This window comes from Hibiscus syriacus, unplaced genomic scaffold (assembly GCF_006381635.1).
Source record: "Hibiscus syriacus cultivar Baekdansim isolate YM2019G1 unplaced genomic scaffold, ASM638163v2 tig00110963_pilon, whole genome shotgun sequence".
In the NCBI taxonomy this organism is placed as follows: Eukaryota; Viridiplantae; Streptophyta; class Magnoliopsida; order Malvales; family Malvaceae; genus Hibiscus; species Hibiscus syriacus.
In genome coordinates this window covers 128,035-247,274 of record NW_024062936.1, presented here as the reverse complement: position 1 = coordinate 247,274, position 119,240 = coordinate 128,035, and the positions used below count along the sequence as shown (strand labels likewise).

The window sequence follows — 119,240 nt, the reverse complement described above, 5'->3', positions numbered from 1 at the left end:
TTAAAATCTTAAATCAATTATAAATAAACTATTATAATATAAGTTTTCACTTATCCGTTTTTATTTTTTTATGATTAACTATAATATAATATATATAATATTATAATTAATTCCTAAATATTATATTTAGCTTATTTTTAAGGCTTGTCTGTTACTAATTCAATTTGGGTTAATTTTTTTCTGCCTACACATGAACAAGTTATATAACATATGTATTATCTCAATAACAAATGTGAGAATTATCATAGTGGTTAAGGCATGTGTCACTTTTTGATTGGATTGAAACTTTATTAAATTAATTAAATTGCATTATACAAAAGGTGATATATGTCACAATTTGATTGGAGAAATAAATTTATTAAATTAAATTGAAATTAGGACCTAATAAAAAATTAAGAATTAAAGCTAATCTTGTTGATCGAATTGATTAATTCTAAAATCTAGAGGATTTAATATATAAATTTAATACATGACTAGAATAAAATATTTTAAAGTTAATACTCAAATGGAGTCATTAGACAAATTAAATACAGAATCATGATCAAATTGCATTAAATGAAAATCCAAATAAACAAATCATATACATGTAGTGACCAAAATTGAAGAAAGCAAAGCAGGGTGCCAACGCTGCAAATACGTAACTTTATAAGGACTCGTACTCTAATTATACCAATTTATTATGTAAATGCTTTTGTTAACCGACTATATTAAAAAAATTTAAATAGTTCAAAGATCATATTCAAATAATTTTAAAAATAATGATCATTTCACGATTCGACATTTTTTCGAACGTTTTACCTCTTTAATTTTAAATCGTTACATTTGTCATAAGTCGTTAACACCATTTTAAAAAGAGAAAATAACCTCAGTGACCAAAAATCCCATATAATATACGATTTTAACCAACTTTTTCCGGATTTTCCAAAATGACCAACAAAATCGCAATGCGATCGCTAATTCGCAACGCGATCTCCATTATCGCAAATCAGTTTCCAGATTCGCAACGCGATTATTACTATCGCAATGCGATTTTCCAATTTCGCGTTGCGATTTTCCCAATTCGCAATGCGAATAAGTAAATCGCAATGCGAATTTGGAAAATCGCAACGCGATAATACAAAATCGCAATGCGATACTGACTTTCGCAACGCGATACTTACTTTCGCAACACGATACTGACTTTCACAACGAGATAATACATAATCGCAATGCGATTTTCAAAGCGCCATTAGTATTGCAAAGCGTATTTTATTTTCAAATTCCAAACACGAATATTAATATATTGGAACACTGAACCGTCCACAGTATATCCCGTAATCGCAACTCATAACCTAAAACCTAAAATCACAACTCAGTCCCATCTCCATCTCTCACTCTCTCACCCATCTCCGACGAAATCCGTCCCCATCTCCGGCGAAATCCGTCTATCTCCATCTCTCAGAGCCACCCTCACAATCAGAAATGGAAAATCAACCAAATCAACCACCGAGGGTTAGTTTTTTTAATTATTTTCTTTTTGAAATTTTTGCATTATTATTAGGTTTTTCATATTGAAATTGATGATAAGTTTACTGGTAATTTCAATAATAGATTAACCATTTCACTTAGATTGCTTATTAAATCAACCGAGAATCGCAACGCGAAATGAAAATCGCAACGACAAAATCGCAACGCGATTTTATTCTCTCGTTGCGATAGTCAAATTTGCGTTGCGATTGTCATTTTCGTGTTGCGATTTTCATTTTCAGAAACTATTCTTCTTCTACAAATTGAAACTTGAATGAATTGCATTACTTCGACTAAAAAACAAAGACAAATAAGAAATTCACAGTGTTGCAAATTTAAGTTTGAAGAATAAACTACTACTCTTTATGTTTATTATTGTTTTTGGTATATCTTCACAGTGTAGTTTTTGGTATATCTAACTTAGTATGTTTATTGTTTTTGTAGAACTTTTATTCGGCTCAATTGACCTTAAGAAATAAAGTCAGCCTGGCCAAAACAATTGCGTCGAAGCTTTCACCTGCACAAAAAAAAATGTTTGAGGATACTTGCTTCGGGCCATGGCGGAAAGTACAACATCCCGGTGGAGATGCGATGTTGACACACCTGTTTCTTCAAACCATGACTAGGGATCTACCAGATACTATACAACGTCGTGATGAAGATATATGGTTTGATTTTCCACCGGCGTATACGTGTTTTGGGCGAGAGGAGTTTTGCTTAATCACCGGTCTACTCTTCGGACACGATGATGTAGGTCGGTACACTAGACACATTACCCGCCCATCATGGTTATCCCGGGTTTTTCCTGAGCTGGAGAGGCCGAATCTACACGTGGAAGACCTAACGATATTATTGAATAAGAAAGATGGTTTTACTCGGATGGATGACGTCGATGTTGTCCGAGTATGCCTTCTAATACTTTTGCATGCCGGCTTTTTAGGCAGAGAGGCCAGACAACCTATTCTGAATGATCTAATCAAATTGGTAGAAGACCTAAATGTGTGGAACCTGTTTCCGTGGGGCTCGTATTTATGGAAAGCTACATGGAATAAGTTATCGTCTGCCTTGGATGATCGAAAAAGTTTGCATGGCGATGGTTCCAAATACACTTTGACAGGCTTTATTTGGGCCTTTAAGGTAAGAATTTTTATATAATGTTTCCAAAATTATAAGTAATTATTTAACAATTACTAATGTTTGTTATTATATTGTTTATAGATTTGGATATTTGAGGCCTTTCCCGCCATGAAGACATATGCAATAAAAACTTCAAATGATATTCCCAGGGCTATTTCCTGGAAGAGGAAACGGACCTTGCAATGGGAAGATTTACTACGGTATACGACAATAAATAATGTAAGTTAACATAAATACTACCATATGTTTATAAACAAGTTATTACTAGTACATGTTTAACTTTGTTTGAGCTTTTATATTGTTAGGAGGCCAACACTCCATTACAGAGGCTGATACCCACAGAAGCTGAGCTTGCCACTGATTGGTGGCAAGCTAGTAAGCGTTTTTTGATGGCACGGATGATGAGCAACCTCCACTTTGGGAGCCATCACCTCACCCAGAGCTATCACCTCACCCAGAGCCATCACCTAATCGACCCGACTATACACCTCCACAACGAGAGCCATCACCTATCCCGTCACATCATCGAGCCTCTTCTCCACCATTACCTCATGATAGGCGACCGACAAAGATGCCACGACTTCTATCTCCCTGTTCTCCACCTCCACGGGATGAGTCAAGGGAGTTACGTGATGAGGTCAATGTCTTGCGTGAGGAGATCGGTACTCTACGCGATAACGATGGTGCATGGCGTGTGGAGGTGTCTACTTTACGTGGTGAGGTTGCCGCTCTACGTGAGATGGTAGTATCGTTGCAGAATGAGGTTCATACTCTACGCAACGAGGTAAGTTTAAGATTTTCCATATTTAACTTGATGATAAATTTACTCGTAATTTCACTTAGATTAATCATTTCACTTAGATTGCTTAGTAAATTTATTCGGTTGCTGCCAATACTGCTAAACTGTTTATTAACACTGTGAAGTTAGTATTTGTCTTTTGTTTTGTCTTTTGGTTGAAAGTAAATTTGTTCGTTTGCTGCCAATTGAAACTATTCTTCTTCTGCAAATTGAAACTTGAATGAATTGCATTACTTCAACCAATAGACAAAGAAAAATACTAAGTTGACAGTGTTGCAAGTTTGAAACATATTTGCCTTTGTTATCTGATGCATTTTGTGAACTATGATAGAATAATGACTTGAGTGAATTCAATGCAAGTTTGAAATATATTTGTCTTTGTTTTCACTGTTTAAAAATCATGTTTGTTTATTTACTGATATTTGTATTTAATTATTTAGCGAACCGATAAGGTGGATGCTTTACGTCGGGTTTTTCTTGCACGACAGAGTTCACGCATCAGACGGCGTGCACGTGCTATTAAGTCTTCGTACACCCCAATAGTGCGAAGACACCGCAAGAAGAATGTGGCATCTTTGCCGGTCGCCTATCATGAGGTGATGGTGGAGAAGAGGCTCGATGATGTGACGGGATAGGTGATGGCTCTCGTTGTAGAGGTGTATAGTCGGGTCGATCAGGTGATGGCTCTAGGTGAGGTGATGGCTCTCGAAGTGGAGGAAGTGGAGGCTGCTCATCATTCATGCCATCAAGAAAACGCTGACTAGCTTGCCACCAATCAGTGGCAAGCTCAGCCTCCATGGGTGTCAGTCTCATTAATGGAGTGTTGGCCTCCTAAAAATATAAAAACTCAAACAAAGTTAAACGTCTACTATTAATAACTTGTTTATATATGATAGTATTTGTGTTAACTTACATTATTTATTGTCGCATATGGTATTAAGTCTTCCCAATCCAACAGACGTTTCCTCTTCCAGGAAATAGCCCTAGGAATATCATTTGAGGTTTTTAATGCATATGTCCGCATGCTGGGGAAAGCCTCGAATATCCAAATCTACAAACAATATAATAACAAACATTAGTAATTGTTAAATAATTAATTATAATTTTGAAAATATTATATAGAAATTCTTACCTCAAAGGCCTAAACAAAGCCTAACAAAGTGTATTTCGACCCATCGCCCCACAAACTTTTGCGGTCATCAAAGGCAGACGACAACTTAGTCCAGGTAGCTTTCCATATATACGAACCCCACGGAAACAGATTCCATGAATTTAGGTCCTCTACCAATAATATTAGCTCCTGAGGAATAGGTTGTCTGGCCTCTCTGCCTAAAAAGCTGGCATACAAAAGTAGTAGAAGGCATACTCGGACAACATCGACGTCATTCATCCGAGTAAAACCATCTTTCTTATTAAACAATTTCTTCATGTCGTCGACGTGTAAGTTCGGCTTCTCTATTGACTCATCAGGAAAAACCCTGGATAACCATGATGGGCGGGTGATATGACGAGTGTACCGGCCTACATCATCGTGTCCGAATCGTAGACCAATTATTAAGCAGAACTCCTTCCGCCCAAAACAAGTATACGCCGGTGGAAAATGAAACCATATCTCTTCCTTACCACGTTGTATACTGTTGGGTAGATCGCTAGTCACGGTCTGAAGCCACAAATGGGTCAAATTAGCATCTCCACCCGGATGCTGTACTCTCAGCCATGGCCCGAAGCAGGTTTCCTCAAACAATTTTCTTTGTGCTGGTGAAAGCTTCGAAGCAATTGTAGTGGCTAGGCTAACTTTATTCCTTAATGTCAATAAAGCCGAAATTTTTTTCTACAAAAACAATAAACATACCAAGTTAGATATACCAAAAACTACATTGTGAAGATATACCAAAAACAATAAACATAAATAGTAGTTTATTCTTGAAACTAAAATTTGCAACACTGTTTTGTCTTTTGGTTGAAATGAAAATCGCAACGAGAGAATGAAAATCGCAACGCGGAAATGACTATCGCAACGAGAGAATCGCAACGCGAAATGAAAATCGCAACGCGAAATGAAAATCGCAATGCGATTTTGGTTTCGCGTTGCGATTTTCATTTCGCCTTGCGATTCTCTCGTTGCGATTTTCATTTCCGCGATGCGATTTTCATTCTCGAAACTATTCTTCTTCTGCATTACTTCAACCAAAAGACAAAACAAAGACAAATACTAACTTCACAGGGTTAAATACTAAATAGTTTAGCAGTATTGACAGCAATCGAATGAATTTAATAAGAAATCTAAGTGAAATGGTTAATCTATTATTGAAATTACTAGTAAACTTATCATCAATTTCAATATGAAAAACCTAAAATAATGCAAAAATTTCAAAATAAAAATAATTAAAAAAACTAACCCTCGGAGGTTGATTTTCTATTTCTGAATGATTGTGAGGGATTTCTGACCGTGAATGGTTGTGAGGGATTTCGCCGGCGATGGGGACGGAAATCTTCGGAGATGGGGACGGATTTCGCCGTAGAGAGTGAGAGATGGAGATGGGACTGAGTGTTGTGATTTTAGGTTTGAGGTTATGAGTTACGATTACTGTGGACGGTTCAGTTTCCGATATATTAAGAAAAAATTTGTGTTTGGAATTTGAAAAAAAAATGCGCGTTAATACGAATGGCGCTATGTAAATCGCATTGCGATAGTCAGATTCGCATTGCGATTTACGTATTCGCATTGCGATTTTCCTAATTCGCATTGCGATTTACTTAATCGCGTTGCGATTTACGTATTCGCATTGCGAATTATGAAAATCGCAACGCGAATACGTAAATCGCAATGCGAATTAGGAAAATTACATTGCGATAGTTAGTATCGCATTGCGATTTACTTATTCGCATTGCGAATTGAGAAAATCGCAACGCGAAATTGGAAAATCGCATTGCGATAGTAATAATCGCGTTGCGAATCTAGAAACTGATTTGCGATAATGGAGATCGCGTTGCGAATTAGCGATCGCATTGCGATTTTGTTGGTCATTTTGACAAATCCGGAAAAAGTTGGTTAAAATCGTATATTATATGGGATTTTTAGTCACTGAAGTTATTTTCTCATTTAAAAAATATATGGACCAATCAGAACACACTATGTCTACTCTTAATTTTTATTTTTTTATCTAAATAAATAAAAATTAATTAATAAAATAAAATAAATAATGTACCGAAATCACTCCCTTTTCTTCATCTCCACCATCAACACCACCCTCATTTTCTTCACCTTCTTTTCCCCACTTCCTAGCACCATAACTCAGTGTTTGATCGGGAGTTCAAGCTGGAGTCCATGATAGTGCGCGGCGAGAATTTTCCGAACACTCATCTTCTTCCTTAATCACCAATATATGTATTCAAACCCTAAAACCCGAAGGAGAAGCAATGAAATTAAATCTGCTCAGAAACATGTCATTTCTTGGTTGCAAATTTCTTCAATCTTCTACTAAATCTAATACTTTCCTCTCACTTCCCAAGAAGCCCTCGTACTTCTCCCTCGCCGCTTTGACTCGCTCTCAACACAGGTTCTACTTCACTAATGGCAGCAACGACGACGATGTTAGTAAGGAAGGTAGCCCAATGTTCAAATTTATGTCTCTGTTTAATTCACCAGGTATTTTAAAGTAGTAATAGTTTCTAGATGTTTTTTTTTGCAGAGTTAAAGATGCAAATAAAGAAGTTTTTCGATGGAGATGACGAGGTTATACCTTCAATCTCCGAAGGGATTCTAAAGAGAAAGTTAACAGGGAAGCATGATGAGAGTGATGATGAATTGACGAGAGAGATTTGTGGTGACTGGAAACATCCTCTAGATAATTATTTTAATTAATAAATTTTAAAATCACATAAACAGTTTTTAAAACTTTTTAAGTAATTATGGATAATTATTAAATTGAATTAAAATATTATAAAATAATTATTATACTTATAATTTTTTATAATTTATCGTAATATTATAAAATAATTATTATACTTTTAAATTTTTATAATTTATTATAATATTATAATGACTTTTTTTATAATAATTTAATAATTTATCATTTTTTAAAAATTCAATGACATCGCAGCATAAATATATATAAAGCACTTTTGAATAAGAGAATATTAAAAGATACTGATATAGAAAACTATATATTGATATAATTAAATTTAAATACTATTATTTAATATAATAAAAAGATCCCATATACAACAGCGAATCTTTGATGTATGTGTATTTTTAGTAAAAAAATTAGAAATTACAGTAAATTACTGCTCAATGTTGGATGTTTTAAATGCGACAATCTTAATATACGGCTAAGGAAAGACATTATTGGAAATGTTATTATTTTTTTAATATTTTCGTTAAAACGTTACATAAAACATTATTTTTCTATCGGAAATATTAATATTGGGCGATACTTAAAACATTATTTTTCTACCGGAAATGTTAATATTGAACGCTACCTAAAATGTTATTTTTTCTACTGAATTTTAAATAACGAAATTAACATTTCCGATAAAAAATAATATTTTAGATAATATTTTATCGAAAATATTAAAATAATAATAATATTTCCTATAATATTTTTTCTTAACCGTATATTAAATTGCAAGTACCTTGCTCCCAATGTTGTAACTCCTTGGAAGTTTTGATTACAGGGAAGTGTGGATTTTGTGATATAGTGGGTGCGTAGCTGTCTTCCCAATCGACATGAACAGTCCGAACTAGCCTAGCCATTATGAAGGGAAGAATGTTGTGGCATACATGTTTGAATTAACCAACCGAAGCTGACAATATTTAGATTATCTCTTCTCTCTCTCTAATGAAGACTTGAACGTGGAGTGTAAATAGCAAGATCAGGCCAGCAACTTGTATCCCCACCACCGCTTCCCTTCTCTATACACCGTGGTATCTCCCTTCAGCCGCTTTGTTGCTATCTTCCACTTTCGGATCTCGATGCGGATTCGGATCCACTCCACGACACGAAGTAATACATGCCTGCAGTTTTCGAGCCTGACCCATTTGGATTCAACCCGTTTAGGAGGTTCCCAAACTGCCCACTCAATGCCAGCAGCCAGCTGAAGCTCCCACCGCTATCCATCATATTCCTTGAAGAGTTTGATTAACTGCGCGTCTGTCCCTCCGCCTGACACTGACCACTTCACTTTCAAATTGAGACTGAGAGGGACCAAACACTGTTTCTCAACGTCTTCTCTCTCTAAGTGGATGTGTTCAGTTTTGGGATTGGCTCAATAATCTTTCCCACTAATTTAGTGACTGATTAAAAACTAATCCCAAAGTTTTCATTAAAATGTATTTTTGAACAGTACCCTTACATTTTCTTATGCCTAGATCCTTTGGGAAATCTTGTTGTCCATTCACCTTTTTATTTTAATTTGTTTAAAATAATTTAATATTTTATGAGTTGGTCTATACAATTAATGTTTCATACAATCTAATTTAAACATTCTTTAATCTCCTTTAAAAGAAAACTTAAAAAAAAAATATCCAAATTATATAACTTATTAATTTTAGATGTCTAAAGAATTTTTTACTCAAAATAAATATTTATGTTTCCAACGTTACTCTTTTAATAATCTATCTTAATAGTTGATAAAAAGATTGTGTTATCTGACACGTGTAAGTATAAAATAATAATTAGTAGCATCGTAATACTAAAGTCACACAAGGGATAACTGATGAGGATGATTGCTGTGGCGGATCACACTACATTCCGAGCAACTCCTTCAACAAATACATAAAGAGAGGGAAACAAAGAACAGAAACAGAAACATAAAAGTAGCTAGTTTCAAATACAAGCCATCCTGAATTCTTTTTCAAGTTTGGTATTTGCAGTAAAATAAAATCAATTGAGAAGAGGCCAAAAAATAGTGCACGCGCGTTATATCTCAAAAAAGAAACTACATGTTTAAGTTCCAAACATGGCAAAAGAATCAATAAAATATTTGATGCACTGCAAGTATCAACAGCTCCTTCCTTCCCACCAAAGATTTTTTTCTGTTAAAAAAAACTACTACATTTTAAGCTTAAACCTAGTGGTAAATATGGAACATCCTTTAGTTTTGTTGTAGGAGAGCTACAATCACAATTTTCCTGCTAACTTCAACCCAACACAAATCTAGAAACGTTACTTCATATTCATTGAAGGGAGGGGGGTAAATAATAATAAAAAAGGACTTTGCCGAAGATGGGTTGCTTCTTCATGGATCTATGACAGCCATTTCTTGACCCGATACTATAGGATGTGCTACGGATTGTAGTGGCACTGCAAATGTGAGAATTAATTTAACCTGCAACTCTGGTTGGCACTTGGCATGGGAAAGGGAAAGAAGCTTTGGTCATCAGCAACTCAAAGTAGTTAACCAAGCAAATACGTTTCTTCTTGGACCATCTTTTATGCATAGTACATATACAAGCTGTTTGCCGCAGCACAAGCAATCGAGTTTTCAGTAGGGTGCCATGCTAGGTGCAGCAACTTCGTCGTGAAATCAAAAGAATTTCCATTCGCGTCAACTCCGGGGGTTTCAGCTCCTGTTATGACATTTGTCAAAATAAAAGCATTTGAGTTTAAGTGAAGCAATTCATTTCACTTCCCTCAGCCATCTGCATTCCAGGTGATACAGCAAGATAGTTCGGAGGTAATAAAATGAAACAAATAAATATGGATTCACTACCTCGTCTGACAACACGTGTTAAACTGCTTAGGGATCTGGAAGGCCTTGAGGGAGTCTGAACTTGTCTTCTGTCAGAACACATGCATGTTTATAACTACCAACATCTTTACAGAAATCATGATTCAAAGTAGTTTTTTTTAATCTTCTACTCTTTGTTTGTGAAATTTTACCTCATTGGATTCTTGCTGGCTTCCAGAGTTGTTGTCTCAGTGCTTCCCGGGGCACAACCAAATACACGGAATAAATTGCTGGGGTAACATGAGAAACATATTACGATACATGGAGGAAGATAGAAACAACAACGGTTAGGGTACAAACATTTGCTCAAACACGAACCTGTAGGAACCTGTTGCCACTCGCAGTCCATCACCACTTAAGCAACACTCAAATTTGTCAAAGATTGAATCATTTTCATACAAATCACACAGCTGAAACAATTATGTAAGGCAATAATAAGCACATGGCACAATCATATATGATTAATTCAATCCACTTCAGAAAATAGAAATCATTGTTGGATCATAAACTTGATCCATTATGGGAGCCTAAACCCAAACCCAAACTAAATTGATGTCATTACTTACATCATTTAATTAAAGATGTCATTGCTTACATCATTTAAGTAATGATGTCATTGCTTACATCATTTAAGTAATGATGTCATTGCTTACATCAATTTAGTTAGGTGAGAGTTAGATATTTGTTGAATTTGTAATGGTTTAAATTAGTTTATTTGTGTGGTGTAGGATTGTTCTTGAGTAGTATAAATACCCCTTCCCATTTTAATTTTAAGCATCAAGAAAAATTAAGAGCTTCTAAGTGAGTGAAGAAGCAAAGTCCTATAAGAGTGAGTTGTAGTTCTTGTTTTTGAGTGGGAGTGCTCTTGTAATATTTCTTTGAGTTTCAATAAAAGTTGTTTGTGTGAGTGTTTTATTTCCAACAAAGTGGCATCAGAGCGAGTAAGAAAGATCGAAGGTCTCGATGAGAGGAATCCGCCGCCGCCATAATTTTCTCAATCTGAGTTCTGACGCACCACCACGCACAGCCGGAAGACTGTTGCCAGAAAATCGAGTTGACTCACCGAGTTGAGCCGAGTTGGAGCCCTTTACCGAGTTGTCCAAGTCCCTCCCAAGGTTTTTTCGGCGTTCCGGATTCATCCGTGCAATTGGATTTTACAAAATCTCATTATATTGAGAGATATGACAAATGGTATGGCACCATTCCAAGTTCCGACACTCAACAACAACAACTACGACAATTGGAGTATCAAAATGAAGGTACTTCTTGGATCACAAGATGTGTGAGATATCATAGAGAAAGGCTATAACGAGATTGTGGATGATGTTGTTTTTGCTACTCTTACACCAGATCAAAAGACAACTTTGAAAGATTCAAGAAAGAGAGACAAGAAGGCTCTCTACCTCATCTATCAAGCATTAGATGATGATGGTTTTGAAAAGATTTCAAGTGCAAGCTCTAGCAAGAAAGCATTGGAGAAACTGCAAACCTCTTACAAAGGATCCGAGCAACTGAAGAAGGTTCGTCTCCAAACATTAAGAGGTGAATTTGAATCCTTACACATGAAAGCATCTGAGTCTATTTCAGATTATTTCTCGAGAGTAGTAGCTGTTTCTAATCAATTAAAAAGAAATAGTGAAAAGTTAGAAGTTGTGAGGATAATAGAGAAGATACTTCGTTCGTTGGATCCCAAATTTGAGCACATCGTCGTGACGATTGAAGAAACTAAAGACTTGGAAGAAATGAGGATCGAGCAGCTCCAAGGATCATTACAAGCATACGAAGAGAAGCATAAGAAGCATGAGTTTACTGAGCAACTCCTCAAGCTGCAACTCAAGGATATGCATGAGAGCCAACGCAATGATAGAAACCAACGTGGCCAAGGCAGAGGTAGAGGTCATGGACGAGGTGGAAGTCAAGGTCGTGGACGAGGCTGGAATTACAACAACAACAATTCCAACAACAACTATGAGAAAGGAGAAAGCTCAACACGAGGCCGTGGAAGAATCAATCCGAACTCAAGGCATGACAAATCTCAAGTTCGATGTTATAATTGTCAGAAGTTTGGGCATTATGCTTCAGAATGTAGAGCTCCCAACAAAAAAATTGAGGAAAAGGCCAATTACGTGGAGGAAAAGACAGATGGCAAAGAAACTCTTATTCTAGCACGAAAGGAAAATGATGGTGGCCAAGCAAATTCCTGGTATCTTGACAGTGGTGCAAGCAATTACATATGTGGAAGGAAAGGCATGTTCGTGGAGCTAGACGAGTTAGTAAGCGGAAATGTTTCGTTTGGAGATGATTCCACAATAGCAGTGAAAGGGAGAGGTAACATTCTTATCCGTTTGAAAGATGGGAGGCATCAATTTATTTCAAATGTCTACTATGTGCCCAATATGAAAAGTAACATCTTAAGTTTAGGGCAACTAGTAGAGAAAGGTTATGATATTCACATGAATAATTATAAGAGAAAATAACCTCAGTGACCAAAAATCCCAAATAATATACGATTTTGACCAACTTTTTTTGGATTTGCGAAAATGACCAAAAAAATCGCAATGCGATCTCTAATTCGCATTGCGATCTCCACTATCGCAAATTCGCGTTGCATTTCGCGTTGCGATAATTGAAAATCACGTTGCGATAGTTGAAAATCGCGTTGCGATAGTCTACAGTTGTTGTTGCGATTTTCCAAATTCGTTGCGAAAATTCGTTGTGATAGTTAAAAAAAAGATTTTGTTTCTTAAGAATTTTCTCTAAAAAGATAGTATCCGCGCGGACGTGTCGAAGACACGTATTACCACGACCACGACCCGACCCGACACGAGACGGACGGCGGCGGCGCGCAAGAGTCCCCCTTGTTCTCTATCACTCAACAAGGAAGTGGGAAAGTCAAGCCTTAAATACCATTCCCAATAGTGTTTCCAATACTATGTGGGATTGGGCATTACCAACACTTGTTTCCAATACAATGTGATTATTCAGGAAACAATTAACAATCATGCACCTTAAAACAACTGAATCAGCAACCAATTGCATTAGTATTATACGATTAAATATGTCATAATTAAAAGTCAATCTACAATCAATCGCGATTATTGCAATTTTAAGCAAAACATTAAAATATAATATCACTATTTAAGGCTCAATCCCACATAGTATTGGGAACAAGTGTTAGTAATGCTCAAATCCCACATAGTATTGGAAACACTATTGGGAATGGTATTTAAGGCTTGGCTTTCCCACTTCCTTGTTTAGTGGTAGAGAACAAGGGGGACTCTCGCGCGCCGCCGCCGCCTGTCTCGTCTCGTCTCGGGTCGTGGTCGTGATAATACGTGTCTTCGACACGTCCGCGCGAATACTATCTTTTTAGAGAAAATTTTTAAGAAACAAAATCTTTTTTTTTAACTATCGCAACGAATTTGGAAAATCGCAACGACAACTGTAGACTATCACAACGAATTTGGAATATCGCAACGACATTGTAGATTATCGCAACGCGAAATGGAAAATCGCAACGCGAAATGGAAAATCGCAACGCGATTTTCAACTATCGCAACGCGAAATGCAACGCGAATTTGCGATAGTGGAGATCGCAATGCGAATTAAAGATCACATTGCGATTTTGTTGGTCATTTTCGCAAATCTAAAAAAAGTTGGTCAAAATCGTATATTATCTGGGATTTTTAGTCACTGAGGTTATTTTCTCTAATTATAATCTTTCTATAAAAGATGATAAGAATAACTTCATTGCTAAAGTGCCGATGTCAAAGAATAGAATGTTCTTGATCAACATACAAAATGATGTTGCAAAGTGCCTGAAAGCTTGCTATAAAGATGCATCATGGCTTTGGCATATTCGATTTGGGCATCTCAATTTTGGAGGTCTAGAGCTGCTATCTAAGAAGGAGATGGTGAAGGGACTACCTCGCATCAACCATCCTAACCAGCTTTGTGAAGGGTGTCTAGCTGGGAAATAATTCAGGAAAAGCTTTCCAAAGGAGTCAGAGACAAGAGCCAAGAAGCCACTCGAGCTCATCCATACCCATGTGTGTGGACCGATCAAGCCGAGCTCTCTCGGTAACAGTAACTATTTTCTTCTCTTCATTAATGATTTTTCAAGAAAAACCTGGGTATATTTCTTGAAACAGAAGTCAGAAGTTTTTGAAGTCTTCAAGAAGTTCAAAGCAGCAGTGGAGAGAGAAAGCGGTAGAAAGATCAAAGCCATGAGATCTGATCGAGGTGGAGAATTTACTTCCAGGGAGTTTCAAGAGTTCTGTGAAGAAAATAGAATTCGTCGACCAATGACAGTTCCTAGATCCCCCCAGCAAAATAGTGTGGCAAAAAGAAAGAACAGAACAATCCTCGACATGGCACGAAGCATGCTCAAAAGCAAGAAACTACCTAAGGAATTTTGGGCGGAGGCAGTAGCGTGTGCAGTCTACTTGATAAACCGATCTCTAACAAGAAGTGTATGGGGAAAGACACCGCAAGAAGCATGGAGTGGAAGAAAGTCTGGCATTTCCCATTTGAGAACCTTTGGAAGTATAGCCCATGTTCACGTACCAGACGAGAGAAGAACGAAGCTTGATGATAAAAGCGAGAGTTTTATCTTCATTGGCTATGATGCTAATTCGAAGGGCTACAAGTTGTACAATCCAAACAATAAGAAGTTTGTGATTAGTCGAGATGTGGTCTTCAACGAAGAAGGAGAATGGGATTTTAACTCTCATACAGATGACTTCAATTTCTTTTTTCAGTTTGAAGAAGATGAGCAGACAATGAGGGAACAACTAGATGAATCTCAACAAGAGCTTGCAACTCCACCCACTTCACCAACATCAACCACTCAAGGAGACTCATCACCTTCGTCATCGTCAAGTGGGAGTCAAAGTGAAAGAGTTGTGCAACGCACAAGAAGCCTTAGAGATCTCTATGAGGTAACTGAACGACAAGATAATCTTACATTATTTTGTCTGTTTGCCGATTGTGAACCAGTGAGCTTTCAAGAAGCGGTACAAGAAAATAAATGGAGAGATGCGATGGATGAAGAAATCAAGGCCATCGAGAAGAATGACACATGGGAACTTACCTCACTTCCCAAGGGACATAAGGCGATAGGTGTCAAATGGGTGTACAAAACAAAGCAAAACGCCAAAGGAGGGATTGAAAGGCACAAGGTGAGGCTAGTTGCTAAAGGCTATAGTCAAAAGGCTGGAATTGACTATGATGAGGTATTTTCTCCTGTTGCTCGATTGGAGACTATTAGACTAATCATTTCTTTGGCAGCTCAAAACAAGTGGAAGATACAACAGATGGATGTAAAGTCTGCCTTCCTAAATGGAGTTCTTGAAGAGGAAGTTTACATTCAGCAACCATCAGGCTATGAAGTCAAAGGGCACGAAGACAAGGTGTTGAAGTTGAAGAAGGCTCTTTACGGGCAAAAACAAGCACCAAGGGCATGGAATAGCCGAATCGACAAGTACATCCAAGAGAATGGCTTCAACAAATGCCCCTACGAGCATGCTCTATATATCAAGATCAAAGATGAAGATATTTTGATCGTGTGTCTCTATGTGGACAATTTGATCTTCACCGGAAGCAACCCAAGCATGTTTAATGAATTCAAGGATGTGATGATGAAAGAATTCGAGATGACAGACATGGGGCTCATGGCGTACTACATTGGCATTGAAGTTAAGCAACAAAATGATGGAATTTTCATTTCACAGGAAAGCTATGCAAAGGAGATACTGAAGTAGTTCAAGATGGAGAACTGTAAGCCAATAAGTACACCGGCAAAATACGAGATCAAGATGACCAACCATGAAGAAGGCGAAAGTGTAGATCCAACATTATTCAAAAGTTTGGTAGGAATTCTACGCTATCTAACTTGCACGAGACCCGATATTCTTCACGCAGTTGGATTGGTTAGTCGCTACATGGAATCTCCAACAACCACCCATTTTAAAGACGCAAAGAGAATTCTTCGTTATCTGAAAGGTACAATTGACTTTGGCTTGTTCTATTCAGTTTCTAATGATTACAAGCTTGTTGGATATAGCGACAGTGATTGGGGTGGAGACATAGATAATCGAAGGAGCACTACTGGATTCGTATTTTTCATGGGAGATATTGTGTTCACATGGATGTCAAAGAAACAACCGATTGTCACATTGTTCACTTGTGAAGCGGAATATGTTGCTGCTACCTCATGCGTTTGTCATGCAATTGGCTTAGAAATCTATTGAAGGAGATAGGTTTGATACAAGAAGAGCCTACCAAGGTTTGTGTCGACAACAAGTCAGCCATTGCCTTAGCTAAGAATCCAGTATTCCATGATTGAAGCAAGCACATTGATATTCGCTACCACTATATAAGGGAGTGTGTTGCAAGAAAAGATGTGGAAGTTGAATACGTGAAGTCACAAGATCAAGTTGTTGATATTTTTACCAAGCCACTGACCAACGAATATTTCTTAAGATTAAGGAACCTACTAGGGGTCATGAGATCAAGTTTAAGGGGGGTGTTGGATCATAAACTTGATCCATTATGGGAGCCTAAACCCAAACCCAAACTAAATTGATGTCATTACTTACATCATTTAATTAAAGATGTCATTGCTTACATCATTTAAGTAATGATGTCATTGCTTACATCAATTTAGTTAGGTGAGAGTTAGATATTTGTTGAATTTGTAATGATTTAAATTAGTTTATTTGTATGGTGTAGGATTGTTCTTGAGTAGTATAAATACCCCTTCCCATTTTAGTTTTAAGCATAAAGAAAAATTAAGAGCTTCTAAGTGAGTGAAGAAGCAAAGTCCTATAAGAGTAAGTTGTAGTTCTTGTTTTTGAGTGAGAGTGCTCTTTTAATATTTGTTTGAGTTTCAATAAAAGTTGTTTGTGTGAGTGTTTTATTTCCAACAATCATTCCTTTGGTCTTAAATATTCATGAACTTGGAAAGATGCAACAGGACCTGAATCCATATTGAGGTCCCATAACTGACAACCAAGCGATATACAATCATGTGAAATGACAGGTCCTAAGATCCCCCTCTTTAAAGAAGGGAACTTCATACATATATAATATCAAGAACATGTCAACAATTTATCGATTTTAAATTACCATTTAAAATCTTACTGCATAAGACAAGTAGTGTAACACCCCAAACCAATGCGGGTAGCCCGATCCGATTCGGGAAGTCACATTAGGGCCACCGGAGCGACCCACCGTAAAAATAGCGGAAATTTTAAAACTTTTTATCAGAACATGTAAACTTATAAAATCATTTATCACTATTTAAAAATAAAACAGATTTCCAAACTCGTATATAAATCAAAATACAATTACATGCCCCCTAATCACAAGTACCATACTCTGCAACCATGCCGGAAGAACTCCCTTACTGAAGTCGATAGATACACTGGTACAATTGTTTTAACCTGAAAAGGTGAGTAATAGAGTGAGCTTTGGAAAGCTCAGTAATACAGAACTACCAGATGATGCTACATGACATGTAGATAAATGGAAAACCATATAATTTCCTTATTGAATCATACGTATACCAGCTTGCAGAATAATTTGGGGTTCCATTAAAAGTTCATCGAGTAGAAGCCATGAATCTCAGTTCATAAGAAACCTTTCAAAGTATGACATTTTTAGGAGATCGAATAGGATGTCTAGTGTGTTCCAACAGTATAATAAAATCATAATAGGTACAAATCATAGTCCAGTAAATCTCACAATTTCGTAAAAGAGTTTAACTTTTGAAAATCATAGTTTAAACCCTTTTCTGGTACACCATCAGTAGTTCCCAAAAATTATTTTCCATATAGCTTACTTTATGCACATAGCAAAAAGAAAGCCGACTTAAGGATAGGCTATGAAGCTTGTATCCTTAAGCCCAAGTCAATAAGTCCATATAGCTTACCCTAAGCACACAACAAAGGAAAGCCGACCTAATGAAACATCTTGGGGCCCTCAAGAGTCACATTAGGCCCAGTTAGCTTGATCAGAGCTATTCCATCGTAATTCAATTCCAAAAATTCAATTGCACCGTGACATAAATTCCATAAATCCAAAAACATGGTAATCATATACCATTTCAAAACAAAAATTAGATAGCAGCCATATTCCATAAATTGTCACATTAAATTGGTGCATCCATAAAACAATAACCAATGAATTCGGTGTACCACATATTAAAACCAATAAAACAGTTCAGTAATAAGTAGGGAACACACTAGAGAATCCAAGTATTTCCAGAGGCCATTGTAGTTATCATTTTGGATAACATGAAACTTATGAAATTTGAACGAATTCCTGGAACAAGGTCCTATTGAGGAGAATCGATTACTAACCGATCTAGCCAGACATTTAATGTTGATACATTAGAATCCCACTATATTTTCGTGTGCTTTAGGAAAACGTTCAGGAACCTTTATACATAATAATTCTAAATTCAGATTTACTGCGAGTGATTCCATTACCCAAACAATCAGGGGTATTCAGGAATATACTTTAAATTCATAGGATTTCAGCCCAATTGAACCAAATGAGATATTCAGAATCTTTTCCATCTGCGTTACTTGTTTTTTTTTTCAAACATGACCAAAGTGATTTTAGATGAAATATAGAATCGAAGATTCAAGTCATTTACAATCTACGACTATCGATCATATTATCAAACAACTCGAGTTACACAACTCTCAAACTGATGCATGTCAACAAGTCAATTCATTATCCTTCCAGTGTATTCACTCTTTAATACCATAGTGCAGATCCATAGATCATCCCCATAATCATCACTGAATAAATCTTCCAACGGTCTTTATTTCATTTCCACGTTTCAACAATATCAGGAAATACTGACGTACTTGATCCATGGATCATAACCCATAATGACAATCCATCATGTAAGTTCAACAGTGTTTCCAAACTCATCAAATCACCTATTTAATCCTTAGTCATTGATGTTACTTAGTTCGTTTGGTAAGCAAGTCTATCCCGATTACTTTAAAGTTTCAAGAATAATTCAGACGTTTCTGAATTTCAAATACACGTTGTACTTCATTTCATTTCAATTTATTCATATAATAAAGTCATTCTGGTATTCGTGTTGTTTTGACTAACGACTACCCACTTATTAGTACTGTATGCGCTCTAGAGTTGAGCTGCGCCAAGTACTTCCAGAATTATCATCGATCCAAATTTGAGAAGATGAACAAACATTCAAGTGATACTTATATCATTCAGGTAATGATATAGTACTAACGTTGGTTAATCACTTAAGTTGCGTTCCACAACTTTTACTGGTAGCACAACATCCATCTTTATTTGGATTTCTTAATTAATCCAAGACATTTACTTATTCTAGGTCATAAGGGCATTTTGGTCATTTTGGTGCTTAACATTTTTTCTATTCATTTCAAAGCTTGAGTATATCCATTCATTCCTGAGCTTGGTGACATTCTTGAGTCATTTCCATTCCAGGGGTAATTTGGTCATTTTATAATTCTAGAATATTTCAATCATTTCCTTCCATCCGATCTTATTATTTAATTCAATCCTATCATTTACTTCAGTCCTTTCGAACAATTCTGTCAGCAGAATACCTCCGATAAATTACTCTTCAAGTATTTACTCCTTATTCGAATATTTTCGGGTCAAGTGTCTTCTCAGATTTTACAAACGGAATATTATAAATTTTTCTGTACAAAGACAGGATCTTAACAATTAAATTCGTACTTAATCGAGTTAAGTACAAATCCTCAAAGTACTCTCTCATTCAGGGTCAATTTAGACTATTTTATCTCTCAAGGGCATTTTCATAATTTCTTAACCAGATAAATTTCAATATTAGCTCTTAACGAAAATAATTATAATTTAGAGATCCTATGATCAATTGCTTTCCCGAACATTCTTTGATTTTGAAATGATTCCTTCACAAACTCTCATAGGATTAAAACCGGTTATCCATAATTTCCAAATAAAACTAACATTTCTTATGCATATCAGTAGTTATATCGGATCAATATGTCTTTTCAGAGTTATTAACCAACTTCCTGTGGCAATTCTTATCATTTTCCAACATAAGGGTAATTTCGTAATTTTACCATATCGGAGTATTCTCATAAATTTTTCATCCAAGTATCTTTAACATTTAACCCTTGATGATATAAAATATAAGTTACAAATCCAGAGCTGATTTCTTTATCACCAATCACAAACTTGTAATTTAATTCTAACAATTATCAATCTCTTATCTTAGTCATTCGATCTGTATTCAGTTATAGAATTTCTACCACATTCATATCGAGTGAATAAATTATTCAACTCCACAAAAGTGACCAATATTATCTTATTCATGCATTTACCAATATCAACATGTTCCATAAAGCATAAAGAGGTAGTAAAGTATTACCTCGATTTTTCGTGCCATATCGATCGACCATTTAAATTCCATTTGAACGCCCTCGATCTTTAATTTAACTTCCAATATTTTCCTCACGATCCAGGCCATCAAAATTATTAACTCGTATCCAAATAATTTCCCTCGCCATAAAGATAGCTTATTAGCATTTAAATAATCATTTGGAAACCCAATTTGTATAATAGAATACTTGTGGGTTACTTTAATAATTAATCACTAAAATTAGAGACTGGACCAAAATAATTTACACTATTGGGCCGTAAACAAAAACTAATGAAAATTAGGAGACAAGGACAAGTTCTTACCATATGCTTCTTCGAAATTCCAAGCTGTAGGTGGAAATCAAATAAATTTGGCCCCACATTTGACATTGGAGATTGATAATGATTTGAATAGCCATGTGTTTGCAATGAATAAACAAAATGATAATGGAATGGTCTCCACGGCAAATGCAACAATTGAAAATGCACTGGACCCCACGACAATTTCAGCACCGAAAGTAATTGATAATTCATTGGCCCCCACGGCAATTGCAGGACCGAAAGTCACATTGGACTTTCCTTTGTTCGAGTGATTGCATCGTCCACCTCTTTTATCACTTCCTTCTCGATGTCCTTCAACTCTTTCTCAGAAGCTAGGTTATGGGATAATATCAACTTCCTAATTCTTTCAATTGGATCACGCTCATGCCTAACACCACTAATCTCATCACGTGTTATATAGGTACTTCCAAGATCAAACATGGAGCGACCATGATACCTACAAGTGTGTGTCCATTTCAAGAATTATTGGTCCACTCTTCAAGGCATGTTCTTTAGCAAACTTGCAAGCTTGCTTCACAGCGAGGGCATACATACCATCCACCTTCAAACCATGAACAAAATCCACACGTTTGTAATACGCTGGACTCTTCGCGGCTTTCCACTCGACTGGCCCCTTTAGCTTTGAAACGGAAACTTCCAGCAGGGTGTTACCACGGCCCATGAATGTGCAGTGATCACAATAGGTGGTTAAAACATAAGGTATCCATAAACAATTATCAAAAACAAGTTCCCAAGGGCCGTGGTGGTGTAGGTAAGAACCCATAGGTCTGTTCATACATTTACTTGGCTGAAACTGGAGGTTTGAATATGAGGTACGACAGATTTTTTTTAAGGTGGATATTCGTCGGAAACAAGATCGGTCAGAGATGAACATCCTGCGATGAAACGTGCATTCGATGAAGAAGAAGAGAGACATGGAGGAGGAGGAGGAAGAAGAGAGATATGGAGGAGGAAGATGAGAAGGAGCAATAAACGTTGTAGAGCCATTTTCTTTCTTTTGCCAACTAATTAAGCTGTGAATCAACAAGTAGGAAATAAAATAAAGTTTCCTCTAAGCTGGAAAACGATAGATTCAATGGTGGCAATGCATTATCCTTAATTTATTCTCATCTCACCCAACAATTTGTCCACTTCTACCTACTCTATCATCCTCATTCATAATTTTTTTAATTAATTTACCCCATAATTGGGGTGTGACAATTCTCCCCCTCCTTAAAAGAATTTCGTCCTCGAAATTCATTCATGTCGCATAATTGCAGAAATGAAACTTCCAACAGTTCTTTCATATCTTTAAGTAGCTTTTACAAAAGTACGGATCCTCCACAAATTCTTAACAAGTTGAGTATACCTTCTTTTCAAAACTCTCTCTCATTCCAATAAAAGAATCCGAACGAAAATTTCTTTGAGTAATCAATTCAGTCTTTGTCATGAGAATAGGCTCATAGAGCAGTAGCATAGCCAAATTTCATTTCCGGAGTCGATTCAAAATTTCTCAGGTAATTAACTTTCACATGGCTCGTGAGGTACTTTACGTCATTTAGACATATGTTACTGGTATTCCTTTTTGTACAAGTATAGCCTTAACGGATAGAAACTTCGGTTTACTCGATACAGATAGGGACTCAGCCCTGGAGTTCCGGCTCAGAGAGGTACGATTGCAGTCTAGGGATATGTACTGATCAGACATATTTTGGCATTCGACCGGCCGGTCTATCTTGAAAAATTTTGAATCAAAACATAGCTCTGATACCACTAAATGTAACACCCCAAACCAATGCGGGTAGCCCGATCCGATTCGGGAAGTCACATTAGGGCCACCGGAGCGACCCACCGTAAAAATAGCGGAAATTTTAAAACTTTTTATCAGAACATGTAAACTTATAAAATCATTTATCACTATTTAAAAATAAAACAGATTTCCAAACTCGTATATAAATCAAAATACAATTACATGCCCCCTAATCACAAGTACCATACTCTGCAACCATGCCGGAAGAACTCCCTTACTGAAGTCGATAGATACACTGGTACAATTGTTTTAACCTGAAAAGGTGAGTAATAGAGTGAGCTTTGGAAAGCTCAGTAATACAGAACTACCAGATGATGCTACATGACATGTAGATAAATGGAAAACCATATAATTTCCTTATTGAATCATACGTATACCAGCTTGCAGAATAATTTGGGGTTCCATTAAAAGTTCATCGAGTAGAAGCCATGAATCTCAGTTCATAAGAAACCTTTCAAAGTATGACATTTTTAGGAGATCGAATAGGATGTCTAGTGTGTTCCAACAGTATAATAAAATCATAATAGGTACAAATCATAGTCCAGTAAATCTCACAATTTCGTAAAAGAGTTTAACTTTTGAAAATCATAGTTTAAACCCTTTTCTGGTACACCATCAGTAGTTCCCAAAAATTATTTTCCATATAGCTTACTTTATGCACATAGCAAAAAGAAAGCCGACTTAAGGATAGGCTATGAAGCTTGTATCCTTAAGCCCAAGTCAATAAGTCCATATAGCTTACCCTAAGCACACAACAAAGGAAAGCCGACCTAATGAAACATCTTGGGGCCCTCAAGAGTCACATTAGGCCCAGTTAGCTTGATCAGAGCTATTCCATCGTAATTCAATTCCAAAAATTCAATTGCACCGTGACATAAATTCCATAAATCCAAAAACATGGTAATCATATACCATTTCAAAACAAAATTAGATAGCAGCCATATTCCATAAATTGTCACATTAAATTGGTGCATCCATAAAACAATAACCAATGAATTCGGTGTACCACATATTAAAACCAATAAAACAGTTCAGTAATAAGTAGGGAACACACTAGAGAATCCAAGTATTTCCAGAGGCCATTGTAGTTATCATTTTGGATAACATGAAACTTATGAAATTTGAACGAATTCCTGGAACAAGGTCCTATTGAGGAGAATCGATTACTAACCGATCTAGCCAGACATTTAATGTTGATACATTAGAATCCCACTATATTTTCGTGTGCTTTAGGAAAACGTTCAGGAACCTTTATACATAATAATTCTAAATTCAGATTTACTGCGAGTGATTCCATTACCCAAACAATCAGGGGTATTCAGGAATATACTTTAAATTCATAGGATTTCAGCCCAATTGAACCAAATGAGATATTCAGAATCTTTTCCATCTGCGTTACTTGTTTTTTTTTCAAACATGACCAAAGTGATTTTAGATGAAATATAGAATCGAAGATTCAAGTCATTTACAATCTACGACTATCGATCATATTATCAAACAACTCGAGTTACACAACTCTCAAACTGATGCATGTCAACAAGTCAATTCATTATCCTTCCAGTGTATTCACTCTTTAATACCATAGTGCAGATCCATAGATCATCCCCATAATCATCACTGAATAAATCTTCCAACGGTCTTTATTTCATTTCCACGTTTCAACAATATCAGGAAATACTGACGTACTTGATCCATGGATCATAACCCATAATGACAATCCATCATGTAAGTTCAACAGTGTTTCCAAACTCATCAAATCACCTATTTAATCCTTAGTCATTGATGTTACTTAGTTCGTTTGGTAAGCAAGTCTATCCCGATTACTTTAAAGTTTCAAGAATAATTCAGACGTTTCTGAATTTCAAATACACGTTGTACTTCATTTCATTTCAATTTATTCATATAATAAAGTCATTCTGGTATTCGTGTTGTTTTGACTAACGACTACCCACTTATTAGTACTGTATGCGCTCTAGAGTTGAGCTGCGCCAAGTACTTCCAGAATTATCATCGATCCAAATTTGAGAAGATGAACAAACATTCAAGTGATACTTATATCATTCAGGTAATGATATAGTACTAACGTTGGTTAATCACTTAAGTTGCGTTCCACAACTTTTACTGGTAGCACAACATCCATCTTTATTTGGATTTCTTAATTAATCCAAGACATTTACTTATTCTAGGTCATAAGGGCATTTTGGTCATTTTGGTGCTTAACATTTTTTCTATTCATTTCAAAGCTTGAGTATATCCATTCATTCCTGAGCTTGGTGACATTCTTGAGTCATTTCCATTCCAGGGGTAATTTGGTCATTTTATAATTCTAGAATATTTCAATCATTTCCTTCCATCCGATCTTATTATTTAATTCAATCCTATCATTTACTTCAGTCCTTTCGAACAATTCTGTCAGCAGAATACCTCCGATAAATTACTCTTCAAGTATTTACTCCTTATTCGAATATTTTCGGGTCAAGTGTCTTCTCAGATTTTACAAACGGAATATTATAAATTTTTCTGTACAAAGACAGGATCTTAACAATTAAATTCGTACTTAATCGAGTTAAGTACAAATCCTCAAAGTACTCTCTCATTCAGGGTCAATTTAGACTATTTTATCTCTCAAGGGCATTTTCATAATTTCTTAACCAGATAAATTTCAATATTAGCTCTTAACGAAAATAATTATAATTTAGAGATCCTATGATCAATTGCTTTCCCGAACATTCTTTGATTTTGAAATGATTCCTTCACAAACTCTCATAGGATTAAAACCGGTTATCCATAATTTCCAAATAAAACTAACATTTCTTATGCATATCAGTAGTTATATCGGATCAATATGTCTTTTCAGAGTTATTAACCAACTTCCTGTGGCAATTCTTATCATTTTCCAACATAAGGGTAATTTCGTAATTTTACCATATCGGAGTATTCTCATAAATTTTTCATCCAAGTATCTTTAACATTTAACCCTTGATGATATAAAATATAAGTTACAAATCCAGAGCTGATTTCTTTATCACCAATCACAAACTTGTAATTTAATTCTAACAATTATCAATCTCTTATCTTAGTCATTCGATCTGTATTCAGTTATAGAATTTCTACCACATTCATATCGAGTGAATAAATTATTCAACTCCACAAAAGTGACCAATATTATCTTATTCATGCATTTACCAATATCAACATGTTCCATAAAGCATAAAGAGGTAGTAAAGTATTACCTCGATTTTTCGTGCCATATCGATCGACCATTTAAATTCCATTTGAACGCCCTCGATCTTTAATTTAACTTCCAATATTTTCCTCACGATCCAGGCCATCAAAATTATTAACTCGTATCCAAATAATTTCCCTCGCCATAAAGATAGCTTATTAGCATTTAAATAATCATTTGGAAACCCAATTTGTATAATAGAATACTTGTGGGTTACTTTAATAATTAATCACTAAAATTAGAGACTGGACCAAAATAATTTACACTATTGGGCCGTAAACAAAAACTAATGAAAATTAGGAGACAAGGACAAGTTCTTACCATATGCTTCTTCGAAATTCCAAGCTGTAGGTGGAAATCAAATAAATTTGGCCCCACATTTGACATTGGAGATTGATAATGATTTGAATAGCCATGTGTTTGCAATGAATAAACAAAATGATAATGGAATGGTCTCCACGGCAAATGCAACAATTGAAAATGCACTGGACCCCACGACAATTTCAGCACCGAAAGTAATTGATAATTCATTGGCCCCCACGGCAATTGCAGGACCGAAAGTCACATTGGACTTTCCTTTGTTCGAGTGATTGCATCGTCCACCTCTTTTATCACTTCCTTCTCGATGTCCTTCAACTCTTTCTCAGAAGCTAGGTTATGGGATAATATCAACTTCCTAATTCTTTCAATTGGATCACGCTCATGCCTAACACCACTAATCTCATCACGTGTTATATAGGTACTTCCAAGATCAAACATGGAGCGACCATGATACCTACAAGTGTGTGTCCATTTCAAGAATTATTGGTCCACTCTTCAAGGCATGTTCTTTAGCAAACTTGCAAGCTTGCTTCACAGCGAGGGCATACATACCATCCACCTTCAAACCATGAACAAAATCCACACGTTTGTAATACGCTGGACTCTTCGCGGCTTTCCACTCGACTGGCCCCTTTAGCTTTGAAACGGAAACTTCCAGCAGGGTGTTACCACGGCCCATGAATGTGCAGTGATCACAATAGGTGGTTAAAACATAAGGTATCCATAAACAATTATCAAAAACAAGTTCCCAAGGGCCGTGGTGGTGTAGGTAAGAACCCATAGGTCTGTTCATACATTTACTTGGCTGAAACTGGAGGTTTGAATATGAGGTACGACGGATTTTTTTAAGGTGGATATTCGTCGGAAACAAGATCGGTCAGAGATGAACATCCTGCGATGAAACGTGCATTCGATGAAGAAGAAGAGAGACATGGAGGAGGAGGAGGAAGAAGAGAGATATGGAGGAGGAAGATGAGAAGGAGCAATAAACGTTGTAGAGCCATTTTCTTTCTTTTGCCAACTAATTAAGCTGTGAATCAACAAGTAGGAAATAAAATAAAGTTTCCTCTAAGCTGGAAAACGATAGATTCAATGGTGGCAATGCATTATCCTTAATTTATTCTCATCTCACCCAACAATTTGTCCACTTCTACCTACTCTATCATCCTCATTCATAATTTTTTTAATTAATTTACCCCATAATTGGGGTGTGACAAGTAGGAACTGTTAAGGGTGAGCAAAAATCGACTCGAGTAAAAAAATAGAATTTTTCGACTAAAAAAAACTCAACTTGAATTGACTTCGAGTTGTAATTTCATAAACTCGACTCGACTCTAAAAAAATTCAAATTCAAATCGAGTTGTAAAATGAAACTCGAATAACTCAAAAATTTTAGTAATTAGTGGATTTATTTTCAAGTTTGAGTAGAGTCATTGGACTTTGTATGATATATGTATATCACATATGGAAAAAAATATGAAAAAATATATTTGTCTTGTATATATGGTTATATAAAGTCACTTAAATTTGAATCAAATAATATTATAATATTATAAATATTTACAATTAAATTTAAATGGAAACTCGAAAAATCGACTCGACTCAACTCAACTCGAAAAAATTTCAAGTCAAATCCGAGTTGTAAAATAGGACTCATCAACTCAAATAATTCGAAATTTTTCGACTTGAGTCGATCGAACACTCATCGTAGGAACTGTGGTGAAATTCAAATAAAGCAAAGTAGATAATGATTTAAATATAACAATATTGATGGGATTCAAATGAAGTATCTTCGAAGAAGAACTGTGGCATACTATTGATTCAAAAAGAGAATACAGAAGGAAATAACAAGCAAGCATGTACTTTAAAATCACTGAAATTGCATATTCACGCTAAAAACAGTGAATAAAAGAGGCTATCACCACATTTAACAGCCTCCCTCCCAATTATATATATATATATATATATATATATATATATATATATATATATATATATATAAGCTCTCTGCAAGATAAAAGGAAATTGTTTATCTAATGCCAACAAAGCAAACAGTCCCCTTTTTTCTTCTATCATTTTAATAAGAGAAAATAACATCAGTGACCAAAAATCCCAGATAATATACGATTTTGATCAATATTTTTTGGATTTGCGAAAATGACCAACAAAATCGCAATGCGATCTCTAATTCGCATTGCGATCTCCAGTATCGCAAATTCGTGTTCCATTTCGCGTTGCGATAGTCTACAGTTGTCGTTGCGATTTTCCAAATTTGTTGCGATAGTTAAAAAAAGATTTTGTTTCTTAAGAATTTTCTCTAAAAAGATAGTATCCGCGCGGACGTACGTGACCACGACCACGACCCGACCCGACCTGACTCGAGACGAGACGGCGGCGGCGGCGGCGCGCGAGAGTCCCCCTTGTTCTCTTTCACTCAACAAGGAAGTGCAAAATTCAAGCCTTAAATAACATTCCCAATAGTATTTTCAATACTATGTGGGATTGAGCATTACCCCACTTTTTCTAATTTTTACTTTTAACAATGTTTTGAAACAAGTAAAAGTAGTTCTTTAATTTGATGACTTTGCTTGCATATATAGCAACTTACATTCTTAAGAGTAATATACGTAGATATCATGTGCTTAATTTAAGTAGCATAGGTTATCATCATTTCTTCAAGTATAAGAATACAAACCCGACAGAACCTCCACCAGAACCAATCATGCAACGCTTGTGGCAATGAACGTTATTCAACTCTTCAAGCAACAATCTTCACAATAGGATTGGTAATGCTCAATCCCACATAGTATTGAAATACTATTGGGAATGGTATTTAAGGCTTGGATTTTGCACTTCCTTGTTGAGTGAAAGAGAACAAGGGGGACTCTCGCGCGCCGCCGCCGCCGCCGTCTCGTCTCGGGTCGGGGTCGTGGTCGTGGTAATACGTGTCTTCGACACGTCCGCGCGGATACTATATTTTTAGAGAAAATTCTTAAGAAACAAAATCTTTTTTTTAACTATCGCAACGAATTTGGAAAATCGCAACGACAACTGTAGACTATCGCAACAAATTTGAAAAATCGCAACGACAACTGTAGACTATCGCAACGCGAAATGGAAAATCGCAACGCGAAATGGAAAATCGCAACGCAAAATGCAACGCGAATTTGCGATACTGGAGATCGCAATGCGAATTAGAGATCGCATTGCGATTTTGTTGGTCATTTTCGCAAATCCAAAAAAAATTGGTCAAAATCATATATTATCTGGATTTTTGGTCATTGATGTTATTTTCTCTTTTAATAATTGTGTTATTGTAAAACCATGAAAAAGAGACAAAGCCAAACCTTAAGAGTCATGTAATCACGGCTTAGTATATATCTTCCATCCTTTGCAAATTTGATATCGGAGATGGAAGCAATTATCTCCGCAAAAAATGATCTAGACCCAGGGGCCACTGGTTCTTCAAACCTGTGGTATAGAATAGTATTCATTATTTGAAAAAGATACTGAAAGCTAATTGCAAATATACCCTCACAGATCAAGATCTATACCAAGTTACTCTTGGTAAAAATGAACATAAAATCAGCAAAATGCTTACAATTTGGCATGAGAATCACACAACGCTGACTGCCGCAAATCAATTAGCCGAATTGAGCCCTTTGAACTACTATTCGCCAACATATTACAGTGGGTAGGGTGGAACTCTGCTAATGTTATTACCTCTGTGAAGACAGACATAACAATAGTTCAACCCTTAGTTTCACGAATTTATTGACCTGCACTAAAGTTGTAAATACTATAAGCAGTGAAAACTGCTCAGAAAAGTACCAATATGCTAAGAGCCTTACCAGTTAGATCTTCCATGTTTGCAGGCTTTACATCAACAGTATTAAAACTTTGATTACTAATTTCCAATTTCCAAAGATTTATACGCAGATCATCAGCTGATATGAAAGTTTCGCCATCACTAGGAAATATAAGGGAAGTTATTATCAGAATATATTGGCAAATCAAGCTAATTTTGAAAAGCAAAATACAGAAACAGGATGTGTTTTCAAACATAGACACTTAAAGTATAGCAGCAAACCCTAAACCAAATGAAATAAGCTGCAGACAAGACAGAATATCAAAAGGCTTAGATATCGCCATAGTGGTTTCCAAGCTAGGTACATGAAGAACAAAAAGAAAATTGCAGGAAAAATGATGTGCAGACAATTAGCCTTCAACTTGGTTTTAAGGGCGCACCGAGGCGCAAAAGGTCTCTGGAGCCTAGGCGCAAGGCACAGGCACGCACCTTGTTGGATCATAAACTTGATCCATTATGGGAGTCTAAACCCAAACCCAAACTAAATTGATGTCATTACTTACATCATTTAATTAAAGATGTCATTGCTTACATCATTTAAGTAATGATGTCATTGCTTACATCAAATTAGTTAGGTGAGAGTTAGATATTTGTTGAATTTGTAATGGTTTAAATTAGTTTATTTGTGTGGTGTAGGATTGTTCTTGAGTAGTATAAATACCCCTTCCCATTTTAGTTTTAAGCATAAAGAAAAATTAAGAGCTTCTAAGTGAGTGAAGAAGCAAAGTCCTATAAGAGTAAGATGTAGTTCTTGTTTTTGAGTGAGAGTGCTCTTGTAATATTTGTTTGAGTTTCAATAAAAGTTGTTTGTGTGAGTGTTTTATTTCCAACAAAGTGGCATCAGAGCGAGTTGGAAAGATCAAAGGTCTCGATGAGAGGAATCCGATGTCGCCAGAATTTTCTCAATCTGAGTTCTGATGCACCGCCACGCACCGTCGGAAGACTGCTGCCAGAAAATCGAGTTGACTCACCGAGTTGAGCCGAGTCAGCCGAGTTGGAGCCCTTGACCGAGTTGTCCAAGTCCCTCCAAAGTTTTTTTCAGCGTTCCGGATTCATCCGTGCAATCGAATTTTAGAAAATCTCATTATATTGAGAGATATGGCAAATGGTATGACACCATTCCAAGTTCTGACACTCAACAACAACAACTACGACAATTGGAGTATCAAAATGAAGGCACTTCTTGGATCACAAGATGTGTGGGATATCATAGAGAAAGGCTATAACGAGCCTGCGGATGATGATGCTTTTGCTACTCTTACACCAGATCAAAAGACAACTTTGAAGGATTCAAGAAAGAGAGACAAGAAGGCTCTCTACCTCATCTATCAAGCATTAGATGATGATGGTTTTGAAAAGATTTCAAGTGCAAGCTCTAGCAAGGAAGCGTGGGAGAAGCTGCAAACCTCTTACAAAGGATCCGAGCAAGTGAAGAAGGTTCGTCTCCAAACATTAAGAGGTGAATTCGAATCCTTAAACATGAAAGCATCTGAGTCTATTTCAGATTATTTCTTAAGAGTAGTAGCTGTTTCTAATCAATTAAAAAGAAATGGTGAAAAGTTAGACGATGTGAGGATAATAGAGAAGATACTCCGTTCGTTGGATCCCAAATTTGAGCACATCGTCGTGACGATTGAAGAAACTAAAGACTTAGAAGAAATGACGATCGAGCAACTCCAAGGATCATTGCAAGCATACGAAGAGAAGCATAAGAAGAAGCATGAGTTTACCGAGCAACTCCTCAAGCTGCAACTCAAAGATATACATGAAAGCCAACGCAATGATAGAAACCAACGTGGCCAAGGCAGAGGTAGAGGTCATGGACGAGGTGGAAGTCGAGGTCGTGGACGAGGCTGGAATTACAACAACAACAATTCCAACAACAACTATGAGAAAGAAGAAAGCTCAACACGAGGCCGTGGAAGAATCAATCCGAACTCAAGGCATGACAAATCTCAAGTTCGATGTTATAATTGTCAAAAGTTTGGGCATTATGCTTCAGAATGTAGAGCTCCCAACAACAAAATTGAGGAGAAGGCTAACTACGTGGAGGAAAAGACAAATGGCAAAGAAACTCTTCTTCTAGCACGAAAGGAAACTGATGGTGGCCAAGCAAATTCCTGGTATCTTGACAGTGGTGCAAGCAATCACATGTGTGGAAGGAAAGACATATTCGTGGAGCTAGACGAGTCAGTAAGCGGAAATGTTTCGTTTGGAGATGATTCCACAATAGCAGTGAAAGGGAGAGGTAACATTCTGATCCATTTGAAAGATGGGAGGCATCAATTTATTTCAAATGTCTACTATGTGCCCAATATGAAAAGTAACATCTTAAGTTTAGGGCAACTGGTAGAGAAAGGTTATGATATTCACATGAATAATTATAATCTTTCTATAAAAGATGATAAGAATAACTTCATTGCCAAAGTGCCGATGTCAAAGAATAGAATGTTCTTGATCAACATACAAAATGATGTTGCAAAGTGCCTGAAAGCTTGCTATAAAGATACATCATGGCTTTGGCATATTCGATCCAAAGGAGTCAGAGAAAAGAAGAAGCCACTCGAGCTCATCCATACCCATGTGTGTGGACCGATCAAGCCGAGCTCTCTCGGTAACAGTAACTATTTTCTTCTCTTCATTGATGATTCTTTAAGAAAAACCTGGGTATATTTCTTGAAACGGAAGTCAGAAGTTTTTGAAGTCTTCAAGAAGTTCAAAGCAGCAGTGGAGAGAGAAAGCGGTAGAAAGATCAAAGCCATGAGATCTGATCGAGGTGGAGAATTTACTTCCAGGGAGTTTCAAGAGTTCTGTGAAGCAAATGGAATTCGTCGACCAATGACAGTTCCTAGATCCCCCCAGCAAAATGGTGTGGCAGAAAGAAAGAATAGAACAATCATCGACATGGCACGAAGCATGATCAAAAGCAAGAAACTACCTAAGGAATTTTGGGCGGAGGCAGTAGCGTGTGCAGTCTACTTGACAAACTGATCTTCAACAAGAAGTGTATGGGGAAAGACACTGCAAGAAGCATGGAGTGGAAGAAAGCCTGTCATTTCCCATTTGAGAACCTTTGGAAGTATAACCCATGTTCACGTACCAGACGAGAGAAGAACGAAGCTTGATGATAAAAGCGAGAGTTTTATCTTCATCGGCTATGATGCTAATTCGAAGGGCTACAAGTTGTACAATCCAAACAATAAGAAGTTTGTGATTAGTCGAGATATGGTCTTCAACGAAGAAGGAGAATGGGATTTTAACTCTCATACAAATGACTTCAATTTCTTTCCTCAGTTTGAAGAAGATGAGCAAACAATGAGGGAACAACTAGATGAATCTCAACAAGAGCTTGCAAATCCACCCACTTCACCAACATCAACCACTCAAGAAGACTCATCACCTTTGTCATCGTCAAGTGGGAGTCAAAGTGAAAGAGTTGTGCAATGCATAAAAAGCCTTAGAGATCTCTATGAGGTAACTGAACGACAAGATAATCTTACATTATTTTGTCTGTTTGTCGATTGTGAACCAGTGAGCTTTCAAGAAGCGGTACAAGAAAAGAAATGGAGAGATGCGATGGATGAAGAAATCAAGGCCATCGAGAAGAATGACACATGGGAACTTACCTCACTTCCCAAGGGATATAAGGCGATAGGTGTCAAATGGGTGTACAAAACAAAGCAAAACGCCAAAGGAGAGATTGAAAGGCACAAGGCGAGGCTAGTTGCTAAAGGCTATAGTCAAAAGGCTGGAATTGACTATGATGAGGTATTTGCTCCTGTTGCTCGATTGGACACTATCAAACTAATCATTTCTTTGGCAGCTCAAAATAAGTGGAAGATACAACAGATGGATGTAAAGTCCGCCTTCCTAAATGGAGTTCTTGAAGAGGAAGTTTACATTCAGCAACCATCAGACTATGAAGTCAAAGGGCACGAAGACAATGTGTTGAAGTTGAAGAAGGCTCTTTACGGGCTAAAACAAGCACCAATGGCATGGAATAGCCGAATCGACAAGTACTTCCAAGAGAATGGCTTCAACAAATGTCCCTACGAGCATGCTTTATATATCAAGACCAAAGATGAAGATATTTTGATCGTGTGTCTCTATGTGGATGATTTGATCTTCATTGGAAGCAACCCAAGCATGTTTAATGAATTCAAGGATGTGATGATGAAAGAATTCGAGATGACAGACATGGGGCTCATGGCGTACTACCTTGGTATTGAAGTTAAGCAACAAAATGATGGAATTTTCATTTCACAGGAAAGCTATGCAAAGGAGATACTGAAGAAGTTCAAGATGGAGAACTGTAAGCCAATAAGCACACCGGTAGAATACGAGATCAAGATGACCAAACATGAAGAAGGCGAAAGTGTAGATCCAACATTATTCAAAAGTTTGGTAGGAATTCTACGCTATCTAACTTGCACGAGACCCGATATTCTTCACGCAGTTGGATTGGTTAGTCGCTACATGGAATCTCCAACAACCACCCATTTTAAAGACGCAAAGAGAATTCTTCGTTATCTGAAAGGTACAATTGACTTTGGCTTGTTCTATTCAGTTTCTAATGATTACAAGCTTGTTGGATATAGCGACAGTGATTGGGGTGGAGACATAGATAATCGAAGGAGCACTACTGGATTCGTATTTTTCATGGGAGATATTGTGTTCACATGGATGTCAAAGAAACAACCGATTGTCACATTGTCCACTTGTGAAGCGGAATATGTTGCTGCTACCTCATGCGTTTGTCATGCAATTTGGCTTAGAAATCTATTGAAGGAGATAGGTTTGATACAAGAAGAGCCTACCAAGGTTTGTGTCGACAACAAGTCAGCCATTGCCTTAGCTAAGAATCCAGTATTCCATGATCGAAGGAAGCACATTGATATTCGCTACCACTATATAAGGGAGTGTGTTGCAAGAAAAGATGTGGAAGTTGAATACGTGAAGTCACAAGATCAAGTTGCTGATATTTTTACCAAGCCACTGACCAGCGAAGACTTCTTAAGATTAAGGAACCTACTAGGGGTCACGAGATCAAGTTTAAGGGGGGTGTTGGATCATAAACTTGATCCATTATGGGAGCCTATACCCAAACCCAGACTAAATTAATGTCATTACTTACATCATTTAATTAAAGATGTCATTGCTTACATCATTTAAGTAATGATGTCATTGCTTACATCAATTTAGTTAGGTGAGAGTTAGATATTTGTTGAATTTGTAATGGTTTAAATTAGTTTATTTGTGTGGTGTAGGATTGTTCTTGAGTAGTATAAATACCCCTTCCCATTTTAGTTTTAAGCATAAAGAAAAATTAAGAGCTTCTAAGTGAGTGAAGAAGCAAAATCCTATAAGAGTAAGTTGTAGTTCTTGTTTTTGAGTGAGAGTGCTCTTGTAATATTTGTTTGAGTTTCAATAAAAGTTGTTTGTGTGAGTGTTTTATTTCCAACACACCTTTCGTATGAAAGGACACTGTTTGTAATATATAATATATATCAAGTGTAAACTATATTTTGTACTCAAAATAACATGATAAATAATAATATAGTTCTTTAAAGATCAAAATATTCAATACCATTACACTATCAACTAACAACACAAACTAACATAAAAACATAGTTCAAATAGAAGAAATATCAAGCAAAGCAAATATCACCATCTTAATGTTTCAAGTTGTAACACTCGAACAAAAAATGAAGCAAATGCGTGCAATGGAGAAGAAGATCACGGTGTTGGAGAAGAGAGGCGTGCAGTGGAGAAAGAATATTAGGGATTATTTTGGTGATTGTATCGTGAGTGAGTTTTTTTTTAAGATGGGTTTTTTTAATATTAAAATATAATAATTTATTAAAATCCGAAAGGCGCAAAGGCACAGCTTCAGGAGGTGCACGCCTCCGGGCGCCTTTTGTAAATCACCTCGTCTCAACCCAGGAGGGCGCCATCCTCATCACCTGGCTGCGCTTCATGCCTTTGAAAACCAAGGTCTTCAAGAGAAGTAAAATATAAAACCGTTAAAAAAGATGAATCCCTCTTGATTCAAAATTTCAAATGTTTAGTATAGCTAAAACCTCCAATATTTCAAGGGTGGGCATGGCATAAAGCATGCTCAGTTGATAGTACCACCTTAACACATTTTCATGCAAAATGAGAATGTGATTATGGCTCAAAGGCCTAACAGGGAAAAATGATTCATAAAGAAAGCTCCAATCATAACATTTGCATCCCATGGTAGTTTCTCAAATTCTCTTAAAATTATTATTCACCCTTAAAGAATGAAAGGTATCTTCAAGAGACCATTTCACAATTACAGCTTCTTGCAATGTTATGTCTGAGCAAGAAGCTGTAATCGTGAAATGGTCTCTTGAAGATACCTTTCATTCTTTTGGAGTGAATAATAATTTTGAGAGAACTGGAGAAACTAGATCAAAATTATTATTAGCCCCTAAAGAATGAAAGGTATCTTCCAGGTTCATCATACAAATACACAAAAATGAAACATCCATTATCATTATACATAGGGAATCCTATACCTAAATCCTTAACAAAACACAAGAAGTTCAAATGGAAAAAGAGAAAACGAGACACCCAATCCATATGCCAGTTTTAACATTCAACTCTAATATAGAACCTAAAACTAGATCAAATCACTTTGTTACGACTTACGAGACACCTATGAAGGACAGTGGAAAGCACAAAAAATATCAAGTGAGAGGTTCATAGCTAGCAGTAGCACCTTCGTACATGATTGTAGTATGTCATATTGTCGTCCTCTTTGTATTTAGGAGCTATGTTACACTAATTTGGCACACTTTAGAGTGACATACTCACTTTGACATGACATGATACTGATACGAACAAGAAATATGCAATGAACTGGGAATGGGGGTTCCCACTGGCCCTTTTGGGCTGTGACGGGTGGTAGCTCACACTGGTGAGGCTGTCTTGAAGCTTCAAAAGATTTTCAGATGGAAGAGCCAGTGGTGGGGAATAACATACTAAAAAAACCAGTAATTTGGAGCGGCAGAATGAGATGTTCATGGGGTCATTGCTGCGGGAAGCTTTTTGGAGGCAATAGAAAAAAACGGAAAGAGCAGGTAAAGGGAATCTAAAGAAAAGATTCCAAGTTTCAGAGTCCTGCTGAGCTTGTAGAGGGAATCTAAAGAAAAGAGAAAATGAGGAAGAACTTTCAAATTTTATATGTGCATCATATAGTGTGTTTAGGTGGAGCAGAGGAGAAAGACATGGAATAAACAAAAGCAAAAGAAAGAATAGAAAAATGGGGAAAAAAATAAACAAAAGAAACATTGATTGGTCCAAAGAGGGGGGAAATCATAGGCCTTTTTTGATATTTTGGGCGTTTAATTGACTGTGTAACATTTATATCAAGGATTTAAGATTGTCAAAATACAAACATTTAATATTTACATTAACTATATGTAAATTTGAATTTATGTACTTAAAAAAAGCTTTTTTTCATTTTTGTAAAGTATAAAAAATATATGTTTAAATAAGATAATGTATTAGAATATCTCTCAGGTATATAACATATCCCTCGTATTTATATACTATTTCCGGACACTTTTTAAATCACTCAAGTTTCAGAAACATTAAGCAAAAGAAGAATCTAATCCTTAGATTAATACTGATATTGGAAACCTGACCTGGGTCCCTGTAACATAGTAGAAAAGCCAATAGACTATGTTCGGGTTGATAGATAAGGAGGAAAGAGTTGGGGTGAGGGTCTAAAGTGTGATACTCAAGTATGATCCAGGGAGATATATGCTAAACATTTGTAGGAAGCAGGAACCATCAAGTAAATAACTTTAGAGGATTACAGATCTCTTATACTAACATTGCTAGACAGAGCAGAACGACAAACTCTTTAAAAGGGCATTCAAATATCTCAGCTGATGACGTACTTCCTCCATTAGAGAAGAAAAAAGTAAAGATGCATGGTACTACCATGTAAAGTCAAAGAAAGGAGGGGGTGGGCACCGCCTGTGGAAATTAAAGAGGGCTGAAGTTTCAACAAAGTTTGGCACCGATAATGCTTGGTTCAAAGTTTGGTATAATTTTGTTGAAAATTAAAATGGTTAAATCACACATTTAGTCATTGCACTTTAGGGTATTTTCAAAGATTAGTCCCTAAGTTTCAACTATAAATACCCTAGCTCATTTAGCTTCTAAATCATCCCAAAACATTTCTTTCTTCCTATACTAGAAAGCTTTCTTGTGAGTAGTGAGTGTTTTGTAAACACCTGTAAATTTTCTCTCTTAGTAAAAGATCTGCAGCAGCCCGGAGACGTAAGCACAATTGGCTGAACTCCGTTATCAATTTTCGGGTATTATTTTTCCGCTTTTATTTCGCATTCTCACTAATCTGGTTATAGGGAAATTACTTGTACTCGGTTTATTTTCCTAACAACTGGTATCAGAGCCAGGTTGTGAATTTTGTCAATTTTTCTGCGAGGTTACTATTCATTACTATTCACGTGAATAGTGAATTTCGTGAATAGTGAAATTTCGGTCAGCGATACGAGTTTGTCGACGGTGGTGTTCTAATACACGGTGGTTCGCAAGAATTGTCAGAAACGATCCAAAAGAAGCCAGATTCGAGTGGAAGCGATGGCTGCAGACGAAGGGAAGGTGAAAATTGAAAAGTTCGATGGTGCGGACTTTGGCTTTTGGAAGATGCAGATTGAAGATTTTCTGTACCAGAAAAATCTTTATCAACCTCTCTCAGGAAAGCAACCAGAGGGCATGAAGAATGAAGACTGGGCTCTTCTCGACCGACAAGCCCTCGGAGTCATTCGACTGACGTTGTCCCGAAATGTTGCTTTCAACATAGCAAAGGAAAAGACCACGGCGGGTCTTATGGCGGCTCTCTCCAGTATGTATGAGAAGCCATCGGCCTCAAACAAAGTTCATTTGATGAGGCGATTATTCAATTTGCGGATGACGGAAGGGGCATCGGTGGCACAACACCTAAATGAACTCAACACAATCACAACCCAGTTGAGTTCAGTGGAAATTGAGTTCGATGATGAAGTTCGAGCTTTAATTCTCTTATCATCTCTACCAGACAGTTGGAATGCTACTGTTACAGCAGTCAGCAGTTCGTCGGGAAACAGCAAATTAAAATTCGACGATGTTCGGGATCTGGTACTGAGTGAAGAAATTCGACGGAGAGAATCGGGTGAAGCATCAACCTCATCAGCCTTGCACACGGAGTCTAGAGGAAGAACTTCAGAAAGATATTCAAATCGTGGCAGATCAAAATCCAGACGGGAAAAATCTAGAACGGGAAAGAAAGATTTTACCTGTTATAATTGTGGCAAGAAAGGTCACTTTAAAAGAGATTGCCGAGCACTGAAGAAAGATACCGGTGCACAGGAATCTGCAAACGTGACAGAGGAGACAGGTGATGCCATGATTCTAAGCGTCAACAGTCCGATTGAATCATGGATCTTGGATTCAGGGGCATCTTTCCACTCCACCCCATGCCAAGAAATCATGGAGAACTATGTCAGTGGTGATTTTGGGAAGGTTCATCTTGCTGATGATGAAACCTTAAAGATCGTCGGAAAAGGAGACATCCGACTAAAGTTGCCAAACCAGACCACCTGGAAGCTGACAGGAGTGAGACATATTCCTGGCCTCAAAAGAAATCTGATTTCTGTTGGACAGCTTGATGGAGAAGGATATAGCACAACCTTTTCAGGCTGTGAATGGAAGATTACCAAAGGAGCACTCGTCATTGCTCGTGGTAAGAAGACTGGTACTCTCTATGTAACCTCAAATTTAGAGAATATCATTGCATAGCAGATGCTGATGGAAATCAAACCTATGGCACCAAAGGCTTGGCCATATGAGCGAGAAAGGGATGAAGACACTTTTGTCAAAAGGGAAGCTGCCGGATCTAAAGAATGTAGATGTCGGACTATGCGAGGATTGCATCTTTGGCAAACAAAAGAAAGTCAGTTTTGCAAAGATTGGCAAGACACCCAAGACAGAAAGGTTAGAATTGGTTCATACTGATGTATGGGGACCATCCCCAGTTCCATCTCTTGCAGGCTCACTATATTATGTCACCTTCATCGATGATTCAACAAGGAAGGTGTGGGTTTATTTTCTGAAGAAGAAATCAGAAGTCTTCGATATCTTCAGAAATGGAAGGCCATGGTGGAAAATGAGACTGGTTTGAAAGTCAAGCGGTTGAGGTCTGACAATGGAGGAGAGTACAGAGACAGTAGATTCAGAGATTTCTGCGCAAACAATGGGATCAAGATGGAGACAACAGTTCCCAAGACACCGCAACATAATGGTGTAGCAGAGCGCATGAACAGAACTCTGAATGAACGTGCCAGAAGTATGAGGATACATGCCGGCTTGCCCAAATTTCTATGGGCTGAAGCAATCAACACTGCAGCTTACTTGATCAACCGTGGGCCCTCAGTTCCTTTGGATGGCAGAATACCAGAGGAAGTTTGGAGCAAGAAAGAATAAACCTTTCACACTTAAGAGTGTTTGGTTGTATTCTTATGTACACATAGACTCTGCTGAAAGAAGTAAGCTTGATGCTAAGTCCAACAAATGTGCTTTTGTTGGTTATGGCGGTGATGAGTTCGGTTACCGATTTTGGGACTATGAAAATCGGAAGATCATCAGAAGCAGAGACGTCATTTTCAATGAAAATGTGATGTACAAAGATAGGTCAACCGCAGAATCAAGTAATACCGAAGCTGAAACAAAGGAATTTGCTGAGTTCGAGGAGATTTCTGGAAATGATGTTCAGATCAATCCTGAAGCAGTTCAAGAAGAACCAGGCACACCAGAACTGAGACGCTCCTCCAGAATTCCTAAACCAACCCAACGGTATTCTCCTTCTTTACACTACTTGTTGCTGACTGACAATGGTGAACCAGAGTGCTATGATGAAGCAATGCAAGTGGAGGATTCAGTCAAGTGGGAGTTTTCCATGAAAGATGAGATGGACTCGCTTATGTCAAATCAGACATGGGAATTAGCTGAATTACCACCAGGCAAGAAAGCGCTCCACAACAAGTGGATTTACAGGATCAAAGAAGAGCACGATGGGAGCAAACGCTACAAAGCAAGATTGGTTGTCAAAGGCTTTCAGCAAAAAGAAGGTATTGACTACAATGAAATTTTCTCTCCAGTCGTAAAATTGTCTACAATCAGACTGGTGTTGAAAATTGTAGCTGCAGAGAATTTACATCTTGAGCAGTTAGATGTAAAGACAGCTTTCCTTCATGGTGATTTGGAGGAAGAAATCTATATGAGGCAACCAGAAGGCTTCATAGAGGCAGACAAGAAAAACCTGGTATGCAGGTTGAAGAAGAGCTTGTATGGTTTAAAACAAGCTCCTAGACAGTGGTACAAGAAGTTCGATAGTTTCATGAGTAACAGTGGTTTTATCAGATGCCAAGCAGATCATTGTTGCTACATCAAGAGGTTCGACAACAGCTTCATTATTTTATTATTGTACGTTGATGACATGCTCGTTGCAGGCTCAGACATGCAAGAGATTATACACTTGAAGCAAAAATTGTCGAAGCAGTTTGCTATGAAGGATCTGGGCGCTGCAAAGCAGATTCTTGGGATGAGGATCAATAGAGACACAAAGTCGGACTTTGATGTTATCACAGGCTGAGTACATCAACAAAGTACTCTCCAGGTTCAACATGCAAGATGCTAAACCAGTAAGTACACCTTTAGGTGTTCATTTCAGGCTCTCCAAAGAACAGTCACCAAAGACGGAGGAAGAACGTGCACACATGGTAAAGGTGCCGTATGCCTCAGCAATTGGAAGTCTGATGTATGCCATGGTTTGTACCAGACCAGATATTGCTCATGCAGTGGGAGCTGTTAGCAGGTACATGAATAATCCGGGCAAGGTACACTGGGAAGCAGTCAAATGGATCCTTAGATATCTGCGGGGTACCACAAACAAAGCACTTTGTTTCAAAGGTGGAGATACGATACTGACAGGCTATGTAGATGCTGACTTAGCCGGAAATGTCGACATCAGAAGGAGCACTACAGGGTATGTTTATACTCTAGGAGGAACTGCAGTGAGTTGGGTTTCTCAACTACAGAAGATAGTTGCTCTCTCCACAACTGAAGCAGAATATGTCGCTGTTACAGAAGCCAGCAAGGAGATGGTTTGGCTCCAAAGTTTCTTGGAAGAGTTAGGCAAGAAACAAGAAAACAATGTCTTGTATTGCGATAGTCAAAGTGCTATCCATCTAGCAAAAATCCGTCTTTTCATTCCAGGACGAAACACATACAATTACGATATCATTTTATTCGGTCTCTTCTGGAAGATGAGATTTTGAAACTTGAAAAGATCAGTGGAGCTCAAAATCCTGCAGACATGTTGACAAAGACGGTGACTACGGACAAACTGAAGTTGTGTTCAGCTTCAGTTGGCATGCTAGAGTAACAAGACCAGAAATGCTGCTGCATCGATCGAGGTGTGAAGACAGATTAAAATCAGTCTTCAAGTGGGAGATTGTAAAGTCAAAGAAAGGAGGGGGTGGGCACCGCCTGTGGAAATTAAAGAGGGCTGAAGTTTCAACAAAGTTTGGCACCGATAATGCTTGGTTCAAAGTTTGGTATAATTTTGTTGAAAATTAAAATGGTTAAATCACACATTTAGTCATTGCACTTTAGGGTATTTTCAAAGATTAGTCCCTAAGTTTCAACTATAAATACCCTAGCTCATTTAGCTTCTAAATCATCCCAAAACATTTCTTTCTTCCTATACTAGAAAGCTTTCTTGTGAGTAGTGAGTGTTTTGTAAACACCTGTAAATTTTCTCTCTTAGTAAAAGATCTGCAGCAGCCCGGAGACGTAAGCACAATTGGCTGAACTCCGTTATCAATTTTCGGGTATTATTTTTCCGCTTTTATTTCGCATTCTCACTAATCTGGTTATAGGGAAATTACTTGTACTCGGTTTATTTTCCTAACATACCATATATTATAGAGGAAAAAAATTATGCTTTGTCTTCAACTGTTTTCAAATAGATCTAAATATAAGAAGTCAATGAAAAATAATATTAAAATAAAAATAAAATTAAAAGAGATAGCTACCTGTTATTTGAAATGGAATTGATGTGATAATCATGAGCTTGGGTATATACTCTTCGACATCTAGCCGCTAGGTTGGTCTACAGACCTGTTACCTAGATAAAATAAAGATCATAGATTATTGTGAAGGAAAAGACCAAGAAGCATGCCAATAGGAAACACCATTATTCAACAACAAAATCCTAAGCCCACAACCTAGACTGGAAAAGAAAAAGAGACGAAACAATCAGGTGATCTTCCAAGTAATTGTAGAACTGAAAGTAACAAATTTGACAACACACACACACACACACAGTGGGATGGAAACCTAACAGCCTATTTTACATGAATACCTAGAAGTGCATATTTATAGAAATTGGTGCAAAAAGATTTAATACTCATCTCATGCACGTTAACCACAAAGAAATGGACAAATCATGGGCTTTGCCCCTAATTCAGTTAGGCATCACATCTGAGAGCAAGTTCTGCACCTAGTTCAAGTACTGCTCCCTGTAAGCAACTGGTGCTATAAAGAAGTTGATCACATTATGTGGCATTTCTATCGACATTTAAAAGTTTTTATCATCCTAACTAGACTTAAGCAAATTTAAAACCCATATAGCTAAAAAATATTAAATTTTAGCTTAAATCGTCAATAGAGCAAGTAAACAAATGACTGTAGAGTACAACTACCACAAGTAAACGCAATGAAGGCAGGCCTCTAGGCGGGAAAGAAATGTCATTGCCCAAAGAGTTGTAGGATCTGTCAGGGGAACCTCCATTTGCAAGACAAGGTTTAGGGGTACTTGAACTAGCAATGCTGCCATTTCCTACAGCTTTTGATGGATTCAAATTCATGTCAGAAATTTTCTTGACCTTCTTTTCCTGTACCTATTGAACCCTCAGACATACAACAGAAATAAGTAGGCATAACAGTAAGGACAGAACAAAGCACAATTATACAAAACATGAAATATGCTTAGCGAGGATGCTTAGAAGAATAAGACCGAATTCAGAAATAGTACAAGCACATTTAATTTGCAATTCTATCCATGCCTCAAACCTCTTGTGGTGGTTTTACAACGCATGTTCTGCTACATATGCATGAACGAAAATACCCATCACTACTTATTGTTAGAGGAAGTGATCATATGGACAATCTACAATCAGAGTTGCAACATAAAATTCCTTCCTACCTTCCAAAACTTGATGGTTTTATCATTGGTTGATAGGAGAAAGAGGGCACCGCTGGTTGCTTGGCACCATCTGATTTTGTTGATTTTTTCCTCTATTTCCAAGATTTTGAGATAGTCCAACTGAGGGGGGAAAGGGGGAAAAATGCTGAGCCTAGCGGGAAACAAGTGTTTCTGTGCATATGTTCATGTGCATGTATCATTGCATCATAAAAGCAATGAGGGAGAACCTCAGGCTCATGGTTCTGGAACTCTGTCTTGTAACGAAACTCAGGGTGCCGACTAATTGGATACTTCATTCTCCAGATCCCTTCTGGATACACCGTGCTACAAATTGCAGTACGATAAGTTATTATCAAGTTGTAATAGAAGAACACTAAATATGTCAACATTAGTAAAGGTAGCAGAACCCACATCCTTTTTATCTGTCCTCTCAAAGAGAACAACCTTGCCCCCACGGTCACCAGTGGCAAGATGATCCCCAGTTTTATCAAATTCAATTGCTGAAATAATATCAACTGCAGCAGGAGACAAATTTGTTATGATACAAAATTGCCTGCCAGTAAGATTATTGGTAAATTTGGCAAGATTGACAAACTTTCTATATATAAACCACTGCTTGGGATGAAGCCTTAATCTTTTAGTTCCTATTCAATAATCACAAATCTCAGTTTCTAAGAATGATTTTTGTTTTCTACGCAACATCTTTCTTTGAGAAAATCAAGAAGGTAACAACGTGAAAGAACATAAACTATTTCTGTACTGCCCTACCAAGAATAATATGCAGCCATTGTAATGTAATAAGAATTGCCCTTGCATCATTATTAAAGTGGCAAGCTTAAGGGGAAAAAAACCTGGCCATGACAAGCTTAATTTGGATAAAAAAGAAAGAGAATAAAAAGAGCACTATTACTCAGTGAGTGACAAGCTCTAATAGTATCTCAAAGTCCAAGATGGTGTTGTCATAACCATTTTTTAAAAAAAAACACAATTAAATATTATTTTAAAAACAATTATGATTTTTTATTTTGAAAAAATTGGTGATTTGGAATTGATTTGAATAAAATGGAAAAAAGTCGCCATCGACCTTTGGGTTAGGTAGGTCGAATACCTAAAAACGTCTTTTAAAAATAATTTTAAGAAAAATCATTTTATAAGACAAAAACTTGGTATGCGTTTACCAAAAATTCAATTTAATGGGTTCGTGAGTCGGTTACGTGTGGAGAAGGTTAAGCACCCCCACAACGCCCAAAATTGGTACTGTATCACTTACACATCATCGTAAATGGTGGAAATGATGGATCGAATATAAAGTTAACCTATGATCCGTTTATTGAGATTTAATTAATTTGTCTCGAATTATTTAATTAGGGAAAATTCTTTAACTTGAAAATTAACTACGAGATTTGCAATCCTCCATCGGGAAAGCTATCTCGTTTATTTCTTATCCGTAAAAATATTCCCTCATTGATAAATATGCGAATCGAATATATAAAAAAATCAATGTTTACATACAACAAAATAAATTGATTAACTAAAAAATGAATCGAATATAAAATGAAGATCGACGATTTGCATAAAATAAAATAGACAACTATTTAGAAACATTCATGGCATTGTTCAACTTAAAATGAAATGAAATCGGTTTATTTCAAGTTCGCATTTTTGTTTGAATGTCATATTGGATTACATCACTTCGATCAAGTGGTGTTTTCCACGCCCATTCTACAATTAACGTTCTTGAAAATATTCGAATATTATACACTAGATAAAGAAACATAAGGGAAATAAATATTAAATAAAAATAAAATAAAATAAAACAAAACAATAACAACATACAAATGAAATAAAATAAAATAAATAAAAACATACATTTATACAATAACCATGGATAATATTTACTTAATATAATACATTATATTGTAAAATATTCATACATGGGGGACTAGAATAATAATAACAGAAACATAAAGGGATAAAATATGATTACAACACCAACCAGCCTCAATCGAAAATAACAAACCACAAGGACTGAAAACGCAAATAACCCACAAGTAACTAAGGACTGAAATAAAAAACAACAAATATTACAAACCAAAATAAAATACCAAAAATAAGCATTTAAGGGATTAAAATATAATTAACAGAAATTTAAAGGGCTAAACAGTAAATACAGAAAGTTAAAGGACCAAAATAGCAAATACAACAACTTAAAGGATTAAAATAGCTAAAACAGAAAGTTAAAGGACTAAACTAGCCAAAAACATAAACTAAAAGGGTTAAACAGCAAAAACAGAAAATTAAAAGACTAAACAGTAAATACAAATAAATCAGAGCCCATATTACAATATTAAATAATATAGGAACCAGAAATGTAAATAACCCATTAATAACATTAGGGACTGAAATGACAATGAATCAAAACAGATGACCAAAATCATAAACATTATCTAAACTAAAACTAAGAACAAAGATGGACTAAAATAAAAGGTAAGCCAGTTTAAAGACCAAAACATAAATGTTAATAAAATCCATTAATATACATACAAGGATCAAAATAAAATTAATCACAAATCAATAAACCTGAATAAGCATAAAACAAAACATATTACAAAATATGTAAGGACTAAAATAAATGTTTCACAAATTCCAGGTCTGATATATAAAAATTATCATAAACATCAACTATATGTTAGGACGAAAATATAATAAGAAATAAAAATGAGACTCAAATAGAAAAACTGAATCTTCATTCATCACCCAAAATAGAGTATTACAAATGTTAAAGGCATAAAGTGAAATTAGCCCAAAAATAAAAAAAACACGGGAATGGAGGAAACAAAACTACGTCGTTTCGATTGGTGCGAAACGGCACTGTTTGGAATTCGATATATATATGATTTTCAAGACCAAAAATGGCTACATTTTTCATTTCTCTAGTTTCCAAACAAGAGAAGAGAGAGAAAACTCTAAGTTCTCTCAACTCTCTCAACTGAAGAGAGAAAGGCCACGGCGGTCGACGAGGCCCACGGAGGCGCCCAGCGGCCGAAAAATACGAACCGACTCCTAAACAATTCCTCTCTTCACACTCAACCCAAATCGAGCCTCCCCATAGCCTAAAACTCAACCTATCAGATCTACAGCTTTACCTCTCGAAGACTTTGGAAATCGACGACCTCTCGGCTTCCCGGCGAACTCCGAACCAAGGTAAGACTCTTTCCCTCTCTATTTTTGTTTCGTTATTTTTCTCTCTATTATTTCCTCTTTTTTTTCTTTCGATATCTCTTTTTTTTCTCAACTTTTTTTCTGAAAACCTGAATGAATCTCTCTCTCTTCTCTTTCTTCTTTTTATCTTTGATGCATGTGTGATTTATGTGAGTTGACTGATGGGAGTGGTCTTGGATATTTTAGTGGGATTTGATATGATATCCCTAGGGTTAGGTTTTAGAAACCCTACGGGGCCGATTCAGATCCTGGTCGGGTCTGGATCTGGGTCAGGCTTGAATCAAGCCATCTGGGTCTGCTAGGTTGATGTAATTTGGGTTGGAATAGGGTCTCGGGTTTAGGCTTGAACTTGTAAATGGGTTTGGGCCTTTTGGTTCGAGGGCCTGCAAAAAATAAGTGTAATTGTAATGTTAATAATAATAATAATAACAACAACAACAAATAATAATAATAATAATATTACAATAATATTTTTGATAGATCCGGATAAAAATGGGTGTCTACCGGTGTATTTTTGCGATATTTAGCCAAACTATTACTTGTTGTCAGTCTATTACTAAAATGTGCAAATTGTTTCAAAGACAATTCCTTGGTAGAAATATGCATAAAGGCTTCAAGATCCAACCTATGTAAGCATCACACTGTCATTTGAAGCTCTACCTATAACTTTCCATCTTACTAGCTCATCATCAACTGAGCATCATCAAGCTATTTCTCACTTTTTCATCATAGCCTAAGGTCACTCTACCGGTTACAAACGTACCTTGATGTCTGCACATGATATGCTTACACAGGATCAAATTCAACATATTAAGCCAACTGCACAATTTGAATTTAAGATGAGTATAAAAAAGATCAAATATCCACTAACTACTAAGCTATATCTTCCATAGCAACACCATACACTCCTAAATCATTTAACTCAGCCTAACCCACTTTCTCTGTGTCCCGTTTACTAGGAATTTTGCCATAATATAACCTTTCATATTAGAAATAAACCACCAACATCAATTTGTCATCCTTCAATGGGTTAAGGCTTTAAGTGACAAAAACGCCCACAACAAAGTCAATCTCCATCTAATGAAATGATAATACCCAGATTCCAATTTCAATTGAATTATCAATACCATTAATCAATTGCCATAAACTAAAAATCCTACGACCAGAAAATATGTGCAAAAATATTATTAAGATCCAAAGCACTACTATTAATTTAATAATGCAGAAAAAAGCACATTAGCAACTTAACCAAGTTCACTTCCACACTAGCCTTTTTTTAATGCTAAACCAAAAACCCGAAACGGGGGGAAGGGAAGTCGCATTTTTTTCTTACCCATTAACCTAAACAAGAATTACTTAAAACTCATGATCCGAAATGGATCCAAAGCACTAAAAAACCCTAACACCAATAGACCCAACAAATAACCAATTGGATCCAATCATCAATTAACAATTTACCTTCTTGAACTTCTTCTCCAGCGATTCGTTCATCGAATACCTGAAAGAATTTCCAATCCAACGGCTATGGCGGGCCCGCCGGAGCTACGACCACCTCATCACCTCCGTTCATTTCTATCCCACTCTCTCTCTATCGGTTTGTCTCTGCTTGCGTTTTCCACTGTCTGATAATCAATCGGAAAAACGGAAATTGTAACGGCCCAGATTTCACCATACTCACAGAATCAATTCAAAGATCGCATCTTGAGTTAGCTTTTTCTACATTTTCCTTTTTCCTCCTTAAATCAGAAAGGGATTGTCTCTGAAAGGCGGGTTATTCAGTTAATAAATAGTATTACCGGATATTTTAAAAAATATTTAAAAAATTTAATTTAGCGTTATCGGAAATGTTGAGTAATAATAATGTAGTAGATCTAAATCATGAAAAAATATTAAAAAATTTGACAACCAGCAAACTTAATTTATCGGTTTATGTCGATCTAAATTAAAAATATATCAATCTATATCAATATAACATGTAAAAATATGATAATACCGGTAAAGCCCTACCGTATATATTGAACGTGTCGATACTTTAATATAAGTATTGACACTTTGTGAATTTAAAAGAGAAGCAGTTTTAGCGCCTATAAAGTGTCGATACTTTATAAAAATGTATCGATCCACAACAATATAACATATAAAAATATGACAAAACTGGTATCGAAATGATAAAACCGGTAAAGCGCTACCGGATATATTTAAAGTGTCGATACTTTAATATAAGTATCGACACTTTGTGAATTTAAAAGAGAAGCAGTTTTAGCGCCTATAAAGTATTGATACTTTTAAAAAATGTATCGATCCACAACGATATAACAGGTAAAAATATGATAAAATTGGTATCAAAATGATAAAACCTATAAAGCGCTACCGGATATATTGAAAGTGTAAATACTTTCATAAGTACGTGTAATAAATTATCGATACTTTCAAATAAATAGGTAATTATCATATCGAAAGTATCGACACCTGACATAAAAGTATCGACACTTTGGTAGTTGTATCAATTAAATATAAATAACATATCCGATGAAAATATAAAGGCTATAGTTAAATATCCTCTGAAAATAGATAGAACAGACAAGTTTTTGAAATCGAAGCGTAATTATTGCTGCATTTCAGAAGGCGTTTCTAAAGCGAAGTTTGTTTGTTTGTTGCTGCAGTCGAATCAAAAAGTATGTTGTCGAAACTCTAGTTTTTTATTATTACAGTAATCGGAAATAGGGTTTTTATGTGTTGTTTAAGGTTTTGGAGTAAAGAAACATTTGAGACCGATTACAGGTAGAATGTGATATTCAAGGTAAAATATAAATGTCGATACTTTTATTAAATATTATAGGTAGAAAATGATATTATAGGTTGTATAAATGTGCCGACACATTTTGTAGTGGCCATTCAAATTCTTTTGAAGAAAACCGTTTTACCATAAGAGTAGTTATCTATATTTGTATATTGAATAAAGTGTATGTAACAAGTATTTGATTTGATTTGCGTAAACTGATATATGAAGGAAAAATGGAGTCAATGGGTGGAAAAATTGTTGGTGGCGCAAATGACTTTGAAATTGAGGTGAGACTCGAAAGCAACCAAAGGTAATTGGATTAAAGTATTTAAGAACTTTAAATTGATTACAAATTTTAAATGTTGACAGTATAGCCGAATGCAAAAGGATGAAGGAAGATGGTACGCACAACGGTTCGGTATGTAAAATGAAATTGACATTGAGTATTATTTAGTGTTAATGTATTGATTAAGAAACGTTTATGCTTAATATTAGGTGTCAAAAGATGTGAGGTTGAAATGGAATTCGATGAGTGATGCTGAAAAGGAACCTTACATCATACAGTCAATGAATGATAGTAAAGAATACAAAGAACGGAGGAAAGCAAATGAAAAGAAGGTATTCATTAAACTTGTAAATACGTTGATACAAAATATAAGAATTATAACATTATATATTGTTAAAAAATGTAGGAAGTGTCGACAAGGTGTAACATTAAAAGGGTGAATTCATTAATTAAATATCTTAAGGAGAATGGTCAGTTGAATGTGCTGGGAGAAATAGGGTTTGGATCATTAGTAGGAGTGAGGGATCGACCTATTCGGAGGAATTGTGTCGATTCTTGATGGTGCAATTTGATGTCAAACAATGTATTACTAAGTATGGTGATTTTTCATTTCCTCTCGAGATCCCATGTGCTGCAGCCATATTCGGGGTAGAAAATGAAGGCAAAAGTGTTGTAGAAGTCTCTAAGAGTAAGAACTGGAAAGCACTTGCCTCCAAATATGGTTTGAAGCAGAAGGTGACATATGTTGAACTTGAAGAGGAAATCAAAAGTGGATCTTACGGGGGCGGATGAGTTGAAGGCCAGAGTTCTATTGCACCTTGTCGGGATCTTTCTTTGTCCAACGGGTGATACGTCAACGAACAAAGATTATATGAAGCTCATTTGCGATAAAGGCCTAAAGGGTGAATTTAATTGGGCTGAATATGTCCATTCGAGATTGATTGAATCAATAATCACCTTTAAAAAGGGCAGCCAGAGATACCTCAAATGATGCATAGCAATCTTAGAGGTAAATGAGTTGAATAACTTTTTTGTGTTTTTATATAAAATGATAGTATAATTATTATATATGTTGAGTTAATCGATTGATTGAATCGGCCAAGAGGGGGTGAATTGGCAATAAAAATTTTGGTGGAAGCTTTTGCAGAAAATTGAAAGAAATTGCACAGCGATTTAGAGTGGTTCGACTTTATCAACCAAAGTCTACGTCCACTACCTTAGCTATCCACACTAAGGATTTTCCAACAAATTCACTAATTTGTTCTTTCTTTTGAGGCCAAAGAGATAACCTTACAACTCCCTCAAGAATATACCCCAATTCTTGAGAACACTCGTTTCTCAAAGAGAAATACAAATTTGCAAACTTACAAGAAAAACCTCACATGGTAAATATGTTTGCACAATTCTAGAACAAAGAAAGAACACTCAAGAATAAATACAATTGAGCACAATAAGTGTTCTTGAAAACAAAATGAATATTGAATGAAAAATAGGCTTGAAATTCTCAAACTTGAGGTTTGATGCTTTCTCTTTGATTCTCTTTTGATTCTAATTGCTTGATGTTTCTTGTTATTGATCAATGGCTTCTAAGCTTGCTTAAATACACCTTGAATCACTTCTGAATGTTGGGGATGATTAGAGAAAATAATATAGTCGTTTTAGTGTGAAAACAATTAATAAAACAGTTTGGAGCGTGGGGGGAATCGGTACCCCCTATAGGGAATCGGTTCTCTAAGTGTAAAATTCAAATATTTCGACCGTTATACAAGGGTCGGTACCCCCCGGGGGGAATCGGTTCCCTCCGAGCATACTGGAATTCTCGGAGCCAAACCATTCAGGGGGAATCGGTTCCCTCTGAGCAATCTGGAATTTTTGGCTTTGAAATGGTTCGAAATACTTTGTAAAATTATTTTGAGATTGTTTTAAGATTAAAACTTAATTTTAAACTTGAGTAAGGATTAAAAATGATCTTTGAAAGATTTGGAGTAATGTTTTGATATTCGAATAGTTATATCGAATATACTTAGAAAATCATTTGGAAAAATCTTAAAATTCATTTAACTTAATTTGTTATATCGAAATATCAAAATGTTTTCAACAATCTCTCCCTTTTTGATATAACAAAACATTTTAGTAATTTTAAGATTTTGAGATTTTGAAATCAAGTTTTGAAATTACTCCCCCTTACTTTAACACTTCTCCCATTTATCATTTAAAACACATTTAACACTTCTCCCCCTTTTTGTTAAATCAAAAAGACATTTTAAAGAATCTAAACAAGGTTTTGAAATCATTTAGCCAATTGATTATATATAGTTTAAGCTGATAAGATCACAAGCAAGAGAAACGTTAGCCATTAGTTTCATAATCAATATTCATAAACAATGTGAAATGACAAAAATTGGTCATAATGCAACTAATATGTAAATGATGCAAAAATAAACATTAAGCTCAAAATGAAAGTGAAAATCAAACCAAATATATAAGCATATAAGTTCAAATATCCAATTATCCAACAAATTCAAACACCCAAAATAAAACAATCTATGAACATCAAAATGTTTCACAATTAAAAGTTCTGAGTTCGGGACGATAAACCCATTGACCCAAAGACCGAGTTTGTAAACAAATTACTAAGGAGACAACCATAAACCAAGGTTTCTATATTCTTGGAAGGAACAATGTTTATGGAAACTCACTAAAAATGATATGTGGTAGATAAATCTTCTTTTTATGTTGGATACAATATATTCACCATATATCTATGTTCCTAAGGGAGGAGTACCTACCTCTGGATGGTCTAAACCACCAAGAGATCAAATAATGAAGGAATCTATCACGATGAGTTCTTAGGGTACTCTCACTATCCTTAGACTTATAGGGTGAATCCACAGTCTCTTTTTCATTAAACCTGAGTTATCTAGTCCAAAATGGGTAGCGATTGTGCCGGAGTTAATAAAAATGAATTGTCCTAAAAGATAGGATCAAATTCCTATAGTTTCAGATCGGAGCTCGTTTTGGACACATACCACATTGGAATAGAAAAATGCGGACTAATTGATGATAAACCAAAGGTTTGAGTTTAAAGAGTTTATCAAACTTCTAGGATTTAAGAGTAGGAAGATATTGGAAGTCCATATCTTCTATAGCTTGGATCGAAGGGATACACTCTTCCCAGATTTTATATGACTCAAAACAAGTATGGTACATATGGTATAGATCTTGTCCATAACCAGGTACGTTGAAACAAGAGTTCATAATGGTCATATTTGGGTTATTTGGATTGGGTGGAGGAATAAGAGGTCGGTTTTGACTTGAGCAACTATACAATGTCCTAGGTCATTTAGGATTTGACATGGTTTAAGAATCGGAATAGAATATGTAACCTGCAAATTTAAAAAACACATGTATGCAATTCAATCAATCCCAAAACTCAATTGAGTCCTCAATATTTCAAGGTTCTCTAAATCAATCCTAATGAGCAAAGTTTTTGAAAACTTTTGAAAAATACGGTTTTGAGAAACAATATAGTTTTCATAACAACAACATAATTCAATCAAAACACAATTAATGCCCGATCTAAAGTTCATCCTAGAACTAATTAAAACTAGTTCTATGTTTATAAATTGATGAAATAGAAGTTTTGGAAAAATACCTTGAAGGATTTCGGATTTGAGTGAGATTAGATGAAGTTTGCACGTTTTTTATGATTCCAACAGGTTTAGAAGATGATATTTGTAGTGAATTCCGATTAAGAACGTTGATTTGAGGCAAGAATGGAGATAGGGAGAGAGTTGAGAGGGAACCGCGGAAGAAAAAGGAGAGAATTTTTAAGGATTTTGAAGGGTTCTGTCGTGTATAACCAGAACCCTAGGGGGGTATCGATTCCCCTGTGGGGGGAATCGGTTCCCCTTCAAAGGGGGAATCGGTTCCCTCAAGGGGGATCGATTCCCTCTGCACCAAAATGCTAAAATATGATTTTAAACACTAAAAATGCTAAATTAATTTCCTCTAGTTGTATTGGCAACTCATATATTGAAAATTAATCATGTTCAAACAATTAAATTAATCTTTAAACGATATTTGAACATAAAATTAATTTTTCATCAAGAATCATAAACTCCCCCTAACTAATATCAATGAATGCAATCAAAAATTACTATTATAAACATTTTTCATTTATTCTTAAAAGTGCCAAAATTATTTTAAACACTAAGTGAAGATAGGTTGGTCAAACCAAATTCTCTCCTAAGTGTCCAAAATCTTTCCTTGTCTAAGGGTTTTGTAAAGATATCTGCTAATTGGTGCAAAGTATCAACAAATTCTAGAACTACATCTTCCTTAGTGACATGGTCTCTAATGAAGTGATGTCTTATTTCAATGTGCTTAGTTCTAGAGTGTTGGATGGGATTTTTAGTGAGACAAATAGCACTAGTATTGTCACACTTGATAGGAATGGTACCTACTTTAATTCCATAATCAAAAAGTTGTTGTTTCATCCATAAAACTTGTGCACAACAACTACCAGCTGAAATGTATTCGGCTTCAGTGGTAGATAATGCAACACAATTTTGTTTCTTTGAAAACCAAGAAATTAGCATATTTCCAAGGAATTGGCAAGTACCGGAGGTGTTTTTCCTATCTAATTTGCATCCTCCATAATTCGCATCAGAAAAAGCATGCAAGCTAAAGCTAGAGTCTCTAGGATACCAAAGTCCTAAACTAGGAGTGTCCTTAAGGTATCTAAAGATTCTCTTAACAGCTAGTAAATGTGATTCCTTAGGACATGATTGAAATCTATCACATAAGCAAACACTAAACATAATGTCCGGTCTACTTGCAGTTAGATAAAGCAAATAGCCAATCATTGACCTATATAATTTGACATCTACACATTTACCTCCTTCATCTAAGTCAAGCTTTGTTAAAGAGCTCATTGGAGTGTCATGAGGTTTCCCATTTTCCAGTCCAAACTTCTTGAGCATATCTTTGACGTACTTAGCTTGATTGATGAAGATGCCATATTTTCTTTGCTTGATTTGGAGTCCCAAGAAAAATGAGAGCTCCCCCATCATGCTCATTTCGAATTCACTTTTCATTAGCTTAGAAAATTCTTGGCAAAGAACATCATTAGTAGAACCAAATATTATATCATCAACATAAATTTGAACTACTAATAAATCTTTACCTTTATGCTTTAGAAGCAATGTAGTGTCAACCTTCCCTTTTGAAAAACCTTTTTCAATTAAAATATTTGACAATCTTCCATACCAAGCTCTAGGAGCTTGTTTTAAGCCATAAAAAGCTTTTGTCAATTTAAGAACATGGTCTGGAAATTTTGAATCTTCAAAACCTGGAGGTTGTTCCACATACACTTCTTCCTTTATAAAACCATTTAAAAATGCACTTTTAACATCCATTTGATATAATTTAAATTCATGAAAACATGCAAATGCTACTAACATTCTAATTACTTCCATCCTAGCTACGGGAGCGTATGTTTCATCATAGTCTATGCCCTCTTCTTGAGTATACCCTTGAGCAACAAGTCTAGCATTGTTTCTCACTATATTACCACTCTCATCAAGCTTATTCCTAAATACCCATCTAGTACCTACAGTAGATTTATTACTAGGCCTTTCAACTAATGTCCATAATTTACTTCTCTCAAATTGATTTAACTCTTCTTGCATAGCCATAATCTAATGTTCATCATTTAATGCTTCTTTAATATTCTTAGGCTCTATGCATGAGATAAATGCAACATAATTACAAATATTTCTAAGAGAAGATCGAGTTGTTACCCCTTTGGATGGATCACCTATAATTTCACCATCCTTGACATAGTTGTACTCTCTTGGATAAGTTACTTCCCTTTCTTCAACGGTTGGATTCTCAAGAGGATCATGAGTTTCCTCATTTTTCGTTTCTTCCTTTGATGATGGTTCTCCAACGTCATGTCTAACGTCATTTGTATTTATAACACCTACATCATCATTCACACAAGAATCCTTCCTCGGAAGGGGATTATCATCGAAAACAACATGTATAGACTCTTCTACAACTAAAGTTCTTTTATTAAATACACGATAAGATTTAGAATTTAAGGAATAACCCAGAAAAATTCCTTCATCACTTTTAGCATCAAATTTGCCAATGTTTTCTTTACCGTTGTTTAAAACAAAACATTTACATCCAAAATGATGAAAATAACTAATGTTAGGCTTCTTATTTTTGAAAATTTCATATGGAGTTTTCTTTAAAATTGGCCTAATCATTACTCGATTTACAACATAACAAGCGGTATTTGTGGCTTCCGCCCAAAAATATTTTGGCAAATTATTTTCACAAAGCATGGTTCTAGCCATTTCTTCTAAAGTTCGATTTTTCCTCTCAACAACTCCATTTTGTTGAGGGGTTCTAAGTGCTGAAAAATTATGGCTAATACCGTTAGAGTTACAAAATCCAGTAAATCCAAGATTTTCAAATTCAGTTCCATGATCACTCCTAACACTAGTTATAGAGTAACCTTTTTCATTTTGGATTACTTTTGAAAATGTGATGAATTGTTCTAATGCTTCATCTTTAGTACTTAAAAATAGAACCCAAGTATATCTAGAATAGTCATCTACCAAGACAAATGCATATTGTTTTCCACCCAAGCTAGTAGTTCTAGTTGGCCCAAAAAGATCTAAATGGATCAATTGTAAAACTCTACTAGTTGATACATCATTAATGGATTTAAAAGAAACTCACTTTTGTTTTCCTTTAGCACAAGCATAACAGATTTTATCATTATCAAATTTAAGCTTAGGAAACCTTCTTACTAGGTCTCCTTGAATTAACCGTTGCAAAACACTCATACTAGCATGTCATAGTCTCCTATGCCATAACCAACTATCATGCTCATCCTTAGCAACTAGGCATAAATTAGTCATATCAAAAGAATCTAAATGCACAATGTATATGTTTCCTATTCTATGACCAACAAGCATAATCCGATTAGATGCAATGTCAATGACTTTACAACCATTAATTTCAAATAAGACATTGAATCCTTTATCGCATAATTGACTAATACTCAATAGATTATGCTTTAATCCATTCACATATAAAACATTTTTAATTTGTATGGAAGAGGTATTACCTATTGTACCAATACCTTCAATGTGACCTTTTGAATTGTCTCCAAAAGTCACTTCTCCTCCATTTTTGGCGTTAAGCTCAATGAACCGGCTTTTCTATCCGGTCATATGTCTTGAGCATCCACTATCAAGGTACCATGAATTTGAATTTGTTTCCCGTGCCTTGTAGTAATGCTCCTTTACCTACAAACATAGATTAATTTTTAATTTTTGGTACCCAAATTCTTTTGGGTCCATATTCATTAGTTTCCAAAATCCTAGTCCCCTTAGGTATCCATTTGTGTAGGATATTTTTATCTTTAGTAGTAATGAGTTCTTTAGGAACCCACATACTTCTAACGATTTTCCCATTAGAGGTTCTTTGGGGACCTCTATGATTGTAGTTTCTAAAACTTTTTCTAACAAAGTTGGATTTTGAATTTCCACCTTTTTTAAAATGTTTTGTTCCAACTTTATCAAAAGAAGTTTTAAGATCATCAATTTTCTTTTGATGATCATCATTGATCTTTGAAAGTAAATTTTGCAAATCTAAATTTTTCTTTTCAAAGTCTTCTAGTTTGATTTGCAAATCTTTGATTTTACTTTCAAGATCGTTGTTGGTTTTGGATATGAGTTTGTTTTCATTTTTCAATTTTGAAACATCATTTTTATATTTTAAAAATAATTTCTCATAATCCGAAGCCAACCCATTATATCCCTCTAATAACTCATCATAGGATAAATCATCAAAATCGGATGAGTTAGAGGTTACCTTAGAATCTTCCCCGAATGCCATCAAGCACAAGTTAGCTACTTCTTGTTCCTCTTCATCGGAACTTTCTTCATCACTCCATGTAGCCACATGAGCCCTGTGCTTATTCTTTGATTGACCCTTTTTCTTCAATTGTGGGCAATCATATTTGACATGCCCTGGCTTTTTGCATTCATAGCAAATGATTGCGTCCTTCTCTTTCGGTTCATTTTTGAGACCTTCATTTCGTTTGAATTTTCTTCCTCGATAAGGTCTCATTATTTTTCTGAACCGTTTGGCAAACAATGCCATTTCCTCATCATCATCATTCGAATCACTCTCATCTTTTGTGGATTTGATAGCAACTCCAATGTTTTTATTCTTCTCCTTCTCCTTTGGTGTCTCGTCAATCTTGTCGAGGTCCACCTCATCTTCGAGCATCATTTCATGAGTAAGGAGTGACCCATTAGCTCTTCAAGAGTTAAGGACGTTAAGTCCTTAGACTCGATGATTGCTGTCTTCTTTGATTGCCACGATTTTGGGAGGGAGTAGACTAACTTCCTCACAAGCTTTTCATTTGAAATGATCTCTCCATATGATTTGAGACCATTGACAATCGTTGAAAATCTATCCGTCATAGCTTTGATATCTTCATTTGGTTTCATCCTGAAATTTTCATAGCTATGCGTTAGAATACTAATTTTAGATTTCTTTACCTCATCGGTACCTTCATGAGTGACTTGAAGTTTGTCATATATTTCTTTGACGGTTGTAAATGATGAAACTCTTCCGTATTCATCTGGTCCAAGAGCACAAAAAATGATTTGGATGGCTTTGGAGTTGAGCTGGAACATTTTTCTCTCTCCTTCACTCCACAAACTTGGATGAGTGAGAGGTTTGATGTATCCTTATTATATGGTATTCCATGCTCCCATGTCACTTGATTGAATGAAGTACATCATTCTATTCTTCTAATAGGCATAGTTAGCTCCATTGAAGAAATAAGGCTTGTTGACGGGCATCGAATCGAGACCGGAGTCGAAGTTTGAAGCGGAGGCCATTGATGACTTTGATTATCGATATAACTCTTCCCGAATCGACTCAAGAGGCGATTAAACCTTCAAATGAGTTAGCCTTTGATGCCAATTGTTGAGTTAATCGATTGACTGAATCGGCCAAGAGGGGGTGAATTGGCAATAAATATTTTGGTGGAAGCTTTTGCAGAAAATTGAAAGAAATTGCACAACGATTTAGAGTGGTTCGACTTTATCAACCAAAGTCTACGTCCACTACCTTAGCTGTCCACACTAAGGATTTTCCAACAAATTCAATAATTTTTTCTTTCTTTTGAGGCCAAAGAGATAACCTTACAACTCCCTCAAGAATATACCCCAATTCTTGAGAACACTCTTTTCTCAAAGAGAAATACAAATTTGCAAACTTACAAGAAAAACCTCACAAGGCAAATATGTTTGCACAATTCTAGAACAAATAAAGAACACTCAAGAATAAATACAATTGAGCACAATAAGTGTTCTTGAAAGCAAAATGAATATTGAATGAAAAAATAGGCTTGAAATGCTCAAACATGAGGTTTGATGCTTTCTCTTTGAATCTCTCTTGATTCTAATTCCTTGATGTTTCTTGTTATTGATCAATGACTTCTAAGCTTGCTTAAATACACCTTGAATCACTTCTGAACGTTGGGGATGATTAGAGAAAATAATATAGCCGTTTTAGTGTGAAAACAATTAATAAAACAGTTTGGAGCATGGGGGGAATCGGTACTCCCTATGGGGAATCGGTTCCCTAAGTGTAAAATTCAAATATTTTGACCGTTATACAATGGGGGAATCGGTATCCCCTTGGGGGGAATTGGTTCCCTCCGAGCATACTGGAATTCTCGGAGCCAAACCATTCAGGGGGGAATCGGTTCCCTCTGAGCAATCTGGAATTTTTGGCTTTGAAATTGTTCGAAATACTTTGTAAAATTATTTTGAGATTGTTTTAAGATTGAAACTTAATTTTACAATTGAGTAAGGATTAAAAATGATCTTTGAAAGATTTGGAGTAATGTTTTGATATTCGAATAGTTATATCGAATATACTTAGAAAATCATTTGGAGAAATCTTAAAATTCATTTAACTTAAATTGTTATATCGAAATATCAAAATGTTTTCAACAATATAAAATTATAAATTTTATTATAAATACAGGTTGCACTGTTCGATTTTTGGTCGGGCTGTGAGGCAATGTCGGCTTATGAAAGAACCGGAGTGACATGCATCCGTGCATGGGGGAAGGAAGAGGTGGTTAGAGTGATGGCGAAGTTTAAGTTTGATAGACCAAGGAAGCAAGAAAGGGTAATTAATGTAATTAAATAATATTAAGAATATAATCAATGTCTTAATATTGTAATTTAATTTTGAAGGTTATTGGCAAGGAGGCGGTGGAGGCAGAGGAGAAGAAAGAATATATGGTTGTATTGGGGGATGACGATGAAAGGGATGACGGTGAGGGAAAACATAGTAACTTCGACATTTTGATCTATGAATTGGTTGATATCAAAAATATCCAATTTGATATCATGCAAAGACAATCAAGAGTCAAAGAGAAATTTGAGAGAGTCGAAGATAAACTTGAGATAGTCGAAGAGACACTTGAGAGGCATAAGGGGGAAGTGAAAGGAAAAATAGATGGAGTGGTGAAAGAAGTAGAGGTGTTGAGAGGTGAAGTGGTGAAAGAAGTTGAGGTGTTAAGGGGTGATCTTAAGATGGTGATGGGTGAAAAATTTGATGGAGTGGTGAAGGAAGTTGTGGAATTGAGGAGTGAACTTATGGGGGTGAAGGGGGTGGTTGATCAATACTTGGATGAAGGAGAAAAATTGAAGGGTGAAATAAAAGAGATGAAGAGCTATGTAGAGAAAAAATATGATGAACTGAAAAAATATAAAGAAGAAAATAGGGAGGAGGAAGAAGAAAAGATGGAGGAAATGAGGAGGAAGGATGTCGATGTGATCTATACACCGGAGAGTGTTATAGATGCAAATTTGGATTCGAAATGTCCTGCACCCCAGAAGAAGAAACAGAAGGTAAGTTGAATAAAAGAAAACTTAATTTGATCTTTATTATGTTGTTGTGACACAAATTTGTATGCAAAATTGTAGGTTGAAAAAACGGATATTCCAAGCGGAATTGATGACATCGAAGCTGTAATTTGTGATTATTTATGGAATAGTGGGTTAGAATCGGGGTAAGTGAAATATATTGCTTTGTGAGTGATATTTAAATATTTCATGACAGCATATTAATCTTAATGATTCATACAGATATTCTGTAATCTCAATGGGAAATCAATTCGCTAGTGTATACGACGTTGTAACGTTGAAGCCTACGGAATGGGTTGGCGGTGTGGTAAGTAAAAAGTACAAAATGTTAAAACTTATTGAATATGTTCTGATTATGTAATTAATTTTGTTAAGTTATTGATTTGCTCACCTGGACAATATGCTACGATTCGAAAAAGTCACTCTGGAGGATTGGCTACCTTTCATACCACTTAGCAGTGAGTTAAATTAATAAATGTTGAAAAGTAGTGTTATAAACGGTAAATTAATAATGATTGTTGTGTAATTGCAATAACAGGTGTTGGATGCCAACATCAAAGAAAATGTTGAGAGTATTGCTACCTTTTGGGGTCCCATATTGGATAACTATGTGAAATTCACCAACTATGAGAAGGTAAGACACCATACCAATTGCAAATGATGTTTTCGGATATAGAATGTTGAATTTTGTCAAATTGGGTGTGAAATTTGTTGCAGATCACAATAAACTACCATAATTCACATTGATATCTGTTGGTGTTGGATATGGTAGATCGTGTTGCAACAATATATGATAGTATGTTTACATCTGAAGCAGCTAAACAGAGAGTGAAAGATGCTAAGAGATTGGTATGTATGTATGAAAGGACATTATGTAAATTATAATGCATAACTTTTTTGGATCATAACTTCATATTTTTTTAATGCATATTAAAATATTAGATATTTATAATAAGAAACGCATTTGGGTAGAATACTGTGGATCTCTGGGAAAGTTCCCCTTGAAAATTTTTAAATTTGTGGAGTATAAGAAGAATAATTAATTGAATGGGTATGAGATGTTATCATAAATAGAAAGCTTAATTTATGTAGGATTCATAATTGACATGTGTGGTTTTCAAATTTTGTAACAGATATGATTGCGGCATGTATGTGATGATGTGGATGGAATCGATCGGTTCTACAGGGGCAACTGGTGATTTTGTAAGTGGAATTAAAAATTCGTTTGTGGTTAAATTATTAAAAGTCGTAAATTGAATACTGTGGTTTACAATACTTAACGTTCTATCAATTTGAATATAGGTTGTTGGAGAGTGAGATCGATCATGAATATTAAACAATCTCGTAAGCCACAATCAAAATCAATGAAGACAAGAGATAACAAAAGCTGCCATAAGACACAAGAATAACAAAAGGATGCAATGATGTAAATGTAGGGTTAATTTTGTATAATATTTATAAATTTGTATACGATTTATAATTTTGTATGTGAATGTAATTATGTATGAGATGAGAAAAGTTAGCAGTAGATTGTTGTATATGTTTCTTATACACATTAAGAGTCATATTGATACGTACGATATATGGAGATTATTGTAAAAGGTAAATTTACAATGTAGTTGGTAAAAATAGACTTTTTACTGAAAAATTAATAAACACAAAATTAAATACCAGTATGATTCCCAAACGTAAAGTTTTCAAAAAATAAGTAAGCATATGTGTCGATCCATATATAAAAAGTATCGATCCCAGAAACATCGAAACCCATAAGTATAAAGTAATAGGTAATTTTACAATGTAACCGGTATAAATATACCGGTTTTATGAGAGAATAAGTCTATAACATGTATCGATACTATTTAATTTTGAGTTGATACTTTTGGTCCAGAATGAATACTAAAAAGCGTGTATCTATAAAGTGTCGATCCATTTATAAAAAGTATCGATCCCAGAAACATCGAAACTCATAAGTATAATGTAATAGGTAATTTTGCAATGTAACCGGTATAAATATACCGGTTTTATGAGAGAATAGATCTACAACATATATCGACACTTTAATTTTGTGTCGATACTTTTGGTCCATAATGAATGCCAAAAAGGGTGCAACCATAAAGTGTCGATACATTTATAAAAAGTATCGATCCCAGAAACATCGAAACCCATAAGTATAATCTAATAGGTAAATTTTCAATGTAACTGGTATAAATATACCGGTTTTATGAGAGAATAGGTCTACAACATGTATCGACACTTTTTAATTTTGTGTCGATACTTTTGGTCCAGAATGAATGCCAAAAAGGGTGCAACCATGAAGTGTCGATATATTTATAAAAAGTATCGATCCCAGAAACATCGAAACCCATAAGTATAATGTAATAGGTAAATTTTCAATGTAACCAGTATAAATATACCGGTTTTATGAGAGAATAGGTCTACAACATGTATCGACACTCTTTAATTTTGTGTCGATACTTTTGGTCTAGAATGAATGCCAAAAAGGGTGCAACCATAAAGTGTAAATGTATCGATCCCAGAAACATCGAAACCCATAAGTATAATGTAATAGGTAAATTTTCAATGTAACCGGTATAAATATATCGGTTTTATGAGAGAATAGGTCTACAATATGTATCGACACTTTTTAATTTTGTGTCGATACTAATTTAAATATCACGTGTTTCCCCCTTTCATTATTTATAGATTATAATCGATACAAACTCCAAATCGATAAACCCTAAACCTAAAGACAGAAGAGAACTCTTTCTTTCCGACGAATACTAGTGTTATCATAACAGTGACGATCATATATTCAGGTAAATTTATCGATATTTTATGGGTTTGATTGATTTCTATATTTGAGTTGTTTTCCCTGAATGTGTTTGTGTTCCATTGTAATAGTATCCACACCCAAAATAGCTCCAAAACGTCAGCGTCAGAAGCGCGGTCTTTCTCAAAGTTCTTCTTCTCAACCTAGTTCTTCTCAACCACAACCTCCTTCTCAAACAAACGATTCTTCTGAAGAAATCAGGTCATTCGAAACTCTGAACTTTAGATCCGATATGGAGAAACAAATATGGCAGACGATTTTTAAAGTAAGGAAGATTCGTCCCGAACGTGTCATTGACCTGGGTTTCTTGTTTGATTATAAATATGCATTTAGTTTTAAATCCACATTTACATCTTAGGGTTGGCTTGAATTCCTTGGTGTAGAACCAAATATTACCCCAACCTAGTTAGAGTCTTCTACAACAATGCTTCCTTACAGCACGAGCCTAATAAGACTAATATAATAGGAATTGATACCCATGTCATGGGGAAGAAAATATATATATCTCCGGAAACTATTGCGGATGGTCTAGGTGTCGAGAATAAAGGGGATTCAGATGAAAATAATTTAGATACTACAATACAACAGGTTGCTAGAAATAGCCCAATTCACCTAGATGTAGAGTCGAGAGTGTTTCACAAAATGCTCACATGGTATATCCGGCCTAGTCGGGGAAAACATTCAACGCTTCGAGACAACGATTATTGGTGGATAGCAAAGTATAAATCCAAATCCAAAACAACTCCAAACATTGCTAAATTGATATTTAATACAATTGTATATATGGTCACAAATGGAGCAACAATTTCAACTTCACTACCATATGGATGTGTCATCACCCATCTGTTGAATAAGAAAGAAGTTGATTTTTCACATGACGCCCCTGTTCGATTAACCCGCAAGATTGACATGTTATTTATTAAAAAAGGATATGATTTTGTTGAAAAACTCGGTTGGAAGCGTGTCAAGGAGGTCGGATTAGATTAAGAGAGTGAGGAAATGGACCCCATTGGCTATGAAAACAAGCAACCAATTGGAGACGCAATGATGGAAGAAGCTCCAGTTGGAGAGGATGTCACAATTAAGACCGTGATGGAATACATGGACAATTTTCGGGAGCATATTGATTCCCTTGTGAGTGGAATGCGAGCCGATATTTCATCATTGCGCGATGAAGTCTCCATATTGCATGACGAATTACGTCAACGACATCAAACGAGTTAGTTAATTCATTATTTATGTTTCTAAACATTTACACGTTCTAAAATATATTTTATTTTCTTTTAATAGATGTGGACAACCAAGCGATCAATGAATATGAAGATGGCGATGATGATGATGATCCAAACAAGTATATCGTGTCTGCAACGCCGCCTTCAAGAAAACTTTTAATTTTTGATCTCAATGGTGTCCTTGCCTACATCCCAAGACTGCTTGCAGGTTTTAATTCTGTTATTTTGTATCCATTATTTTAACATATAAGAGTATAACTTTAATCTTATTTTCTTCATTTTGTAGATGTTGTCCTCATAATAGGATTATTTGAATTTATGCAATTTTGTGTTGACAATTTTTATTTTGTCATTTGGTCTTCCAAGATGAGGTTAGAACTGTTGAGCAATTGAATTACTGTAGCCAAAATCGTTAATATACAATTGAATGTTAACATTCAAACTTGATTACAATCTCAGGCATAACGTCGACCATGTACTTGAGAAACTAACTTTATTTTCTGAGCATTTTCTATTCGTTTGGGTAAGATGAATGTCATTACAGTTTGCTGACTTTTCTTTGTCTATGATTCCTACATATTTATGTTCGAATATTTGTGAACATGATCAAGCAAAATGCAAAACATACGATAATGTTACATACTGTAAAGATCTCATTGATGTTTGGAACGTGTGTCTTGATTTTAACGAGCTAAATACACTTTTGGTCGATGATTCAGCGGAAAAAATGATTTATAATCCGGTAAGTTGCATTTATACAATATGTTTTTCCAGTTAAACAGGTGTTCATACATTGATTGATTAACAATTTATGTGTTTATATAGAAATACAATTACATATGTCCACATACCTTTGACGCTGCTTCCCATTCCAATGACAGTGCTCCAGGTATGACACAAATTTATTCATGCTTATGCAAATTTAGTTTATTGTTAGTAAAATTGCACCTCATTAGTTTGATAATTGAAATTATTTATGTATGTCCTCAGAAAAAGGCGGAAACATACGAGAATATTTGGAAATTTTGTTGAAGGCGCCTAATTTTCCGGACTTCGTTATAAATAACCCTAATATGTATGTTATCATTAATTATTCCATATTTGTTTCTCTGTATACAGATATATTTGAGGATTGTTGAAATATCAATACTAGTTATTAATGTATTTTACATTTGCGTATAAATGTATCGAAACACATTATTAAATAAATATTTTCTATGATCTCCACAACAAAGTTTTCATACTTAGAAATATCAGTATATTTATAATCGTTTTCTATAATGTATCCAAACTTAAAGTTTCCCATAAAGTGTCGATCCATATATAAAAAGTAACGACTCCAAAAACATCGAAACTGATAATTATAATGTAATAGGTAATTTTTCAATGTAACTGATATAAATATACCAGTTTTATGAAAAATAGGTCTACAACATGTATCGACACTTATTAATATTGTGTCGATACTTTTTGTCCAAAATAGATGCCAAAAAGGGTGAAAGCACAAAGTGTCGATACATTTTGAAAAAGTATCGATCCAAAAAATATCGAAACCTATAATTATAATGTAATAGGTAAATTTACAATGTAACCGATATAAATATACTGGTTTCATGAGAGAATATGTCTATAACATGTATCGACCCTTGTTAATATTGTGTCGATACTTTATGTTCAGAATGGACGCCAAAAAGGGTGAACGCACAAAGTGTCGATACATTTACTAAAAGTGTCGATCCCAAAAACATCGAAACCCATAATTATAATGTAATAGGTAATTTTGTAATATAACCGGTATACATATACCAGTTTTATGAGAAAATATGTCTACAACATGTATCGACACTTATTAATATTGTGTCGATATTTTTTGTCCAGAATGGATGCCAAAAATTGTGAACGCACAAAGTGTCGATACATTTTCAAAAAGTGTCAATCCGAAAAACATCGAAACCTATAATTATAATGTAATAGGTAAATTTACAATGTAACCGGTATAAATATACTGGTTTCATGAGAGAATAGGTCTATAACATGTATCGACACTTGTTAATATTGTGTCGATACTTTATGTCCAGAATGGACGCCAAAAAGGGTGAACGCACAAAGTGTCGATACATTTTAAAAAGTGTCTATCCCATAAACATCAAAACCCATAATTATAATATAATAGGTAATTGTGTAATATAACCGGTATAAATATACCACTTTTATTAGAGAATAGGTCTACAACATGTAGCAATATTTTTTTATTTTGTGTCGATACTTTTAAATAACACGATTTTTCTTCCTTCATTATAAATATGTAACATAGCAAACCATAAAGGCAATTCTCTTCTCTTTCACTCTACGAATATTAGCATTCATAACAGTTACGATCAGTTATTCATGTAAATTTATCGATATTATGGTATTGATTTCCATATTGGACAATATTTTCCCTTTTTGTGGTTAGGCCTGTAAACGAACCGAACGCACATGAATGAATGTATGTTCATGTTTGTTCATTTAATAAATAAACGAACTTAAACGAACACAAACATAAGCGAACAAATTTTTTTTGTTCATGTTCGTTTATTAAGGAATATAACTTGTTCATGTTCGTTCATTTAATAAATAAAGGAACACGAACATAAACGAACACGAACATAAATGAACACGGACATAAACGAACATAAACATTGGAGACCCTACCTTTCATTGTTCTTTCATGAAAAATAGTCGACAATGCAAATCTACAGTGATAAATAGCGTAAGAGCTTATTAACAGTGATGAAATGTTTAAAGATATTAAATATTTTGATCGATCTTTTAAAGATATTAAATGGTTCACATGACTTTAATTTAACGCTATAACATTTATCTTAGTGGTACATGATTACATATGAACAATCATTTTCCACTACGTTATTCTAATAAATTCGCCGGCTAAAAGTTTTGTGACATCAATGTCAAACTTTAGTGAAGTTTGTTAATAATGATCCTTTCCGTTGGCACAGTAGAAAATTTAAGAACATGAAGATTTCGAACGGTATAAATTGGACTACAAGGCAATAACATAGATCCGAAATCCCTTCGATGCTACATATCGTAACTGATATTATTGCTAAATCACCATTCAAAATTTTAACGTACCTAAAGTCTACTCCACAACTAAAGGTCAAAAACTATGAAAAGAAAGTTCATTGTCAAAGTGTATTTTCTACTTATTAATGGGTTCTTCCTGGAAAACCCATTACTTCTGTTATTACACTCTTTTTCAGAAATTGCATAGAAACCTTTGTTTTGTTTTCTGGCGAATTCTATATACTTTTCTCTTTACTGATGCTCATATACTTCTGATTGTTACCCTTATCTTCTCATCTATTTCTAGAAAGAAGTATAATGTTTTCTTGAGTTTTATATGTGAAGATACCCGTAATAACTTTACATATCAACTATTAAGTCAAATAAAACAGAGAAAGAGATGAAAACAGACCTGTTAAACTTCAGATTGCACTATAATATAACTTGTTTTGAAGCTTTCAGCGATTGTTTCCACTCTCCAGTGAACACTAGGGTTTGGGAAAAAAATGGGGGAAATGAATATAGGTGCGAGGTGCCTCACGGGTTAACATATTGGATTTAATCTCCAAATAAAATTGGGTTAATTATGGAGTTGATTATCATAATATCAGATTAATTAATATTTTTAAGATACTTACAAATTGGTCACCAAAACTGATTTAAGAAGATTGGGTTAAACATAAATGAATGAACATAAACGAACATAACCGAACGAACATAAACAAACATAACTGAACGAACATAAACAAACATAATCGAACATTCACGAACGGTTTGTTGATCGTTCAGTTCATTTAATAAATAAACTCGCATGGAAAATTATGCAACAGAGATGTCAATCATGTGAGGAGTTGGGTTTAGGGTTTAAAATGCTTGCAGTTGTGTGAAAATCCTATTATTCAACAGGTTCTCTTCAGCATGAAAGGAATAATTGCAAAGTTGATTCTAGGTTCAGTCTTCATGCAGAGCAAAAGCTACCGCTCTTGGTAAATCTTTAAGTGTCATATTTCTTGTGCTCTGCCTCGAGGATATAGGCTAATGCACGCATCTAACTACTTCATCCGGAAACGTGAACGTATATCACAATAACTATCCTTATATAAAATTAAAAACAATTCTTCAACAACCGAATACAACTATTATACGTAATGTTCAATCATGCAATCCTTACGTTGGAGGGCTCTAAACCTTAAACCCTCAAAAGAAGCTTATCTTACCAATTCCTAGCTTACCATTTGGACCCTACAAGGGGTTTTATTGGCTATGTTGTCAACATGATTAACCTGGATAATCCCAGTTACAGAACTGATTCCGACCATGATTACGGGAGACTATAGTCTACAGATTGTTTGGCATTTATGTGATGATGCAGATGAATTATAAACATTCTCGTAAGCCACAATAAAAATAGACTAAGAGAGTAAATTTTGTTAATGTAGGGTTACTTTTGTATAAGTTACATACGATTTATAATTTTGTATGTGATGTAATTATGTATAAGATGAGAAAAGTTAGCAATTGGTTGTTGTACATGTTTCTTATACACAATAGGAGTCATGTTGATACTTACGATATATGGAGATTGTTGTAATTCCATTCCGTCTTCGAGAAAATCAGTTGATGTAGGCTGTGTGCTTCTATTCAAACTAAGTTTAACTTGAGGACATGTTAGTTTGTTATGTCCCTCACCGTTGCAGTACCCACATCGCCTAATTTTCTTCTCAACCTTGTTCTTCGGTACTTCTTTTCGCTTGTGTTGTTTTCGTTGAGGGTCACGAACGTTGTTTACTACAATGCTCTGGTTGACTGAATCATTCAAACCAAACGAGTTTTCAAATTCTTCTATTAGTCTTTTCATCTCATCTCTTGCGATTTTGAAAGACGTGTATGTCTTTGATGCAATGTAGCATAACCTACTTGACGTTGAACGTAGAGCAGCGAACCTTGCCATTTGCATCACTTTTGGAGACACATTCAAGTCAATATAACTGGGTGCAGAAGCCTTCACATCATTAGTCCACCTACTTTGAATCAATGTCCCAGGCAAATATGTGTAATCTACGTGCTTCAAAATGTGAAGTTGATGGCGACACGGAAGTCCAACGGTCTCGAATTTTTTGCAGGAGTAAATTAGGGTTTTCGTACGAGAATCAAAACTAATATCAAATTTCCTATTTTTTTATTTTTACTTTGACAAAAATATAATGTTTACATTCATCTGATAAGGACTGAATCTCTGCCTCAATCTGGTACAATGTCTCCCGTAGAAGTTCATCTTGGAAGGCATGAAAAGATTCGCGGGTAAAAATCGTAACAACATGGCTTTCAAGGTCGACCAGTTTTGTGATATGGAAGGGCTTCGTATGGGAACTTAAGTAATCCGCTTTCAACTTCTTTATATGCATTCTACTAATTCCATCTTCAATTGCATGAACAACATATAAATATGTCTTATTGTGTTTCAGTGCAATCGCTAGTGAAGCATTCATAAACTCGCACCTTTGTGTTGAGCGAATATTGGCAAAGAAATGACCGGTTAGATATGATTGTGCCCATAAGTGTCGTGTATTTCCCTTCTCAATCACCCATGGATGCTTTTCGACATTGAATTCTGAAACAACCGAACGCCATTGAATATCAAATTCCTCGGTTTTCCACCAGGAAGCCATGCATTTTGAGAATGATGCTGTAAATTTTGGGTCACCAATGTTAGTTTGTGCATTGCGAGAAAGATGCCAAGAACATAATTTGTGCGTAGCATAAGGGATAACAGATTTAATAGCCCTCTGCATTGCCCTATCCCTATCGGTGACAACTGAAATAGGTGATTTATTCATCATGGCTTCTAAAACATTCTGTAGCACCCACTCGAAAGATTGAGACGTCTCATCAGCGATTATGGCAGTGGCAAACACAATTGTGCTATGGTGATGATTGACACCGATAATAGGCATAATTGGTCGACCATACAAATTATCTTTGTACGTTGTGTCGAACGCAATTACATCACCGAAACATGTGTAATCCGATCTCGATGTAGAATCTGACCAAATAAGATTATGCAATGCCCTTGATTCGTCTACCGAGTATGTGATAAAAAACCCGGGATCATCATGTTTCTTATAATCAAAGTAGGCAATAAGCGCATTCACATCCCCATCGATGATTTCTTTTGCTTTACCTATTTGAAGTGCATTGTAGAGGTCTTTATGTGTAAATCCAACATTATGATAGCCCCCTGCCTGCTGCGTTAAATAGTTCATTACTTGTGATGTGCCAACACCGACCTCTTTCAATGTTGTTGCCTCATCGATATCAGCCTTACTTACAGCTCTATTAGAACGCATAAATGGTGTCATAGCAGGTGTGCACAATGCATGATTATGTTTCTGATAAGACATACTTATAACCCACTTATCGTTTGTATTTGTTGCTGTAACTACGACTCTAGCCTTACATCCTGTTCTTCTAACTGGCGTATGAGCACGTTGACGATCAACAAAATTGACTTTTGATACTCGAAACCCTTATTTGGAACAACAAAATTTTTGTGTCTTCACATTCCCTTCCATGTCAAGCCGTGTTGTTCCCTTACGTGCACTAAACCCATGTTCCCGTGTGAATCCCTTGTAAAAGTACCAAGCTTGATCACGTGAACAGAAGAGCTGACCAACCAATCTGTCAGATTCATCAACATTATGTACTTCATGACATTCCTCGGTTGGCTTAACATTGTTTGTATCAGTATGATCCATGGCAAAAATTTTGTTGTGCAAGTTCAGTGGTCCCGGAGTTGATGGAGATGTAAGCAAAGGTTCATTGAACATGTTTCAGTCGTGCTGCTTTCAATAGGATGTGGTATTAGTAGTGGTAGTTAAAGGGTGGGTACAACATTAAATTCGCATTACATATTTAGGTATGTACAATAACTACCTAAATATGTGTCGATACATTTTCTACAAGTATCGACCCAAAAAACATCAAAACCAATAATTATAATGTAATAGGTAAATTAACAATGTAACCGGTATAACTATACCGGTTAATTAGAAAACATGTCAACATAATGTATCGAAAGTTCTGGAATTTGTGTCGATACTTATTGTCCAGGATGAATGCTCAAACGAGGTGCACGCATAAAGTGTCGATACATTTATTAAAAGTATCGATCCCAAAAACATCAAAATCGATAATTATAATGTAATAGGTAAATTTACAATGTAACTGATATAAATATATCAGTTTTATGATAAAATAGGTCAACATAAAGTATCGACACTTGTTAAATTTGTGTCGATACTTTTTGGTCCAGAATGAATGCCAAAAAGGGTGCAACCATAAAGTGTCGATACATTTATAAAAAGTATCGATCCCGGAAACATCAAAACCCATAAGTATAATGTAATAGGTAAATTTTCAATGTAACCGGTATAAATATACCGGTTTTATGAGAGAATAGGTCTAAATCATGTATCGACACTTTTTTAGTTTGTGACGATACTTTTTCCATAATGAAATATGAATGGCCAACGAGGTGCAAGCATAAAGTGTCGATACATTTAAAATTGTATCGATATAAAAAACACCGAAACCGATAATAATAATATAATAGGTAAATTTGCAATGTTACCGGTTTACTTCGAAAATAGGTCAATATAAGCGCTACCTATTACATTATATAAGAGATACCTAATATGTTATTGTACTTGATAATATTTCCGGTTAAATGCCTATTTTATTATATAAGCGCTACATATTACATTATATAAGCGCTACCTAATATGTTATTGTACTTGATAATATTTTCGATTAAATGATATAACATTACCAGTCAAAATTTTAACTGGTCACACCATTTTTTAACCGTCGCATAACAGAACTTCCCCCGAAAGGGAAATATTGAAATATTGTTTCGCTTTCAATGATTCAACCATTGATATTTGGTAATATTCCAAATAAACACAAACAGAGAGAGACTCAGAGGCCAAAATTTTCTTTCCTCGCATTAAAATAATACATGAGAAATAGTTTTTAATTTATTTTTCTAACACTTAAGGATACTCGGGATTTGAGTATTCTTATCGAATTAAAAATTCAAAATGACATATCATTATAGAAAAAATACAAACACCTCCCTCTTTATCTATGCACCATGTCAACAAGTGAGATATTTTTTTAAGTATTTAAATTAATTAGTTTATCCATATTTTGAATATAATAATTATTTTTTTGGTATCCTAATATAAATATATAACTTCACAACCAATCCAATTAGTCATTTTTATTCATTACTAAACTATGTCGCACAATAGAAATCTTTTATATTTAAAATATATATTTATAAAAAAAACTATTATATAAAAAAAATCATATAAATGAGTGATAAAAAATAGTTAATTATATCACATTCATTTAAATTATAACATTCGTTTTAAATTAGTTTTTAAATTTTTAAAAATAATATATATATATATATATATTATTTTTGGTTTAATGTACATAAATTTGATCATGGGTCGAGTTGAATTGAATTTTTAGCTCACTCAAATTTAATTTGAGCATTACACTTATCACATAATCTTATCCAGATTTAATGAGGCTTCATTAGGTTTAAATTTTATTTGATTTTATGATAAAAATATATATTTGACCTAATTTATATGACACAAATATATATAATCATTTTTATTGGGTAAAAAGGAGACATAATTAAAAAATAAATATATGTATTATACATTTATCTCTAAATATAAAATTATTTATTCTAAATTCAAACGCGATCCAACCTGACTTCACTCTTTAAAACCCCAACCTGATTTAAATTAAAAAAAAACTTAATATAAAAATAAGTGTTCAAACTATCTCATTTTAGGTGTCTAAACTTTTTTCGGTCAATTTAGATTCCTAACGTTATAAATACTATCATTTTAAGTATCTCGATTGTAGCAGCATTAAAAAATTCCAATAAGTGACACGTGTCATGTCCAATAAATTTTAAAAAGATATTTTAGAAAACTTAAAATTATATTTTTTATTAAAAAAACTTAAAAAATCAAATCTTAAAAAATACAAAAACTTCGATAGAAACCCTAATTTTAATCCCAATACTTACAATGTTCGCGTTGTTTCCATCGGTCAAATCTCCACCTAATTGAACCTCCATCGGATGAAAAGATCTCGATGACCCAAAACCCAAAAATGGATAGAAAATTGCGACCCAACATTTAAGAAAAACCTTGAAAATTTGTGACTCTCGCGACCCACCAAACTCGGTGACATGTTTGACGATAGAGAGAAGACAACTGATTATGGAGATGGCAAGGAAAGCAGTGACGAAGATGGTCATGACCAACAAGGGAGGTTGAAAGGATAATATTAGGGATTTTAAGGATTTTAGTTTTTTTTGTAATTTTAAAAAATTAGGGTCTTTTAAATATAATAATATTTGTAAGTTTTAAAATTTTAAAAATCATTTAATGTTAAATGTGTCACTTATTTTTAACAGTAGTTACGATCGAGACACTTAAAATTATAATGTTTGTAACGTTAGACACCTGGACTATCCGAAAAATATTTCAAATGCCTAAATGAGAAAAAAAAAGTATAATTTGACCATTTATTTTTATATTAAACTTAAAAAACACAATCTCATAAACCATATCGAATTGAAGCCAAAAAATTTAGTTCAAATGTCCATCGTTTAAGTGCACAAGACCTGCAATGAATTTAGATGCTCTCCTTTCATAATGGTTGTTTGTTATCCTGCTTGGCTCTTGAATTTTATTCTTTGTTGGGATGTTGTTTCTTGCAAGTAAACTTGTTAAAAGGTTGAATCATACATGTAGTTCAGAAATTCATTTAAAATATGAAAAAAAATCAAACAAAAACTGAAACCTGAAAAATAAGCCCATTTTTAATTCGAACCAGGCCTCGAGTAACATTATTTTGACCCGAAAAACAGGGATCGATCGAGGAGAGAATGGATAGAGACAGTTGTCATCTAAAAATCAGGTATTTTAATTTTTTATTAAAAATGTATTATTGTTATATTCTAAAATTTTATAAATTCTTATATTTCTAAAATTTTAAAAATTTACCTGCTAATATAAAATTTTATTTCCGTTCATGTCATAAACCCTCAGCAGCTGGACCATCTCAGCAATCTGAAGCCAGGGGTAAGTGGGAGGTTTGGTTCGAGAATAGAAGTGGAACGTATTAATTTTTGTAATCCCCATTCCCTATTATTGTCAAAAGTTTTGGGCGAAAAAAAATCATGGAGAGGCTTTGAAGCCATCGTATCTGCTACAAATATGGAGCACAACTCCTGATTGGCCTTCTAGACGCAATGGGACTGCTTTTGCTCTTTAGGGAACTCCATTTTTATTGGCATCTAATACTTGAAGCCCACAAGGGTAAAATACCCTACATCTATCTCAATTACTTGATGCTTAAATATAAAATAAGCTATATACATTTTCACGAATAGATGCCTAAGTATTTTTTTGACTTGTCATGGTGAATAAAGTTACAAGTGTTACCACTTTAGGTGTACGGGCCGTCAATAATGTTGATTTTTCACTTTAAGTGACACATGTCACAATTTGGTAATTTAAAAAAGTATTTAAAATAAAAATTTATATATACATATTAGAAAAAATAATTTTTTGAAATAACCCTAAAACTTTGAAAACATTCATTTCAACTCCTAAATCCACACCGGCCATTGCTCTTTTCCGTTGACGAAACTCCACTCGACCTCACCTCCCCTGACGACCAAAACCCTTGTGAAATCGTGTTCGATCGACTGTGAATCGACATTTTATGCCCCCAAACCCTAGGATGAAAATCGCGATTACACATGATTTCGACGAACAATCGACGTCAACTACGACGGAGTATGACTAGGAGGATGGCGACGACCAAGTCGGTGACAGTTGTCGTTGTAGGAAATGTAAATTGCAAAATGACACGTTAGCAATTGACTGGACAAATAAAAATATATTGAACAACTGAAATCGTGTCGTGGTGAAAACCACTACCTTAGAAACAAATTCACCCCGATTTGTGTAATTGATACTTCAAGTGGATTGTCCCCGAGGTTATACGGTTGCTCCAAATTTTCATACACCCGAAACCGGAGTGGACTTTCGGTGGCACTGCTCTTCTAACAGTAGCGGAGAGAATAATTAAAAATATATTTAGATGAAAGGATATGACAATGTTGAGTGTAAGTTGAGAGCGATATGAAGCTCTCTATTTATAGGCTAAGCTTTAGGGGTAAAATTGTCCAACATAAATCATATATAAAATCTGATTAATTTCTGAATTAAAATCGTGTCTGAAACTGTTGCAATAAACGGATGTATTTAACCTCAATTCAGTCCAGGTTCGTGCTTTAACACTCAGTCATTTGTAACTTCAGGTGTAACTGACACAATAAACATCATGAACAGAGCTGATATTATCGGATTATGACACGTGTCACTTAACGAAAGAAATTAACGATGTTAACAATCCGAATACCTAAAATGGTAATGTTTATAACGTTAGACACATGAAGTAATATTCTACATGGGTTTGGGCTTGAACTTGTAAATGGGTTTGGGCCTTTTGGTTTGAGGGCCTGCAAAAAATAAGTGTAATTGTAATGTTAATAATAATAATAATAATAATAATAATATTACAATAATATTTTTGATAGATTCAGACAAAAACGGGTGTTTATCGGTGTATTTTTGCAATATTTAGCTAAACTATTACTTGTTGTCAGTCTATTACTAAAATGTGCAAATTGTTTCAAAGATAATTCCTTGGTAGAAATATGCAAAAAGGCTTCAAGATCCAACCTATGTAAGCATCACACTGTCATTTGAAGCTCTACCTATAACTTTCCATCTTACTAGCTCTCAACTGAGCATCATCAAGTTATTTCTCACTTTTTCATCATAACCTAAGTGTAATTGATACTTCAAGTGGATTGTCCCCGAGGTTACACGGTCGCTCCAAATTTTCATACACCCGAAACTGGAGTGAACTTTCGGTGGAACTACTCTTCTAACAGTAGCGGAGAGAATAACTAAAAATATATTTAGATGAAAGGATATGACAATGTTGAGTGTAAGTTGAGAGCGATATAAAATCTGATTAATTTCTGAATTAAAATCGTGTCTGAAACTGTTGCAATAAACGGATGGATTTAACCTCAATTCAGTCCAGGTTCGTGCTTTAACACTCAGTCGTTTGTAACTTTAGGTGTAACTGACACAATAAACATCCTGAACAGAGCTGATATTATCAGATTATGACACGTGTCACTTAACAAAAGAAATTAACGATGTTAACAATCCGAATACCTAAAATGACAATGTTTGTAACGTTAGGCACATGAAGTAATATTCTACACGGATAAGGTATTTTGAACAAGAATAAGGTTTCAGAGAAATATTCCTTCAGTCCAAGCTTAGCAGCCACATGAAGTAAAACGCAAGAATCACATCCACCCACTGAAAATACCCAGAATATTCTACACGGATCGCAGGCATGCGCGTCCTCAATGGTGGCCTAATGAATTCCTTTCCCGTAGGATATTCGCTTATTCCTCCTTATTTCAGGTTTCCCAAATCAACCACAGAATTTCACTCCTATGAAAAATAAATAAATGTACATTGGAAGATGGGTTAATGGAGGGGATTCTGGATTACCATACGAACACATTCCTGTAATATTCCTTTGGCATAAAAAATATCCAATTTTTATTACTGTTGCAGGTCATTTTTTCTTCCAATTTGCTTGTTTTTATGTGTTTATAAATACCCTTGCTCTCTTACGTGACCTTACAACGTTCAGAAATCTCTTCCGATCAAAGGGTTTTTAAGCTCTTCTGTTCTCTCTCTATTTCCAATCTTGTTTCTGCAACTTCGAAACAAAAATGGCTGGGATTGTTGTGGTTTTTGATTTTGACAAAACCATCATTGATTGTGATAGTGATAATTGGGTTGTTGATGAGTTGGGTTTTACCGATTTGTTTAATCAGCTTCTTCCTACCATGCCCTGGAATTCTCTCATGGTAAAACTCAACAATATCTCCACTTGTTTTCTTTTTCTTGTATTTTCCATTTGAAAGTAACATATTGATTTAGACATTTACGTTTTTGGTGGCGTAAACCTACAGGACACGATGATGGGGGAGATTCATGCGCAGGGAAAAACCATTGATGACATTGCTGAGGTTCTGAAACGGACTCCTATCCATCCTAAGATTGTAGCAGCTGTTAAATCAGCTCATGCTTTAGGGTATGTTTCTCTCCTTACTTCTTACTGTTTTATCTGTGACAAAAAAGAAGAGAAGAAGAAAACACATCTTGGACTGTAAAATAATGGATTTGGTATGTGATTTTCTTTTCCCAGGTGCGAACTGAGGATCGTAAGTGATGCAAACATGTTCTTCATTGAGACAATCCTGGAGCATCTTGGACTAAGGGAATATTTCTCTGAGATCAACACAAACCCAGGCTTTCTGAATGAACAAGGAAGGCTTAGGATCTTCCCTTACCATGATTTCACCAAGTGTTCCCATGGCTGCAATCTCAACCTTTGCCCCCCAAACATGTGCAAGGTATCACATCCAACTCCAACTAGCTTGGAGTTTTCATATATTTACATAATATAATATGAAGTTTGACAAACTTCATCTTGGGGTTCTGCTCTGGTTTGCAACAGGGGATGATCATAGAAAGGATTCAAGCTTCTTTAGAGGGAAGGAAAAAGATGATATACCTTGGAGATGGTGTTGGTGATTATTGCCCCACCCTAAGGCTAGCAAAGAGTGACTATATGATGCCAAGGAAGAATTTTCCAGTTTGGGATTTAATTTGTAGGAACCCTATGCTCATCGAGGCTGAAATTCACGAATGGAGTGATGGTGAAGACCTGGAGCGAGTTCTTTTGCAACTAATCAACACGGTCTCCGTTGATGCTCAATTGTTCTCAGTTGACTGCAAACTGCAAAGCTTATCGGCATGTAACCATTCCTTGCCCAAATCCCTGCATGTTCCTCAGTAGAAGTGTGATCGTCCCTTGAAGTGATTTTTAGGTCTTATGACCCATATTTTTAGGTTTTAACAACTAATTATATTTCTCATTATTTACATTATTACACTTTCTCTAACCTGAAATAATTAATTTTTATTTAAAACAATATAATTAATTTCATAAATTTTATATAGAATCCTTTTGTTACTAAAGACGCAACAAAAATAAATTTAGAAAAATCAAAATTTATAGAAGTTCATTGCACTTTGTGTTTTTAGTCGATTTAATGCTTCCCTTGTGGTTGAATCATTTTAGTTTTTCACTTCTCTATACAATTTGGTATAAAACAAACAAAAGCTTATTTAATTCCTTCTAACATTTAAATAACACTCAATTGTATCCGTATTATTTCATTAAAATAATTAAATTGTACTTTATCCTCTAAATTTTTATAATTACAATTTTAATCCAAAAAAGTCTACTATGCAGCCTATCAGCAAAAGGTAAGAGATTTGAGAAAAATCATCCCTTTTTTCAAAGAAAAATGAGTTATTCATCATTCAAGATCTTATTAAGTATATCATAGCCAATGCTGCATATTTAAGTCTGAATGAAGCTTCTTTATCTCCAACTCACGAACCACTTTGCACTGTTAAATTAACTAATTTTGAATGTTAATTGCCTGCATTCCATAATAGACATCACATAGGGTAAAGTACACAAACTTGATTGTAGGTTGGAAATGAGGAGAATATGAGTAAAAAGAAATATAAACGAATTTAATGAAATTTTATTGTTTGTAAAAGGTTTTTTAGAAATAAAATTTAAATTTAAAATATTTTTTATTATTTTAGAAAATTAAAATAGAATTTTAAATTATAATTGAAATGTTAAATGAAATATCATTCAGTAATTTAATGTTTCATGTTTTAAAGACAATTAATAATATAATATTTATTTTATAATAAAATTTAATTTTTAGAAAATATTTTTATATTATTTTAATGACCTTTGTAAACTGTACCCAATATTTATATATATAGAGGCCCATCATCGATGACTGGACTGCCTCTGATATACAACTTTTTACATCTTTCGAAGTCATATAAATGCACCACTTTTTCTGTCTTAAAGGAATTTGACTTGGCATATTCCTACGCTAGCCACCCCACAGAAAAACTTTCCTCGCATCCGCTTAGACCGACATGGTATATGACTGAACACACCGCCAAATCACAACCCTCTAACCACCTATAAATACCATATCATTCATTGTAGTGATATCACACAATCTGAAAGCATATACCCATCTCAGTTTTTAGGGTTTACATATCATCCACCACAAGGCATAGTGGTGATTTTCGATTTCGATAAAACCATTATCGATTGTGATAGCGATAACTGGGTTGTGGATGAGTTGGATCAGCTTCGTCCTACCATGCCATGGAACTCCCTCATGGTTAGTCTTTTGCTTTCTTGTCTTTCACGTTGCATGCATGTTCTTGGTTTCCAAATGCTTTTCTTTATGTCCAATAAAAGGAGATTTATTGGGAAATTGTTACAGGATCGAATGATGAAAGAAGTTCATTCGCAAGGAACAAGAATTGAGGATATTGCAGCTGTTCTGAAAACAACTCCGATACACCCTCGAATCATCGAAGCCATTAAGTCGGCTCAAACTTTAGGGTAGGAATACACTAATTTTCTCTCTTAGTTTATATGTATATTTTTTTTTCTACATGTCTGGTTTCATTGCTAATGAAAAAAAAAATAGTACTGAATGTTTAATTCCCGTCTATAGGGTATTGTGATTGAAAAGATACAAGCTTCCATATCCATGGAGGAACAGAAGAAAACGATAATCTGCCTTGGAGATGGGCTGGGTGATTTCTGCCCAAGTTTGAAGCTTGGCGATGGAGACTATTTAATGCCAAGGAAGGGTTTCCCAGTTTGGGACTTGATTTGCAAAAACAGGAGTCAAGTAAAGACACATATATGCGAGAGGAGCAACGGGGAGGACTTTGAACATGTGCTGCTCCACCTTATTACCAGGATTTCCATCCAAGGAAACAACACTAGTGCCAGTTTTGGTCATCTCTATTCACTTGATTTCAAATCAGGAACCATGCCGTTGCCAGCCACCACTGCTCATGAAGCCTTCCCTCAGGCCCTTCATGTTTTTCATTAAAAACGTAAATTAGTTTACATCAAAATGGATTTAGACTTTTATGTATTTTAGCTTACCAGAACTAATCTGTAGTTTTGATAGGAGAGGAGCGTCAAATAACTTATTCAAATAACATTCTATTTATTTTTAATATTTTGTTGATATCATTCTTTAATTTGAAGTACGAATCGAGCAGTGAGTTAGAGTTACAATTTGTTGTTTGTAGCTAAGTAATACTCCTATATTTTAAATACCTAAACGACGTCGCTCCGTTAGACCTGAATCCACCAATTCCCGACCCCGGAAACCCACCTAGTTCCAAGATCATATTGAAGAATTGAAGGCACAACTGGCTAGGGAATTTGAAATGAAGGACTTGGGATCAGCAAACAAGATTCTAGGGATGCAAATTCATCGAGATAGAAGTAATAGGAAGATTTGGCTTTCACAAAAGAATTACTTGAAGAAAATCTTGTCACGATTCAGCATGCAAGATTGTAAGCCAATTTCTACCCCTCTTCCTATTAACTTCAAATTATCCTCCAGTATGAGTCCTAGCAGTGAAGAAGAGAGGATGGAGATGTCTCGAGTACCGTATGCATCAGTAGTGGGAAGTTTAATGTTCGCTATGATATGCACAAGACCAGACATTGCACAAGCAGTGGGAGTGGTTAGTCGATACATGGCGAATCCAGGCAAAGAGCATTGGAATACAGTAAAGAGGATCCTCAGATACATCAAAGGGACCTCAAATGTTGCATTATGTTACGGAGGATCAAACTTACTAATTAATGGGTATGTAGATTCTGACTATGCAGGGGATTTGGATAAAAGCAAATTTACTATAAGATATGTGTTCAAAGTTGCTGGTGGAGCTGTAAGCTGGGTTTCAAAATTGCAGTCAGTTGTGGCTACGTCCACAACAGAGGCAGAATATATAGCAGCTACACAAGCCAATAAAGAAGCAATTTGGTTGAAGATGCTATTGGAGGAGCTTGGGCACAATCAAGAGTATGTCTCTGTATTTTGTGACAGTCAAAGCGTCTTGCATCTAGCAAGGAATCCATCATTTCATTCAAGGACAAAACACTTACGAGTTCAGTACCATTTCATTCGTGAAAAAGTGGAAGAAGGGACAGTGGATATGCAGAAGATCCATACCAAAGACAACATAGCAGATTTCATGACGAAGGCGATCAATGCCGATAAATTTACTTGGTGTCGATCCTCTTGTGGCCTGTCAGAGACATAAGCAACATGAAAGGTACAAGGTAGAAAGAATGGTGTGAAGATATGATTGTTCCAATCAAATCTTCAAGTGGGAGATTGTTGAAATCTAGTGCACATGACACCGAAAGTTGGAAAATTAAAAACAAATGGGGCACCGATTCATGTAGTCAAAAAGGGGGCTGAAATTGTTGAAAAATAAAATGGTAAAAGCTTAAATTTAGTCATTGTAATTTAGGGTATTTACAAATTAGTCCTTAAGACTTCAACTATAAATACCCTTGCTCATTTAGCTTCAAAACCATCCCAAAGCATTCTAGCTTTCTTCCAATACTAGAGAGATTTTAGAGAGTTTCTTGAGAGTTATTTTCTCCTTTTTATCTAGAGATAATTATCATTGTTTTCTCCTTGGTAGATCGAGAGAGGTTGTAATTCCTATTTTCTCATAGTAAAATTCTTCTACCGTTGCCCGTGGTTTTTACCCTAAATATTTTAGGGGTTTTCTACGTAAATTTTGTGTCTCTTTTATCTTTATTTTTATTTTCTCAAATTATCAGTTACGATTTTACTCTATCCGATAGCCGTCTTCCGCAACACATTGATTATAAAAATGGAGGAGGTTGGGGGCTTGGGAGTTATTCATTATCCTTTTTGGTCTCAAAGACGAGCTTCAGTTGTATTTTGGAGGGAATTATTGTTTTGATTCCTTGTCCTTATAGATTTGGTTTTATGCAAAAGAAAATAGAAAAATAAGCTGTTTTGTTAGTTTTAGTTCTTGTTGTTTTCCTGCGTTTTTCAGGCTAAACAAGCATGACACTGATATTCTCTTTTTGATTTTCTAATTTGTTTAAGTTTTGATGTACTAATCTCCATTTTATTATGCATAGATTTTGCAGGATTGAACTAGTTTTGTTGCTTGAATTCGAGGTTTGAAAAGGGTGCTGCGTTTTCTCTATTTACAGCTGAGGCTTTTTGCTAGCTGTGAACATTTCAAGAGTCAAATCCTTCTACAAGAAAGCTGCTACCTTACAACGCATGCTTTTCTTCTGTCATTCATTGTGATTTGATCTTCTTTGTATGGAAACCTACACAGGAGAATCATTGTGCAGAAAATTTTGTTCCGTTTCTGTGAAGAACTGAACCAGAGGAAAAGGAGGGAAACTGATTCTCGGATCCAGAAATACACAGCCTTCCCTTTCTTCTTTTGTACCTGTTCCTTTCACTGTGTTGACACCATGATTTGAACCCCACTCAGAAAAGAAAGGGGAAAGCAGGTTCATTTGTATTGTTTCACCTTTTTGGGGGCAGCTGTCGTTTTGCAGTTTCATGACAAACAGTATGATTCTCAATCCGTGCCTCTAATTTAAGCCAAAGGACTTAACTTTCTTGTTTTAGTGACATCTTCATTAAATTTGCAATCACCAGTGGAATATACATTCTAACATTTAACAAGAAGGTATACTAAGAGAACTTTGAAACGTTGGGTCTTTTAGAGAGTGAGGAGTCATTTGTTCACGTGAATTAGTGAAAAGGAAGTTGTCATAGATGCATATCTCTCTGTTTCTCAGCAGATTATCTGGAATGGAATAGTTAGCCATTTTGGTGGCACATCAGCACATATACTCAGAGTCCAATATGGTGGGGGCAGATCAATAATGCAACTTTTGTTTTGTTTTGTTAGTTCCTCCTAAGAATGTTTTTTGGGGCCTCTACAATGGTAGTTGTTATTAAGATAGTTTTTTAAGTTGTGAAGTGGGGAAATTCAATCGGAATTCTTTGTGGCAAATGAGTCGAGAACAGAAGGGAAGGCAAAGGAAAACTGGGTTGGGCATGGCCAAGAAAGCTGTGGTTGCTGTTAAGGCATCGAAAGAAATTCCCAAGACTGCTCTGGTGTGGGCATTTACTCATGTTGTTCAACCTGGAGACGCATTACGTTGCTTGTTGTTCCTTCACACTGTTCAGGTTGTTCTGTTATTGCTTTTGCATTTACCTATGACATTTTAGGATTGAACTCCCGCCGATGGTATAGATGTGCTTTTCTCTTTTGGTATTTTAGAAATTTGATTACATGAATGGTCTTTGAATAGGGTTTTTGTTAGTCTATACGCATCCCAATTACTTGGATGCAGACATAACTATATCTGCCCAGAAAAAAAATTTGCTGGATATGACTATGGATTATCTTCCAGATTTTGCATTCCAGTTTATAACATATCTGATATTTCTTTTTTAAAATTATTTAGTTTTACTGACTGTGTTAAGTTCTTTCTGTCATTGGAAGTGCTCGAGGCTTAGAAGAGTCAAAATTAGAAATAGAAATGATTATGATGTTAACTCTTTACAAATCCTCTAACTTAATTTTCAACAATTATTCCTGCCTGATGATTAAATGCCACAATCCATCCAGGTAGAAAATGGGGGTTTCCTAGATTTTCTGGTGACTGTGCCAGCAGTAGCCGCAAGTCCCAAACCGGATCAAGTTCGGAGCAAAATTCTGGTATCAATGATTCCTTCTCCCAAATGATCCTCCAGCTCCACGATGTTTATGATCCCAACAAGGTAAATACCTGGCTCTGGGTGCTTGATTATATTATTGTTTTATGTAAATGGCATTGCCTACTAATGATTTGTTTCGGAACTTCATTGCACAGATTAATGTCAAGATAAAAATTGTATCTGGATTACCATGTGGAGCTGTAGCTGCAGAAGCTAAACAAGCTCAAGCTAGTTGGGTTGTATTGGACAAGTAACATCCTCTTTGCTTTGTTTCTTCATTTTTTTTTGTGTTCTATCCTAAAAGTTATATAAGCATGGTTGTTATATCTCCATTTGTTTATTTTCAGGCAGCTCAAACATGAGGAAAAACGATGTATGGTGGAGTTGCAATGCAACATAGTGACCATGAAGCGTTCTCAGGCAAAAGTGCTCCGCTTAAATTTGGTTGGGTCATCTGAGAAGGAAGCTGAAGCTTGTCAATTAAATCCCGAGGCAGATGAAATTTTCATCCCAAAAACAAAAATGGATCATCCGATATTGGGCCCGTTATCACTCCAACCAGCAGTCCAGCTTGGGATGATATTCACTGCTACTGAAGCAGGAACTTCTTCAGTGTCTAGCTCTGATCTAGTCACTTCACCTTTTTGCTCCTCAGAAAGGAACGCAGACTTGAAGAAAGAGGAATCACTAGTCATCAAGGAAAACCAGGATCTTGATGAATCCATTTCAGACACGGAGAGTGAAAACTTATCTTCAGTGAGTTTAAGGTATCAACCATGGATAACAGAATATCTTACTACTCATCATCAGTCCTCACAATACCTCGAAGAGCCTTCAGGTCGAGTTAATGTCAGGGCTCAAGCGTCAACAACACAAGCCTCACTAGAGAAATTTTGAAAACTTGATAGAGAAGCTGGAATTGGAATATCAAGCTTTAGGAGTGATATTGAATTTAGTGGAAATGTGAGAGAAGCAGTTGCATTGTCGAGAAACTCCCCTCCTGGCCCTCCTCCGTTGTGTTCAATATGTCAGCATAAGGCACCTGTATTTGGAAAACCGCCAAGGTTCTTTACCTCTGGTGAATTGGAACTTGCAACTGGTGGATTTTCTCAAGCTAATTTCTTGGCCGAGGGTGGGTTCGGATCCGTTTATGGAGGAGTACTCCCAGATGGACAGGCAATTGCAGTCAAGCAACACAAATTGGCTAGTTCTCAAGGAGATCATGAATTTTGCTCGGAAGTGGAAGTCCTCAGCTGTGCTCAACACAGGAATGTTGTTATGCTGATTGGATTCTGCATTGAGGATAGAAGCCGACTGTTGGTTTATGAATTCATATGCAATGGATCTCTAGATTCTCATCTATATGGTATTTCACCGATCTTTAATTCACTGCACTATGTATGTACTGATCTTTGGTGTGCTCCTGTGGTTGATATAGTCATCATCTATGGGCCCCTAAAGACTTTGCTATAAACCTATGAGACATAGAGGCATGATATCTCGTTTTTATTGACAATCTATTTTCCTAACTATTTAGATTTGATGATTGGACTGGAAAAAGGAGTTCCCTCTACCCTGACTTCCCCCTAACACAGATGGTAAAGGGCAAGAAGTGCAAAAAAAAAGCCATAGATAGTGAACTTAGTTGGAGCTGTTACTGTAGATTTAACATGATCACACTCTAGTTTTTAGATAAAAATATTTATTGTTCTTGAAAATGCTTATTTCTATCTAGCAACCATAGTTTTGAATGTACCACAAATTTGATGTGCTCCAGGGCATCGCCGAGAAGTGTTAGAATGGTCTGCGCGGAAAAAGATTGCCGTGGGAGCTGCTAGAGGTATGAGATACCTTCATGAAGAATGCAGAGTTGGCTGCATCTTGCACCGTGATATGCGGCCGAAAAACACTCTGATTACCCATGATTTTGAACCTTTGGTTGGCAAACTTTTAACTCTTCTGCATGCGTAAATTTCAAATTTACACATTAAAGGATCTTATTCTTCATTTCTAGTGTTGACATTAGGCAGAATCCTTTCCTTTCATTGATGTTAGTAAAACTTTATAAACGCACAGAAAGAAACTACTTAAACAATGTGTTTTGGTTAAGAGGGTTTTGGTGCATTGGCATTAAACGTCCTATTTATCTTATTAGTTGCACTTGCAATCCAATAACTTTAAATATTTTAAGGTGGATGGGAGGAGAATCAGTTTCTATAACTGAAGCTTTTTATGGTTTTGTTATATGGTACTTGTCCATGCAAGTATTGATTCAGATTTGTTTGCTAGGTTGGTGATTTTGGCCTGGCCAGATGGCAGCCTGATGGTGATGCTGGAGTCGAAACAAGAGTGATTGGAACATTTGGGTAAACTAGAACAACGTCTTTGTTTTTCACAATTTACCTAATGCAAATAAAGAAATTAATAATGGTTTATGGTGCGGCTTAGGTATCTGGCACCAGAATATGCTGAAACTGGCCAAATAACCGAAAAAGCCGATGTTTATTCCTTTGGAGTGGTGTTAGTTGAACTTGTTACTGGACAGAAAGCTGTGGACCTTAATAGGCCAAAAGGCCAGCAATGTCTAACTGAATGGGTAAAGTTTTAAGGCTCTGCTTCTACATCTTTCTGCACATCACTAGTTGGAGCATTTATTCTTTTCTCCTGTGTAGTGTAACTTTAAGAATAATTTATGAAAGAGATCTCGCTAACATCTGCCTTATGTATGAAGGACCAAGACAATTCTTTCTGGCTGTTTTAATGTCCTCTCAGCTCGTTGGTTTATTTTTTCTTATTTCTTATTTCATGTTCTTGAATAGGCTCGTCCCCTTATGGAAGAATATGCTATAGATGAATTGGTGGATCCAGGATTGGAGGATCGCTACTCCGAGCATGAGGTCTATTGCATGCTTCATGCTGCATCATTATGGATAAGGCGGGATCCTCATTCTAGACCTCGCATGTCACAGGTAATGAGAAACGTTCTACTTAGGATTTTAATTTGTTTTACCCTTCATACCAGTATGACTCTTTTTATTGTTATTTTTACGTAGATCTTTGTAGCCTTAATATCAGTGGGAACTCAACGCAATTTTTCTTTATCACAACATTGTTTTAGTTATATTCAAAATGTTTATTCAAATAAATAGGTTTAGCTCTAATTTTTAAGTTTCCAGGTGCTCCGTATATTGGAAGGCTACGTGCTTATAGACGCAAACTATGCATCGCCAGGTTATGACGTTGGCAATCAGAGTGGCCGGATATGTGCGGACCAACAACAATATTACAGTGGATCCCTGGTAAATGAGGCATTAGAAGATTTCAGTGGGAAGCTCTCCTTCGATGGGCTAAGGTGTGGAACCAGGAGGACTTCATCTTCCGATCATTTGTAAAAAGCTTACTCTCCTGTGTTCTTTGCACGCATAGTGCGCATATATATATATATATATAAATATATATATAGGCTAAACTCACGATATAATGCTTTGGAAATAAATAATTCACGAAATAACGTTCTCCCAAGATTAATTGATGAAGTAGGGTGAATTGCACAGTTGGCCGTAGGTCGCCATGCCTTCCGGGCGACCTACGACGTGGCTTCCGACTCGTGTGCATGAGAATGATATGATCGTGTGTATGGGACATGCACAACCCAACCATAGGTCGCCAAGCACTCTAAGCGACCTACAAGGTCGCCATGCACTCCCAGCGACCTTGTAGGTCGCCAAGCAATCCCGGCGACCAAGATGGTAGGTCGCCGTGCACGCCCAGCGACCTTATAGGTCGCCATACACGCCCGGCGTCCAACGTTGGGCCATGCACGTGGGATAGGTAGCCATACAATCCTCTCCTCGCGTCTGATTCCACTTGCAGCTGCTCAGGAGAACTTATTCCTCCTGCTCCTCGCGTGATTCCTCTTACATCTGCTCAGGAGACCTCATGCATGCAGCTGTAATAGCTGTATTATTGCAGCATGATTTGAGCTGCAAAGTGTCATAGCTTCGTGCCCTAGCTTCGAGCCATAGCTGCTCCCTTATGCCATAGTTTCGAGACTGCCCACTCTTGTTATCATAGTTGTATTGGTGCAGCATAAAATCAGCTGTTGCATGCAGCAATTAGTGTTGTATTATTACAGCGTTCAACGGTTGAAAAATTTACAGCCTTCAACGTGAATTATACAGCTCAAATTGATTGCAGCTTACCAACCGTTGAAAGATCATTATATATTGGATATGAGGGGTTTAGGGTAGAATCATAAGAAAGAAAGAAAATTTGGCGAGAGAAATGAAATGAAAGGAAAAAGAAGAACAAGAGGAAATGGAGATAAAGGCTCAAACATCATTCGTGAGGTAATTTTTAATTGTTTAATTTAGTTTATTAATATGAAATTATGAAATAATTAGTTTGTTAGTTTAGGGTTTAGGATAAAACAGAAATTTAGTTAATTTGTTTGTTAGTATAAATTATTAGTTTGTTAGTTTAAGTTATATTCTATTAATTTGTTAGTTTAAGTTATATATTAGATTATATAAAAAATTAGTTAATTAGTTTCTTAGTTTAAGTTATTAAATGTAAAAAATATTTAATTAATTTGTTAGTGTGTTTAAACGTATATTAGGTTGTTTTTTAAAGTTTAAGTTAAAATATTAAAAAAGTTAATTAGTGCTTAATTAGTTTGTTAGTTTGTTATTTTAACTAAATTATGTTATAATAAAGAAATAGTTTATTAGTTTAAGTTATATTATAATATATTAGATTATATAAATTTAATTTTTTTAATTTATTGTTGTTTAAAGAAATAATTTTTTTACACGTACAGAGCATTATTCCACAACATTTTTCCATGTACATATTGATTCGAAGAAAGAAACAATAAAGGAAAGGAAATGAGTAACAACTTTTTCACGATTGTCCATTATAATAGACAGATTATGGAAAATGAGATCGGAGTAATTTTTCAGTCTGAAAAACTAATAAATATATGATGTTCAAAAAAGACATCACATTTATAGAAATGAAGCATAAGATAGAAAGAAAAATTCGAGTTGCAGTCGATGGTTTGAGGTATAGGTTTATGATATGCCACAACCCAGTCAAATATGCTGCAGTTCCACTTGAAGAAGATGATGATATTGGAACCATGGTTGGATTACATGAGTCAACCAATATAACAGTTATTGAGTTATTTGTTGATGTGCATAACATATGTGATGTTCCTGGGTCATCAAGAGGTGTGGCTCAAAATCCATCTGAAATGACTTTATATAGTCAGTTTGAGGAGCCGACATACAGGTTCTCGAACAGTTTTATGGCATTATTGGAAAGTGTAAATGAAGTCGGGGGGACATCTGCAACAGAAGAGTATGAGACGAGAAACATACCGGAATTGGTTGTTGATATTGACGCTGAAAATCGATGGGGATAAATTCGTAATGATTCAAGCGAAGATGAAGAAATCGAAGAACCCGTTTTGGGCGGCGACGAAAATATTTTTGGTGGAGGTACAATTGATGAAGTTCCGACACCGTATGAAGCTACTCCTCACATGTACGAGATAGGCTATGATGCGATGAGGGCACCTGAATTCCCAGACATGCCACATTTACCTCCATACTAAATGACTGAATCATTCGATAATTCTGGTGAATTTTCAGTTGGGGTGCAATTCAGAGGAAAAAATGAAGCTACCCTGGCGATTAAAGAGTACTGCATAAAATGCCATGTTGATATCCATGTTGCAGAGTCCAACCAGAAAACTCTATACGCGAAGTGTATAAAATATGGCCTAGAGTGCAAGTGGAAGATCAGAGTGTCAAAAAATCAAAGGCACGATGTTTGGGTCATCACGAGGTACAATGGTCCGCACACATGTTTGCGAAACTTCATCGAACAAGATCACCGACTATTGGACTCCGATGTAATATGTGAATACGTGAAGGCGATGGTTGAAAAGGATCCAAGGATATCTTGTTCAGTGTTAGCTGCATCTATTCAAAGCCAATTTGGATATCAAGTAAAATATGGCAAGGTGTGGAATGCGAAGATGAAGGCAATGAAGCTGACGTATGGAGATTGGGATACATCGTACAATGAGCTACCACATTTGCTACAAGTAATGAAGCGATTTATCCCAGGAACCATAGTGAAGTCTCAAACCATGCCCGTATATGACGAAGAAGGTCAACTTCTGCCAGGGAAGAAAATATTTCATAGACTATTTTGGGCATTCAAGGCATGTATTGAAGGATTTCCATTTTGCAAACGTATGATCCAAGTAGATGGTACGTGGCTGTATGGTCAATATAGGCATGTACTTTTGATGGCAGTTGCTCAAGATGGTGAGCGAAATATCTTCCCAATTGCATTCGCCGTTGTTGAGGGAGAGACAACAGAGGCTTGGGATTTCTTTCTGACCAATCTACGTCGTCGTTCTTGATATCCGATAGAGGAACGGGTATTTTGGCGGCAATTGAACGACCAGGAAGTCGTTGGATACCTCCGTATACATATTTGACATTTTGTATCCGTCATATTGGCAAGAATAGTATCGACCAATTTCATAACGCACACATTCGTAGCGAGATAGTCAGGATGGGTAAGTTTTATTTTCAATATTTGTGCATTTATTACATGGTTTTTTTAATTGCGGTTTAACACAATATATTATGAAACAGGATACAAACTACGTCGACCAAATTTTGACAAGAGATTGGAGAATTTGAAGGTATTTTACGATGATCAGCGTGTTTGGAAGTGGGCTTCAAAAATACCGCGGGAAAAATGGTCGCAAGCATACGATGAAGGTCGGAGATACGGACATATGACCACAAACCTTGCTGAGGCCATTAATTCGGTACTAAAAGGTACACGCCATCTCCCAATTGCGAGTGTGATGAAAGAGACGTACTTTAGATTGGCTAAAGTTTGGTCGGACAAAGGCAAAAAAATAGAGAGTCTTATAAATAGAGGTAAAACTTGGGCTCCTACAGTGGTGGAATCAATCGAAGCAAATGAGCGATTGGTAATATCAATGGTTGTTCATAATTTCGACCGAGTTGGTCATACTTTTGTCGTGTCGTGCATACGCCGTAACGTCGGAGGAGAAGACCAAACATTTAGAGTTGATTTATGACAGAAATGGTGTGATTGTGTTCGTTTTCAGGCATGGAAATATCCATGTGCTCATGTAGTCGATGTATGTATGTATGCTGGTATAAGCGCATACACTTATGTTGATGAGTGCTTTCACTTACGTAGGATATTAAATGTCTACAGCTATGCGTTCAGACAGATACCGAATGAATCATATTGGCCCAGAAAAGATCATGACGAATGGCTGCCAAATCCAATGCTTCGCAGAAGTCCAAAGGGTCGACCTGAGTCCACTCGTATTCATACCAGTATGGATTTTCATGCTAGAGAGAGAGGTCAAGCAAAGAGATGCGGATTATGTAGGGGTGAAGGCCATTCAAAAAACAATTGTCCTAATTTACCAAGATATAGGCCTCATCATTAGTAATGATATATGTATTTCTATGAATTTCTATGTATTTATAAGATTTAGTAATGATTAGTAATGATTAAATTATTATTAATATTTAATGATTTGATAGTAATGATTTATTAATGATTAGTAATAATGAAATTATTATTAATTTTTAAGGATTTGATAGTAATGATTAGTAATAATAAAATTATTATTGATTTTTAATGATTTGATAGTAATGATGAGTAATAATGAAATTATTATTAATTTTTAATGATTTGATAGTAATGATTAGTAATAATGAAATTATTATTAATTTTTAATGATTTGATATTAATGATTTAGTAATGATTAGTAATAATGAAATTATTATTAATTTTTAATGATTTGATAGTAATGATTAGTAATAATGAAATTATTATTAATTTTTAATGATTTGATAGTAATGATTAGTAATAATTAGTAATAATGAAATTATTATTAATATTTAATGATTTGATATTAATGATTTAGTAATGATTAGTAATAATGAAATTATTATTAATTTTTAATGATTTGATAGTAATGATTAGTAATAATGAAATTATTATTAATTTTTAATGATTTGATAGTAATGATTAGTATAATGAAATTATTATTAATTTTTAATGATTGATAGTAATGATTAGTAATAATGAAATTATTATTAATATTTAATGATTTGATATAATGATTAGTAATGATTAGTAATAATGAAATTATTATTAATTTTTAATGATTTGATAGTAATGATTAGTAATAATGAAATTATAATTAATTTTTAATGATTTGATAGTAATGATTAGTAATAATGAAATTATTATTAATTTTTAATGATTTGATAGTAATAATTTAGTAATGATTAGTAATAATGAAATTATTATTAATTTTTAATGATTTGATAGCAATGATTTACGACTTGAACAATGAACAATGTTTGGTTCAATTAACCATATTTTCGTTACATAACTAGTAATGAAATTATAATAATGATTTGATACTAAAAATCATTATAAATATGTCGAATTTGTTAAGGTTTGAAAAAACTAGTCTAATGTCAATATTAAATTTGTAACAAATAACAAACTAGTTTACAATTGTTGCCGATGTCGGGGTGTTGTTGAATGATAATGTTGGGGCGGACGTCTGATGCGTTGTGGTCATTGCGGTTGCTCAGGAGTATGGTACCCATTCTCCTCATTCGTTGGGGGCATTTGAACTGACATGTGTTCAAAGTCATACGTTGACGAAAATATGGGAGAGTAGATGGATGCATCAGGCTGCACAAACTCTGGTATGTATGCATCGCCGAACGGTTGTGGTGCGCTATTATCCACATCGGTCATTTCCGCTTCAGGTTGTTGAGATGAACTCCCACTCCCACTTGGTAGAGAGTATTCAGCTTTAACAAATCTTTTCTTAAACCTCAAAAATTGTCGCCTCTCTACAATTGTTGTCAAGAATGGCTTTCCATTTTCCAAAAAATAAGCAAGGTAAGCTGAAGTCTCAAAATTAAAGTCGTCGTATTGAATGTCGTCAAGAGTTGGCATGAATGAAGCCCTATTGTTCCAAGCATTAATGTAGGTTGCATGCTTCTCAACCCAATTAACATTTTCTTTACGACGACCATCAAATTTGTGCAACTGGTCATGCGTCTCAACCCAATTCACCTGACGACGACCATCTAAGATTTGGAGGATGTCATGATCCCATGGACTCCGCGGAATAGGTTGGTGGAAGTGGAATTGCCTCAACACTCTATCCCCAAATTAGATCTCAACAAACGCAAAATTGATCAATGGTGTAACAACACACCAATATTGAAACCCACTAAAATATCGTGCGGTATCAACGCAAGTATTTCTTCATTCATGTATGGTCTCCAATTAAATTGTAAAATTACAAAAATAATAAAATTTATTTAAATCAAATAATATAGTTAATTTAAATAATAATTAAAAATAACAGATTATACATACTCCTTTTTTGCCTTAATATCGATCTTCAACCTGAACTCTTTAATGTTGTTGTGCACCAACCCCGTGCCTTCAATTTTATGCCTCCATCTGTATATCAATCAAAATAAAAATATGGTCATTTTTATTTTATAATTAATATTTTATATTAAAATAGAGAATTCATATTACCTTCCGGCAAGCGGAAAGTCAACCGCAGTCCGACTAATCGGTGTCAGAAACGGAAGTCTATGCCAAGCCCATGACTGTAGCAGCAACAGACATCCACCGATTTCTGCTGTATTATTATCATTCACGACTAATGACGCCTTGCACATCTCACGATACAATAATGCCAATATCGCCGATCCCCAGCTATATTGCCTACTATTCTCAAAATTTCTTAAAAAAGAAGATATTGAGTATGAACATAACTACCGGATTTATCCGGCATTAAAATACCCCCAATCAACTGTAATATATATGCTCGTGTTTCATATATAATTTCGTGCTCCGTACTATTTGGTTGAAGCTGAAATTCATTCTTCAACCATGACAACCTCACACGCCACCCTTTACACTTTGGTGGTACGGGCGTTTTCCCAAGAAACAAGCTACAAAGTTGTGCCATATTATTAAACTCATGTGATATTACCACTGGCATCCCATTTGTTTAGACCCCGAGTTGCAATGCCACATCCTCCAGAGTTATTGTACATTCGCCACACGGCAAATAAAACGTATGCGTTTCTGGTCTCCAACGCTCAATCAAGGCACTGATCAAACCTGGGACCAACTTGTAATCTCGCACAAATGTTACATACCAAAATCCAGCCTCCTGCAAGTTTTCTTCTATCAATCTGTGTAGCTTGGGCACTTTATGTAGCCGAAGACGAAGGACTCGCTGCTCGTCCTCCTGCAATTAAATATTTCAAAAAATTTATCAATATCATAAAATAATATTCAAATATTTATTAATTATAATTCATTAAACAAATATTTTATTCACCATTATTCCCAAATGACTTGAAATATGTTCATTGACAAGTCTCAACAGTGGAATTTGGTCAGACATTAGAATGAATCTGTAAAAAAAGTAAACAACAGTATGTAAAAATTCATTTAATATAACTAATATAATCTAACTAACTAACTATTTTACAACACAACAAAAAAAAATTAATATAATAACTTATAATATATTAAACTAATAAACTAACAAACTAAACTTTTTAAAATATAAGTTAAACGTAAATTTTCCCTTAAACAACTAATAAACTATTCTTTAATATAATTTTAACTATTCTTTAATATAACGTTAACTAATAAACTATTCTTTAATATAAATTAAACTAATAAATGATTTTTAATTATAATTTACTACTAAAAAACTAATTAACTAATTTTTTTATATAATATATAAATTCAACAAACAAATATAACTTAACTATTTAACTAACACAAACCAATTACATATTTTTTATATATAACTAACGACTAACAAACTAACTAAATATTTTTATTAATATGTAACTATCAAACATGCTAATTAAATAATTTTTTATTTCTATATGATATAACTTAAACTAACAATAATATAACTTAAACTAACAAACTAATTAACTAATTTTTTGTTTTACCCTAATTTATAATAATAAACTAAATAACTAATAATTTATAACAATAAACTAATTTAAATAATTATTCTTTTATATAACTTAAACTAATAAACTATTTTTTATTATAATAAAACTTAAACTACTAATAAACTAATTTTTTATATAATATAAATTCAACAACCAAAATATAACTTAACTATTTAACTAACTACAAACTAATTAAATATTAGACTAACTAACACACTAATTAATTATTTTTTTAATATATATAACCATCAAACAAACAAATTAAATAATTAACTAAAATTTTGTTTTAACTTAAACCATAAACTAACAAACTAATAATTTAAAATAATAAACTAATTAAAAAAATTTAAAAAAACTTACCTCGATGTTCTGCTCTCCCTTTCTTCTTCCTCCTCTTTTCTCTGCTATCTTCTCATTTGCTATTTTCTCCCTTTCTTTCTCTCTTAATTGTTTCACTCATTAACCCCATCCATTTATAATACAACAACCGGGCATACTTTGCTTCAATTATAGGTGGCCGAGTCATTCACGTACACGGGCTGCAATAATGCAGCAATAAGTGCTGCAATAATGCAGCTGATTTCACGCTGCATGGGAGCAGAGGCAGCAGAGCACGTGAGAGAGCTTGGGGCGAAGGCATAGGTCGTTGGGATCCCTTGGCGACCTACAATGTCGCTGGGATTCCCTGGCGACCTACCCACGTTGCCATGCTGCCTTGCCATGCTGCCACCAGACCCATGCCACGTTGCCATGCCGCCATGCACAGCCATGCAGAGACTCCATGCAATCCATGCTTGGCAAATGCTTCAATTGCGAGGACGAATTTATAATGAGACATGGCGCAATGTAAATGGTCCCACGACTTTGGGTTTTTGGGATCATTTGCACACTCAGGGTAGAAGGAAAGGGCCATGTCTAAACCACCAACATTGTTCAGGCCAAGCATGGACTGCATGGCGACCTGGTAGGTCGCTGTGCGTGCATGGCGACCTGGTAGGTCGCTGTGCGTGCATGGCGACCTACCCCCGGGACTATAGAGATCACCCCATCTGAGCAATTAATCTGGCGAGGGCACTATCTCGTAAAAAAAAATTCAACGCATTATCTCGTTGATTTTGCCTATATATATATATATATATATCATTTTGTATAGTAGTAGTAGTAGCTTCCAATATATCATTTTGTATAGTAGTAGTAGTATTGGAAGCTAGGGTAATAGGGTTTCTGTAATTCTTTTTGGAATGTTGATTTTCAAAGCTATGGTGAAATATTATACGCTTTCTAATTAAATCAATGAGGCAGAGTTGAGAGATGTGGTTGTTTTCTTCCTTCTCTCTCTTTCACATGTATGTTGATATGGGTTTTTGTTTGATAGTTGCATTGCATGGGAGGACATATTAATCTGAATCTTAATTTGTGAGCCATGGTAAAACAAAATCATTGTCTTTGACCGTTCATGGGGCAAAGACAGTGGTTTTCCCCTACTGATTTTTGTTAATCGAGAAGCTGTTTTATCTGACAAGAAATGGCCCGAGTTTTTGTCTTGAATTAAGAAACAAATAAACCAGACAGTGAAATGTCCTTGTCTTACCTGTAAAGTTTCAAACTTTTGAAAAGGTATTTTTCAAAACATTAAACTTTCCCTGGCATTACATTTTTGGGTCATGATGACAAGTCTGAGAGTTGCAGAAAACAGGCCGTCAAGAAGTAAGGTAATTAGATTTCTGCCTTCTTTTCCAGGATTTTGGATGCTCTAGAAGTAGGGTCAAGTCTTTTTTTTCTAATACATATAATATGTATGCAAAAGACAAGCTGATGTGTTGTCCTGATGTTGCATCTATAACAGCAGAACAATGATATGATCAACGTCCATATCTTTTTATTTCTTGAGGTCTGAAAATGAATGAAACATTCAAAGTTATGTTCTTATGAAAAATTGAAAGTGATATCTCAGATACTTCTGCCTTGTCATAAATCTCAGTGTAGTGCTATATTATTCATTTTCAATTCAAATCTTAATATTGGTGATATGGTAAAATAGTTTATTGTTACAAAAATGAAACAATGGTCATTTGAGGCTTTAGGAAAAATTTATCCAATAATATCTATGCCCCACATAAAGAATGACCGATGAGTTGTCATCACATGCAACGGATGAGGAGGAGTGTACATCCTGTCTCTATAAATTTGACACTTGTGGTATTTTCGGACATAATTGATACAATCAATTTCCATAGTTGACCAATAGTATCCAAATCTTATAATTTGTCTAGCAATTGTATGCCCATTAGTATGAGTACCACATAATTTGTCGTTGTCATAGCTTCTATTACGGATAGCTCCCATTATTTCACTATCGTGAATAGTTCTATGAAACCTTCAAAGAATGGGTAATAGCTTCTTACTTTCATATGTTGGATGATCCACCTTTTGATGGCAACCACAAAGACAATACGTAGATATTAGACACTCTAATCTGGTTCTGATACCAATTGTTGCGGAATACGACTATCGGATAGAGCAAAATCGCAACTGATAATTTGAGAAAATAAAAATAAAGATAAAGAAAACACAAATTTTACGTGAAAAACTCCTAAATAAGACAAGTCATTTTTTTCTAATACATATAATATGTATGCAAAAGACAAGCTGATGCGCTGTCCTGATGTTGCATCTATAACAGCAGAACAATGATGATGATCAACGTGCATATCTTTTTCTTTCTTGTGGTCTGAAAATGAATGAAACATTCAAAGTTCTGTTCTTATGACAATTTGAAAGTGATATCTCATATACTTTTGCCTTGTCATAAATCTCAGTGTAGTGCTATATTATTCATTTTCAATTCAAATTTTAATATTGGTAACCAAATAAGAAGAAATCAGTGAAGGGTTCACAAAGGAATCCTTATTCCTGAGATCTGTTCTATCCATTCCGAATGGTACCAGAAAATGCTAGTTTTGCAATGAACATCTTCGTCAACCTACAATCTAAAACCCCTCAAGTTTATCAAGATTAACAAACATATACGAATACACGTTAGTTTTTTAAAATATATATGTAAAATAATATAAATTAGAGCTTTATAATATCCATCGCATTTATATTTAATACTCGTGTATATATGTGTATGGTCCTTGTACCGATTCCTAGTTCAAAGAGGAAATCCAGTTTAATAAAAGTAGCTTCTCGGTCCAGCACAGCTGGAAGTGGGCTGCTGTGATGCCAGTGGCCATTGCATTGCTAAATCCACCGTCGATCATTGGTGGGGCTGCCACACAACATCCCCATGGGCGCAATCATTCACAGAAAATAACCCCTGATAATTAAGCACCTGCAAACTCCTGATTTAATTCATTACGGTCCCATTTCATATGACTTTATAAAAAAACTTTTAGTTAAAAAGTTCATTTTAACCGTCTAATTAATACCAAACGAGTAAAATATAAAAAAAATTGCAATGAAAACGGTGATTTCAAACCCATTGTAAAAACTATGATTTCTAGCTTTTTCATTTTTAACTTTGAATTTGAAATCAAATTATAATTTTACCCTTATTAATGCATGAGCTCCATTCAATTATGTATTCACATTTTATTTTTATAATTTAATACTAATATCCTAAAAAATATTTTATTTTAATTACTTAAAAATAAATAAAATCTATGGTTTATATATTCACATTTTAATAGTGAGTTATTATAAAATATATTTTTTATTTGTATTTTATATTTTATTATAGTTTAAAATGATATATTTCATATATAATAATGCTTTTTAATTAATTTATAATATTTTATTTTTTGAATAGTTAAAAGGATAAATATACCATTTAAATTATGTTATTTTAAATTTTAAATGAGTTTGTGATTGAATTGGAACAATTAAACACTTCATCTCTTATGAAATGGAATTAATGAGAGATACCCTAGCTTATAGTTTAATAAATTCACTTTAATTTGCAAGCACTAAAGTATATTTTGTAATATTCTTTTTGTCAAAACAAGTATTTAAATTAGTATTTCATAATAATTTTATATCCACGTGTTACAAAGTATTGATTTTTTTCTTGATAAAATTTTTCATTTATAAAAATATTATTAATGAGTATCTTAAAATATTTTTATATTTTTATTATAGTTCAAGTTGATATATTTTATATATCATAAAATTAATAAGTGTAAATATAATTTAAATTATATATTTTTAATTTACAATATAATGTATATAATGGACATTTTATATTTTTGAACTCATTTTTTAACATCAAACTCAAACAGTTAAATTTTAAATTGAACTCTGAAACAACAATTTTAAATATTATTTTCTAAAGCACTTTTAAAACTCCTGTCAAACTGCCCTACGTAATAAATTGATAATAGACCTAAAATTTCAATAAAAGTCATTTTAGATTTTCATATAAATTTGTTTCGTTTAACTTCGAATTTTTATTGTCAGATTAAATCGGTGAAAAAAGTAATAAAGTCGTTAAGTTGAATATAATTATTTTTTTATTTTATCAATATCGATGTTAGTTATGTTGTTCTTTTGCTCAAAAAAAAAAAATAAAAAATGATAAATATAAAAATATTAAAGTATTAAGCAATTAAAAATAAAAAGCTATACAAATTATAAAATGTGAAAATTTGTGAAAACTATAAAAAAATAAAAAAAAAACTCATTAAATTTTCCGTAGATAAAAAATAAAAATTCAAAAATTAAATATTAAAAAAAAGAATTAAAAGATCATTAAGCCTGTGATAATATTTAAACCTATATTAGCTTCTTTCGCAAACACTATGACGTCCAACTTGATTCGTAGCTAATAGGGCTGTAAATGAGACGAGACAGATCGTGAGCTATTCTAGATCGACTCGATCAAGGCTCGATAAATACTCGGATCGAATGGACTCGACTCGAGTTCTTAACGAGCCGAAATGAACTACTTGATATTCGACTCGAAAAGCTCGTGAGCAGCTCGAGAATATAATATATTAATATTTTATTTTTTAAAATAAATTAGTAATAATATTAACATTTATGTATTGATTTTTTTTAAATACAATAAGATTTTCATATATTTAAGGTTCATATTCGAGTTCGAGTTTGAGGCTTCAATCGAGTTAAGTTTAAGATTTTTTTTTTCATTTCGAGTCTTTTCGAGCTGCTCACGAGCTTCAATTCAGGATTTCAAGTTCGAGTCGAGCTTGAAAATTTTAAGCTCGCGAGTTTTCGAGTCGAGTCGAGCTTCATTTTAGAGTTTTCGAGTTGAGCTGAGCAATATTCGAGCTCGACTTGGCTAGTTTACACCCCCTAGTAGCTAAGCATTGGATTCTCTTTGTATATGAATCTCACTTCGTCTCCTTATAATTTGGGATCAGTAATATTACCCATTTTACTTTTATCAAATTTAAAAAAGACAATGATGTTAATTTGTAGATTACATCAAATTTTTTATTTTCAATCTTTTTATACTATAATCAATTATTAATCTTTTATCAAATTACAAAAAGATAACAATTATATTATGAATTGTGAAAATCGTGTATTTGTGAATGAAATTAAAATTATATGGAACAATAAGAAGAAGAAAAAACAAGAGGGATAATTAAGGAATTAATGCAAAATGAAGGGCTCCCGAATTTGTTTTTGGAATATACAATTACATGGACTGTACCCTTTATTGATTAGGTTTTGCTTTTAAATATTTGTTGTTGGATTAAGTTTTAATTATTGCTTTAGTCAAAAGCAGATGTTGAGGTTAACGATGTTGGGCCGGTCTAATCTACCCTTGGTTTCACCCGAACCGGCATCCTCTTCTTCATTCTTACTGTCGGAAAGTTGATTATCGTGTCTTCTTCCGCCACCCATCTGCACTTTTTTTTTTGGGGGTTAAATTCAGATTATTAAAAACAATAAGCAATCGCAGATAAAATAAAAATTGGAACCATAAGATGATTATAAATTAAGATTCGAATTAAATACAGGCAGGGTAGTGACACCAAGATCCTACCTGTGTTAAATTATTCACATTTTACTATGAAAAGGCCCACCCTAGCTGCTAAGGTGTTAAAATGCATGTCTATTATATGTAGCATGTTTCTTGTATATTGAGCTGATTTGATTGATACCAATTTTATGTGCTCAATGCATTTTTGACCAAATAAATACGAAAATGGAGAGTAATTGTTATACCTGAAATTAGTGACAAAATGGTGTAGGAAAATGGAAGATTCAAGCCTGGCCAAATCAAGTCCAGGGCACAACCTCTGTCCACCACCAAATGGAGTAAAGTTATAACTGCTAATTATGTCTTTCTCCTGCAAACGATGACCAGTCCCCATATGTCTATTAGTTTAATGTTAGAAAAGCAAAACATTAGGGGTAGGACAACAAAATTTGATTCGAATAATAAAGTTTAAATTATTTCTGAAAATCTATAGACTATTTAAAAAAAATCAATGAGAATCAAACCATAAATACCCCTAAAAATATATAATAAAAAAAAGAAAAGAAAAGGAGATTAATTAATTAATTACTACAAGGTGTGTCCATCTTACTTGCCATCTCCATGGATTAAAGTGATAAGGCCAATCGTAGTGATTTTCATCGAGATGGACTGATCTAAAATAAGCAAAAAAGCACCATCCTTTTGGTATCAGATACCCTTTTATCTCCATGTCTTTCATGGCTCTTCTCATCACCCCTATTACTACGTTTCCCATCCTTAAAGTCTCTGTGATAACCTGCTTAACACAACACATTGATTATTTATTAAAAGCTACGTACAATAACCCTCCTTCCTTGGTTGAATATTGCTTACACTTTGTGTAAAAGGTAATGATAAGTAATCACTCCAAATCAGTGGCTCCCCATTTTGAGCTTTTAGCCTTTTCAACTTCAAGTTCTCCTCCTAAGAAATGTTCACAACAAAATGTTGAATTATAAGTAATTATAAAAGTAAATTCTATACAAAACTTATTATTTCTTAGGTTTGGGGTGATTGTATCAATTCAAGACCTCCTAGTTGGACTCATGTAAGGATTAGTTTAACATTACTTTTGAAAAGAATAATGAAAATATTTTAAAAAAGTGTTTGTATTATTTTATTTAAGAATTGATTTTTAAAATTATTGTAAAAATATATTTTTATAACACAAATGATCATTTAAGACATGATATTATTAGTTAAAATATACATTAATTTTTTAATGTTAAATATATAAATTATATCAATTTAAATTATGATAAAAACATAAAAATAAATAAATTTATAATGAAACGAACTCATTTTATGAAAATATATAAAATTTTAAATAATTTTTTAGTTGAAAATAATAGTAACCGAAGTCTTAAGTAAAATCGATTAGAAAGGGCACGTTGCTTTCATAAAGAAACTATATAAGTCTAGTGTGGACAAAACCCTAATATTAAAGCCTGCCAGTTGTGCCTGGATAGTCAAACAATTAGCTGGTGGCCAAGCAAATCACTATGAAAAAAAGTTGAAACTAGTGAAAAAATGATATGCCCATGTGTCGATAGTAATTTGTTGATGCCGAGTCAATCAAAGCAACATAACATGCCCATGTATCGAAGAAATGGTGATTGCCATCCATTTTTTCTCAATGGAAAAGAAATGATATGATATAATATTAATATAATATAAAGTTTCGTATTTGATACCTGTCATGAAAACTTAAACCTGATTTAAACCGGTTTTTGAAATTAAAATCGCGTACCGTCAATTGATGTAACGCAGCGGGACAATCGGAGAGGTATTTGATGGCAAGAGTCATTAAAACAGGCACAGAATCTTGGCCGGGGATCATCATATCGATCATGTTACCGGCTATCAGATCATCTGTTAACAGTTCACTGGCGTCCTTGAGCAAAACATCCACCACGTCTCGTGGAGCCATTTCACTCTTGCTTGAGTTCCTTCTAGATTGGATGATTTTGAGTACAATCTTAACCATTCTCTTCTTTGCCTGAAATAGACACGATTTCAACGCCGTTTTGCCTTTTTTTCAGACACACCAGTCCCCACCATAAGCAATTTTGTATATAATAAAGTGACTTGCCTGCAAAGATCGATAAAGTTGAGTTCCAGGCACTTTTACTGGTAAGGACATAAGGCCTGAGATGAATTCTTGGAACTGTTTCTTAAGAATTTCCATTTCTTCACCTGGGTTCAAGCTAATCAATGCCTTGACTAGTACTTGAAAAGCAATCTGGAGACGAAAAAAGAAAGGCATTTTCATTTTTAACTTTTCAAAAGGATCGGCTACATGCAAAAAAACATAATCATTATGAAGCAAATTTCCCAGACAACATGATTCATGCAAAATTATTGTGAAGCCCATGATCTTAAACTGGGGTTGCTTTCACCTTCCAGCAGAAACAAAATATTCAATCTTCAATGATTCCTTTCACGAAAGAAAGAAAGAATCCGAGAAATTAAGATTGAAATGGAAATGTTTGTGCGCACGTGTTTTAGTTTTGTCTGTGTCTGCTGCATATGAAATTAAGAAGAAGCCATATATAGATATAAGAGATATGGGATATTTGTTTTTTGCTGTGTCTGTGTAGGAACTCTTATCAAGAAAAAATGTTATCCTAAATAACTTTGAAGGGAAACAAGTGCCAAAGAACAAACTTCAATGAAAAAGGAATATTTTTGCAGAATAATTTCACTAAAAGAGAGGAACTAAAAGGCACTAACAGTTTTGGTTTCATCTTGAATGAAAATGGGTTGATCATCTCTCCATTGATCCATCGCTTGCTGGACATAACTTTGCATGTCTCGAGTGATCTGATGTTTGAGATGTGGAGACTTGAAAAAAGATCCTATGAGACCATGGATTTTCCTTTGTAAGCTCCCATTGATCAGAAGAATGGAGGATTTGCCCATCAACTCGGTCAAGGATTTCGGATAGAACGGCACGAAAGCATTTGAATCGCTTTGTAGAACGAACCGACTCACTTCTGCATCGGTTGAAACTATAGTCTGGGTCCCAAAAATGTGTGACTTGAACACTTTCCCATACCTTCAAAAACAACAATGCAAAATATAATACTTGACCAGTATCTTCATATCGAATGAAAACAATAAAACCCTAATCTGTTTAGCAAGATATTCATGGAAGCGACAAACATAAAATAAGGATGAGAGAAAATGTTTACATGCGGCGACGACGGTCCATGAAGCTCTCGGGGCGGTCGGAGTAAGCACAAGAAATGAAATCGATGGTTTCACCGAGGAAAGGCCAGCCAAGGGTTCCTAGAGGAAGCTGGCATGAGGTTTTGGATCTCAGACATTTGGTTTTGGAAAAGAGAAATATGATGGAAAACACAAGTGTTGTCATAAACACAATAATCATCATCAATGAACTGATCATCCCCATGATTGCTGATTCTTTCTTTCTTTCTTTTCTCCTATCTGACTTTCCTTCCCGCACGCACGCTTGCGCTCTCTCTCTCTCTCTCTCTCTCTCTCTCTCTCTCTCTTCTCGCTTCTTAAATACCCTTAATCGTAGTGAAAAATTCTTTCTTATTTTCTTTCCTTTATGTTTTGATGAAATATGATATGCAGTGCACGCGTGTAGATGGAAAAAAATGCAAAAGAAAGCGAGTGAGAAACAGTATTGGAACTATGAATCCCAGAAATTGATATTAAAACCAATGGGAGATGATATGCATGGATATAATTCCAACGGCGAATGTTATATGTTATATTGACAAGGGTAAAGTTGGGTGAGTGGACTCAAAAATATATTTTATAGTGGAAAGACATATATTAATAAAATAGATAAAAAATTATTTAATTTTAATATATTAATAATATAAATAAAATTTAATATAACGAGTATAAATAAAATTTTATAATAAATATTATCAATAAAATAAATGACTAATAGAACAAAATTCAAATACTAGGACGTTCGCAAATCTCCAATAAAACTAGACAATGAAAAAACTAAATCATCTAATTTTAAAGTTAATAAATTAAACCTTAATATCTTTTCGAAAATCTTAAAGTCCTTTATTTTTTTTTCTTTCATGATTGATAGACAACGACATCAGTTTTGATGTTAGTCGCCGTTGTCGATATTTATTATTTTTCTTTTAATTTTCATATCACATATTTATTTTTTATTAAATAATTTACTTTTATGATATTTTTATGTCTTTGACATGTTAAACATATTTGTTTTTTTCTGCTTTTATGACATATTTTCGGTGGTTTGATCGTTGTTTTAGTTTATATTTTCTCATAGTTGGATTTTACATCGCACCGAATGATTAAAATGACGTTTATTTGTTATCATGTTGATCTTACCTACTTTGGATCCTCAGATTAGAATTAGATATGCGGTTTTCATTTGTGGTTAGTTTTTTCACGTTGCTCGAATCTAATTTACGGTTTATCAATGGTCTTTTAGTAGTTTTATTCCTTTTGTGGTTCATTTATTGATGCAGTTATATATGTTCGTATCTATATTTTGATCGAGTTTCTTGGTGAGGTTTGTAATTTTTTTTCTTGTATGGTCATTGTATGATCTTAAGTGGTTAGTTTTTTTGTTGATTATTATAGAAAAATATCATAATTATATGTTTATGGTTATCGACATTCATTGTAATTTTAAATATATATTTTAATAAAACTACCTCCAAATTTTTTTACAAAAATAAAATAACTATTTAATTGGACATATATTTAAATAAATATTTATTAATCACTTAGATAATTTTCTTTTGATAAATCACTTTTTGATAGAGGTGATAAATCAGTTAGATAAATTTAAAGCGGGAGAATGAAGTACCCGCAGAAAGTAGTGGGACCGATGAGGGGCGTCCCCCTATTTGCAGGCCCAGGGCAGCCTCATGAAGGGGATTCAATGAGTATTTATTTCTTATGGTTTTCCTTCTCTCTATCTTGGTTTTTGTTTTCTTCTTTCTATATAGATATAGATATACACTAAAACCCTAGGCCTACATCTCCTGTTACTTTCATGCCCACCACTTTTTTATTTATTTATTTTATCGGGAACGAATATATAACTCTATATTATAAAAAATAAAATTTTAAGAGATAATGAATTTATAAAATTTTAAAAAATTAAAAATAAATTTCAATCAAAAGTATAAAAATTTAAAATTTTTAGGGAAATAACTCCCTCCCTTTCGATTCGATGCATCCCTAGACATATGGGAGTGGCTCCCTCCCTTTGTTAATTTACTAAAAACAGATATTCTCAAATCTAATAAGTAAAACCAAATCTCGAACCTTTTTCCCAATCAAAAGAGGGATGAGTGGTCAAATTGACCAAGTGCAAAATGGTCATTTCACTTTGCAGAAAGGAACGAAATAAAGAACTCCATTTTATGTTTGACTGTATCATTTTATTGAAAAGAAAATCTTGCTTTGGTAGATCATGGCCCCTATTTGCTGAACCCTCAATGCTGCTGCACTTGCAGGTGTTTATTACTTTTTGTTAATTAAACCTATATGGCGTGCCTTTTGCTCATTGGTTTAAACAACCAAAGTATCTTGCTTAATTATTCGTATCACCATTGCACCCAACCATCTCCCCTTTATGGGCTTCTGTTTGTTTAATTCTTACATATCCTCTAAGAATCCCAAATATTATATATTCTTTGGAGAACAAAATTGTTGATTTATTTTCCTCAAGTTTTTCCACACATTTTTTCATCATTACGAATTAAGAGGCTTCCCTGCAAAAATAATTTAAAAAAACCCATAAATTATATGTCATTATCATATGGTACTTGATTTGTTGCCTAAAAGCATCTCCAACGCTGCAAGAATGTGGCGCGTACCTCCACTTTGGAGTGGTCCATTGATGCGCCAAATCCATCTCTTTAAAATGAAATTGCACGCTACATATAGCGTGTTACTATAGCAACGCTACAAAAAAAAAATTAATGATTTTTAGTTTTAGTTTTTTATTTTATTTTGTTATATTAAACATAATATAATATATTTAAGTAGATTAAATTGTAAGATAGATAAAAAATATATTGAAATTAGATGAATAAATATACTAATTTTGCTCTATGAAATGCACTAATTGAGCATTTGTAGAATGAATATTCTAATTCGGAGAATTAAAATAAATAATTATGCAACTTATGTTTTTTGCATTATTATTATTAATTGTAATTTTCTTATTTATTTGTATTTTCGTAATGTTATTTATGAATGTTTTATTAATAATTTTTATCTTGATATTTTTTAGAAATGTATATGTTTTATTTTATATTTGCAAAATCAATATTATAATAATTAAATATTGTGAATAAAGTAAAATTATTAGTAACGTAGAGATAGCGTTAAAGATGAATTATTATTTTATCTTTAGAGTAAAAATATAAATAATGTAGAGTAAAGATAAGGCCTGAGATGGCATAATAGCCTCCTCCTATTGATAGCCCGGATGTCTGAAGAGAATCATAATTATTTATATATGGCGATGATTCCTATCACCACATGGCGCATCTCATCAATATTTTTTTTTTGAGAAAATTTCACAACAGGTCACTAGGCTTTTTCCTCCATAAAATTTGGGGTAAAATTCAGAAAGGCCACAGATTACTCCACCAAATTTAAATTGGTGGTTTATGAATCATTGTTCCTTCTACAAGTATGGCTCATGCAGGATTCGGTCCAAGAGTATTACAAAACATTTATATTCTTTGTTTATTTCAGCTCAGAGTGGCCTTTAAATTGAAAATTTTAAGTCGCTTTCAATCACACATACCATTATTGAGCCTTAACCACTATTCCAAGTTCAAAGCCTGGTGGTGGAAGCCAGCTGATGGTCTAAACCTGCAGTCTCAAAACTCAAAAAGTAAAATCCAATTATTCATTGCAGATTCAAGTAAGGTTCCCAAAATGAGGCAATAATGTCATCAACATTTCCCTTGTGTGAAATTTACAGGGAGCCAGCTGCATCTACAATGTACTTCTCAAGAATATGATGCAATTCCTTTCTGTTTTCATCAAACCAACAAATTAAAGAAACCAGAAAACTCGAAATCTGGGTAACATATGCTTAAAAACTCCACGTTGCTGCCAACCGTACGAGCAGTGACAGTTGTAGCCGAAACAGGAAGTTCAGCTAGCATTTCTTGCAACATCTTCTGTTATGCTTGTATCCTTTTTCACTCCTTTTCTCAAGAAAAGGTAATCTGCATCAATCATACATTCCTATCGGACATGTAACAAATCATGTTTCCAAAAAAAAATAAAATTGTCAGATACAACCTAGAAACTCCGACAGTCACAAGTTTGACAATTTAAAAAAGGAACTTGTAGTAAAAAGTTGAGTTGGGACCAGGGAAATGGGGAGTGGGGGAGGAAGGAGGAAAGAGCAAGTGTCTCAACTTGGGAGGGGTGGACCACAACACATATATCATTCTCTCGGACAATAGAATACATGAAACTATTAATCGAACCAAAGAGCACGATTAAAGAAGCGAAAAATTAATGCGAATTATTACCGACCGACATAAAAAAGCAACAAAGATGTGCTCCTCCTCAAGACCTCAACTAACCAAACAGCATATAGAGAATATATAAAAGGTTTATTTCTCATTAACAACCACTTCATCTAATGGTAATTATTGGCTATTGTCAGAATACCAACACTGAAAAAATCAAAACCAGCCGTGGTTAAAGAACCTATTATAATTTATACAACCCAAAAACAGAAAGCAACAAGATGTTCTCCTCAACTAAACAACTTATATATAGTTAAAAGAAAAAGTCAGTTCGTTGCTTATCAATGCGGCTAGTTCTATTACTAGAAAAAAACAATCACTAACTATTGTATTATCAAAACACAACACTGAAAAAATCCCAAAATAATGCATTAAGCCGTCCTTTATTACCAATCAGCAATACCTCAGTTCACTTCATTTAGTTGTAATTTCCGTTACTGATTAGAGACTGCCAAGCTACTTAATTTAAAAGCAATTTCCATATGAACACCATAGTAATCAACTACACCAGTAGAACTAACACAATTTGCACCTTATCACTAAAACATTGATGGTGCATATCAAATCAATCAACATCTTTCAAGCAGTCATTATGTTGGTGGGTGAATACGGTAAAGATTGCGAATCAGTTCACGTGTCATCATCATCACAAGCAAGGATGAACATGGATATAATCACTCCACAATCCTCGGCGCTTGAAACTGTAACTACGCATGTAAGAGAATTGCCAGTAAAGTTTTACTAACCTCAAAACGGAACCCCAATTCCAGAAATTATATTAAAAATGTTGAACTCCATCAAATGAACACAATTTGGGTTAGGACTGTACCTAAACTTCTTAAGCATTACTTGTTCATATCTCTGAATTATTCAGAGTTTCAGAATGTGCCAACTCATGACTTCTACTCCCAAAGAAACTATTTTTCCTTTTTGTTATCATAATATCTATTCTAGGTGAAGGTATAAAAGGGTATGATTGATCACTTAAACAAGTAAAAGATAAATTAGTCTCAATCACATGATCATGCACTAAAGGGTTCATGATTTGCAGCACTAACTTTCGATCATGGGATGACTTTACTAGCAGCAGAGCAGGAAATTTGTCTGGTGACTCCAATCAATATACTATTTGCGGAAAACATTTCATGTGTCAAAAGTACTTCAACACAACAGAAAACCAGTATCAGAATGATTACAGAATATGGTGATGTTAACAAAAATGAGTAATTGTAAACATCTAGCATAAAAATCGGAATTGCTTTACAGCATAAAGTCGAGAAAAATCCATCGGTGAGAAGCAACAAAGACATGTGAACTGTAAAGTAGTAAATTACTTGTTACATGCACTAAAATATAACTGAAAGATATAAATGCTAAATGGACATCGGAAACATTCTTCCATGCATAGCAGAATAGACAAATAATTACGCAACAAATCCTGAGCACTAGACTGTGTTATCTGAGCTGTGTTATGATATTAACAAGATAGGAAGTCGAAGTTGCACACTACCCAAATCGTACCCATTTTACAAGAGCTTTGTGCTTCGCCATCAAATTTCCAAAGCTTAGTTACCACGGATGAAATTTTTTTTTACCACACACTTGTCTTTCATATAAAAAACATGAAGCAAAATGAAACACATAAATGTTATTGGACTGGTAGAATCAAGATATTTATCCAATAAAGCAGTACCCAGTTAAGAATGAGTAATTATGATGAAGCAGAAAAATCTTGGTATTACCTTTACAAGAAGAGCTAACAGGATGCTTACAGATGCAATGCACATCCATATCTATGGCATGTTATAGCCAACAAAGACACTACGTAATTGGTCCGTATGTATGACATGAAAGACAAATTACTTCAAAAATATTCTTATAGTTTGCTTAAAAGCCCCTGAAGCTTGGCCTTTATTTAAATCTCTTAAAAGAAAGCAACAGCAGATCATGAAAAAAACTTTTCACAAAAGAAAATTCTACAAAATTATCTTTCATAGATTTTTTTTTGATTAATTATCTTTCACAGATTATTAACATTCTTAGGGACCGTTTGATTTTTTTATTTTGCTACTTGCATAAAATAAGGCTCCATCTGGTTCACTTGTTCTTTTTGCGTTTTACAAAGGAAATAACTTGCAAATAACAGTTTTGAAGACTTGAAAATAAATTTTCTTGGATCATGATTCTACTTTAATCAGAAATAATTATGTTAAAATTTACAAGGATAGAAGATATGATTAACAGTTTCTTTAATCTTTCACTTAAAATATTCCCTATCATTTGAATTTGCTTTAGAATAAGTTTGAGGATGCAGAAAATAAATAATGAAACTACTAAAAGTAACAAACACATTTTGCTCCAACTTGTCATTTTGCTTAAAATATCCATGTCGAACACCTATTCGAACATGAGTCTAAAGATATGATCAGTAGCGGATGTACATTGGTGCTAGGGTGGGCACGTGCCCACCCTGAAATTTTCTAGAATTCTAATTTTCTTCTTAAAACTCGAAGTTTATTTCGTTTAATATATGCGTGTGCCCACCTTGAAATTTCATCATATCTATTTAGATATAAAAATTTTATATTATTAATATATGTGCACACACCCTCAAAAAAAATTTCTAGATCCACCACTTGATATGATCTTCCAACAACTCTCCAAATACATGAAAAACTTAGAAAAAATTGAAAAAGTCCCGGTAACATAGGTAACATCTAATCAAGTCTTAACTGTATCCTCTAGAATCCTCACAAGAGTGCAACTACATAACAACGTTTAGATCATCCAGATTCTGTCTCTTATATGACATTCATCCACATCATTGAAGGATGTTAATCAGAGAATCTATCATATTTAGTTATAAACCTCTTAAATTAAGCCATAGACTTCTTCCTAACAACATTTACCCATCAAAAGCAGAATCATACAATACACTCAACTAGCATAAAAATCAAAATTCAAACCAAATGAAAAAAAAATCCCAAGCATTAAACAAATTCAAAATAATGAAATGACCTCAAACAGTAAAGTTGATAGCCCAAAAAAGAGAACAAAGAAACTTGTAACGCCATGGAAACGACTGCTTTAAGCTGAGGTAGTGGCAGACCCATTCTATGTAATGAACAGCCATTGAAATTGTTTAAGTTGAGCTGTCTTCTTTTTGAAATAAAAATGAATCAAATTTCAAACACCCATAAAGGTGTACTAGTTAAAAAGCAAAGACAACAGTCGCAAAAGATGATGGGTTTAGAAACAAAGGGAAAAGAACGTGTTTCGAAATACAAAAGAATCAGGGGTTAAGAAATTAGTGCAAGTGTTTCTAACCTCGGCCCTTCGGCTAAACGAGATTTTAGAAAACCAATTGTCCAGTTCTTCGATCACTTTGCATATGAAATTAGTTTAGTTTAAAGGGTTCCTAAATAAATACCCAATTTATATCAACTTAAGTTTGCTGTATTATGGAGTTTACAGCAGCATAATACGAATACATTAAATTTTGCAGTCCAATCGCTTTACAAACGAAAATAAAATAGCTTAAAAAATTCAATGTTAGACAAATCCTTTTTTTTAATTTTTAGCTTAATTTTAATTTTGAAGAAAAATGACCATATCAACATCTATCCATTTATTTTTACGTAATATTAAATATTTGATTTAATAATAAATATTATTTAGTAAAAAGGTTATTTGTACTCGTATGCCCCCATGCAATGACATGCGTATTCAAAATAAATATCAAATATAAAAGATCCGATAAGAGAAAATTATATATGTTTTACACTCGCATTATCGTATTTTAAAGAAAACAAGAAATTGTGGTAAGATCACATGATCAAAGCTTTGGAATGAGGTGGAAAAATGCAACTCTTTTTCTCATGAGTTGAGCTCACCGCTTAATGGGGGGAATTGGACTTTCATCAGAGAGTACATACAATGCCAATTTACAAGTTCTCCATCTACTGATCCTGCTGGTAGTGACGGTCAACAATGTATGCCTACACTAACACTACACTGTATTCACCTAGTTATAATATTACTCCTCAAGAAAATGGGGATATTTCTGTTAATCAGCTCCATGGGGGACTGCCACTATATCCCTTACCTCGGTCTCGAAAACCACCATGACCTGATTCATCAAATAAGCGATAAAACAATTATGTAAAATGTAACAACTAATCTCTTGAAGGGCAGAAACAGAGTAATGATCGTGTAGCACATCGAATGAGGATGTCCCCAGAATTTTCTATAGCCCATTCTTGAATCAAGTACCTAAACGTGCAAAAGCTATCCAAGTGAACTCTAATTTCATTCCATTCAGTTTGCTGTTTGCGGTATCGTGTCGATGTATATGCATTTTCCAAAGAACTACCGTAAACTAACCTGACAGTGGAGGAGGCGCACCACATCCCATTGCCGCCAATTCAGGACTGACCTTCTGTCCAGCTTCCTCAAGTATGGCAACAAGTTCAAATCTGGCATTTGCAGCTGTAAAGAAAGTATAGGCAGTTCCTTTTGCCCCTGCCCTCCCTGTTCGACCAATACGATGGACATAATCCTCAAGGGATCTCGGGAAGTCATAATTGATTACATATTTCACATCTGCCAACAACCAAATCTTCTAATAAGTAATCCAGATATGAAAGGCCAACAGAGTTGACAATCCCCTTGCCGTTTTACCTAATAAATCATCGGTGACCGGTATATTTACCGATCTAACACCAGTCAGATTATATTTCTCGATCTAACACTCGTAGCAGTAAAACGTGCCCCCTGCACCGCGCTATACGTATGTGTGTGACACGTGGGGTATAGCGCCCCCTGCACCGCGCTATACCACACAATTATATAACACGCTATATCATACAATCATAAAGTTCTTTACTTTTTCTTTTCGTTTGTTATCAGCCCATTGTATTTTAGATAATATTCTTTAATAATAATAGGATAAATCTCATAAATGGTACACAATTACTATTGGAATTGCAAATAATGAGGCGATTTTGCTTTTGTACTTTCTAACATTGTGTATTGGATTATGGTTTAGACTAGATTGCTAAGACACATTTTAGATAACATTTTAAGAATATTTTCCTGTTTAATTAAAAACAATTTATATGTTAACATATTTATATTTACTAGTATATAATATGGAATCGCGTTTATATTCTGCTACCAAATTTTAAAAAATTATATAATAAAAATCAATTGAATAATAATTTAATTAATATTATGACCCGCCATTGAAAAATTAATTAATCTTAAAATGTGCCTTAGCAATCTAGTCTAAACCATAATCCAATACACAATGTTAGAAAGTACAAAAGCAAAATAGCCTCATTATTTGCAATTCCAATAGTAATTGTGTACCATTTATGAGATTTATCCTATTATTGTTAAAGAATATTATCTAAAATACAATGGGCTGATAACAAACGAAAAGAAAAAGTAAAGAACTTTCTGATTATATGATATAGCGTGTTATATATAATTGTGTGGTATAACGCGGTGCAGGGGTGCGCTATACCCCACGTGTCACACACATACGTATAGCGCAGTGCAGGGGGCGCGCTATACCCACGTGGCGCCCATGTCAGCATATAGCGCGGTGTAGGGGGCGCGTTATACCCCACGTAGCGCCAACTCAACATATAGCGCGTTTCAGGGGTCGCGCTTTACTTCTACGGGTGTTAGATCGAGAAATATAGTCTGACCGGTGTTAGATCGAGAAATATAGTCTGACCGGTGTTAGATCTGTAAATATACCGGTCACCGGTGATTTATTAGGAAAAACACCAATCCCCTTTTCGAAAGTGTAGAAGCTTAGTCTCATAGTTTCTTTACCGAATATTTCACACATACTCATAAAGCAGGAAGAATACTAGCATTTTCAAATTTATATCTATTGATAGTAATAATATTGAACATATATATTTATAATTTGTTCTTTACTTGTATATAGTTGACAATAATTTTTAGCTCACATGATTTTGCAGGTATATGTGTCTTTACATGATGAAACAAACAATCATTGGTTTTTATTAGTTTTTGATGTTGTAGAGGGACATATTTACGTTTTAGACTCTTTTGGAGTCAATAAAGTGCATACAAATATTGCAGAAAATAATATAAGTTCTTTATTAATTTATGAGAACTAATAGAATTCGTGTAGTTCTCAAATATAAATTTCTTAATTTTGTTTTGACTTATTATAACAATTGAGTAAAGCTCCACTTATGTGTGAGAGTCATGATCATTTGGGTAAATTATTTGAAGATGTTGAAAAATTTTCAATCCATTTTCTTGAATTACCGAAGCAGTCAAATTTGTACGTAATTTACATTTAAAATAAAAGTTACTATTGATTTGTCTGTAGATTTTTAATAAATTATTTTATTTAATATTGGATTCAAATATGCTTGTGCCATGCACATATTGAAGTATATAGAAGTCGATAGCAAAAGTGATTGGTTTAAGATTATTTTGACGGTAAAGTATACCATGTAGTTTCGTTTAACTATTGTGTGATATTGAATAATGCTATATATTTATTGTGTAGATGCAACAAATGAGAGTTGAACAACTGAGAATTTTGGCAAAACTTGTCACAAACAACAACAATAAAGTTGATATTTTCAATTATCGTAAACTGCCTATACATGTTTAATAAGTTGAGGATTTTTAATGTAGTTTCTTCAATGTTGAATGATGATGGTGTATTGGGTTTTTCAATGCATGACATAACTTTGAGTATTATTATACTTGTTATGATAATTTTTTTTGTGTTGATTCTGAAATTGTAGCATTCATATATATATATTGATTTTTAAAATTTTTATTGAGTTGATTGAATAATGGAAATTGAAGTTGATCGAACTTATAAAACATAAATACTTGTTCCTAACTAGCATGATTTATCCCCGTCGTATTGGTACTCATGCATTAATGTGGTTGTATCGATACGTTCAATGTGATTGTCTTGAAACGGTCAATGTGATTATATCAGTACATAACTCGTAACAACACATTGGAATTTCATAAATTCTTAGCGTATCGATACACCTACAAGACAGTACCAATACACATATACCAAAATTGAACTTTTTGATTACTCGTAAATTTATAAATTGTAAATTACCTTTAAAATTATATTCAAAATTATTTATCTAGATTAGATAGATAGTTTCATACTTTAAATTGATTTTATACACACTATTTACATGCCCTCAAGTGTTCATGCCTCATTCTTTAATCCAACAATTGGTCTTGCTAAACTTAAACCATAATTACTCAACTTAAACTCAAATCCGAAACAACACTTTTCCACTCACCCTTTAATGTTTTTTAACGTTATTACTCAATCAAATAACAACAAAATATCCAAACTAAAATTGAGCAGATATCAAAATATTCAAAAAGATCCAAAATCCATAAATATAAAGCACTAAATAATCCAACAATTCCAAAATGATCCAAAGTGGCATAGCCACAAACAAAATAATCCAACATAATCCATAAAATAAATCTAAGCCTCTGGTGTTGTCACCATCAATATCATTCTCGTCATCATCCTGAAGAAGCAAAATTGAATACTCTCTAAGATGTCAAGACGCTCATCAACTGAATCAAAATAATGCATAATGTGACCCTCCATCCGAGTGATCAACTATGAAAGTGATGCCAAAGAGACATCTCCGTGAGGTACTAGAGTAATTGGTTGACGAGCCGCTCGAGGTGCTGGAGTTGGCCTTGGAGCGCGAGGAATCCACTCACCGTTGACGAGATTGAAATGAGCCATTTGAAGAGATGAATCATCAATCTTATTTCCTAGAGAGAAATGAATATCAACAGATCAATCTATGTTCTCCTTAATAAATATATGACTTAGGATGCAACTATAGTAAAAGGAGGTGACCATAGAAGTGAGACGATTGTTGAGGATGCAAACTAGGTCGACAAAAAATATCTGAGGAAGATTGATGCGTTACCTGATGCGAAAGCAATGAATCCACCATGCATCAACATCCTAATGGTATAATACTTTCCTTTGGATGGTCGAAACCACCAAGTGATAATCAAATGGAGAAAGCAGTCATGGACGTTTAGGGTAGTAACAGAGTCGGGGGTGAAGAATTAGGAATAAGTTGATTTTGATCGTCAAGACCAGTGTTTTCTAGACTTAGATGGTTGCCAATTATTTGGGTGTCTAGTAGAAAGGTCTTTCCCATAAGATAAGACTTTATGGCAATAATAGTGTTAGTAGGTTCATCAACAAGACAACGAGTGTTGCAAAAAAATAATTGGGTTCAAGTGAGAAAATATTTTGGCTTAAGCTTAAGAAAGGTAAAAACATTTCCAACGCTTCATAAGACCGAGGTAAGAAAATTTAAAATTGGGACCAGAAATAAATTCAAAATCAACAACACACTCATCTTTAATAACAAAAGTTTTGAACATATCAAACATTGTCCTTTTGGTTTATTACTCTGGGTTCATTAAAACATGTGTCAAAAGAACTTGCTAGAATGGGTGAGGTTGATGTTCAATTTCAGGCTAGCTCGATGGTAAATCTGAACGACGACGTTTAGTCGTAAGTAGATTTTTGTGTCATTTAAAAATTAAACTCCCTCAAAAACAATAATTACATTGTTTTGTGTCATTTAAAAATTAAACTCCCGCAAAAACAATAATTAAATTGTTAAAAAAAATAATCAATTTCCGTCCATTTTAGATATTAGATGTAAAAACCTAAAGATAAATATTATATTCAACCTAGATATGAAAACTTAAAAACCTAAAAAAGTTTAATCCAGATGCAAAAACCTAAAAAAATATAATATACTAGAGTAAAT

General features: G+C 34.7%; 3 protein-coding genes, 1 long non-coding RNA gene and 2 pseudogenes across 4 annotated transcripts; 4 read left to right on the top strand and 2 right to left on the bottom strand.

Moving 5' to 3' along the window:
* Positions 1-9,840: 9,840 nt before the first annotated feature.
* LOC120148605 lies at positions 9,841-49,410 on the bottom strand (annotated as a pseudogene).
* Positions 49,411-78,668: 29,258 nt separating this feature from the next.
* Positions 78,669-79,933, top strand: LOC120148567 (inorganic pyrophosphatase 1-like). Its single transcript, XM_039161650.1, has 4 exons — positions 78,669-78,904; positions 79,010-79,131; positions 79,246-79,453; positions 79,558-79,933. The coding sequence occupies exons 1-4, from the start codon at positions 78,767-78,769 to the stop codon at positions 79,897-79,899; spliced, it is 810 nt and encodes a 269-aa protein (XP_039017581.1). The 5' UTR covers positions 78,669-78,766; the 3' UTR covers positions 79,900-79,933.
* A 1,773-nt stretch (positions 79,934-81,706) lies between these two features.
* Positions 81,707-82,057, top strand: LOC120148546 (inorganic pyrophosphatase 1-like). The gene has a single exon (XM_039161638.1). It carries the CDS (start codon positions 81,707-81,709, stop codon positions 82,055-82,057), a length of 351 nt encoding a protein of 116 aa, XP_039017569.1.
* A 2,775-nt stretch (positions 82,058-84,832) lies between these two features.
* LOC120148569 lies at positions 84,833-89,181 on the top strand (annotated as a pseudogene).
* Positions 89,182-97,989: 8,808 nt separating this feature from the next.
* On the top strand, positions 97,990-98,174 carry LOC120148601. Its single transcript, XR_005518382.1, has 2 exons — positions 97,990-98,019; positions 98,057-98,174. It is a non-coding gene; the product is annotated as an uncharacterized LOC120148601 (long non-coding RNA).
* Positions 98,175-102,501: 4,327 nt separating this feature from the next.
* Positions 102,502-106,558, bottom strand: LOC120148566 (3-epi-6-deoxocathasterone 23-monooxygenase CYP90D1-like). The gene is made up of 8 exons (XM_039161649.1): positions 106,048-106,558; positions 105,587-105,911; positions 104,946-105,095; positions 104,604-104,852; positions 103,688-103,777; positions 103,425-103,610; positions 103,060-103,184; positions 102,502-102,735 (listed from the first exon to the last, which is right to left on the bottom strand). Exons 1-8 carry the CDS (start codon positions 106,266-106,268, stop codon positions 102,645-102,647), a joined length of 1,437 nt encoding a protein of 478 aa, XP_039017580.1. The 5' UTR covers positions 106,269-106,558; the 3' UTR covers positions 102,502-102,644.
* Positions 106,559-119,240: the final 12,682 nt, after the last annotated feature.

Bases quoted from the DNA above. Each gene is read 5' to 3' on its own strand.
- LOC120148567 (XM_039161650.1), top strand. From the start codon at position 78,767: ATGGCTGGGATTGTTGTGGTTTTTGATTTTGACAAAACCATCATTGAT. The intron at 78,905-79,009 runs GTAAAACTCAAC...GTAAACCTACAG, and splicing joins TGCCCTGGAATTCTCTCATG to GACACGATGATGGGGGAGAT. The intron at 79,132-79,245 runs GTATGTTTCTCT...TTCTTTTCCCAG, and splicing joins AAATCAGCTCATGCTTTAGG to GTGCGAACTGAGGATCGTAA.
- LOC120148546 (XM_039161638.1), top strand. From the start codon at position 81,707: ATGGAGGAACAGAAGAAAACGATAATCTGCCTTGGAGATGGGCTGGGT.
- LOC120148566 (XM_039161649.1), bottom strand. From the start codon at position 106,268: ATGGGGATGATCAGTTCATTGATGATGATTATTGTGTTTATGACAACA. The intron at 105,912-106,047 runs GTAAACATTTTC...TTGTTTTTGAAG, and splicing joins ATGGACCGTCGTCGCCGCAT to GTATGGGAAAGTGTTCAAGT. The intron at 103,611-103,687 runs GTAAGCAATATT...TGTGTTAAGCAG, and splicing joins CATTACCTTTTACACAAAGT to GTTATCACAGAGACTTTAAG.